Source organism: Enoplosus armatus, chromosome 3 (assembly GCF_043641665.1).
Source record: "Enoplosus armatus isolate fEnoArm2 chromosome 3, fEnoArm2.hap1, whole genome shotgun sequence".
Taxonomy (NCBI): Eukaryota; Metazoa; Chordata; class Actinopteri; order Centrarchiformes; family Enoplosidae; genus Enoplosus; species Enoplosus armatus.
This window is the reverse complement of record NC_092182.1, coordinates 1,143,374-1,284,868: the sequence shown is the minus strand read 5'-3', so window position 1 is coordinate 1,284,868 and position 141,495 is coordinate 1,143,374. Positions and strand designations below refer to the sequence as shown.

At 45.8% G+C, this 141,495-nt stretch overlaps 8 protein-coding genes across 10 annotated transcripts; 6 read left to right on the top strand and 2 right to left on the bottom strand.

Moving 5' to 3' along the window:
* The first annotated feature begins 31,492 nt into the window (after positions 1-31,492).
* Positions 31,493-53,261, top strand: iqsec1b (IQ motif and Sec7 domain ArfGEF 1b). 2 transcript variants are annotated; one of them, XM_070901982.1, is made up of 14 exons: positions 31,493-31,603; positions 37,248-37,527; positions 41,427-42,688; positions 43,250-43,411; positions 44,852-44,974; positions 45,951-46,117; positions 46,586-46,725; positions 47,437-47,466; positions 47,655-47,780; positions 47,879-47,978; positions 48,433-48,594; positions 48,742-48,918; positions 50,266-50,315; positions 52,583-53,261. In XM_070901982.1, exons 1-14 carry the CDS (start codon positions 31,539-31,541, stop codon positions 53,111-53,113), a joined length of 3,375 nt encoding a protein of 1,124 aa, XP_070758083.1. In that variant the 5' UTR covers positions 31,493-31,538; the 3' UTR covers positions 53,114-53,261. The 2 variants fall into 2 exon arrangements, with proteins under 2 accessions (XP_070758083.1, XP_070758084.1); XM_070901983.1 differs by lacking the exon at positions 50,266-50,315 and having other exon boundaries at positions 52,583-52,691.
* A 7,345-nt stretch (positions 53,262-60,606) lies between these two features.
* acad9 (acyl-CoA dehydrogenase family, member 9) lies at positions 60,607-70,712 on the top strand. The gene is made up of 18 exons (XM_070902076.1): positions 60,607-60,810; positions 61,480-61,573; positions 61,713-61,814; positions 62,574-62,680; positions 62,791-62,891; positions 64,532-64,610; positions 64,725-64,896; positions 65,012-65,085; positions 65,169-65,244; positions 65,343-65,413; positions 65,503-65,622; positions 65,713-65,841; positions 66,565-66,644; positions 67,189-67,315; positions 67,402-67,479; positions 68,301-68,429; positions 70,125-70,197; positions 70,513-70,712. The coding sequence occupies exons 1-18, from the start codon at positions 60,631-60,633 to the stop codon at positions 70,611-70,613; spliced, it is 1,893 nt and encodes a 630-aa protein (XP_070758177.1). The 5' UTR covers positions 60,607-60,630; the 3' UTR covers positions 70,614-70,712.
* A 12,674-nt stretch (positions 70,713-83,386) lies between these two features.
* Positions 83,387-97,869, top strand: efcc1 (EF-hand and coiled-coil domain containing 1). The gene is given in 10 exon segments (XM_070903394.1): positions 83,387-84,067; positions 84,908-85,350; positions 91,356-91,422; positions 91,424-91,455; positions 92,874-93,022; positions 93,354-93,489; positions 94,835-94,991; positions 96,753-96,911; positions 97,507-97,576; positions 97,736-97,869. Coding segments are annotated over 10 exon segments (2,028 nt in total).
* A 2,679-nt stretch (positions 97,870-100,548) lies between these two features.
* On the top strand, positions 100,549-109,192 carry cfap57 (cilia and flagella associated protein 57). 2 transcript variants are annotated; one of them, XM_070903252.1, is made up of 21 exons: positions 100,549-100,705; positions 100,849-101,162; positions 101,254-101,493; positions 101,846-102,010; positions 102,147-102,299; positions 102,803-102,942; positions 103,161-103,326; positions 103,412-103,525; positions 103,601-103,813; positions 104,660-104,833; positions 104,911-105,072; positions 106,014-106,169; positions 106,412-106,505; positions 106,620-106,810; positions 106,886-107,059; positions 107,178-107,336; positions 107,793-107,936; positions 108,139-108,255; positions 108,499-108,633; positions 108,740-108,883; positions 108,970-109,192. In XM_070903252.1, exons 1-21 carry the CDS (start codon positions 100,549-100,551, stop codon positions 109,141-109,143), a joined length of 3,486 nt encoding a protein of 1,161 aa, XP_070759353.1. In that variant the 3' UTR covers positions 109,144-109,192. The 2 variants fall into 2 exon arrangements, with proteins under 2 accessions (XP_070759353.1, XP_070759352.1); XM_070903251.1 differs by having other exon boundaries at positions 101,254-101,513; positions 101,836-102,010.
* Positions 109,193-110,046: 854 nt separating this feature from the next.
* Positions 110,047-115,580, bottom strand: nuf2 (UF2 component of NDC80 kinetochore complex). Its single transcript, XM_070903324.1, has 13 exons — positions 115,458-115,580; positions 114,029-114,103; positions 113,782-113,858; positions 113,479-113,540; positions 113,250-113,347; positions 112,853-112,926; positions 111,870-111,963; positions 111,724-111,786; positions 111,483-111,620; positions 111,257-111,397; positions 110,519-110,694; positions 110,279-110,414; positions 110,047-110,184 (listed from the first exon to the last, which is right to left on the bottom strand). The coding sequence occupies exons 1-13, from the start codon at positions 115,578-115,580 to the stop codon at positions 110,077-110,079; spliced, it is 1,365 nt and encodes a 454-aa protein (XP_070759425.1). The 3' UTR covers positions 110,047-110,076.
* A 481-nt stretch (positions 115,581-116,061) lies between these two features.
* Positions 116,062-120,146, top strand: ap5b1 (adaptor related protein complex 5 subunit beta 1). Its single transcript, XM_070902501.1, has 3 exons — positions 116,062-116,238; positions 116,731-117,525; positions 118,060-120,146. The coding sequence occupies exons 1-3, from the start codon at positions 116,101-116,103 to the stop codon at positions 119,986-119,988; spliced, it is 2,862 nt and encodes a 953-aa protein (XP_070758602.1). The 5' UTR covers positions 116,062-116,100; the 3' UTR covers positions 119,989-120,146.
* Positions 120,147-120,880: 734 nt separating this feature from the next.
* On the bottom strand, positions 120,881-123,558 carry c3h1orf50 (chromosome 3 C1orf50 homolog). The gene is made up of 5 exons (XM_070902502.1): positions 123,445-123,558; positions 122,887-123,002; positions 122,688-122,774; positions 122,321-122,452; positions 120,881-121,620 (listed from the first exon to the last, which is right to left on the bottom strand). The coding sequence occupies exons 1-5, from the start codon at positions 123,491-123,493 to the stop codon at positions 121,435-121,437; spliced, it is 570 nt and encodes a 189-aa protein (XP_070758603.1). The 5' UTR covers positions 123,494-123,558; the 3' UTR covers positions 120,881-121,434.
* Positions 123,559-124,913: 1,355 nt separating this feature from the next.
* p3h1 (prolyl 3-hydroxylase 1) lies at positions 124,914-133,860 on the top strand. Its single transcript, XM_070902470.1, has 15 exons — positions 124,914-125,404; positions 126,660-126,812; positions 127,093-127,282; positions 127,361-127,492; positions 128,512-128,651; positions 129,860-129,949; positions 130,036-130,088; positions 130,239-130,366; positions 130,496-130,623; positions 131,306-131,401; positions 131,512-131,662; positions 132,162-132,279; positions 132,372-132,447; positions 132,532-132,672; positions 133,131-133,860. Exons 1-15 carry the CDS (start codon positions 124,946-124,948, stop codon positions 133,626-133,628), a joined length of 2,553 nt encoding a protein of 850 aa, XP_070758571.1. The 5' UTR covers positions 124,914-124,945; the 3' UTR covers positions 133,629-133,860.
* The last annotated feature ends 7,635 nt before the right edge of the window (positions 133,861-141,495 follow it).

Below are 141,495 nucleotides of genomic sequence, written 5' to 3'. Positions count from 1 at the left end.
TTATTCTAGACCTATCTGAATAACTGGACAAATCGGGGGGAGATGTGGGCGGTGATTCAGGGGTCTGCAGCCGGGCTGTGCGGCCGTGGTTTCGATCAGATGTGACCGACGGTGGCGTCTCTCTGGCAACAAGCGCAAACGAACCGCACAAGTGCCACCAGGTTCAGGTTATGATTCCTCAAAGCAGCGAGAAGAGCAGAAATCCGTCATGTGAATTAACCGAAACTCCTTTCAACTTAGCCAGGGCTACTGTTCTCTCTCTCTCTCTCTCCCTGCTTCACACGCCTAATGCCTCTCACGGTGTCATGGTTGACACTGACAGATTGACCCTTTGATAGGGTTAGGGAGCGAGGGAGGACGGCGGTGTCGTCTGCCTGCAGTACATTCCTAAAGACGGGAGTCATACCTCAATAACTCTCCTGCTACTCTGTCTTTTCTCCCAGCTAACGCCTGACTACATACCAACCCCATCTGTGTCTGTGTCTGTGTGAGTGGTTCACCCCCACTATTCACTATATGAAGGGAATTTTTAACCTGCTCTGCTGGATCGGTTTTGTAATAAATTCTCTTTAAAGAGCCTGGCTGTACAGCAGAGGCCGGCCCATGCTCTGTTTGAACTCTAAGCAGACTGTATGTTTTCAAAGGCTGTGTTCATGCAGGCCCTTTAAAAAAAGGTTTGCCAGTGAAACAGTAGAGGCCAGGGAACCTGATCTGGCCACTTATACTGCAAGCCAAAGGAGCGCAGGGTATTATTTATTCAACTCCGAGGACTCAGACTGGAGTTGAAGCTGCCAGCTTGAGGTGACCTACGTGTCTGTTTGACTGCATCCCGTGCTCCCAGAGGACAGGAAGTACCGTGTCTCTGCCGAACTGGTGTCTCGACGGCTAGTCCAGCCCCGCACAGCTTCCTGGCCGGCCCGAGCAAACGCGGCACATCGGAGCTGGTGCTTTGTCGAGATGTGTGGTGTGTACAGCCAGGTCTACTCTTGGATAACCTCCTGTGTTGTAGAAGTAGGGCTGACCCCGGCCGCCCAACGAGGCTGTGCTTTGAGAGGTGAAGCCGCTTCTGGAATTAGAGGGCCTGTGTAAACAGTCAGTCAGCTGTCGGCTCTCTGACGGCACCTCCCTCTGGACTCAGAGTGGGAGCCGGGACCTCAGGAGGAGCCTCCTGCCCTGCTGAAGCACACCCGAGGCTCTGTAACACAACACGGAGGCAGCGAGGGGGAGAGTTGACGACTTCTGGTGAGTGTGGGACCGATTCACCGGCGGTCAGCTGGACAGATTATGCAAGGAAAGGCGGTTCGCGGGGTGAACCCTGGCATCTGTGTTCAATTGATCAGAAGGTCACTTATTTTAACTGCCGTTCCTCAGCAATTTCACACTCTTGGTCTTTAGTATGTAAGGGATTCTTTTCATCCTTAGATTATCCTCGTCAGATCCGGCCTTTGCCTCGACTCTGCGTCTCCGCAGGGCCTCTGCCGGTCAGCGTCTCGCTACCTTTATATGAATTTCTCTCACTTTTAGGAGACTTTGAACACCAAGAGGATACTGTGAGCTCTGTAGAAGGCGGTGCTGTAATGCTGCTTGTTGTTTGCCTGCATGCCGGTGTTGTAATTAGCTGTTATAAATATTTCAGCGTTGCAGTGTCTTATTTCCACCTGTAATGTGATTCGAGCTGTCCTTCCCGGACTCCCAGTAGGTTGCTTGTGTGTTTCGTTTACGGTACATTTTTGTAAATCTCGGTCCGACCTGCTGCAGCACGCCTTCGTTTGTGCACATATTCAGCACTCCACGCCGATATGGAATTTGGAGAGTTCACTTTTATTCCTGCGGGATGGGGAGATTAGGCCGTAATGTTTCGTCTATTGCTCTCAGTACACCTTTGGATGGAATTGTGATGGACTGAAATCGCCATAACGACGAATAAATGTCTCCATAATAACTGAGATGTCGTCGTGGCTCGGGCAACTGCTGCACTCTGAGTCCTCTTCAATCCCTGTCAGGTGTTATAGTATAATTGGCCCAGTCCTCGCATCAGTGGTGACCCGCGTGGTTTGGTCAATAATGATCGGACAGTGGCCCGGGGAGGTCAGGGACGCAGTCGCCACCTGGGGGTCCTCCTCCATCTTTTATGCATTTCAGTGAGGCAGAGCTCATCCAACATTAATGGCCACAGCGACCCTGAGCATGGATCGCTCTTTCTCAGCCAGCCAGGCTCTGACCCGGGGGGCTGTCAGTGGTCCTGGGAGTACCCCCTTGGCCCGGCCCTGGCAGCCCATTTGAGGCGCATTGAAGCCTGACTTCACCCTGACTCCGGTAACATCAATGTGCCACCTGCTAATGGCACTCTGACGGATTAGAGACACAGCAGTGCCCTCACAGGATCCTGCGACCACTTAAGCTATTGGCCATATTCACAATGACCTTTCTCCTCCAAAGTGCTTCTCCCAGTGTGGCATCAGAAAGTCCATTATTTTCTCCTCAGGAAGAGTTCCGCCTCCACCTTTGTAAATTCAGAAAGGATTGCTAAATTCCCCCTAACAGCTGGAGGTAGCACTCGCCAGATTGTGGCTGTGTGTATGCATAAACCAGCCCAAAACCCAACATGCGCAGATTTTCCGCTGAAATGCAGTGCGAATGAGGGTTTCATCATTATGTCGCGGCACAGAACAGAGAGTGCACTTGCTGCCAGCATCGGGCTGGTCACATGTGTAATTCCCAGAGTCATCACTGTTTGACTCAAATCATACCACAGCAAGTCAAGTGGAGGGTTAAGGAAACGCGAGATGGTCTTTTTCTCATTTAAAGTGATTTAGAGCGGTCTGTCTTTCATTTGAAATCGAAAGCGGCGCGCAGCAACCTTTTAAACAGTGTTTTTTCCTACCGATTGTCCCCAAGAATGTGCGGTTGCACGAACAGCTCTCCGAAGCTTTTTTTTGCAATTAGATTCAAAGCAAACACGTAAAGGTCATTCCAAGTTTACCAAACACAACTAAGTCAGATTCATTGATAGGGACTGTTAGCTTTCATGACTCATCATGTTGGATAGAAGGAAGATATTCGACTAACATAAGGAAGGTTTGTTTGCCGGCCATTCACTTCAAGAGCAGCTCACTTAACGTCACAGCAGTGTTGTTTATAATGTGCAGTCTCGTAGCTAATCAATGGGGGACAAATGGTTCCTGGAACACCTCCTGCTACTCGCTCACGCCCTTTGGCCCGGCGTTCTGGGAAAATATCCATCACCCCCCCCCCCTGTGTATTAGCCAGCTGATGAACACTACTGTTCCTACTGCTGGAGGAAAGGCATGTCGTCGGCGGTGATTTTCAGGCTGCTGGGGTAGGGACTCAGCATGTCTCCGGACCGAGTCACCGAGGTGAATTACAGCTTTCGGTTTAGTATAGCTAATTGCTTCAGGCCAATTCATTCTAGGTGCAGGTCTGTGAAAAAGCACTTTAATAAGGTTTCAGTAGAGTAATTATGGTTCTTCATTCGTCGTCTGATGCCAACAAGTTATTACCCCGTGTGACCTGTTATTTTCCTGTCCTCCGCCTACTGTCCCACCCTCCTCTGGCGGACCGGCCTCTAACCCCTCTCCCCAGCTTCTTTAATCCTTTTCCTCTCCCTTACCCCCGTCCTCTTCCTCCTCTTTTTATTATTCGCGGCTGAAGTCTGCAATCAATTAGTACGGGAGAGGGCCCAATCAATTCCTGCTCATTTGCAATTCCTCCCCGTTAAACACTTTCCTTTATTACCAGTGTCATAATTAATGCAGAAGAGAGTGAGAGGATGGGACGGGGGGGGGGGCTCTGAAGAGGGAGTTTGTGTGTGTGTGTGTGTGTGTGTGTGTGTGTTACCATGTATTTGCTTTCTTGCCTTTATTGCCTTCTGCTAATCCAAACAGTCATCCAGTACACGCAACAACACCACTAAATCAAATACATTAGTCTCTACAGTGAAGTGAATGATGGTCATAGAGGCTTTGCAGTCATGTCAAATATGGCAGTCACCATGTTCGGTGAATAAAGTGTCGTGCCACATAAATATATTCCGGGGGGGGGGGGGTTGAAGTCTTCTAAAAAAAAAAAATAAAAAAAAAAGATAAGTTGCTTTAGGACATCGCACACTATCTTACATAATGATCAACTCTTTGACTCACACTTAGTGGAATGACGGGTTTAATTGACTGGACCACATGGCCCGAAATCAATATCAGCAATTTAATGAGAATATTTTTTCCAATATTGCTTGATCTCAGTATAGCAAAAAAAACCAAAAACAAATGACAGCTAAAGTGATGAAATTGATGTTCAAAGCGATGAACCGTGTTATGTTATGACATTAGATAAAAATTAGAGTTGCAATGAATCCTTCATTTGGACTGCAGAATCTTAAAAAAAACAACGATAAGATGGGGTTCTGTTGTAATAATACGAATCCACCAGAAGTCGGTATGTGGTATTGAATTATCGTCCGGTCTGTACGCTTGTGTCACAACGCACTTTAGGCTCAAAACATTAAGACTTCTTGCAATCTCAATCTCAATCGACAAACATTTGTCGCCTGTCAGTTTGTAAAAAGTTAGCTTAGTGTACATAGTGCACGTAACTGAACCGTGCAGTTAATCGCTTCCTAGGGAGCCCAAAAGCTCATTCAGGAATGTCAGCATGTTCATGTTAACATGTAACCATTAGCTGCTGCTGAAATGAGCTTGTCTTCTTCTTTGCTATGTAACAAGCCGACTTCATTTACACACAAAATCAAACTTATAACACAAAATCAATCAGATCTAACAAAAAAGTAAACAGTTTCTTCTGAATTTAGTGACACAGCTAGTCATAGTTTAGCTTAGTCATAGATTCCCTCTACTTTTAGCTCTGTTTTGGTCTCCACCAACTCCTGAGGCCAAATATCTGGCCCTGTAGTTGCTAAATGCTCCGCTAATGTTCATCAGCCAGTTGCTTCACTTCACTTTTTTTTTGGGGGGGGGGGGGGGGGGGGGGTTGTTGCTGGACAGGTAGAACCGAACGATGTTATCAAGTGTCGTCTCAGGCAGCCTGTTTGTAGCCTAACCCCGCTACACCTGGAGAGGGGGGTGATGGGAGCGGTGAGACTCAACCACAACAGTTGCGGGCCGTAAAACCAAAACAGTGAAAGTGAAAGACACTGTGAAGCTCTCGAGAGCCGAGGAGAACATGCCGAGTTGAGGGGGGGGTTGATTCTCAGCGGGCTCAGCACTACGAGCAACTCCTCTCGCATCACACGCAGTCGGCCATTAAAACACAGTGAGCATCCACAATCTACTTAAAACAGGGTTAACTGGTGATTGCCCCCCCCCCCCCACCACCACCACCACCACCACCACCAAATTACTTCCTCTTAAAAGGGCGCATTCAGACGATGCCTGCATAGATATTGACAAAGAAGGGATCGTGGCAGTGAATTAAGCTTGCAGATTAGTAGAATGTACACAGCTGTGTGGAAGCGTGTTTTATGAGTGGGGGGGGCGGGCAGGTGGTGGATGAACTGGTAATTACTGGGTCAGTCATCGGTCCCCACACACCAATCTGTCTTCTTCCGGCCCTAATGAAGAGCCTTTTAACATCTGATTGGCTTTTAATGTCACTCTGTGGGCGTGGTGTGGGCCTGAGAGGCCGGGCCGGGACGGGGGGGGGGGGGGGGGGGGGGGGGGGGCGCACGCAGACACGTATTAGTGTTTTTGGATTGGAGAGCGCGTGTGATCCAGGTGTAGATAATTGCGCCGGACGTCTGTAATGTTTCCATAAGCGTGTATTTGCATGTTTATGTGGTCCATTCATTTCTTTTTTTTTTTTTTTCGTGTCTCCATTTCCCCCCACAGAGGTGTCTGGTTGATAGATTGCGCAGAGGCGAGGCCCGTTAGAAATTCACAGCACATTATTATCCTCCCCCCCCCTGGGCCATGATAATGGACATCAGGGACGCAATGGCGGTCGCTGTTACTGTGGTATCTCCTTGCGTTATTTTAACACGACTTTACCCGGTTACGCAGTTTTTCCACTGTTTGACAGGAAGGTTGCCACAAATGGTCAACGGTGTTTTTCACCAAAGACAACGCATTTGAAAGATGTATTCTTGGTGAAGCGGTCCGAGGCTATTTTGTGTCGTGTTTTTTGTGTTGTGACGTGGCGCGACAGTGAAACAGTCTAATGTCTGGCTGTACGGGCTCATCCTTTTGTCAAGGCCCAAAGGAAGTTAACGTTAAATGTTTTCAGAGCGTCCCGGTGGACTGCTCGGTGACGCTCAGCCAGCTTTATCTGTGCTGATGGCTGTTATGGTTGACTCTTTGTGTGTTTCAGAGAGGGCAGAAAACTGCCAGGTGAGAGCTAAAACTCTTGGTTTGGTTGTATTTCAGTACAGCAATCGCCGAAACCTGGAAACACAGTAGCTCCAGTGTTTCCATTACACACCAGTCACAGAGCTGAGCATCTGTGTTTAAAAGAAATACCCAACAAACTTTTGGAAAACCCAAAAGGTGTTCCAGAATCCTCAAAAACTCTTTTAACCATGGGGAACCAAAATTAAAGTGATCTTTTTCTGTATTTTCATACAAAATAACACATCTACCGCACAGGCCAAGCAAGGAGACGTCGTCTCCAGCCACCTGGATTGCAAACAGAGTTGTGAACTGTGAAAACGTGGCGGCGGATATTTGTCCTCCCCGTGGACGAGAAGGTCTCTTGAGGATTTGGGAGATTTGAAGAGGAATTTCCCAAAGCTCAAGCGGCCATATTTCAAACGATCCGAACTGTCCAAATCCTCAGATATTCAACTTACTGTCACATAAGGAAAAAGGAAAAGATGCTGGAAATAGGTCAACGCGAGGCCATTTGTCCTCTAAAAATGACTTAAGCAGTTATTACATTGTGAAAATAGTCGATTTATTAGGAACCGATTCAACGATTGTTTCAGCCCCAGCATTGTTTTCCTGTTATCTCTCGCGAAGGCAGATGCTTAGCTCTGTGATTCAAATGTAATGGTGGCATACACGAGAGGCGCTGACTGCAGCTAGTAACACGGCAACGCCAGTGGCATCAGGCAGGTTTTAAACAAACCAACAGTGTAGGCTCCAAGTCTGACATCCACAGAAATATTGGGAAGAACCCCTCGTTGCACAGGAAGACTGCAGCAACAACAACAACAACAACAACAAGTCAGATCATTCACTCACCTCTGCTTTCTCTTCCTAATAACTTTGTTTAACTTGGGGGTTTGTTTAAAATTGTAAAATTGTTGTAACAATGTCGCCGTGTTCCCAAGATCCCAGCGCGTTACTATTACCACTGGGAAAGACTGAAAGCTCAGGTTATTATAAAGCAGATTTATCCTTCGAGCGATGCATCACGTCCGGCCCGCGCGGTGGCACTCAGCAGCCCGACAGCAGGATGCGGCCAGCGTCTCTGTGCGCAGGACGGTAAACACTCATTAAATCCGGCTCTGCCTGTGCACACAAACATCTGCCGTCTGTTGCCGCGGTGAGTCAGTGGACCCGATCCAGCGCCTACTGTAGGACACGGACTGCGGCGTGGGCATGCCGGCTCTTGCACACCACGCTGCTTCACCGCTCACGCGTCTGCTATACCAAAAGCAAAGCGCACACCTCTTCCTGAAGCGACAGAGGGCTGCCACGTGACAGGGGGCTGAGCTCTGGATCCAGCACGGAGCCCGCTGTTAGCACACATACGAGAGAGCATATGCATTTTTTTGCTTTTTTGTTTTAGCTTTTTGACAAAAAGCCCCGGCGTCGCAGAGAAGGGCTCTGGTCTTCTCCCCGCGGAGGCTTTCCCAGCCTGACATCACAGGCTGTCTCGGATCCGCCTCAGATTCTGGCTGCTGTCGAGCTGCTGCCTGAATCTGCACAGGGGGTGTGCAAGAGGTGTGCTTCTGAGGAAGCGACGCTTTATTTCTTTCAGCGCCTGAGCGCTGATTACATCAACCTGCTGCGCGTGGAACGCGCTGCCGTCTGAGATTTGGTAGCCGCTATCAGCCTGAGCGGCTTTATTCTTTAACAACAACAACAACAACAAAAAAAAACTTTGATTCAATTAGCGGCCGCTCAAAAGAAAGCCGTTTCCTGAGACGCCTCGTGCGTCGACTCTTGTTTTTAGAACAGTTGGTTACACGTTACATCTGGGCACCTTGGTGTTGTGACAGGCTGTCAGGAGATGCAGTTGAAAGCTGCTCTCGCGCTCTCACTCCGGCTATTTCTCTCACTGGCGTTGGTACTGACGGGGTGTCAGAAGTAGTGCCAACACAACACCGAGCCTCTGGGCTGCGGGGCTGCTCTAATGAGCTCCCCTGAGTGGTTAGCAGGCTGATGGAGATGGCCCGTCCTCTCTCCTCCCCCTCTCTCACTCGGCTCGCCGTGCCCGGCTCTAATTGGTGGGAGAAGAAAGCGAGACTTCAGAGATACAGGAGACAATGCTTTGGTCAAAAGAGAGAGAGAGAGAGAGAGAGAGAGAGAGAAAAAAAAAAATCTATTTCCGCCTCATCTGAATGCAAGCCTCTTCACCCTAATTATAATTTCAAGCAAAAGCCTGAGGATTACATCAGCCGGCACGTCCTGAGCCCGAGGAGAAGGACGTGTGCGAGAGGTGCGCGAGGTGTCAGGTGTTCTGTTTGGGAGACGCCTGCTGTTTTGTTTTGTTTTTTCACCTAATTTTGATCACATTGTTGGCTCTGTGATATCAAGAGTGCTCTGCGTGAGCTCGAAAAAAAAAGGGCCTGAAGACTGGAATAATGACGCCCTCTGCTGGTCAGACATCGTCACAGCCATGAAAAAAACAAAAAAACTGAACAACCAGCAACTGCCTCATAATCTCATGACTTCGGCTGCTTTATTTCCCCTTTTCTTTCCCTTTTTGGAAATGTACAAAAATGTTCTAAATATAAGCTGCTGAGTATGCAGAAGTATTACCAAGAAGAAAAGAGAGACAAAAATAATCAAAGAATCATAATCATTCGGAAAATGACCAATCTGCCAATTCTGTCGGACATCCAAATTAATTACTTATTTAGTCCATCAGTTACAAATCACACAGCTTGAGGGGCAGCTGCCGGGGGCCCTGTCCTCTCACTCTCTCACCATTCCCACATGTGTTTTAAGACAGAAAAGGACTCTGCGTTTACATCTACTCCTTTTAATTCGTGTATGAATATGCATGATATTTCTTTTTGAATGAAAGGGTAACTGTTGGACACGAGACGTCTCCTTTCAGTGGGACGTCCGTCGTCAGTGTTTGTGTTTCCACCTCGCATTATTCCACCAATGATTTGAACCTAGAAAGTGAGACGTCCGTGTCTTGTGTGATTATAAAGCAGCTCTGGGTGCTGTATAAATACTGTGAAAGCATCAAAACGCTCAGTCCACGGAGAAATGAAACACAGCCCGTATTGAGACACTGCGCCTTTAAACGACCCGTCGGGACTTCCGTAAGGTTGTGATGTCACAGCGATACAGTCACCGCACTCAGCCACGCCCCCCCCCCCCCCCAGCAGCCAAGTACAGGGACGCTCAAGTTATTGGAGCGCTCTGCTCAGGAACTACTCTTCAGGTGTTTGGAGGTTGTTCAGTTTGTGTCAAACGGCTTGTTTCAGACAGAGGGGCAGTGGCGGCGGGGGGGGGGGGGGGGGGGGGGGACTGAGGGGCTGCAGAAAGGGCCAGGAGGAGATACATAAGGATTTTGTATTGAACTGTGAATCATGCAAAGCTGTTCGAGTGGAGTCCCAGAATAAAAACATAGAGCTGGAAGTGAGCAGAACATGGGAGCTTTAACACTAGATTTTTGTCACAGAGGGACCTCTCTTTTCAAGACAGGGCCTCAAGATCAGGTATGAAGCAGCATCTCCTTAAGGCCCCCAGCCTGTCGGAAGATCTTTAGTAGGGCACGTTCCAATATTTCCAGAGAAAATGTCAATTCATAACATGACCACAAACTAAATGCAAAGACAGTTAACCTGGGGGTCAAGGCTGCCCTGGGGGTCACTTCTCAAGGCTATAGCTCTGTTGTGTAATTATCAAACCGTCACTATGCAGTCACTACATGTTACGACATCATCTCGAGATTTTCAGATTCATTATTTCTGTGTGTGTGAGTGTGAATGCTTTTTTATGTATATACATTTTAAAAAAAAACGTAAACCTCTGCATTACTCGCCACAATAACAATGAAAATTCTATTGAGTTTCACTGATGGAGAACTGAGGCGGAGATGGCGCTGCGTTCACAGCTCCGAACGCTCCTCAAAAAAGAAACATGCAAATGAGAGTGAGTGATTCTGTAGCCCTGAGGAACGTCTGCAGAGCGTCCTCTCGGGCAGCATACAGCCCCAACAAACCAACAGTGTGTCCTAATACTGCGTACTCAATCACTGTGTACTACATACTGCGTACTAAATGAACCACTAAGTATGCCATTACCAGCAGACTGTTCACACTGAAGCGCTCAAGCAACGCGTCTTCTCTGCATCACATGGCTGTATGGAGCACATGACCAAAACTGTTTATCACAAATATAAATCTACATAACCTCTGCCACTCATATATATATATATATATATATTCCAGTATAATTTTAAGGCAAATTAAAATGATCAAATATATATAGTGTTAAATCTTTTTTTTTTCCTGCAGTACGTTATATATGTGAGCTCCTCCTAACTGCACCTGAACGTCCACACACTATGCAGTATGCAGGGATGGCACGATGCCACTTTTTCATGTGCAATGCCGAATACTGCAACCGCGAGTGTCTGCAGATACCAATCCCATACCGTCGTGTTTCTTTTTTTCCCTCCCTCCCCTAAACTAACCACCCTACTCCCCTGAAGGAAGAAATACAGAGCCCCCAGCACGACTCGGTTATGGTACAGCAGGGTGCACATGGCGTCTTAAGGCGCTCACGACTGAAACTGCATTGAAAAGAATTACGTATCTAAGGCTCAATGTTACGTCACAGTACGAACCGAGCCCAACAAACCAGGGCAGCCTGTTTGTAACGAGAGAAGCCTGACCCGGGGGTGGGGGGGGGGGGGGGGGGTTGAGAAGGCCCTCACTGTAGCGATGATGACGTTCTGTTCAAGGAGGAGAAGGCGTTAGAAGGATTTTGCGCAAAGTGCAAACATTTTGGAAATGCCTCTCTGGTGAAATGTTACAACCACCGCTTTCAAACCACACAGAGCTCAGCTGCATCTTCTTATTCCTATCCAGCCGGTCAACATTGAGAAGGTTCCAAAAGTTTCCCACAACTTCTCAGGTCAGGGTTTGTTTTGTGTTGCGCACACTGCTTCATGTGTGAAACCGTGCTGCTGATCCCTGTGATGTCACAAGCTGTCCTGCTTTCAGGGGCTTATGGAGAAAAGGTAACAAGCCGCTTTATCCTCATTAGCATCATTACATTATGACGCGCCTCCAGCTATTGTTGTCTTTCTCTGCCTCCAGCCCTCCCTCACTCCGCCTCCCTTGTCTATCCCGGCCCCCTCCCTGTCTCTGACCGCACCGGCGGAGGCTAGACTAGGTGTGTGTTTTTATTGAGTTTGCAAGAGAGTAGATGCAGGCGAGGAGAGACGAGGTGATGCAGAAGTGGCAGAGGAAATGTCAGAGCCACTCTTGAGGAGTTTCCCCCCCCCCCCCCCCCCCCCCCCCCCCCTTGCTGGATTCTTTGTCCAGCTGGAAGCGGTGCAACCACCTAAAACTACCATTCAGATGCTCCTGAGCAAGGGCGCTAAACCCCAGTTGATCCAGCGAGGCCAGCAGTGGCTGCTGGGTTGAAAGCCTTCCCCGGGTAGATACATGTTTTAAACACTGTTATCGCCATCAGGCAGCTGTTACTCAGGTCAGGTCTTGTTTGTGTCCATCAGAGACATCTGAATATTAGTCCCTCCTTTAAAATACAGGCAGTCGTTTTTAGACTGGCCTTTGAACGCGCGTCATCGCGGGTTGATATGCGCGCGGTCTCGCCAACATCCTGGCCACGCTGGACCTTGACTACTTCCTCTTTACATGTGTAGTGTGTGTGCGACACGATGCCAAATGACACAAGGCTCTGTGACACGACAGATGTGCGCAAGAGAGAGCCCTTTCATACTGGAAGCATGGAGTTTGAAAAAAAAAAACGTTGGTGCTGTTAAAATGCCGTTAAATTGCATTATGGGACATGTAGGATCCGGAGTTTTTGGATCTCGGGCACAGCCCAGTGACTAAAAGTCAGCAGTCCTTTGTCTGATCTGTCTCTTTTGCGAGTCCTCCCCAAATGTTTGGAAGTGCAAATCCTAAATCACTGAAATGCCCCAATATTGGAACCTGTCACCATCCTCAAATTGATTGACAGGTCTTTTAAAGACAGGAAACAACACCAGAAAATGAAGAAACCTGAGCTTTTTTTTTTTATTTTATTTTTTTTATGTTAATGCTGTGAACAGTGCTTAGAACCAATGTCATCCACAGATGAGGGCCATGAGGTGCGGCTGAAAGCCCGAGAAAATTACAGTAAGCGGACCTCAAACTATTATTTCCACAATCAGTGATAAATGTTTCATTTACTGATTGGGCCTTTTAGAGTCTAATTTTACACGTAAAAAAAAAAAAAAAAAAAAGCCTTTTGGTTAGAATTTGGATTCAACAACTCATTTTATCTTCAAACTGAATAGCAAATTGTAAAATAAAACCATTACTTGTGTGCATCAGTGCTATTGGGTGAAATTAATCTCGAGAATGAAGTAATCTGTCCTCCTTCAAGGCATTATCACACGTTTGCAGAGAGCGCAGTCATCTGACACTACTGGCAGCTATTCCTGTGCTGTGAGCAAAAAAAAAAAGACTTTCAACGCTGATATGAACAGCTTGCTAAGATGGGGACCAGCGAGGGAAGCTTTAAACCTCGGCGATGTTTTTATAGCCAGCGGCTGAACTGAACGGGGACGCCACCTGTCAGAAGGAGCCATTAGAGGGAAATCCCATTACCAGTAATCCTATATGCGCGGTGGTAAGAGCACAGCAACTAGTCTCCACTCTCTCCCTCGGTCTCCGTTTGTCCCCTCCTGGCACCGGCGACAGTCGCGCAGCAGCAGCAGCAGCAACAACAACAACAACATCAGTCGTCGTGGCGACAAGGCTCGTGAGTGCCAGGGTTGTAAAGGGGGCACGACCCCTGGCAAACTTCCTCCCAGGTGGATAGAGAGGCTCACTCGGGATATTAATGCCGCTCCATGCCAGCTGCAGTTTACAGTCGCAACAGTAAGTCTTATCCGCTTTTCGTCGCATAGAATTCTCTGAGGGGCGTTTTTTTTTTTTTTTCCAACAGCGTGCGCGACCTTCATATCAAGGCTGTGCTGCTGTGTTGTAGCAGTGGGTCTGTAGGAGCCACGTAGACCTCAATGCAACCACAGTGCCCTGAATATCACCACCACCTAGGGCCTGGTTCTGCTTGAGGTTTTTCCTTGCCACTGTCTCCAAAGTGGGAACTGTTGGGTCTCTGCAATGACATCATAAAGACTCTATGTGCTCTATGTGTAAAGTGTCACGAGACGACTTCTGTTGTGATTTGGCGCCACGTGACTTAGAATTGAATGCTAATGGTGGCATGCTAACATTCGCCAATCAACGCCAAACGCCAAAGCGCACAGCTGAGGCCGATTTGGGAATGTCGGCAGGTTCTGCAGGCGCTTGGTCACAAAACCAAAGTATCGGACAGACGTGGACGCGATGTGTCCCGATGACGGCGGTGGATTGGAAAGTCACCGGAGTTGTTAGAACTGGTCCCGAGCGGACGGCGAATGTCTGCACGAGATGTCACGGCAATCCATCCAGTAGTTGGTTGAGAGGTTTCAGTCTGGACCGGCAGACGTTTCTATCCCTAAAGCCCTAATGGTTTTTGTAGCCAGTCATGTTTCTGTTTCACAACTAAAGTTTCATTCTGGTTATTTGGTACCAAAATTAAGGTATCGCATTCGGATGGGGGCCTTTGGAGGAAAGACGAGCAGAAAGCGAAGCCCTTCAGGCGGTTTGCAGTTGGTCTCAAACTCTAATCAGAAGTATCAAACAAATTGACCGATGACGGTGATTCAGTCGATATTGGTCCAAAATGTGCGTTTGAACTAACAATCAAAATAATTACAGTCGCCGCCATTTGTGTTTAAATCTTAAATCTCTAAAACTTCAGTGGAGTCAATCTTCCGCTATCTGAGGACCGGGGCCTTTTTTAGAAAAGAAAGAAAAGCAGAAAGAACTTTTTCTCTCTCAGGAGTCTGATTGATTTCTGTCTGCACTGGTGCTTGTTTGTCACAGTCATAATTTAACCCTCCTTTTTATTCTACACTTCACTGCCAAAGAAGTCTGCGCGTTTTTTTCCCTTGCAATCAAACCCAAAGCAGCTCATCTCATTAGTTACCACACCTACACCCAGAGGTGGGTGGCAGGGGGGCGAGGGGGGCAAGGGGGGGGGGGTGCAGGGGGCAGTCCGTGAGATGACTGAACTAAAAACCTGCGCACTCTTGGGCTTCAGTGACCGGGTGGTGACTCTTGGGTGCGGAAGCAAACCTTGACCTTGCAGCACTGCTGGCAGAGGCAAGGACTCGTCGGGCTGCATCAGGCTGGACACACAACTCCGCCGAGAGGGAGGGGGAGGTGGAGAGAGAGAGAGAGGGAGAGGGAGAGAGAGAGAGAGAGGGGAGGGGCCGAGAGAGTCGTGTGGAGAGAGTGACAGAGGGGAGGCAGGGAGAGAGAGAGGCTCAGAGCGCAGGAGGCGGACGGAGAGAGAGGGGTGGAGGGCCCGAGCCGTCCCTCTGAAGCTGGAGAGGTGAATGTGCAAGGATGGTCTCCCCGTGTCATCCTGCCAGCGTCGACCGCGTCCCGGGCTGCTCGCTGTCTCTCTCTGCTGGTAGGGCTGCTGCTTTCGCTCCTTCCTCATGTTGCTCCTCTGTTCCATTTATTTTCCCTAAATGTCATCCGCCTACGTGCTCTGCTTCTGGCATGTGTGTCCTGTGTGAGGTGAGGACAGGAGGGGGCTCCACACACTCTGTTCACACCCGCCGCCCAGGCAGGTGTCTGGCAGAGGAGACTGCAGCAGCTGCACTGGCATGTCCCCCACCCGCCCTCCACCCACCCCCCCCCCCCCCCCCCCCCTCCCACCCATTCCCTCTTCCCATCTCTCTCTCCTGTAGTCTGATGTCATGGCAGCTGATGTTTGTGCTGCAGGACAGCCACAGCTCGCTGCAAACTAGGGCTGAAGGGACGTTTCAACTTCTCAGACAGTGCCTGGACTGTTGTTTTTGTCCTTTCTGTGCCCCCACCCCCATTCCCCCCCCAGCCATGTAGAGGCTGTTGTGTCCTCCAAGCAGCTTTGCAGACTAGGGCGGGGGGGGGCATTGATTGTTGTTGTTGCTTTCTCGTCTTTTTTGCTGGTTCCTTGTGCTCTTTTGCTGAGCACAGGACGGCTGTGCGATGAATCCCTATTGATCCTTTAAACAGACCAAGAATAGTCCATTACATCAGGCCGCTCTCTGCTGACCTAGACAACATTCCACTTTCAGAGTGGACGGGCTCCTGTGCCATACCCCCCCCCCCACCCACCCACCCACCACCCCCATTACTGCAAATGAGATGGAGGGTCACTAGCAGTCACTCCTCCGCCTTACAACATTTCTCTTCATCGCGCATATCTTAATACAGTTTAATGGGTTTTTAGCAAAGCACACATTAATTCATCAATAATGAGTCTGGGGCTCCGGCCCGCGGCGCAGGATTATGTGTGACTTGTGTGATCTTGGTGGATATAATTCCATCTCCGAGGCCAGATCTGTTTTTTCGATTCTTGGTTTATATCCTCAGAGGCAGGATTTTCAGGTTGGGTAGATTATGCAGCATTAAGCTGCTTGCTATCAGATAATTCTACAATGATGAAATCCTCTGTGGTTATGAATTAAAATGGGCTGAGCTCTGCTGTTGTTGTTTTACGCTCACAAGAATTCATGTGCAGTTTACTGAATGCACCTTTTTTTTTTTTTAATGATTTTAGATTCCGCATATCACAGCTGTCAGGAAGGAGGAAATTAGTTTTCTTGTCCAACATTCACCAAAACATTTCCTGCCCGCTTTGAATCTGCAACTCCGCCATCCTCAGCAAACCAAAACGGATGATTCTAAAGGGTGTTCAGAGAGGATAACACATCCAAATCTCTGCTGGAGGAGCCTTTTCCGCCAGCAAAGTGCACTGGAGCATTTAGGCTGTTTCAATGCAAAATAAATCAGCATGTGTTAAATAAATCATGGGCCCATCAGAGGAGCTCTCAGGAGCAGCGTTCAGAGCGGGCCAGGGGGAGCCAGGAAGCTGTGACAAGCGTCTGATGAGTCATCTTTCGGTCCGTTTCGAAGGCGGCAGGTAAAGCCCAGCCAGCTGGACAGAGGCTCGCTCCGCCTGGCCCGAGTTGTGAGCACCGAACAGTGGTACCCTTCACTGGGAGGTGGTGCTGGAAGCTAGTTGATGTGGTGGCTGCTTGTGGGGAGCGCGTGGCTAGTTGTTCGTTGCTGTTTCTCATCCGACACAGCTAACTGAAGTTGGGTATCAAACCTCCATCAAAATGTGTCAAACTGTCAAGTGCTGACCGCTGGCATTGAATGTCTGGTCAGATTGGTAATCTTGCTTAACTGTACAAATGATACAAATTTGGACTTTTACACAGTGTCTGCATATGTTGCAGAGTGCTTACACAGGATGCATTCAGGCACGGTATTGAGTGTAGGTCACCAGCATTTTGACGGTATGCGCACCTAAAACAGAAGAAAATGGACTTAAAGCGTAAAATGACTCTTCGAGTCACACTTTGCACATACGATACGTGACCTGTGATACAGCCCGTGCAGACCGGTGGATTAAAATGTTCCATCAGACGCGCGTGAGATGGACAAATAAAAAATAAAAAAACGGTTGAAACGCCTCCTGCGTAGCCTTCGCCTGCATCTCGGTAAAGTTCTTGTGCGGCTGCTTGTGTTGTGTGTCACCATTTAACATTCATGACCTTTGTTGAATGTATCAAATGGGTTTATAGAAATACATGTTAATATTTCCCAAAGTCATTTGCTTTTGTGTTGGTACCAAACCTCGATGGCAAACCCACGGTATTGCGGTCACTTAGCTTACTGCAGAAATAAACATGAGCAGCACTGCAAATCTTTGAACTATGTAGTCGTTTAGATGTGAGGCCTTGATGAACAAACTTCCCACCTCCTTCATCTCGGTGCTGTAGCATTTTTTTTTTTTTTTTTTTTTTTGCATCTGACCAAATAAAGTAAACGAAGCAGATGTGAGCGTGATGATTAAGCCAAGCGTAGGACACAGCACATGTGTCCCCTGCCCCTCTGCCCAGCGATAAGATGCACGCTTCAGCCATTGTAGCGATGCGGATTACAGTCTGTTTACGCATGCCCGGCATTGGCCCACTGGGTCTCTGGGATTGGTGTCAACAAGTTGCCATAAGGCCTGGTAACATGTGGCAGGGAAAAGCTGCAGGGGATTATTCTGCTGGTGCTCGCTCTGTCTCTTCCAATTATTGCCACAATTACTGTCAGCAGACATAACGGGCATTCTGGAGATGCTGTACATTGTGAACGATGGTGTGTCGTGTTGGTTCAGTCTGACTGTTACAACAAGGCCGCGGTTACAAGTGAACTATGGCTCCTACGAGTCAGAAGAGAATATTTTCGCGTGTTATTACAAGCTGTGGCTGTAGTGAACATTAGGGCATTTGAAACTCACCTTTTCCCACGTCTTGGATGTGCAATTTCAGTCTGCAGAGTCTGACAGACACATTTCCTTGGGAAGAGGATTGTGTTAACCTCAGATAGAAGCCACTCTCAGGCTCCTGCCCTTAGCTGATAGCGGCCCTCACTGTAGCAGCAGCAGACCAGTGGAGGCAAATGTGTGCTGCTGAGCTGAATGATATTGTCCGATGTGCTCCATATGTACGTGAACATCGAAATATGCCCAAAAAAATATATAACCAAACACGACGCACAGAAATACAGGTTAACCTTGTTTTGCGACACGCGATTGGCATCTTCAAATGGAGACAGTTTGCCTCACCATATGGGTTTCCCTGCTTCGTCTGCGCACATAAATTACAAGAGCAGGTGCTGTAAAAGCCAACCATTCGATAAACAGCTACGGGGGGGGGGGGGGTGGATTAAGGCGTTGTTTTGCAGGGGACCTCTGTTTCCTCCCCCCTCATTTCCTGTCATCTCTGCTTTTCGTTGACCAAGCAAAAGAAACAGCTGCCCGAGTTGTGTTGTATTTTTAACATTGCTCAACGGTGAAATATCGCCTGCGCGTTCAAAAGGGGGTCTCTCTGACAACATAACTCATCAGAGTTGTGGAGCGCACTGGTTATTAGAATCAAGTCGGAGTCGTGTTTTTCCGCTTGTGGTCGAGGCCTGCGTTTGTAGCCAGATGGCCCATTGTAGATTGTGGCTTGGCTGCTGCTGCTGCTGCTGCTGCTGCTGCGGCTGCGGCTTTTCCATATGTTCCTACAGAAGGAAAAACACTTCCAGAGTTTAAGGTGATCATCTTCCAAGCACTGGAATGTGAAGAGAGAGAGAGAGAGAGGGGGGGGGGGGGGGGTGCACTGCAGGATGTACCTCTGGACACCAGAGTTCTCATTATGAAACCCAAACGGCTCTGATTTGCCAAAGAACTGCTTCTTTCCTGTCAAGACAGATGACAGTTTGACAGGCTGGCAAATATTTCCTGGAGTATGTTTCGTACTGCACTCCAGATGGGTGGATTTACTACACCAGGGCCAATCCAGGCTGACTCACAACTGCAGATAAGAAAATGTTTTCGCTGTGTAATCCCCACCCAACCGGCACCCCGAGCGACTTGAGAAACAACAATGAGAAATGTTTGCAAAGTGAGGTCTTTGTTATTTGAATAGTTCGTGGCACTACATTCCCATGGGTGGGTGTGACTAAATGTAGGACTGGAGACGATGTAGTTATGATACGACTGTAATCTATCAGAGAAAGTACTTTCCAGCAACATTGCAGGTCGAAGTGTGGATGTTTAATGTACTGCCGCTGATGGCTGCGGACCACCAGGAAGGTAAACTATGGGATGGGACCAGAGGTTTTCAAACTATGATTGCATTCTGGTGACGATCTCTTTCCATGGAGAGGAGACAACGTGGTGTGTAACCTCGGGGAAGGGAAGGGAAGGGAAGGGAGGCGCAGTAGGCAGGAGTGGCGCTACCTGGGGATTACGTTAACACAGCAAGCCCAGTCAGGCTGTTTGGTCGGCAGATATTCAGACGCCATATTCATCCCCCCAGGACACAGGGAACGCCTGTAAGTCTTCTTTAGAAAAACTTCACTGGAGTCTGGCTTAGACAGCAACTGGAGTCTTCAAAAACCAGCCAGAGGTATGGTATTCACCAGTGCTTCCCCAGTCCACTTCCTCCACCTCCCACTGCTGAACTCAGGTTGACAGGTAGTTGGGGGGGGGGGGGCAATGTGGGGCTCACCTCACTAAAAAGCTGCTGACAAATGGTTAAATTGCCCTTTCTGGAAAATAATGACTGTAATGGAGCACAGAAATGATCCTTCCCGTTTTCTCTGATATATTGTACTGTTCACATTCTCATCCTTAAAAAAAACAAAAAAAAACAATTACCAATCTTTCCTCTTCATGACATCCATATTTTTTTAGCTTGGGGAAATAACTTGCTGCTGACTGTCCAAATCATATTTCACTGGAATGGAAAGTTGCTGAGATTTTAGTGTTCTTCCTAGACATAAATGGAACTGATCCTTCCAACCATGCTGAGGTTGTATATTAGAGGTCTTTCAGGGTTACCTAGCACACTGCAGGTTAACACAGTACATATCCTGTCATCCATTTAAAAATCATGAGAGTCACTGCCAGGCAAATGAAGCAGAAGTATTTCTTTTATACCCGTGGGACAAATGAAACCCATTCTTCCTTGGTAGCGTTTATTTTGACTTGCATGTTCAAACACCACCCTGCCTGTCTGCTCAGATTTGTCATGTTTTGGAGGTTTAACCTTTTTTTAGACGGCAAGAACATCCTAGACAGGAGCGCAACAAGCTGCCACAAGCTTTTCTACACAGTAGATTGACGAGCAGGAGGGCCCCCCTGTCTGGAGATGCGTAGAGGAAGCACTGTGGTTCAAAAGGTTAGCAGAGGTCACATCTGAAGAGGAAGTGTTCAAGGGGAGGACAATAGATCTCTCGGGGCAGGAAGAGTCAACCAGAGGTCTCTTCATCACAAGGTCTCAGTGCTAAAGATATATTAAGGCATACACGAAGCATCTTAAGCATCTTCCAGTTCAGCATGTGGTGACTTTAATGTCTTTAAAAGATCTAACATTGCGTCTGTCTCAGTTACCCTAACTGGCAGGCTGTATGTTGGTATGCATGAGGAATAGTTTGGACCTGTTTGTGTTGCTCATAAAGACGAAAACTGACAGCTCTGCCAGATCGGACTCACAATAAGTCTCATTACAAATGCTGCATGGACCCCCAGGACAGAACTGGCTGGGCAACATCATCGGAAATCCTGGCTTAGCAACCATTTCACGTCGCCGGGCACCATTTAAGGTAGCCACGTCTTAGCCTGCAACGGCAAATTTATGTGAAGTAAACTACGCAGATTGACTTTTAACATATGGTGGAGAGCTCTTTTTGCAGTATTAGGGATAACACTCGATAGAGGCAATGAATGGGAGTCAGACGAGGCCACAGCATTAGTTTCATGAGTCTGTGGATCGTGGTAATGGCTTGTAAACTGTTTGCTGATAATCGGGGCAGAAGCTGGAGAGATACTGAACAGTAAGCGTGAGAATTTCTTCCACTCTAAAGTTCATTTTGACCATTCGGGGGGCAGCAGAACGAGCGAAAGCCACACATTAGACATACTAATACCTCATGATGCAACATTAGCATTCATTTGGAGCCATGTTTCCGTGTTGCAGGGATGACGTATTTCTGTTCGGCAAGATAATCTTCACTAATGAATGAGTTTTGAAGCGTAAATGGAATCGCCAGAAGTAAGAAAGCTAACGTTAGGCTATAAAGGAACTACACCACGGTCGCATTACTTCAACGTCACCACCGCTGAGCTTCACTTTTAAGAGAATATAGATAGATGCAGATACATAGACAGATAGATATAGAGTATAAACACAACGAGGCACCACGACAACCTCCGTAGCCTCATTTAGCCACTTGTTAGCAACCGCCTTCTTTAAGACACGTGAAAGCTTCAAAGTTCACGAGTGGGGGGGTATCTACTGACGTATTTTATGTCGCAGAACAAAACGTGTAAATCTCTTGAGCTTGTGTTAACCACAGACCTTATTTCAGGCATCTAACCAAAAAACCCGCTGACTTCCAGACGAGGGGACAGGAAGTGTAAAAAAATGAATTTCCGGGTTTTAGGACTCAGTCCTGCAGCACTCTATTCCCTCTCCTTTTAGCTCTGTGTGGTCTCCACCAGCTCCTGAGAGAAATCTCTGGCTCTGTTAGCTGGTAGACGCGCAACTGTCTTCACCGGCTAGATCGCGAACTCTGTCTGCGATCCATGTTGAGCACAGCGGAGCTTCTTTCACCGAGCATAGCTGTCTGCTGTTGCTTGAAACCGTGCTGATGTAGTCTGTGGCTCACTCGGTGGGTTATTGATACTTAAGTGTCAGAATCAGAATCAGTTCATTGATCCCCGGGGGGGGGGGGGGGGGGGGGTTTTGCAGTACTGGTGCTCCCATTCAATTTATGTATTTGTAATTCAACATTTAAAAATGGAAAAACTCCATTCAGCCCCTCAAGTCTCTCACATTATGCTCGTCGCTCATTGTCTCGTGAACACTGAGCTATATTTGCTCCATTATTTAACTCGAGCTCAGGGGGAGTGTCCCACGCTGAACTACTTCCCCATGTCTATAAGTTCACTCAGGGTGTTGAGGAAGAGAGGGGAGCTCGAGGTGTTATGTGATAGTATGTTTTGCAGTAAGTGAAATAGAGAAGCATTTGGTGTCAGGTGAATGGCAGCCAAACTGATGCGGCGACTGGAAGGAGTAATTACAAGGGGAAAAGCCAGCACAGAGTTTCAGTTTTAGGAGGGTGCGATTGGAAGCCAAAAATAATCCCCAATCAGCCAGTGTAATCAAGTGTGTCACACCAGGCTGCCACTCCCTTCCCCTGACAGGCAGGCACACACACACACACACACAGCCGGCACAACGCCGTCACACAACCTTTCTTCCATTTCAGCCTCGCAGCTCTCCTTGGCAGAGGTGAGAACTCCAGCGGCAAAGGCAGGGGGGGGGGACATGCAGGAAAGAGAAAGGCAGCCTTTATTGCAGATGCCAACATCAACAGCGCCCGGAGCCAGCGAGCAGACAGAGGTGCTGCCTGTCCTTCAATAGCCTCAGTGTGTGTGTTCTGCACCACAGAACAGGGGACGGGACAGGAGCTGGGCAGAGGAAGAGCCAGGCAGGGTGGTGCCTACTAGCCACGCGAACCAGAACTAGACCCCGTGCTCCTCTGGAAATCCACCAGCGTGAAAGAGAGCAGTTCTCTCCGTCTGCAGCCTGTTCGGACGTCTCTCTCTCTCTCTCTCTCTCTCTCTGGAAATTCAAAGTTTACGGCTGCTATCAGATTTTGCGAGGTTGAGACAGGCCTGGAGTTCTGTACGGTGAAGGTAGGTTCATGTCTGTCATCCTCACAGAAATCTTTCTGTGCGCTGACTTGTTTTTTTTTTTGTTTTTTTTTAAACCTCGAGCATCTCTGGTCTCTCCTTCATGTCGGTGATTTACTGCGGGATGTAGTTGTAACACAGGATGACATTTCATTTTCTCTTATTTGCTATTTCTTTTCCTGTGCCGTCTCTGACATTTCGGGGACTATGCTGTAAGGCCTGAACCAGATGGGTTTTGGCTCTTGCCCTTGTGGTAGAGAATAGATGACCCTCCCCCCCCCCACTTCCCCCCCGTGCCTCGCAGCAGATGATGTACAGCTGCTCCTCCTGAGCTCCCCATACCTCTCCCTCATTTGGATAAAATGCCCTTGAAAGCAGCAGGGGCAAGCGGGCAGATCCATAGCCTGTCATGACCACTCAGCTAGGATCGCAGACTGCATCATTTCTGCCCTGATGGTCCTGCTCCGAGCGGACAGCGGAGGGTACTGCCCATCAGTCACTTTGGCAGCACCACTGCCCACTCGGTGCCAGTGATGAGCAATTGGAAGGCAGGGAGGGGATGTAAAGGGGGAGGGAGAGGAAAATAGAGGAGGTGGGGCGGCCCTGTGGGGTTATGCAGCACATTCAGCCTTCCTTCATTTCTCCCTTCTTTCCCTGTTCACCTCTGGCCTGGTCAGTCCATCGTGCACTTGATATGTTGTTGGAATTGAAGGACTACTTCAGTACCTTTTGTGAAACACTTACTGACTAGTTTTAGTTTTGCAAACTGAAATTTCATTTTTACCTCTAGAGGGTGTGAATGTGCCGACTAGCAGACTTACATCTTGACAAGAAGGAAAGCGGGACACAGTTTCTTCATGAGAGTGTGGAATATTCACGAAAGCTTGGCAGCATCAAACTTCAGTCAGGTTCGGGGGGGGGGGGGCTACTCCAGACGCCCCACAACCTTGGACTCTCAATAAGCTTTCAACCGTATCCCACATCTTCATCGGCTCATTTGCCATGGTACTGTAGATGCTCAAACTCACCGAATTCGGAGCACCTCTGGGCTTTGCATCCACGTTGGCTTGTTCTGGAGTCAAAAGCTCCTAAACAAGCAAGTAAGGTGACCTTGAGTGGAAATTGTTTTGCGTGAAGTGCTGTTTCCATGGTTCAGAATGAACTGTGGAGCTCATCTCGCAAGCCAGCATGAATAGTCGCAGAGGTCTGAGCACTACTACTGTACAGATCCACGACAAATGGCCTGAAAGCAGTGCGACACCGTCAAAAAGCTCCAACACAGTTAAGGGGATCTTGAGTTGAACTTGTTATCGACGTGTGTTTGAACTTGACATTAGCTCTTTTAGTTTGGCTCATTCAGATGTCACCAAATAACCTCAGTAGGTCCAAATAAGACAATTTAACTTCCAGGACTGCTTCACTGTCGTTAGAGATGAGAAGCAAATGAAGTGCAACTTTCATGAAATAGCCACAAGCTCCAAGGTTGCTATTTGGTATACGGGGGCAGATGTTGAAATGTGACACCCAGCAGGTTCTCATGCCTGGAAAGTTCAGTGCAATAAAAGGACTGCGCAAAGAACCAGACAGGAAGTCAAAGTTCTGCCACGGTGACGATGAAGTGGTATTTTTAGCCTTCCTGTCCTGTGTGTTCCTCACCGATGCACAAAGCTGTCCTCTTTGAGTTCCACTTGCCTCATCTTTTCCATTCACCTCCGGGTTTGTGTGTTTTGTCTTCTCCTCCTCCAGCACTCGGGAGGAGGAGGAGGAGGTGTCCAGCCATTCCCAGACGCAGTCTGAGCACGCTCAGCCGGGCTGCTCTTCCTGGAATAGCAAAAGTGTTTATGAATACTAATGAAGCAGCAGCTCGTCCGGCAGCGCCTCAGGTCTACGTCACCGCGTGGCTCTCGCCTGTTCCCGGTGCAAACTGAACATGTCAGGATCTGTTGTGTGTCCTGTGAGAGGCGACGTCTCAGGCTGCACATGACTGAATGTTATCTAGTGTTACTTGGTAGGCAAAAATTATGGGCAAAGTCTCAGATAGATGGGCCCGTGATGAGGTGTCACACTCTTATCTATGGAGGACATCTGAAAAATGCTTCCTGTCTTGAATCATTAGATAGCATCAGGGTAGCTCAGATTGTCTGCACAGCGTCCAGGCCTGACAATAACAAACACTGGAGATAGGAATTGATGATAAAAGCTCAACCCTGCTGTGGAGCACAAATACAGAAAGTAAAACCAAGCACCATATAAGGATTTAAGGCCCGGGGATGACACTGATTGATCTTTCAGTCAGAGGCAGAGCTACACCTTATTTTCTCTGGATTACTTAAAGGATACATGTGGTTCATTACTTTACACCACTCCTATCAGTAATACTAACTTTGTACTCACAAAGTCAATTGCTGAGGTCTTGGAATCACTTAATACCAGTAAGATGGGTAAAGAAACACGAGCAGTCAGTGGTGAAAGTATTGCCCCTGGGTACACGCAGGCTTTAAAGAGCAACTACACCACAGCACTAAACTTGTATTCATCACTTCTCTCACATGCAATTAAATTACAATTAAGACCTGGTCCAGTTTTTTAAAAGACTAAATACAAAAGGGGGGGGGGGGCGGGTGCTCACAGACACATTATTTTGAAGGAGCCCTTCAATTAGATATTGTTAGTGACATGTAATTATAATTCAATGATATCGCCTCTTGTAGCTTTAAAGCCTATAGTAGTTTTTAAGCGTTGTTCTGACTGGCTTTTGCATTGTTACGTTGCCAGACCTGCGGCCTCTGTTTCTAGGCTCCACCAGGTCCCCTGTCTGTCCAGCAGAGACATAGACGTACTTATCCATGCTATGCTGTTTGGTGGTCCGTCAAGCGTCCCTTCCTTGGATATGGAGTTAATTCATTATTCTGAAATGAGTTTGATTGGTTATGTTATTAAGAATTTGTGTTTTATACAGCTGGGGGGGAAGCGACAAAGACGTGACGTCGATGTCAACTTCAAAATGAAACAATATTTGTCTCGCCTTTCTCTCGTACGTTTCATACTTTGGCCAGCGTGACCACGAAAGTGTTATCAAAAGCCGTTGTTTGTGGTGTTACATTTAACCCTGGTGAACCCATGACCGTTAACACCTCGACTCACCAGTTGAACTTTGACCGGCCGTGCTTACCGCCGTTTTCCCTGCGTAATGAGGATTATTACAGAACAGGGACAGTACAGGTGAGCTCACTTTCAGTTGCACCTTGTGGTTTAGATAATCTGGCTCAGATGTTCGGTTTGTTTACCGCCTGATGCTCCGACTGCTCAGCGAGCGCTCGAGTGAGCGCGACAATATCGTACCTGGCAGAAATGACGGACGAAGCTACGAAAAATAAGATGTGCAACAACTGAAACCATCCTTCCAACCTGCCTCAGCCTCTCGCTAGAGGTTGCCCAGTGTGTACTTTCTCACCACAGTGCTGTGGCTTAATGGTGTTGGTTTGGCACCAGAGCCCATAGGCGGCTCAGGAACAGGGGGAGGAAGAGTTACAGCAGGAGGATTAGCAGAGATAAGCTGAATAACTGCACCGTGGTCAAGGGGGGGCTACCACGGCAGAGCATAAACACTGAACAGATTTAATGCCACATGGTTGTCAGCATCGTCGTCATCAGCTGTGTTTTCGTATGCCAGCTCCTGACTCTGCAGCTTGCTAGCCTTATACCTTATACTATGATTTGCACTTAATGGGTGCATAAATGTATAGATGCTTGCGTGCGGTTGATGTTTGTCTTTAGCTTTGTGTGGCTTGTCTTCTATGTACTCTACACCAGCCAGGAGCAACATGCATGTTAACCCCCCCCCACCCCCCCCCCCCCCTTCCCTCTCTGTGGTGCAGAGGCTTGACTCAAGTCAGAGAGGGCAGGGACACTGCCTCCCTCCGAAGGCCACACGTGGGTGGGTTCTGACCTCAAGGATTACAGGGTTGAACCGGAGCCAAACAGCTTTACAGGAAACAGTCAAAGACACGGTCAGCCTGCCCGGGCCGGGCCCTGGGCCGGGCCCTGGGCCTGGGACTGGCTCAGTTTGGGGTGTGGGTGATGCAGCTGGAGGCCAGCCAGAGCATGAGTGCAGTCACCGCCCAGATCTTTGTTTGTTTCATGTCAAAATGAGCTCCCTCCCCAGGAGTCTGTAAACAGGACATGATGCTTACACGGGAGATCATTTATAAACGCGCTGGCACGTTGTTGGTGTGTGCCCGACATGCTGCAGTCTCTGCTCCGAGTCGTTGCAGGGTGACGGGTAACTGCACTGAATTGTTGTTTTAATAGCAGTGCCTGTTGTTTGTGTGTGTACGTTCAGTTCTGGCTCATAATTAAGATGGAAGTGGATTGTGAAAAGAATCGGGTCAAACATAATCTCATTTTTCAAGCTACGACAAACCCACTCAAATGTAATCACATTCATTGACAATGGGGTTTTCTATTTTTTCCCAGTCCAGGAAGTCATAGACTTCGGTTTGCAACCCAAGTGTATTTACGTTTAGGCCACTAAAACACGACATTTTTGGTTGTCTTTCTTTTGTCTCCTTTGTTATAACAAAGTCATGAATCCTCCAGTTAAACAGATAAACCAGTGGCTCTACTTCGAACACATCTTAAGGTTAGAATCCTTAACACTTCAGTCCTGGTGGTTACAGCAAGTGCTCAGCTGTAGTTTAATACTACGGGTCCCAGAACTCTGCGGGCAGCAAACTACTTCGTCAACACAACAATACTACAGCAAACGGTGCGTCTGTTTGCCGTGCAGACAAACACACACACACACACTCACATTGTTTCAATAGAGATCTTTTTCCATCGTAAGCAACTGCAATCTGATTTCATGTTGCACTCGGCAGAAGAACTAGCACACAGGCAGGTCATTGCGGAATGTAAACACACTGAGCTGCTACTGCTTAGGAAATGGTGACCATGAATAGTAGTAAGACTGGGTTTGTTTTAATGAAAATATCTATATGATGTCTATAAATGCTCCATAAATCGTGTAAATTTGTTAAACTAGCTCCTTCAGCTCCGGGGGACATCTTCAAATTTGCTTGTTTTGTAGGATCAGTGGCGTGAAAGCTGGGAGTACGGTAAATGTTTTGCGTTTTTGCTTGGTGAATGATGACTGTTTCAGCATTGCGGCGCTGATGAAAGACTGATTGTGTCCCCCTTCCCACAATCAAACAGGTCCAACGGTGCGGCCCCCGTGTGATATAGGGCGCCACGGGACTGAATGTGTGATGAAAACACGCCTGTGAGGTCGAGCCTCAGGGAGCTCCTTGTGGTTCTAATCGGCAATGCTGTTGTTTTCAGCCGCAGACCGGGGGCATCTGGGGAGGTGGACGTGCAGACACATTTGTCTCCAGCTACTGCGACTCGCACAGATACAATTTACTTACCAGGCAGAGCAGAAAATGCGGTGTCTGTCACCGACTCTAATTTTGTCCCGGCTGGCTGAGAACCCGGTCTGATGCAATCTGTGAAATGTATCAGCGCTGTGGGAGTGGCATGTTGTCACCCCGAATGTAGGAGGAGGTGGAGAGATTTTGACATTGTAGATGGAGGTGGGGGGGTCTTTACTGGTGGTTATAGTTGGACCGGAGCTGTGACACCCTCTGTCCGGCCTGCTGAGGAGCTACAACTGATGTAGGGATTAATACAAGGGCGACAGTGCCTGCTGCTTCCACTTTGTAGTCTGGACAGTGACAGGTGTGTCTGTGACACAAGCCCTCAAAATAGCCGTCCGGTGTTGAGTTGTGTCTCTGCGAACAGAATTATTCAGCTGCTCCAGCAGGACCGGCTTGTTTTATGAATTCCTCAGCGGCTTTTTATGCGCGATCGATCGGTACAGTAATGAACTGTACCGAAAAACCGGAAAAACCGGAGCAGTGACGCGGACACGTGGAATTTGACTGTAATAACAGACGGGCAACGTTTAGGCGAACGTCACGTCAACATCTTAACAATCTCACTTAAGGTCATGTGTGTGTTGAGGGTATAAATAACCCAGGTAATCTTTGGACTTTGGACCCAGTCTTGTTTCTGCAGGTGTTCATTCCACGCACGCACCTCAAAGGTCATGAGGGCTATGTGCTATGTTTGAAAAACCAGCAGCATAGTTAGCAGTGGTGGAAGAATAAGACCTGCAGACAACCCGCCACGTAACGAAGTTCATGTCAGAGAGTCTCTCTATGTGAATCTATAGCCCGCTCTAACAAATACCTGCCCTCTTCCTTTTGTAATCAGTACCAGTGATTCCCGACCAGGGGTACCTGGACCCAGTGGGGGTACTTCTGCGGGTTGCTTTGGGGAAATATTGCGGAGCAGCTCAACCAATTTGAGAAAAAAAAAAATAGAATCGCAACACCTTAACACCACATGTGTGAAAACTAGTTAGCAGCAGCTCGCTAAAGGTAAACGTACATAGCTTACACAGTTAACTACATGGATAAATGGTTGAATTTGTATCATGGTGGCGGATGAGGGGGTACTTGAGTTCGTCTGACAGGGCGACAAATAGGCCGCTCTATACTTTGGCTTGACATTTTTCTTTTCTTGGAGAACAGTGGCCAGGCACAGGGACTTCCTGGGCCGCTTGTCATCATCGGTTACAGGCAACCAGCTGACACGCAGCACAGAGGTACTTGCTGGATGGAAAAATAAAGTTGTTCGTCCCCCTAAAACATATTTTGTTGATATTTCTGTTTGCGTGCGGATTAAACAATCCGTGGTGTTGAAGTTTTGGACAGAGACAGGCGGCCGTTTCCCGCGGCTGCCAGTCTTTATGCTAAGCTAATGGCCTCCAGGCTCCAGCTCGTCCTCTCGTCTTACTCTCTGCAAGAAATCAAATGAGCACATTTCCCCAAATGTTGAGCTGTTCCTTAAATGTAGCCCACTGTATACAGCTGCACGTGGCTGAGACTCGGGTCATTAGGCGGGTTGTTATTTTGAGCCGCGTTCTAAATCTAAATCAAACTATTATAAATCTGAATATTCACATTAAAGCCACTATGTGTGGAAATGACGTAGTTTCGTCCTGACTCTGGCTTCCCCAGTGGCTTCACAACATGGACCTTACTCGAGGAGGTACGGGGGCGACCACCTGAGCAGTTTGTCACTTTACACTTTGTGCAAAGGGACTATCACAGTTGAGCCCATGAATCACTCTAAAATGGTATGTTGACGGGTGGCACAGACTCAGCCTCATGTGTGGGGTAAAAATACATCACTTCTCTCCGGACTTTACCGTACAGTCTGGCTCCTCGCTGTCAAGATCGAGATGAGAGGCAAAAATAACCCAAGGTCCGATCAAAGGCAGCTGCCTCAAACTCTCCCTCTCCGCCTCCAGACAGTGTAGCGGGTGCTAACGGATGCAGCTTTACCTTAAGCTTCACGGTCATTGATTAATGCTAAGGGGAACCAGCTGGCTTAGATAGTGCTGGGCTGGGCTGAATGCTTAAATTAGTGTCTGCTTTAACCTAAACTCCGATTTGACCGGGCCAGAGATCTTTGTGGCGGTCGTATTCGGGTTTGTGCATCACTTGGGCTCCGTTCAGGTGTTTTTGGACCATACAGAGATCACATTTTCTGGCACTAGCGCTTCCAGAACGGAGGGTCAGGGAATTTTTTTGTCCCCATTTGTCCTCCGAGAGATCATCTTATCTCCCTTCATAGTAAACTATAATGAACCCTACAATCTCAGTGTCTCTCTCTGCTGCACTTTACATGAATCTTCATCATATGGGAGACATTTTGCTCCTTTTTATTAGGCTCTGTAATGGCCCATAAGAGAGGCATCCTGCACCAACTCCCTCTTCGCTCTCGCTTATTTTATACTGTAATTAGGATTATTTTCCACATTATATAGAGTCAGTAAGATGGGGTTTTTTTTTTCCTCGAGGGCAGATGTATATGCTTCACCAGAGGTTCCAGTGGAGAATCAGACATTTTGAGGGCCTTACACTCATGGCGGATCTCTACCAAAAAACAAAGCTGTTAGCTGTGTTATCTCAGTGCTCCGATAACATCTTTAGTCCACTTGATATACGCCGGTTGTTTGGGTAATGAGATCATTATACAGAAACGGATAGGCTCCTCACAGCTCACTTTTTGGGCCGAGGCAGGGGAATAGGAGTGGAGGGGGGAAATCACCCTAAACATCGGCACGGAGATGGGAGGGGACGTGAGTCAAACATTCCCTATTAACTTGGTTGTTTGTTTAAAGGAGAGCTGTAGGGGTCGACTGGCCGAGCGGCTGTTGCTTGTTCGGCGTTGTCTCTTAGAAGACCATGGTAGTGATAGGGGTCGTCTCATTTTGGGCCTTTGATCAGCAGTTGTAAAGACGCGATGGTCAGACTCTGAATGTGTCTCCCATATGAGGCTGGAAGGTTGACGTCTGAGCACTCTACCGAGGTAGAGCTCACATTCCTGCAGCTGTGCCTCCAGTCACAGCAGCCAAAATGGTACATCCAGGGGTTTCCCCAGGCTTCATCCTTGCCACCCAGATCTCTCTTCCATTTTTACTTCTTTCTTGTTGCCCCTTCCTGTTTAGAGACCCTCCCCATCTGTGGGGCACTAGTGCTCCCGCTGCCACACGACCCAGTTTCCTCAGGAGGAATTCCCTCCCTCTTCCTGCGAACGCCCCTCCTCGTGAGACTCCGAAGGAAGGCCAAGAGCTAGAGAGGTGTCCGAGAGGGAGTGCAAAGCTGCATTTAGCCCGGGGATGGTGTAGCAGAGAGCTTGGTGGGGATGGGTCTGGCGTAGGGACTCAACATGTGGTGTCTTCATTGTGCCTCTGACAGGACTGAGTCTTTACTGGAGCTGGAATCAGACAGCCGGTAAGCCCAACTTTGAGTGTGTTCGTGCTGGTGCTGTGTGCAGAAGTCTTTTAACTCTTTTAACAGTGGCTTAACATATACTCACTTTTTGATTTGGCTCCGAGTTTGTCTCGTGATGCAGGTTGTAAATTTCACTAATGGTCCCTCCTTTATTCAGGGACTGCTGCCAGACTTAAATGAGATCAATTTGGAAAGCTTTTATTAATGTCCGACAAAATTGCTGTTGCTCTCTATTGAATGATTGCCTTTAATGCGGTGGATTTCTGTGCCAGAGCGGTGCTGCTGCTGAAATTCACAAGGAGCGCATTTTGGGTAAATAAAGTGTGCTTCATTTGTGATGCAGCAAAGGTTCTGCGCTTCATTGACGAGCCAGTAGTTGATTTTCATGCTGCGTGCCAAGCAAGTGAATGCAGCTGAGTCATATTTTACTGTTCTTCATATTTAACTCGTGAAAAAAGACAGCCAGCGTGAATACACAGCCAAACAAAGAAAAGACAGAAAAGGCAGGCCGCGTGTGAGTGAGTGGCAGGTCGGAGTAATGAATTCATCACCGCGGAGTGACACAGCGGGAAGAGGCTCCACTTGAAGAAGCCCCTAAACGGCACAAAGAGGGCGTCTCCAGAGGAGGTGTTGGCACCAGAGCTGTCCTCACGTCACCTGCCTCCTCCGCTGGATCCATCGCACCGCCTTCCACCACCAATACATCATTAAAATTCTATCAGCCGGCAATTTATGCGCTGCCGTGGGATTCTGCGGCCCTTTTGTGGGGGTTTTGAATTGAATACTGTAATCTAACGCAAGAGGGAAGGTGAGGCGCGCGTCTTTTATGTCGGTGCAATCCTCGTAAAAGCGTCTGTTGATATAGCCTCAAAAAAAAAACGACAGGCAGAGGTGACTGCATGAAATTGAAAGTTAAACAGCAGTCGCGGTCACAGGGAGCGCCGTGTAGCTTGTGAATAATGTCTTCTGTGGCTCTGGAGGAGCCAGAGAAATGACTCAAGCGACATCAGTCAATTAAATCCCGGCTCGGGATGGGAGACTGCAATCGTTTCCTTGAAAGGAGAGTCATGGTTGTGGAGTTTGAATGAAGTGGACGTTTACCAGACAGGGAGGGTCTGACAAAAGACGCTGTCCAGTTGCTTTTAAGGCAAGCGTATGATGCAGGGTTTTAGGAGCTTGACCCATACTATATTTTTTTTTAAAATCTGTCTCTTGTAATCTGTTTCCCAGTGCTTCCATACTTCACCTGGTGACCAGTAATCCTACAGAGTGCTGCAGGAATGAGTTTGGTTAGATGCTAGTCTTTAAAAAGGCGGTTGCTAACAAGCGGCTAAATGAGGCTGCAGAGGTCGTCGCGGACATTAAACGTCTTCATGCCGAACACGGAAAGTCATCTACTCACTAGTCCGCCTTTACGGCGCCTTTAGCGATGCTAACTTCAGGGTTTGCCTACAAAAATACGTCACCCCTGCAACATCCCTATTGGCGAGTGGACTGTAGACAAAACAGCCAATCACAAATGACCTACTCCATTCCTCAAGGTAGTTGAGTTACATTTTGGAGGAAGTGCAGAACTCCGGTGACTACATGCGTAGGCTTCCCTCAACATGCAACTATATATATATATATATATATATATGTCAAGCTTAAGAAGGCATAGAGGAGGGGTGTTGAGGGAGTGAGGGAGACACTGAGCATGACTCGATCTACAGAATCCTAAAAGTCCTGCAAGATATTTCAGAGAGTAGGAAATTAGTTATTAGCCATTTTTGTCTCAATTAAATCGCATGCCACTGCCATGAATTCCTGAAACACTGAAGCTACATTGGAAACGTGGGATTTCTTGGAGAAAGAAAGCCTTGATCTGTAAGTGAGATTAAAAGATGTATGTTGATGGAGGACCGATCTCTGAAAAGACCCAGAGGTAAAATCATGCTCATTTTCTGACCACAGCCCGTAAACTTCAATGGAAGTCTATCGTAGTACAGTAAGTTGTTTTCTTCCAACATTATGAGGATGTTTCATTACATCAGTAGAGGGCAAACCCAGCTTCTGTCCATGTGAGGATGACTCAGTTTGTTCAGAATGTGGCTCCCTATGTCTTGACATATTTTAAGAACTTTGGACTCTCGTTCCTCCTCCTCCCCCTCCTCCTCCTCTGCACTCTTTATCCAGTTTGCCTCTGCTTTATAATGGGATATTCATTTTAATGAGGCTGGATGAACGCTTGGCACAGACTGTAGGAGTCTCTCAGTTAGTCGACAGGGTTAGTCATCTCCCTCTCCCAGTCTAAGGGAATAGGATCAGTAACGCTTTGACTGCTGGGGTGACTCAAACTGCGCCGCGGGTAAAAGAGTGGGTTCACACGCATTGAAATTTAAGGTGTCTTTTAGATTTTGCAAGCAATGGTTGTCCTCAATCACCCATCCCTGTTTTGGTCCGTTTGTCTTTGTTTTTGAGCTTCTTAAACACATGGCACGGTTCTTTAATGTGTCACTGAGAGCAGAACATCTTGTTCAGTAACTCTAATGCAACAAAACCAGCTAACCCAACACATAAACATGCCCTGAGTGCTATCATGCTTTCAGCCTGAGTCCCTTTCAAGCATGCCTCTCTTCCATCTAAACAAATGGATATTTCCAATTAGACATCCTCTGCTGGAGCAGACTTATTGCAGCCCACCCTTCAGTCTAATTAAAGGACTCTCTCTGTCTGGTTAGATTTGCTCCTTTTAGGATTAAAAAATGCGTCGAGGATGCATGGGGATTAGAATCAAGACGCGGAGAGGGGTTTTATAATGAGCAATGAGTGTCCAGCTCCGAGAGAGAGGACATTTTCTCTAATGAGTTATCCCATGAAGGAGGACCCTCAGCCTCACTGTGACTTTGGCCGAAAGGCAGCAAGTCCAAAAAAGGACAAGATGGGTTGTTTCGCATGGCCTTGCAAATGCGTTAGAAATGATACTTCAGTTGACAGTTTTCTGACCTGCACGCTGCTGTGGCTAAGGTAATGCTACTCTGAGGCAACAAAAGCGGCTCGATTAAGGTTCGGAAAAGGCCGCAGTCGTGGTTGAGAAGAAGTCAGCGTCGACTGTTACTAGGAAAAGTCCACACTCCCAATTCAGAAAAGTCTTAACATGAGGACTGGAACAGCTCGACTAGCTTAACCTCTAAAGTTCGCCCATTAAAACGTTGTATTTCCTCTGTTTAATTTGTACACAAAACAAAACGTTGAACTGTTCCTTAAAGAAGTTTTGCGATACCGTCATGCCACTTCCGCGGCCCTCTTGCTCACAGGAAATCAACTGGACATGAATGATATGGACTGAATGCAGGCATGTTTGAATGCCACCCTCTGGTATTCAGTTTCATCATTTTATTACTACTCATTTCACCTCGCATGTGTTATGTGCTCACTGCTCCGAGCCCCTTCTGGACATGAAATCTCTTTCCTATTAAAGGTATTTATCTTAACCTTCGTGATCTAACCTCGAAAACATTCTCCCGCAGAGACTGAGGCGTTTGACAAGGTTATGGATGTCCTTGTTCTGAGCCCTTTCCGCTTCATCTATCAGCTAATAAACAAGATGCCAAATAAAACGAATGATCGGATGGATTTTGATGTTGCTTTAAGGTAGGAAAGCTCACATTTTCAACACGCGTCGTAACCGGCAAGGTGAAGCTCGAGAAAATCAGCTTTAGTCGTTTTTTTTTTGTTTTTTTTTTAAAGCCTGGGCCATAACCACAGAAACGGTGTCAACTCACTCCTGGCTTTGTTTGATGAATTGGAGACATTTTTCTCCCTCGGCCTGATTGACTGTGCTGTTGATGCAAGGTCACATGGTACACAGGCAACTATAGGCCTATACCGTGTAACATTCCTTCATCGCTTTCTGCTTTCTGACAGTGGCTCTGTAAGCTACTGCTGTGTGCAGCTAACCGATGAAGGCAGTACACTGTGCTTTGCTCACGCTCACCATACAAATCACCTGCCAGGTAAGGTTTGGTGTCCACCTCTAGGTTCTCGAAGTTCTTTTCTCGTGCTAGTATAGTAGACTGCAGCACAAAGGACACATTTTCAACAGAAGGCAGACTGTCGGCAGGGTGTTTGAAAGACATACAACGAAGAGACGCTATCAAGTTGTATTTCGGGAAGTGTAAACAGTTTTGGATCTTGACCCATACTAGAGACTAAAGGTCGCGACATCTGAGCATCTGCTGGAAGTGACCTTAAGGACTTTAAGGAAGTGCTGTAATAAGTCACTGGAGTACTCTTTTAAGCGAGCAACGTATCAGACGAACTGTGACTGCTGTGATTCTCATCTCATCTGCAGAGCTGCATGTGTAACACCAGGTGATTTGGGTACGAAGTGTTCTGAGCAGTTCATTATGTGATTCCCAGACATCACTAGGATGTGTATCCACTTTGGTTTAGGACATATTTCGATGCCTTCCCCGTTCTCGCGTCAGCAATCCCTCTTTGCTGAGCTGGCTTCTAAACGCATTTCATTAAGATGTCCGTGTATAATGTGCATTTAGTCTTCTGAAATTGGCATACTGCCTATATATATACTGCCAATGTATATACTGCCTCTGTACAAGCAAGCAAAAGCTCATTTCCAGCTCTATATTTTCATTTTGTGACTCCACTAGAGCAGCTTTGCATGATTCACGGTTCAAAAAAAGTCCTGATTTATCTCCTCCTGGCCCTTCACGCAGCCCCCTCAGTTCACCCTCTGTCTGAAACAAACCGTAAACCTAACGTTACTAAAAAAAAAATGTTGACATAAACATAAACATACCATAGCAGAGATACCAAATAAGGACATCCGGGCCTGTCTGACATCAGATAGACACGGCGGTTGAAAAAAACGAAACGGAGCGTTCAGAGCAGTCTGAAGCCGGAGCTTTTGGCTCACAGGGATTCTTTTTACATACGTTTACCTCATTATTTGGCAACTTTGGCAACATGTAGTATGAATATCTAACATTGTAACATTATATATATGACAGAAAATAAGGAAAAGCGTAATCTTCTCTCTCTCTCTCTCTCTCTCTTCAAAATCACGCTTTCTGTCTCTGGAGACGGGCTGTTGTTTAGCTGTGTCCAAGCACCAAAGCACAGTGCACTTTAGCCCTCTAAGAGTTGTGGAGGAAGTGACATTCAGCGGCTGCAGTCTGGCGTGGCACAGTCAGCTGTCATGTGATGATCCGTATTTATCTCAATATTAAAGCTGCTGCTTCGCATGCTTTAATCACTCTTGGCGATGTGATGCCTTGTTTTCACTGAGAGATTGAGCTGCTGATAATAATGTCGTCACGATTTCAGTGTTTGTTGTGCTTTATGCAGCCTGCTTTCGTCGGTATTCATAATTTATTCATATGCGTTTCATTTCATCTCCTAATCAAGACGCGGTGGTACAGTCTTATAGCTGCTTCGGATGACTTGAGGTATAATGACGGCAGTGTGTGAAGATGGCAGGCCGCACTCAAACTGCTGCTATAAATTCTCTCACTCATATTTGTACCCTGCCAGCGGTATCAAAGTTCACTTCTGTCACGTGCCTCTTGCTGAAACACACAGCAGTGCGTGCCCCCAGGTAATGACTCATCAAACTAACCCAGTGCTCTTCTGTGTGTTGCAGTGTGGAAGGTGATGCTCCAGGCAGCGAGGTGGGCGCCTCTGTGGACCCCATCAGCGGCTACAGTTGCGTCCCAGTGACCCATAGCGGCGGGCTCGGCCCCGACCACCTGGACAGCCAGCTCTACGGACACATCTTCCTGCCCGGCCACCAGCGGCCTCGCCGACCAAAGCTCCAGCACTCCCAGTCCATCCTCCGCAAGCAGGCAGAGGAGGAGGCTATCAAGCGCTCCCGCTCGCTGTCAGAGAGCTATGAGCTCTCATCAGACCTGCAGGACAAGCAGGTGAGCGGGGGTACACAGAGACAGGGACCTGCAAACAATTGTTTGAAACAGTATTACAATATTAATATATAATATATATTAACTATATATATATATCATGATATAGAAAATGTTTGCGAGATGAAAATGATTCCATGCATTATACATACATAACAAAAAACTAAACATTATACCTTTACTTGCTAATATTTGGTGGTGGGGCTACTAAATCTTGGCCATACTGTCACGTAAAAAAAGCTATGCTGAGAGTTTTCTAAAAATGAGAAAACACAAATATTTTGTCAAATATATAATATATATGTCAAAAACTGGTTTCAAACTAAAAATTGTATTGTTATTTATTAGGCAAATAACAAACTGGAACAACTAAATAGTCCTTATTCACTTATATTAACGAAACATCTTAATATTCTGTACGACCTCCTTTGGCCCTGATAACAGCTTGCATTCTTGCAACCACTAAAACAAATGTTTCTGTTCAGGAATGCAAGTAAATAACTGTAATCTGGCATCTCAATCAAAAAATAATAATGTGTTTTACTATTTTTTTCTGCTTTTTTGTAAAACCGTGAATTTGAGAATTCATGGATAACAACAATAATTATATTTTAGCATTAAAGATGTCATTTTGATTAAAGAGCTTGGCTTGCACATACTGGTGGATTAACCATTACAGAGACATCAAATATTTTGGTCATCAGCAATACTGTTCATTTAGGGCACACTGGGTGGGGGTCTAATAAATTTGTTAAGCACTGTATGTATTTCACAACTGGAATTGCAGGAGGGGCAGCGCCCCAACGCCCTTAATGGACCACACGCCACTGGTGTGTAGTATGAAATGTGTGGCTTGTAGTGACAAACCCTCAGAGAATTATCACCCAACGGTTTCTCTTAACACAGGGCATTTTTTTTTAGCGTCTTTTAGCTTATTGTTTTGGCTTTCCAGCCCACAACCTTCCTGTTTTGGTTCAGTCTCAGCCCTCTCATCAGCCTCCAGCAGCAGCAGACGGCTGTGCTCAGCAGAAGAGCTCTGATAAATCCGCCGTACACTACCAAACGGCAGACCAACAAAGGTAGCAGCTGGCTCAGTAGTTGGTTAACATAGTGGAGCATTTAGCAGCTAAAGAGAGGGGTTGGTGGGGCCATAATTAGAGCTAAGAGAATAGTGAAGCGGACTTAGATTTGTCAGGTCGCCAGAAACATGACTCTTAATAAATGCTTTGTGTCTGCTTGGGTGTGTAAATAGGGTTAGGCAAGGAGTCAAAACAGCACACAACGTATTGTTTCCTACCATATTACTTGACATGCACAGATAGGGGAGCTACCCAAACCAAGAGATCACAATACATAGGACAGTTTACATAATAATAGTTTGATCCACATCTTACCCACAGTGTCATGTGCTTCAGTAAAATGGTGCCAAACATCTTCAACTCAAACCTAATGCATGTATGGAACAAACACGTCCTGAGACATTTACCACAAGGACAGGCAGACGAGTAGTAGGATGTCAGCGTGTCCTGGCAAATCTATCAGACAGACTGCAAACAACGACTGCTCAATAGAATTTGGACACAGCGCATCAAAAAATATCAGGACAAAAATCCACCACGCTGCAGATGACGCACCGAGCATGTGAGGTCACTCTGATCTCAAACCTTAAAGAGTCCGAGCGTGCTTAAAATATTCATCGTGTTTCCTGTTTCCTCAGAAGTGAGATGGCCTTCAGTGTTTTGATGTCTTGGTTTGAGTTTCCTCTTTTGTTTGAGTGCACATCTCTCTCGAATCTAGCGCTCAAATGTTTGTGGTAACAAAATCAGTTGCTTCACTAAGCACTGGAGCGGTTGTCCCACAGCCTCGCTAGCTTTCAACAAACGTGTTGCGAAGTTATCCGAGACAGAGACAAATCAGACCCCAAGTGGAGTTTTATCAGTGTTATGGTGCTGACCTACAGCTACACCCTTTTTTTTTAATGTACCTTGCTTTTTCTTGCCCAATTATAGATTTGTTTTATGCAGGAGCCGCAAAGTACAGGCAGAGGTTTTTGGGAAAGGACCCATGCACAGCTGGAACAAATCCAAAATACACCGGAGGAAAATTAGACTTGATCCAAAATGTGTTCAACCAAAACAGACCCAGACGCCCAGGTGCCCCACCTCCGCTTAGAACCATTCGGGTATTACACGTATTGACACGCAGATCTGAGACCCACGGCAATGCAATGGGACCCATGTATGAACCCAGTGGACCCACGCAGACTAACCCAGTGCAAGGCCACAATGCAGCAGGCTAGCAATTGGATAATGTCATAGCTGGTCAAACTGTAACAAAATGCCCTTCTGAATTACTTGTTAGAAATATATGACATCGAACAAAGTTAATAGTCTGGCATATTTGTTAGGTCTTCACCTTATTTGTAGACATTACATTATCAGAAGGTTGTTATGTTATGTTGTCAGGATGAAGCTGCTCATGATTAGCGTCATTCTACTACATGAGTCCATAGGTGGAAAACTGGGTCCGAGTGTAAAAGGCGCAGGGCTGAGAGGACGTCGTCCTAATTATAGTTACATCACTTCGGTGTGATGCTCTATTTTTCAGTCTTTTCAGTTTAATGTACACGTAATATACACCTGACTGATTCCTTTCAAATGTGGCAATTTAATGAAAGATATTTAAACACCGCAGCACCCACTATTAATCCATTTATATTTTAGTACATCTTTTCCAGTAGGTCTTTACTACATCTTAATTTGGGGTCTCTTTGTGGTCATTTTGTATGCCCTACAGCACTGCAGTCCCCAATTAAAATCCTATTTTTCCTGTAAATTTTGTTTGTGGTACTTCCAAGGGCAATTCCTCATCATTATTTGGGCCATTACCAGTTATCGGTCAAACTAGGTTCCCATCACAATTTAACATTATCCATCCTCCCTGGGGGTCTATTTGTGTCTAATTAACCCTAAATTCCAGCCATTTTAAAATGTCACCACCACTCTTCTTGAGTCTTTTAAGCCATGAAAAGCAAATAAGACAGCAGTACCATTCCTCATTCTAATACATGTTCCCAAGGTAATAGTCTTACTGTTGTAGCCAGGTGAAAACAGCTTTTGTTCCACAGTAAATCTTCTAAACGGAGAGTTATTTTAGATCCATTTTAATCTTTTGCGTCACAAGCACTCACCTTTGACAGGCTAAGTTTGTAGTTTACTACTTCACACGACAAATGGCTGTGGGAAGGTTGGATTCACAGCAGTGATCACCCTCTCCGAAGCTCCGAAGCTCAGCCAGAAGTAGCATATATTTAGTCGTACCCTGGTGAAACTATGATTGCTTGGAATATAATGAGAATATGGACGGAAGCAGAGAAGTGGATAACTAGCTTTTTTCCTTATCCGGTTCAGTCGTCATCACACAATCGAAGTATGACTTAGTTCCATACAAAGGTCACGCGATGAACTAACTGAGCCATCTTCATCACCACTTAGTAAACTCTATGCGCTGATGAAGCCTGTGAGATGGAGGTTGAAAGTTCTGGAAAATCTAATCTAAGTATTGATTGTTTTGTCAAACTTTATTCTTTAAAACTGAATTATTTATTTCTGAGGAAACTTTCTCGTGCTTTTTTACAGTTTTTACAGCCACCTTTGAAGCCTGTAGAGTGTGAGCGTTTGATATAGATAAACATACACAGATAACATAAAATCCAAAATACCATACATTTCAGAATACTGTATGAGTTCATCATCCCTGTTTTCACCTGAGATCACCAGTTGTCCCATTACAGAGAACATTTGTGAGGTTGGATGGCCATAAGACCGCAGCTAAGGGACTATTTAGTCTGTTCCCAGATTGTTTCTCAGACGCATTTATGACACTAACTTCTCTTCCTGTAGGTGGAGATGCTAGAGCGTAAATATGGTGGGCGTTTCATAACCCGGCATGCAGCCCGCACCATCCAGACAGCCTTCCGCCAATACCAGATGAACAAGAACTTTGAGCGTCTTAGAAGTTCTATGTCTGAAAACCGTATGTCCAGACGAATCGTCCTATCCAATATGAGAATGCAGTTTTCCTTCGAAGGACCTGAAAAAGTCCACAGCTCCTACTTCGAGGGAAAGCAGGTCTCGCTAACAGATGACGGCACCAAAATTGGCGCACTGGTGCAGTCAGAGCATGGGGGGGAGATGGGCATGCAGGCCAAGACCCCCTCAACACAGAGCGACTTTACAGACGCTATCACAGAACTAGAAGATGCCTTCTCCAGGCAGGTCAAATCTCTAGCTGAGTCCATAGATGATGCTTTAAACTGTCGCAGTCTGCATGGTGACGACAACCAGTCGGAGCCCGGGAGAGGCCACCAGGATATGGACAGGGAGGTCAGCTGCCAGGTGAAACCCTCCCACAGTGCTTCAGAACACCGCAAACTGGACGAGATGACAGCGTCTTACAGCGATGTCACCCTTTACATCGATGAAGAGGAACTGTCACCGCCGCTACCCCTGTCTCAATCTGTAGACCGGCCCTCCAGCACAGAATCGGACTTGCGTCAGCGTTCCCTCAATTCTTCCCAGGACTACTGGTCACTGGCTCATAAGGATGACAAAGGGGACACGGACACCAGCTGCCGCAGTACACCATCTCTGGAATGCCAAGAGCAACGCTTGCGGGTAGACCACCTACCCTTACTGACCATTGAGCCTCCGAGCGACAGCTCGGTGGAGCTGAGTGACCGTTCTGACCGCAGCTCTTTGAAGAGACAGAATGCCTACGACCGGAGCCTCAGTAACCAGCAGAGCAGCCCCAAACACATCAGCCACAGCCTGCCACCCAGAGGGCCTTCCAGAGAAGAGGACGCCACCCGCCATCGGCCACGACAACTGGAGGCCCATCTGGCCATCAATGGCACCGCAAACCGGCAGAGCAAGTCCGAGTCCGATTTCTCCGATGGCGACAATGACAGCATCAACAGCACATCCAACTCCAATGACACCATCAACTGCAGCTCTGAGTCCTCGTCCAGGGACAGCCTGAGGGAGCAGACCCTCAGCAAGCAGACGTACCACAAAGAGACTCGCAACAGCTGGGACTCCCCTGCATTCAGCAATGACATCATCCGCAAAAGGCACTACCGCATTGGTCTAAACCTCTTCAACAAGTATGTATACGAGATCCATTAACACACAGAGCCAGACACAATCAGATTTTACATACCCTATGAGTGATTAGATTCATTACTTATGATTTAGAGAATGTTTTTTGTTGAAAATCCCAACATGAATTTCTTGTACGATGTACGATAAATATGCAGTGATGTTGCTTGAAACACAACTATCTGTCTGTTCTACTTCAGGTGCAAACAAGTCTGGGGTCATTCTGCTCCACTTCATGCAAAGCGATTCATCTGAGCCTTTATGATTCCATTAATCATAGATTATTGTGGATTTGGTTTCTTTCAGAGCCGGTCATTAAGTTCATTTTAATCATTTATAATCAACACCGCAGAGAAAAGTAGCTCCATCCTCCCCACTCTCAGCCCTCATCCCGTCGCACCACCTCCCTCCCTGCCTCCTTAAATCCTGTCCCTCATCCGACACACATTTGGCCAGGGGCAGAAGTGCAGTGGGATAATCATAGATTTGGATTGTGTCCTCACTCCTTCCCTTTTTGTCTGTCTGTCCCTCTCTCTCTCTCTCTCTACCCTCTCCTGTTTCTCTAGGAAACCAGAAAAAGGCATCCAGTATCTGATAGAGCGAAACTTTGTTCCAGACACTCCAGTGGGTGTGGCCCACTTCCTGCTCCAGAGGAAAGGCTTGAGTAGGCAGATGATTGGCGAGTTCCTGGGTAACAGGCAGAAACAGTTCAACCGGGATGTCCTTGAGTGAGTTTGCAGCAAGTAATGTCTGTGTAATCTTTGATGCATTTGTATGTGCAGATGGATCATTTTGTCTCAACCCTGATTATCAAGATTCTCCAAAACCACTGAATTTTATCTGCCTTTCAGGAACATAAATCATCATTCAGCAAAAAGGGTTGCACGTTTGCAATCTACCATTCAAACATCTTTGGACTATCTGAGTACTACATAATGACACAAGTTACATCCAGGAAATAAACAGAAACGGAATCCACTCAGGAAATTGCCGTGATGCTCAGACGTACCCCATTTATATTCTTCAGTCCTTTTGATAGGGAAGGGAAGTCGTAAAGATCTCGCCTTTTCAAGTAGTAATTCTTTGCATCATTCGAATTGCACGACTACTTTATGCTTTAGACTGGACAGACTTATCTGAAACACACTTGAAGCACAGCAGCTCCATCCGAGCCCATTGAGATTCAGCGGAGGATAAGGCCAAGAAAGGTCTGACAGTGTCAGTTTGACAGACATATCTAAAGGGCTCCTTGAGAAAACGTCTATAAATCCTGACATGCAAAGTATCAAGGTATCAGGGCTCGGGAGAGCCGAGTCACAATCCTCACTTCAGCAGTGGAAAAAAAAGCCCTCAGGTCCTTTATTTAAGTAGAAGTGTCAATACCACAGCGGAAAAGATACTCCATTACGCGTGAAAGTCCTCCATTAAAGCTGCACTTATCAATATTTTCAAATGAACAGTGGGCAAATAACTAGGTGTAATTTAAAAGGGGTCACTTATCGTGACGAACCCACGAAGAATTATCGCCCAGCTCTGCAGTTATCCTCAGCTTTTTAGCATCTTTCAGGTTCATCGGTTTTGGTTTTTACAGCCACGCAACTTACTGTCGCTGTTTTGGTTCAGTCTCACTGCACTCATTACCAGCAGCAGGCAGCTGTTTTTGGCTAAAAAAGCTCTGAAAAACCCACTGTACACTACTTGTCAAACACAAAACCGCAGACAGACAAAGTTAGCGACCAGCTGATTAAAATAATGGAGCATTCAGCAACTAAAGAGCAAGACGCTTTTCTCACGAGTTGACGGACACAATTCCAAATGAATGCTGATGTTGCTTTCTGTCTACTGGTTGGGTTTGCTAACTCGTGAGACCGTAACAAGGTGATCATATCTCAAATGTGAGTGTGATGTCGAGCTTGTTGTGGAATTCCTCCCCCAGGTGGCCAAAAAGTGATTAGTGCTGCTTTAAGCAAAAGTAAATCAGTTAGCAGTAAAACGTACTCTCACTGGTGGGTTGAACATATTGTAGAAATTCTAAGAATTTTCGTTTTTTCAAAGAAGGAAGGAAAGGAAAATGGAAGAAAGAAAGTAAGAAAGAAAGAAAGAGTCTTGTACAGATTGAGAACATTTACTGAAGCGTTTTAGAAAATGTCTTTGTGTGTGTTCACCAGCTGTGTGGTGGACGAAATGGACTTCTCAAGTATGGAGCTGGACGAAGCGCTCAGGAAATTCCAGGCACACATCAGAGTGCAGGGAGAAGCACAGAAGGTTGAGCGGCTGATAGAGGCCTACAGGTAAGAAACTCCTCTAAAAGCTGGGGACACAACGCACCACAGGCTTTCGTCTTTCAAACCAGCTTAGACTCCATGGTGAATATCAAAAAAAGGTCTTTTCATCAACTAAGACCTACTGAGGATTACGTGGCGGGGTGATCATTACCGTGTTCATTGCCATGTCAGTATTTACCACCACAAAACAACATACACAGTATGAATAATTGATGGCACAAGCTAGCTTTGAAAACCATTACCACCAAAAAGTGTGTTCAAAGTTCCCTCAACACTCTCAGGCATAAGAGCATCAGCGCAGCAGCGCAAAGCCATTTATAATCCAGACTTGTTCGACCAGGTCATTGCAGAAAATTAGCCAGTTATATTAGTTGAAAAAGTTGATGTTGTTTTTCCCGTCATTTATTTTCTGTGCTCTCGTGCTCACGGAGAATTGGCTTCGATCAAGGACATCTCGGCCTCAGTAAACACTGTGTTTACTGAGGCCGAGATGTCCTTGCTCAGCGCTCACTGTTACATTTGGGACGATAGCAATAACTGATCATCTGGCTCTCGCCTGCAGCCCGGTCCAGATATGATCGTGAACTCACTTTGCGGTGACTCAGAAAGCTGTTAAAACGGTCTGTCTGATGGCTGCAGGCCGTATGGTCTTCAGTGGTCCTGGCTTATTGTTTCTTGACTGGAGGCTATGACGCATAATTATCTGTATATGACTACGGCACAGATAGTGGAGAGCTCAATATCAATATCAGTACTGATATTCCTGCCCGTAAGTGGAACTAACAGGGAACACTAAAAGGGAAGGGTTCTGATTTATTTGGCCTTGAAGGAAAGTCTTCACACTGATACTTACAATTTTGACCAAATAAGTACACAAGTCAAAACAAACACCGAGGACATACACATTGATTTCATAGCAAAAATAAACTCAGTTCAGTTCAGCTTGACTTTAAGGTTTCCGTGTCTGATATCCACCTCGCAGCCAACGCTACTGCATCTGCAACCCTGGCGTGGTGCGGCAGTTCAGGAACCCCGACACCATCTTCATCCTGGCCTTCGCCATCATCCTCCTCAACACAGACATGTACAGCCCCAACGTCAAGCCTGAGAGGAAGATGAAACTGGAGGACTTTGTTAAGAACCTTCGAGGTACTTTGTTCCCCTTTCCCGCACCATGTCCAGCTTACTGTCACAAAAAAACGACATTATCTTCAGACCCCACTGTGCAGCATTATTCACTTCAAATTGAGTTTTATGCATGCATTTTGCCTTGATTAATGGCTCTGTCAATGAGGTATTTATTTATTTTTTTGTAAGTCATGGCCAAGAAGTCTCTGCTGTTGAGGCACTTTTTAGTTGCTCTCAACAGATTGTGGGGGTATTAGCGGGGGCTTTGTGGCATGGCTAACTAGTTTCTCTGCCTATTGGAGTGTCAGTAATTAAAGTACAGTACTGAGTGGAGCTCAGCTCTGAAGGACATTTCTGTCTGTACTGTGAGAAATATGTGCAGCGCAGCAGTATGCAAGTAAATTCAGGGGTTCATCAGCTTTCGTAAATCTGTGAATTAATCATTAATCCTTCTCTTTTTTTCTCTCTCTCTCTCTCATCCTCTGACAGGAGTGGATGATGGGGAGGACATCCCCAGAGAGATGCTGGTAGGGATATATGAGCGTATTCGCAAGCGAGAGCTCAAGACTAATGAAGACCATGTGTCCCAGGTTCAGAAAGTGGAAAAGCTCATTGTTGGAAAGAAGCCGGTGAGTTTGAGTTTGCCCTTGGGGCTGCTGTACGTAAAGTGTGACCACTTCTATCTTGCCCTCCATTCAAGGTCTGAATCTAGCAGGAGCATGCGGGACCAAATTACCCAATGTACCTCTGAGCTGTCACAGAGAGCACCGGCTTATTCATGGCCGACATCCTCTGAAAACGAACAGAAATGAAAGAGCATTCTTTACCTGAACCTACTTTCTCCGCTGTGTGACACATCAATTCTTCAGGGCTGGAGACCTTCATGCTGAATGACCGTAATATGTCTTTTGCCGGCCAAGAAAAGTACAGTCTGACAAGCCCTGTAATAATAAATGAGATAAACACCCTCACACCCAAAGATCGTGAAGGCGTTTACTTGAAACCCCACCCTTCCCTCCGGTCCATTGATGCCCTTTTCATCAAACTAACTTACTTACTTTAGTGACACATATCAGCAGAAGTTCAAGGGACCTTGACGATGATAAAGGTTGATGATTGTAAAGGTTGACACGAACTGAAAACAAAACATATTAAAAGACAGATTGCGAGGGACGCATAGATGCTTGCTCTGCGATCCATAAAACTAGTTTTCCCGTGTTTTGAATGTGGCCCATATTTTTTGTTGAACATTACGTGGAATGTCCTTTCTCTCATTTAAAAGTTCCTGTGTGTGCTCGCTGATCCCTGTAAAATGACTCTTGTATGTATCTCTCATATAGATTGGCTCGTTACACCACGGTCTGGGCTGTGTAAGTATTACTTATTTCTGTCACCTACATCTAAGGGTTGACTGTAGATATTTGTAAAATGGCCAAAGGCTTTATGGAACAGGTGTAAACATTGTGGAAGGTATAAAGTTATATTTTGCCAGTCAGTACCTTGAAAGCCCGAGGCAACAGGAGACCAACTCAGAACTGATGCTGTATTGTGTGTGCAGGTACTATCCCTGCCCCACCGGAGACTGGTCTGTTACTGCAGACTTTTCGAAGTGCCCGACCCCAACAAACCACAGAAGTTGGGCCTGCACCAAAGGGAGATCTTCCTCTTTAACGACCTGCTAGTGGTACGGCAGACATTATCCTTCCACCGCTTTGAGAACACACCTGGGCATTCCAAGAGAAAGAGTCTAAACCACAGTATATGTTTTGCTTTTTTTCATAGGTTACTAAAATTTTCCAAAAGAAGAAGAACTCTGTGACGTACAGCTTTCGGCAGTCCTTCTCACTTTATGGCATGCAAGTGCTGCTCTTTGAGAACCAGTGTAAGTGCTGTGGAGACTTTTTTGGAAGCTCTTTCTAAAGGCGTGAGTATGCTTCGAACAGACAAGTCTGAACGAGAACAAAAGAGGCAAAAGGTGTTTCTGGCTGTTCCGAATGGCCACACTCCAAAACCCTGCCGTCATAGCGAGGGGGAGGATACATGATAGATAAATTGTGGACAGTCTCTCCTCAAGGTGCCGCTCTCGTTTATACAAACACAGAGTGTCAGAAGTAGTCGTGTGAGGGATGGAAAAAGAGAGCTCGGGGAGAAGTCTAAACCCTGTCTTAGTTATCATTTTGGCACACCTGGCCAATCGTGTTCAGCAGTGTTCTGAGATCCAGCAAGCATTCCATTTGAAGCATACTGACACCTTAATGGTAGCAACTCTAATTGCTGTAGAGATCTGTCTAGTCCGTGTGGCCATGGGTTAAAGTGTTGATTTTGTCACTCTTTAGATTATCCCAATGGAGTCCGTCTAACCTCCGCCATTCCTGGAGCTGACATCAAAGTCCTCATCAATTTCAACGCACCCAATCCTCAGGACCGCAAAAAGTTCACCGACGATTTGCGAGAGTCGATTGCTGAAGTCCAAGAGATGGAGAAGTACCGGATAGAGTGTGAGCAAAAGTTTCATGTTTTTCTCTACGCATCAGCGTGCGACAACTATCCCTCCTTTAACCAGACTGTGCTAAATTCAAATATGAAGTTACAAAAGAGAGAAGCCTGGACTCCCGTTAACGCTGCATTATGTGTCCCCTGCACAGCTGAGCTAGAAAAACAGAAGGGGGTGGTGAGGCCCAGCATGTCCCAGAGTTCGGGGTTAAAGAAGGAAACGGGCAACGGCAACCTGAGCCGAGCAAGCCTCGACGACAGCTACGCCATTGGAGAAGGTTTGAAGAGGAGCGCCCTCAGCAGCTCCTTGCGTGACCTCTCAGATGCAGGTAAAATCGCGGGGTTGCCGTGGTAACATACTCTCTCATGTCTCATCCCTTCCGCTAGGCAAATTAGTGTACCCGAGTAGGATGCTGGCATGGTGCTATTCACTCCTTTTGGATGTTAATTGATTTGGAAACTTGGAAGAAGCTTGAGTTCCTGTTCCCGTAGAGGTGTAGCCGCTGCAACGGACCCGCCAAGGCAGAGTCTCTCAGTGAGCACACCCTCTGAGCCATGAAGCCAGTGCAGCAAGGAGATAGAGATGGGTGTGTTTGCTAACGGGCCCAGGTGTAATTCACTAGAGGCTATCAACTAATAATCCCGCGTCACCGGCAGCGCTATGTAGGTCACTGCGATCAATTTGAGCGTCTTAGCGGTAAGAGGAATTAATGTTGTGCGGTTGATTCAGGCAGGGTGTAGAGAGCCGCCGCCACACTGCAGAGCGGCTCCGCGCAAACACCCAGTGACCTCAATACGGCGTTCAGACTAGTAAAGCGACATCAAAGAATGAGTTAAGCTGTTTCGAGCGAGACACAACACACTTCAGTGGCAGTCTTTATAGAGACCGACCAACACTGGATTTTGGACGCCTGTACTTCCTCTAGGAGCTGCTTGCGCGTCACTCAGTTAGAATTAGGATTCCAGGGTTCATTTTGGTTCACGTAAAAGTGACTAATATTAATATACAGCTTCCTCTAACCCTTAAAGGGGAACTCTACTGACTTTACAGATGGGGGGCTGCCACTCAGCCTGTGAGAGCGGCTTCATTTCTTCTGTGGCTCTGGAGGAGCTTCGTCAAATCTAAGAAAATAACCCTGAGGATGTCATAGTGGTACACAAAGCCTCGGGGGAGGGTCTAATAATATTATTGGCTGCATTACGGGAAATGTAGGATCCAGTGGTTTTGGATCATGACTCTGGCCCACAGTTCAGGATATCTCAGCCTCTGCTGCTTTGATTTTGACCCCTCTTTTTTTTTTAGTATTTTTCTTGTGAGTCTTAATAGATGTGAAATGCCCCTTTAATGCAGCCAGACTGCAAGCCTTTTCCTGGCGGGAAGGTCTCCTGCCAGTTGGGCCTCAAGTTTCTGTGTAGACGTGTAAAGAGCTCTTCAGGCCTCAGCTATCCCAGAGGCCAACCTTGTTGTGGAGTTTTAGCGGTGACTTGCTTCCTCCTTTCCTTTAGTCCTTATTCGCCACCCTCCACCTCCCAACAGTCTGCCGCTATCTAGTCATGTGCCATTTTTGTCACCTTAGGGTATTAGTAGCCCCCCTTCGTACTAGACAGAAGAGATATGTGCACCTTCAGGTGTTAAACAGGCGTGTCTAATCTGTCATGTTACATGTTCTGGGCAGGCAAGCGTGGGAGACGCAGCAGTGCAGGATCACTAGACAGCAATATGGAAGTAAGTAGGACACAACTGCCGCTCAGCTGTCCTCTGACTTTATGTTGTTCGCTCTGAACACACAAGTCTCTGTTTTTTTTTTGTTGTTTCGTTGTAGTTTGAGGTTGTTTTTTTTTTTCTTCTGTTTTTTGTCTCGTGAGCACCTTGGTCACTGTGCATGCATTGGGCTGAACGGGAATGATCCGCCGTGGCTGACACATGTTAACCCTTGATGTACGCAAGCATGACACGACTACTAATGCTCCTGACTCACATTAGAGCTGCTCTGACGTTAGACTCTCACCTTTGAGTCATCCTCTCTTGTGTAGTGGGTTAGATTTTTTTTTTTTTTTTTATCCATTCCCTGAATTTTGTCCCTTTTTTTTTTTGTTCACGTGAAGTGAACCTGACTGCTTTGTCAGTTCCAGTTACTGCATGTTCACACAGTTTGAAGTGACCGACTCGCACCGCTTCCTTCCATTGACCCCTGACCTTGGCAAGAAAGTTCCTCCACCTTTCCTGTTTTTTTTTTTTTTATCAAAGAAGGCACAGATGTTAAACTACTAAGGTATACTCTCACAATCCACATGATCACGGCCATTTGTATGCAGATAGTGTTGATGATTTGACACAAGCCCAAATTATTCAGTTCTTCGGTGCTAGTTTGAATCCGGAGCTGTTGCCAGAACATGGACCTTTAAGGATAAGGCTGTCATAGAGAGCTGCAGGGATGATGTAGTTTTGTAGGCCTGTAAGTTCGCGTCGCCCTGGTTCCCTCGACTAAAAGCCAATGGGATTGTTCCACAGGATTTTGGTTTATTGCAGAAAATAAGCTCTTTGGCAAAACAAAAGTTTATGATACTCACACGTTTTGTTCGGCGAGATAATCTTCACTCATGAACACCACTTTCATGAGTTTTGAAGCGTAAATGGAATCGCCAGAAGTAAAAAGCTAACGTTAGGCTATAAAGGAACTACGCCACGGTCACGTTACTTCAACGTCACCACCGCTAAGCTTCACTTTTAAGAGAATATAGATAGATATAGATACATAGACAGATAGATATAGAGTGTAAACACAGCGAGGCTGTAAAGGCGGACTAGTGAGTGGACGACATCCATGTTCGGCATGAAGACGTTAATAACAGGGCCCCCGATTCATCCTGCTTCTGGTTTTATTTACCAGTATTCATTACGTGAAATGAGACTCGCTGGTTCTACCAACAGCCCCCCACACAGAGTGCAAAGGTGAATAACCTTAGCCCTCACTTTTGACTTTTCTCGTTTAAACCTTTAAGCACCCACCGTTCCACCCTCGGGACGCTGGCACTACCAGACGTTCACAGACTGCTATGAAGAGTTACATGAATTTGAAACAGATTTACTCGCATCTTCTCGGTCATTGTGGTCATTTAAAAAAAACCTAAAAACATGTGTCCTTCTGTCAGAGCAGTCCGACAGAATTGTAAATCCTTCAGAGGTTCATGAACAAATCACTGCAAAAGGGGTCAGGCTGCTCTGATCCAACATATTCAGTAGCAGTTGATGAAAACACATCATATCTCAAGTCATTCGTGAGTAGTTTGCATGTTGTGCATGGCTCTATAAGATCTGCTTCATTTCTTTGACATAAACCTTTGTTCTGTGTTTATCTTGTGTCACTGTGGCCTTATAAAAAAAACTCACGCAGTGCACTTACAGTGAACCTGAACCTGACAGTTGAAAACGGCACTGAATGCTAATGCGCACTGTATACAGGCTGCGGCTTCAGATTGTGCCAGAAAGGCTCCAAAGTCCGGGGCACATGAAAATTAAAGAGGTTACTGTAACCTTGGAAACCAGATAGAATAGTGACAGGAACTCACAGCAGCATCAGCAGTCAGAGAGAGTCTAAAGACTTAGCGGCGGTTTGTGTGCCCGCAACCCGTTTGGAGAGAGTCGACCGTGAGATGTTAGCATGTGTAGACAACCACGGGCAGCGAACCGGAAAAGGAAACGGAGAAGCTTTTCCAACACGAGCAATCGTGTGAGATTTTAGATCAGCTGTAGCCGGCCACGCAGTTGATGCTGCTGTGTGAAGAATTTGACGAGCCTGTGTGCACACCGCAGACGCCAAGACCAGCGGGGGGGGGGTATGTTAATTCTTATGCCTGTAGTCCTTCGAAAGATGAAAAATTTGAATCCGCAGCAAGTATACCTTCACCTTCTTGCTGTTTCTCCCCCCCCCCCCCAGACAGCGAGAGCAGACCACGTCTCTGTTGTGATCTGACCGTCCTCTCTCTTTGCAGGGGTCCATCATTAGCAGTCCTCACATGCGGCGGAGACCCCCCTCCAGCCGAGACTGCCCGTCCCGGCACAGCGGCCAGTCCCTGCCCAACTCCTCTTCACTGCTTGGATCTTTGTTTGGCACCAGGCGGGTGAAGTCCCCCAGCCCCACCCTGCACCCCACCCTCATCTCCCACACCCCTCACCCCGCCAACCTGCACCACACGGCCCGGGCGGAGCCGGACGCGCCCGCCTCCATGCACTCGCACCACGCCCAGTTCTGCCACATGACCCAGAACCCGCCGCCTTACCACCACCACCACCACTACCACCCGCCGGCCCACTTGCAGCACCCTCCGCACCAGTACCACCCGGCCCCTTCTCACGGCCAGCAGGCGCCCTACCCGCCTCACGCACAGCACGGCCACGGGAGCCACGCGGCACACTCCTCCCACCCCACTCACGGCCCCCACCACCATGGCCCACCGCCAGCACCCTCCCAGGCCCCAAGCAGCACCAAGCCCAAGCACAGCGGCATCAGTACGGTGGTCTGATGCACGGGGGGGAGAAAGGGGGGGCGCTCTCTGGCTGAACTCTGATCTCACTCTGAAGCTCGGAGTCAGTCGCACCGTGCATCCTTAGGTCTTGGGGACGTGGAGCCAGACCAGACCAGATCCCGTGCCTCCTTCAGCATTGTTTTTGTTGCGCTCATCACCGGCAGGGGGGGGGGTGGGGGGCAGTTTATTCAATATAAACACATTTCTTTTTTTCCCCGGGCTGCTCCTCTCCTCTCATTTCATTTCAGATCATCATGTCACGCTCTTGCTCCTGCTTCAAGAGCGACAGACAGGAACACTCGAGCATGCACAAAGACCACGACAACTGTTTCTCCTCAGTAAGTCAAAGGAACACGATCAAATATCTCGCTCACTAGTATTTTACAGAAGAAGTAAATAGTAATCTTGACTTTAATGTCTACAAAGTGATTTTATCTAGGAGGGTGAGGGTGGTTTGGCTGAACAGACAGACAGACAGGCGGTCGGTCATCCTCAGCAGTAGCTGTACGAGTATTTAATGTAGCGGTAGCTCACAGTGCACTGTGATATCTCTGTTAGCAGTGATTAATGTGCCAATTATTGAAGCATTTACTAATTTAGTCCCACACACACACACACACACACACACAAAAAAAACAAATGCTTTATGTATACTGTGCATAGTATTTTGTAAAATAATAATATCAGCTGTTATTATTATAATTGTTATTTACGACAGAACGAATCTCATCAATTAAAACTCTCAGTATTACGCGTAGTTCCACTGTTAAGAAACCAGTCGAGGCTCTGGATGGTTAGGCTGACTCCGGTGAGCCGGAACACCGGAGCCGGTGCGGTTGCCTTTCAGTTAGAGCTTCGAACAAAGACTGCTGGAGCCGCACACAGCCTCACTCAACTGCACACTCGTCTCCGGGTCCGGAGTCGCCTGTCTCCCGCTCCTGGGGTAAAAAAAAAACAAAAAACAAAAGGAAAAGCCACAGCGAGCTGAGCTGCTGAGCAAACAGACTCACCTGAATGTCCGCCCTTCAGTGCTGGCTGCTCGTCCGCCGCCATTTTATTTTTTTAACTATTTTTTTAGAGTCCGATAAACAATATGAAATTCTCTATATGACGTACTGCAACCTGGTAGGGTTTGTTTTCCCAGTCTTTTGTTGTTGTTGTTGTTGTTGGGTTTTTTTTTTCATACAAACTGGAGGAGTCTCTGCAAAACTGTGTGGGCAGGGAAGCAGCCTGTTTCAAATGCCTCTCCTGACGTGGAAGCTCTCAGCTGGCTGAGTGTGCCCCCCACCCCCCCCACCCCCGCTCCCTCTGTGGTTTTCACCGTGCACTCCCTCGATCGGACACAGTACAAAGATCAATAATTATCATCGCGCGATGGCGGGTGGCACTCTTTGCGCGTCACTCGCCACAAATGGCAGTTTTATATCAATCATCTTTCTCACATATTTATGGGATGGTTGTACCTCCCCGGAGAGCGGAGAGAGAAGGGGTAAGGGGGGGGGGGGGGCTGGTGTGCCGGAGCATGTTTTCTGTTGAGAGTGATAGACACAGCACTTGTTCTACTTAGTTGATATCAATGGCAGAAGTTAGTCTGTATCTGCTTAAAGACTATGAGATGGATTTTTTTGTTGTTGTTTTTTTAACTTGTATGTGCAATATGTATTTACTTTTTTTTTGTCTACGAGTAAAATCGGTGGGTGTTCCATTTGGTTTAGTTCTGTTACTTTAGTCTTTTTGTCCCCAGCGTCCTCTGTCATTTCCTCCTCAGTGTTTCAGTACAAGCGCGAGTATCCACATGGATTTCGAAGGGACTGGACCTTCCACGCTGAAAGACGACAAAGCGAAGAAAATAATTGCATGTCACAATGTATCTCCAGGCTATTTTCTAACTATTGTTGTATTCCCAAAACTATATCAGTGTTGCAGTTGACAGTTGTTAAAAATGAATGGTAGAAATAGTTTTGACTTCTGCAATTTACAGCTAACTGGAGTCAGTTATGTATTTGTGTCACTCCAGAGGATAACCAAATCTGTATCTTTACCTGATCCACATACAGCAGTAGTGTACCGGATCTTTAGTGTACAACAGTAGTTACAGCTGGCTGTTACTCACAGCTGTGAGAGGAAAGGTAGAGATGGAAGATGTAGAAGATGGACAGACAGCTGGAATGAGTCACGAATGGAACTCTTTTATCTTCATATTTATCATCTGTCTCTGTCGATGGCTCACATCACGGCTGTCAAGTGATGTCCCGACCATTTTTAGATACTTACTCCAGTTTTCAAGGCACTTCTTCCTAATAGGGTTTACATGTTATAACTCATTTATTTGATTAATAATAAGTGAATTACCTTTTAAGTCTATTAATGGTTAATATGTAATTCACTAGTGATTTACTTGTCATTGATAAGCCATTCATAAGAACAACTTTTGGGTTGCCATGTTCTGAAAAAAATCCCCCAGGCCAGGTTTTTAATCCTCCAGCAAATGTTAGTGAGTCACATCAGCCAGACCAGCACAGCAATGCTAGCTAACGTCCACGTAAAGGTTGCACAATGTAAAAATACACCTACCAGTCGGCCTGAGGAAGAAGGTGCACTCAGCATGCTCGTTTGACCTCAAGGATACACTCAAGATACATGGAATGTAAACACGACTTCATTTACAAGGAAAAACGCCACAGGGCAGCTTTAAGTGGTCAAACTGTCTTCGTGATGAACTGAGGGGGGGGGGGGGGGGGGGGTTCTTTGTTCTGCTAACTGCTGAACCACAGGCTGTATATAAAGATGGCCGACGCGTCTCATCAGAAAAACGAACACTTCAAACAAGCATCAGCGCGATAAGAGCTACCCGAAATGACGGACACCACCTTTGGGGAAAAATGTATTTGACGCCTCGGTGCAGCCAGCCACCAGGGGGCGACGGAGATGTTTTGGCTTCACTTTCAGGGAGCTGTCATGTCGTCCATCTTTATCTACAGTCTGTGTAAATAAAAACCCTGCAGTAGGAGGATGAAGAGAAGAGATTTTTCACAACCTGGTAAACCAAATGTTGTTCTTATCAATAGCTAATCGCTGATCTATGAAGCATTAGTAAAGTATTTATTAACCATTAAAGACGCCATTCGTTACAACCTATAAACCCTCTATAAAGGGTGCCTGATTAGACAGTGGCACTGTTTTTCCAAAATGTCTTTTGCGGGTTTCACGCCCTGGAGGCTACTCCAATATTCGACTCCGATCTGTCAAACGCACCGGATGTATCTAATCCAGCGGAATTGAAGTTCCCGTGAACGCGGCAAAGTGCCAATGCTGAGTGGTCAGTGCATTTTCAATTCGTTTTATTCCGAATAAGCTGGGGGGGCCCAAATGTCATCGACCCACCGCAACCCCCACTGTTTGACCGATGGCAGCCTCCCGTCTTCAGATCGAAGTGTGGAGTAATGGTGCAGACACCAGCCAAGGCGAAACCCGAGCTTTATTAGACGGTGATGGTGTCGTCAGTCTCAACCCTCCAGTTCCTTCAGACGACGGATCTATTGTGAAAAACCTGTCCAGATTCCGTGTGAGGTGCTTCGTTGCATGCCATTGACGTCTACCGTTTCTTTTTTTTTCCTTTTCTCTCTCTCTTTCTCGTTTTTTTTTTTAAGTGTTGTTTTGTTGAGCAGCAGGTTTTGACTAGACCCTAAACTTCCAACGTAGCTTTGATTTCTCTGACTGATGCTTGTTTACACTTAGATGATTTCTGGCCTACTAGTGTGTCTTTTCATTTCAAGTTGTGTCATTCTACTCCGGCATGCATTTCACCTCTGTTTCCACTGCACAGCATAAAGACATGGCAGCGTACTGCTGAGTGTAAATAGCAAATCCACCTGGGGAAATCTAATGTAACTTGATGAGGGTTTGAAAGGGAGGAAGCATTTCAAGGGTGGGTGGGTAGTAAAGAATGAGAGAACATGTGTAAATACTCTGTAAATTATTATTATTATTATTATTACTACTACTACTACTCAATGTCTGCAGTTACATTGAAGCTGCATTCCCGCTCCCCTCTGATATTTACATAATCATCAACTGCTTCTCTCTGCCTCCGACAGCACCGATTATCATAGGATCTAGAGATGAACAGCCAACTGTTACACAGTTACACACCGCTTCTGACTTATTTCCTGAGACGCTCCTGTTCTCTCTTACACTTACAGCCCACTTTTGAAGTCACAGGGAAGGGAAGGAGTGCTCTTATTTTATTATGCATTCTGTTTCTAAGTAGACAAAACCCCTATTGATGTAAAACTAGTACTGTGACGATGTTGAGAACGCAAAATAAAAGCGATATACTGTAAAAAAAAACAAAACCCTGAGCTGCTTCCGAGTGTCTCTGCCTTGTCAAAGAATGCAATTTCGTGGTCTCAGCTGAATGACGGGGTGGGTAGAGTCCAAGGATCACGCTCATAGAGGATATGAATCCAGACTGCACCCAAGAAAAGGTAAGTGGACCTAGAATCTTAGGACTTCTACGGGCTTTTCTACTTAACAGTGGTCTACTGGTGCTTTTCTACCTAAGCGAGACATGCTTCGCGGGGCCATGCATGGCCATCGCTTGCAATTTGGGGCTAAAACCCACCAACCCTGTGATTATTGGACCACTACCTGAGCCACAGCCGCCCAGTACAGAACTAGACTAGGACTTGAGCTAGGTCTGCTAGGAGTATGCTTGACCATGTTTTACATTTCAGACTTCAAACCAGTTGACTGGAGACAGCTGCATTAGAGATAACACTGGTGTCCCCAATTCATAGCTGTGATTACACTGAGCACAATCTAAAGTCCTTTCGGTCTTCCTCTTGGTCAAATCTAGGGTTTTAATATATGGTGTTTAGGGTTAGGTTAATCCTCCAATGAATCAATGTAAGTCAATGTGATTACCCTAAAAGCAGGGCATTAGTCAGGATTTTAGAAATACTGAGGTCATGAGCCCACACAACCCCACCCCACACCCATGATACACTATTTACAAGCCACCAAAACAAAAGTCTATAAAAATGTCTATATTATTATTTCCCACATTTATTTATTCACTCAACTGATCAATCATATTTTCTGTTTTCTGAATTGTATCTCCCTGAGTGCTGCAGGATTGAGTCCTCAAACCCTGAAATGAGTCAGCATTTTTTACACTTCCTGTACCCTCGTCTGGAAGTCACTGGGTTTTTTTTAATGGGTTTTTGGTTAGATACCTGAAATATGGTCTGTGGTTAACACAAGCGTAAGAGATTTACACGTTTTACACATTTTACGACATACAATACGTCAGTAGATACCCCCACTCGTGAATTTTGAAGCTTTTACGTGTCTTAAAAAAGGCGGTTGCTAACAAGCGGCTAAATGAGACTACAGAGGTTGTCGCGGACGTTAAACATCTTCATGCCGAACACGGATAGTCATCTACTCACTAGTCCGCCTATATATCTCTATCTATCTGTCTATGTATCTATATCTATCTATATTCTCTTCAAAGTGAAGCTTAGCGGTGGTGACGTTGAAGTAATGCGACCGTGCTGTAGTTCCTTTATAGCCTAGCGTTAGCTTTTTACTTGTGGCGATTCCATTTATGCTTCAAAAATCATAAAAGTGGTGTTCATTAGTGAAGATTGTCTTGCTGAACAAAACGTGTGAGTATCATAAACTTTTGTTTTGCCACAGAGCTCATTTTCTGCAATAATCCAAAATCCCATGGAACAATCCCATTGGCTTTTAGTCGAAGGAACCAGGGCGACACTAACTTGGCCTACAAAAATATGTCATCCCTGCAACAACTCTATTGACAAAATACTATTTCAAAGCATTTACCACACTGACAGGAATAATTATGGTGGAGAAAATGTATTAATTAATTCCTTGATTTCTTTATTGCCTAAAACAGTCACAGTCAAAAGACACCGCATCAGCCCTCAAAACCTACGGTGTGTAATTTGTGTGTGACTGTAGAATGGAAACCCCTCCTAGGGTCATTAAAGGGATCCTTAAGTCAAAGTAGGCTTTCTGTGCAGTCTCAAGCTGAGGCAACCCTTTCTTTCTCAAGCCCTCCAGAACCACAACAGACAACATTTTCACAGGGTGAGCAGTGCTCCCCATGGCCATGACGAGTCAATTGACCTTTATGTGTCCAAGAAACAATAGCGAGGACGTGACATCTGCGTTCTCATACAACCCTGCCCAAAGGTGACACGAACATGTCCGCGTTTCACTCTTTCACTCCAGCCATCCGACACTACAGAGGCCCTCTCCAGGGGCAGGGAGGCGTTGCATAAACCTAAACACGATTCTCTGGAGGTTGCCACTGCTGATGAAAGTCAAAACAACGCTATACTAAATTCTTTTCTCAGCCTTGCACAGCCAACATGCCTGGCTGCCTGGCTGGCTGTGGCAGGTGGTCTGAGTGACAGTTTGCCCTGTTTGTCTGTCAGGCCCTTGAGGTTGGAGCTAAAAATAGATCCCAGCTTTGAGGGCCACATCCTCAGTGTCGGCAGGACAACGTCATCATGCGGCTGGGAGGGGCCGAGCACAGAGCTCCCTATCCTCTGCCTGCAAACAATGGTTTGCATTGTAGAACTGCACATTCAGTCATACTTACACAGAGCAGCTGTTTGTTTGTTTGTTTTTTGGTATTTCTGTGTGTAGACAGCCTGCTCTTTTTATTCACAGCTTTGTGATGTCTTGTTGGTTTCTGAAATCAGCCTACATTTGAAACATCAGCTTTAAAAACCAAGTTCTCCCTCATTTGATAGTTTTATATATATATTTCGCCTCCACTACTCAGTAGTTCCCTTGTACATTGCGCCACCACGTGGTGTTCACGCGCCACTGTTATGTTGTGTTCAGGTGTTACCGGAAATATCACAAAGGCAATAAAACAAGGAGCAATACAATATGAAATACATACTTTTTTTGAGGGTAGTGAAAATATTTTGTGAAGGATTCGGGCTTTTGGCCACTGTCTGCATAAAATGCTGTTGATAACAGTTGGCGGATTTTTTTCTTTTTCTTTTTTGCGTTGATATTGTATGACATTTTGCTGGAAATGAATATTCTCTCTTTCGAAAATGTAATTAAATTAAAATTGCAGGGAAAAAACGTTAAAAAAAAAAACCCGTCCATTCATAAGATCATAAGACTACAGCGGATGTGTCGGAACGGTCAGTCAATTAAAGTCCATTATCTGTAAACTTCAGTTAATGAATCATCCACAATGTTTTCTTTTTATTTATTTTTTTAAAAATTATTATTAGTGTTTATACATCTTTAACTATGTTGCTAAGCTGTTTCTTTACGCGTTTGAGCCAGTTCACTTGTGTTTGCTGAAGTGACATTCGCAGTTTACGAGGGTCTTTGAAGGTGTTATCTAACCAATGTGTACACATCATCAGCATGCGACAGAAAGGGGTGAAAGGTATCCTGGTTACGTACATCACATCCATGGGCTACGTGAGGCAGAGGAGTCCGACAGCAGAACGATGAATGTAAACAGACTTGCCGTTTTATCGAAAACCGCTCAACTCGGACAGCGGCTGCTCGCCTGTAACGTGAGGCATGCTGGGAAAGAAGCGCTACATCTCCGGCAGCGGAGGTCCTTTAAAACTCACGCGAGAAGCCTCGCTTATGCCAAGGATTTGTTCCTGGGTCAGGTGAACAAGGTAATGGGGACCCGTCAAAGTTAGCCTCGGTGTGACTTAGGTTCAGGGTAAGCTAGTGGCGGAGGTTGTGTCGAAGTGGCTCTGTCGATATGTGTTAAAACTGAACAAAAGCAAGCTAACCCTAACCAAACCGCCTTCCGAGATGCTTAACCGTACCCTAACCCCCGCCCCAACCTGTGCTACGCCATAACCTGACCGACTCACTGTTGGAAGGGGGTCGGGGGGGAGCAGACTTCGACACAAGACCTGAAAAAGACTCGAAGCTTCGGGGCTTCAAACGCATCGAGTAGCTACAGTGACATCTGGTGACTTGCGTAGCCACTACTAGAGGCTACTCTAGTAGTGGCTACGCAAGTCACCAGTACTTTCTATTACATAGTGTATGTATAGTAGCCTCTAGTAGTGGCATAGAAGTTTCTATTACATAGTGTATGTATAGTAGCCTCTAGTAGTGGCATAGTAGTTTCTGTTTAACCCTATTCTTATTTATATTTTATACATTTCTCTCTGTATGTGTACTTATATCTGTCTTTGTGCTGCTCCCGAATTTCTCCTCTGTTTATGCCATCTTATGGCATAAACAGAGGAGAAATTAACAAACACTCAGGGGTCTTGAGTATTTGGATCAACTGGTCATCTCTTTTCTAAAACGGTCCGTTTCCCCTCCAGGCTGAGGTCTTCCCTTATCCAGAAATCGGGAATGAGGAAGCTGAGGAGATCAAGCAGCTTGTTGCGCCGGTGGAAAAATTCTTCAGCGAGGAAGGTGAGAGAAGGCGGTCTGATGGATGAAACTGCGAATGCCATTAGCGTGCCGCAGCATATGTTATAACATGTAAACCGAGTTAAGAGCTTGCAGTCTGTTGTGTTTGAGTCATTTGGTGAGATGTTTATTGTGATTTCAGTTGACTCGGCGAAGATCGACAGAGAAGCCAAAATCCCCCCAGAGACGATGAGTGGGTTGAAGGAGCTCGGGCTCTTTGGGATCATGGTCCCTGAGGAGTATGGTAAGATCGGTGTGACCTGGAGGTTCAAACGTAGCCCAGTTACAGCGTGAGTGTTTGTTAAGTGGAGCTTTACTGAGGCTGATGGGGCTGTCATCAGTTTTGCAGGTATTAGATCATAAACCAAAGTATTTGGACACATTTTCAAAGTTAAGGGTTCACCAAAGTGATAACAGTTCATCCGGAGGGGGACTTGAATATCTGTTCCAAATTTTAAGCAACCACAAATGTCAACCTCATGGTGGCACTAGAGAAAAAGCCAGGGGGATCACCAAAGATTCATCCTCTGGGGACTATGGATGTTTTTAATATATCAACATTATTTGCAAGGGTTGATATGAAACTTTATACAGTCTGGACCACAGACTGTATAGATAAAGATGGACGCATAAGTGAAGCCAAAACGTCTCGATTGCCCCCTGGTGGCTAGCTGCAGTATAAGTCATGAGTCCACTTCAGGCCAAATTCACTTTGACAGTTGGGTCAGTTTGCTCTCTACCTGGGGGCTATGTGGTGTGTGTACTCAGCAGTTAATGTGTCTCAAATATTAGTCCACACATTTGAACTCAACGCAACATGAGCTCTGCATGGATCGTGATGGAGTTTCCCTATACATCGCAACAGTTTATACTGAGTTTAAAATGCTGTGTCCATGGCTCATGCAAGTGAGACATACAGTAATAAAAGCCCGAACGTGTCTTCCTAGCACAAGTTGGAGGCGGTGTCTTTTTTTTAATTAATTAATTTTTTTCGTCATCCCAGGGGGTCTCGGGTTGTCCAACACCATGTATGCGCGGCTGGCAGAGATCATCTCATTAGATGCCTCTATTGCTGTAACACTGGCTGCGCATCAAGCCATCGGACTGAAGGTAAAATTGAAACTTTCCTCTCTAGCAGGAAAGTGGAGGAACGCTTGAGTCCACGATAACTGGTATCGTAGCAGTGCGTCAGGTTTGCTAACAGCTGTTTGGTGTTTCAGGGGATTCTGATAGCAGGAAATGAAGCCCAGAAGCAGAAGTATCTGCCGAAACTGTCCTCAGGAGAACACATCGCCGCTTTCTGTCTGACAGAGCCTGGAAGGTAAAGGCACCGACACCTCATCAGTTGGAGTCTAATGTCACTCTTTATTTATATTATGACACACACAAATTGAAGCTTTGTTTTCGCCATCAAGGTTGTTTGTTTGTAGTACCTGTGGTTCGGTTGGTTTTTACAAGAGCACAAGCTGGAAACAAACAAAAGTTTCTGTTTACATTCGCTGTTTCTCATCAGAACACACTGTGTGTATCCTGAGGGTCTAACAGATCTGCTAAATGCATTTCCGTCAATGCTGTTTTTAAAAACATTTAAAACTGATATTAAATAGCACGTTTTTGTCTGATACAGCATCATGTGGGCTCTGTATATCCCTTGTCCTTTGTTCTCCTTTGAGAAAAGATCTAAAAGCAAAAGGGAGAAATATATATTTTCATGATGGCGCCCCCCCCAAGTTTTGCATTAAGTTGTCTAATACTGTTGGAAGAACTTGTTTCCATACAGCCAGTCAAGTCTTGCATAAAGCTGCAACATCAGTGCTCTGTCATCGGCAGACAGTCACACTGACTAACAGCCAATCAGCAGCCTGCCAGTTTGGTCCTGTTAGATGCTGCCGTGGTTCTTTCTCTTTAATACCACCACCAACTCGCTGTCTGTCCATGACATGGAGCTGCAGCGCAAGTTTGTTTACTTTGACTCTTGGTCCCTACGGTGTAACACTGGCTGCCTGCCAGCTGCTGTCAATCAAACACACACCCGCCCCTCCAGCTGGCTGAGACGAAAAGGAGCATTTCGGATGTTTCCCCCCCAAAAAACACTGGAGAATACATTCAAGGCGTTGACATTATTTTTGTCCTTTCGTTTCTTTGCACGCCACCAACCGTCAATCAGCAGATCCAGTATCCTCGCGCGTGATACAAGCAAAACAGTGACCCACTCATAAAGACATTGCTCCTTAGTGGTCAAAAACACTACAGGGTGCCTTTTTTTTAAAAATAGTAATGTAGCACAGAGCAGAAGTATTATTGCTATGATTGCGTGCAGTTTGATAGACAATGCCTACATAACATATTTGAAATGTTATGCAGGCTTTTAATGTCAGAGTGATAACAGATCTCTACAAAGTGGTCTGAATGAAATACAAATATAAAATACAAATGAGTTGTTTGCTTAAGTATTCACCTGCTTTTAATAGGAATCAGTGCTGTAGCCAAAGGGTTTTAGAAGTCGCATAATTGGCTGGTGGTAGAACAAATACACATCTGTCTCTCTGTCTGTAGTATAAATACACCTGTCTCAACTTTTGGTGAGTCAGTATTGTGGCAAAACCTCCACCGTGATGACAAAGGAACACTTTATGGTACATGAACCATACTCGAGACCACCTTTTCAAGCGGACCTGGGTACGGTACGCAGTGTTCACACTAACCAAAACGAACTGTACTTTGGGGTCAAGTGTACTCTGAACCGGGCCCGGGTCCCCGATGGAAAAGCGCCCCTTAGAGCAGTGGTTAAATGCTGACCAGACTATGTTTGAGGAGTCCAATTACGATTCCAATAACGATTTTAAGGGACGCCTTCCCAACCAATAAAATCGGTGACAGCATCTCTTATATACTTCTTATCTCAGTATACTGTATGTTTGGATTAGCTCCACTTACATCCACTTGTACTGACCATTTCAGTGGAAGTGATGCAGCCTCCATTCAGACCCGCGCAACTCTGTCAGAAGACCGGAAACATTACCTGATCAGCGGGTCAAAGGTGAGAGGACTCAAAAAGCTCCCAGATGTTTCATGTGGACTTCAAAGTTACATCACAATCCTCTTGCATTATTCGTTTGGCCTTCAAGCTCTGAAGATTTTTCTGTGTTATCAGATTTGGATTTCAAACGGAGGCATGGCAGATATTATGACAGTGTTCGCCAGGACGGAGGTGGTCGAAGACGGCGTGAAGAAAGATAAGATTTCAGCGTTTATCGTGGAGAGGGCTTTCGGGGGCATCACCAGCGGCAAGCCTGAGGACAAACTGGGCATCCGGGGCTCCAACAGTAAGCCTCTCATGAGTTTGGATAAAAAGATGAACACTTGGGAGTGGTCTCTGCAGAGTTTGTGCCTTTTCATGTCATTTTTAGCGAAACCCTTTTGACCTTTTTGTTTTTTCAGCTTGTGAAGTGTCCTATGACAACGTCCCAGTGCCAGTGGAGAATGTAATAGGAGAAATAGGTGGTGGATTCAAGGTAAGCTTTATCTGTCCTCTACACAACTGAATCTGCATGGTTGCATTGATTTGTACACCAAACCTTTGCTTTGTGTTGGACAGATTGCCATGAACATCCTGAACTCAGGGAGGTTCAGCATGGGCAGTTCTTCAGCTGGAATTATTAAAAAATTGATAGGTAAAAACCTGCACTGATTAAGACTTTCTGTGTTTTGGGGGGGGGGGGGTTAGTAAAATGTCTTCAGTTCTACATCATCCCTGTCCGACTTTCTGTAGAAATGACCTCCGAGTACGCCGCAACCAGGAAGCAGTTTAACAAAAGCCTGGGGGAATTCGGTATGATTCAGGTAAGATCGATTGGCGTCTTATGAATAATCTCCTCCTCTCAGTCTGGTCAGACGTGAATACGGTGTGTGTGCTTGCCCCGTTACTGTAGGAGAAGTTTGCACTGATGGCCCTTAATGCCTTCGTGATGGAGAGCATGGCGTACCTGACGGCAGGGATGATGGACAGACCGGGTCTTCCGGACTGTTCTCTGGAGGCCGCCATGGTCAAGGTCAGACCGCTTCGTCCGCTTTGTTCATAGAAATCATACCACTATAAAACAAAATGTTTCATGATATCGTATTCTCCATCTTCTGCTCAGGTGTTCAGCTCAGAGGGAGGCTGGATTTGTGTCAGTGAAGCTCTTCAGATCCTCGGAGGTCTGGGTTACACGAAGAACTACCCCTACGAGCGCTACGTCAGGGACTGTCGCATCCTGCCCATCTTTGAGGTAGTGTAATAATTATTACCACTGAGGACGCTGAAGGTCTTGTCCTCTGACATATTTATGGGAGTTTTTAGACATGAAGAGGAGTTTACATTCTTGGATTCTACTCTCATTTTACACGTTTTTCTTTTTTTAGAGATTGACTGATATTCTTTAGACTAAATGTCGTTTAAACAAGAGTTTCAGCAAAGGCTCTGAAACAACATTTAGACCATTTGAGATCCATTTTTAGAAAATTTCATAAACAGTTAAATAAATATAATGTGAAATTTTGTGATTTTCCTTTTTTTTGTTTTTTTTTAATGAGAAATATCTACAGAGTTTGGTTGGTGGTGACTCAAAAATGTTTGAAGCGGGTGAGACTCTTTGGACCCCAGTATTTCTAAAACATGTACTGTTGTTGGTTTGTTCAGATGATCCGTTCTGTAAGTGGCCAGCAGGTGGAATCAAAGAGTTTTGTTTTTTTTTAGCTGTGGGTTAATCATTCTTTCTGTAGCTGGATAAATGGACTGAGCAGATTTTTCAGTTTTTTCTGTGTCATAATCACTCATAATTTTTCAGGATTCATGGTTTTCCATGTTCACGACCCTCTCATGCTTTCACTGAGAGGACCATTTGGAACTCTTGCAAATATCAAAATGTAGTGTGGTGCCCTATGATCCCACAGTGTGCCCCCACCCACCCACACACACACCACCTTTTTTAGATGTTGTTGTCTGATTTCAGGGGACCAATGAAATCCTGAGGATGTACATCGCTCTCACTGGAATGCAGTATGCTGGCAAAGTCCTTACAGGGAAAATCAAGTAAGAATATGAAGGTTGTGTCAAGCAGGGAAATATTTCATATTATATTGATTGATTGTGACATATGACTAGACATAGGTGGTGATTTTGGTTAGCGCTGCATTGGGGCCACTTTGGGGCAGACCTCCAAAATAACCTGAAAATCACATACATGTTTGACATATTGTCTTTTTATAAACTTGTTATTGCTAATGCATTAGCAAAGAGTTGCCTGAGCAACAGAGCACAGAGCTTTTTCACAGAGAGTTTTGTTTCTGGCCTGTATTTACTCTCCTTTTAATTCTGTTTGGCACTGCTAGCTGCTCACCATGCTAGTCGCTAACTTTATCTGCTGTCTTGCGCCGAGCAGGAAGCGTGTGAAGCTGGTTTGTCAGAGGCTTTCTCTGGTCTTAAAGGCTGCGTCACGGATAAAACATTTAATTTTCAGAGATAATTAAATCATTTTAGCTGCTTAAAACGACCTGTGAATCTGTGTGGCCTTGATAGCTACGTTACTGATTTTCTTGTGTGTGTGTGAACAGTCTTTTCTCTGCTCTGCCTGCAGGGAGATGAAGAAAGGAAATATAGGTCTTGCTTTGAGCATGGTGGGCAAGAAACTGAAGAACTCACTCGGAGGGTCAGTGGACCTCGGCCTGACGGGAAAAGATGGAGTGGTGCATCCTAGCATGGCAGTAAGAACTTGATTTGAACTTTTTTTAAAGGACCCCTTCGATGAATTCATTGTTTTCAAGAAGCTCAGGAGTTTTCTGTTTTACAGGAAAGTGCAAAGAAGTTGGAACAGAACATCAGCCTTTTTGGATCGACTGTGGAGAGCCTGCTGTACAGATATGGAAAGGTAACATTTGATTGATTTTTTTTTTTTTTTTTTTTTTACATTCTGGGATTTTCCTGTATCCAATTCTTTTGAACAAAATTCCCATTTGTCTTAAACGGCAGAACGCAAGTGTTGTGAGATCTGTTCATATCTTCTGTTTCTGAGGTGCTGTTGGTCTGTTAAGACAGCTGCTCCAAAGTCGTCTCTTTTTCTTCCATGACTGTGCTTTTGTAATCACGGCTTTCCCAAAGAAGCTATAAACATCATGGAAACTGGTCCGCTTTCCAAATCCCTACTTCCTGTATCATTTGCCTCTGTTTTGATCCAGTATATGAGAAGTGTCCTCAGAGGGCTTTCATCACACTAAAATCTTCAGCTGCTGAAGATGCAGAAGTTAATAACTGGATTTTTTCTTTTAATTACCACACATACTAATGTTGGTAGCTTGACGTGGTTAGCGAAGGCTTGACTGTGTGTGCTGCCATAAATGTGCAGTGTCCTCTATGGGATTCACGCCCAGTCTACTTCACAGTTGTGTACTTTGACACAGGATAACTCCTAAATCCCTCCTACTGAGAGGTCAGTTTTGGTCTTAAGCCTCATAAAGCTTTGATCCTACCAAGAGAAGAACAACAACTTGAGAGCAAAATCCAAACTGCTTCCTAAGCAGCAGAAAAAAAACGAAAAAAAGCTGTCCTCTTTTTGGTACCAACCACCAAAAGTCTCTCTTGATGGAAAAAATGATAAAAAGGTACACAATTAGTTTTTAACCCGCTGCATTATAGAGACTAACTCAAGCAGAAGTAGTTTGATCATGGCTGAAGTGTCCTTGTTTTTGTCAGACCATAGTGGATGAACAGCTCGTCCTGAAGAGAGTAGCAGATGTGCTGATCAACATCTACGCCATGACAGCTGTCCTATCCAGAGCCAGCCGCTCCATCAGCATCGGCGTCAGGAATCACGACTATGAGGTGAGAAGGAATCTCACATTAACCATTAATGGCCCAGCTACTAAACGACATGCATGGTCAACGTTACTCCAACAAAGCAGCAGAGTCAAAGAGTGGAGGAAAGTGTGTCCACGGTCACGACTTCAAAGGCTAAAGGCCTCCTATACACCTGGAATGAATCTTCATCTTGAATCCATTTCTCTTTTTTCATAGTGAAGGCAGTTTTCCATTTACCTCACCGCATTGGTACACACATCAGTTCCTCAGCTGCCTCACTCGCCCCATATACCACTGGTCCATATTTATGCGCAGATGGGGAAGAATCAAACCATCGATGAGTTCAGCCTGCCATAGACCATATTCACACGGCGGCCATTTTCCTCTGACGTCACGCTCAGAAGGGGGCTCAAAAGCTGTTATCGTGTCGGATCTGACAAATCGTTATCATCTCACCGCTTCCAGAGTGATCAGCAACTGAAAAGACGATAGTGAAAATCCAGGTGGACATCGGGCTGTTAGCTAGGAAGTGGTTGAATGCTAACGTTGGATGCCAACCGGTAGTTAATGGGTTATCAAATATGTTGTTTTACTTTGAAATATGGCCCGATGTCCAGATGTCCAGCTCTTTTCAGTTGCTGATTAACCGGGAAGCGGTGAGATGATTTGTCAGATCCGACATGATAACAGCATTTGAGCTTTCCACCCCGAGCGTGACGTCAGAGGAAAATGGCCGCCGTGTGAATGTGGTCTATTAAGCTGGCTGCAGTCGTTTGCTCTCCACATAGGGATTTTGATTACTAGACGGCAAACACATACGTTTAGTGAGGGGTCATATTTTGCCACTATTTTTCAAGCCCTACAACATTGAAAATCTCCCCCTTTCCACCTTTTGAAATGTCTTTTAAAACAAGCACCCACTCTACACGTGCATTGCAGTTACACTGATACACAACAGTTAACTCGTCGCATTTGATTACAATGTAATAATCCAGGAAGCAGGTCCGGTCTTAATTAAGATTAGTAAAGTTACCAGGCTTAATAAAACAAAGGTTATCTAATTAGAGGAGGCTGTTTTCACTTACTGCGGCGTGTTGTAGTCTACCGAAAGCAACTAAAGCGGTAGCAGCGGTCGCAACGTGTCGTCACCTCTGAGTTTGTACTCTCCACCTTCATCAGTTTGTATCAGAGCAGACTGAGGTGGAGAAAGGGCACAGGATGGCTGGAGGGTTAACACCAGCTGTAGGTCCTGTGGTGTAATCAGAAACAGTGACGTGAAGCAAAGGAGCGCAAACTAAATCACAGCGAGACATTAAAGGCAGCGGTGAATGCTTTGTATTATCCTCCTCTGTGTTTCAGATGGGACGCCCTGTTGTTCCTCTCCCCTGTCGCTACAGGCATAGATGGCAGCAAACACAGTGGTCCACACACAGACTGCAGTAGAGATCCTGTCTTAACTGAATTCCATGTCTTTTTGGAGACTGAGGATCACAAGCTTAACACGGGCTTCAAACATTAGGCTTCGTTCCACTGCCATTGTAAAGTTGTTTGGTTCTGTAGCTGCTGACTTTGACTTAAGTTATTGATGACAATTGAACCAACAAATGAAACATTCTGACGTTTTGTGCTTTTACCCGCCTCCTGCTGCGTCATGTTTGAGTTTCCCACTTGGATTCATGCCTGCAGGTTTTGATGAATGAGCCTTGTTTCTTTTTCTAGGTGCTGCTTGCAAACACTTTCTGCAGCGACGCGTTCTTCAAGAACAATTACTTGATGACTCAGTTGCAAAAACGTAAGTACAACACACAATGGTAATTGAGAACAGCCCCTTGCCTTTTTTTTTTTTTTTTTTACTGCATCTCAAGTACAAAAGACTCGCATGTGTTGTGGAATTTCCCCACCAAGCCCCACATACCAACACTCAAACCTCCCGCTGCTTTCATTTTCACACTGTGTGAATTTGTTTTTTTGGTTTTAATGACCTGTATGTAATCCAGAGTTATGCTGTGACATGATCCAGACAGATGCGAATGTTGTGTTTTGTGTTTTAACAATGAAAGAGGCTTGTTTTTTTTTTTTTTGTAATTCCCATCTCAATCCGTTCCAGACTCTCCTGAGAACAACGATGCCAACATCAAGAAGATCGCCAGGGAGGTCCTGGAGAACAGAGCCTACGTCTGCTCTCACCCTCTGGAAAGAACATACTGAGCTCTCCCATGGGACCGTAATACTGTCTCCTCCGTTCTTCTGTTGGTACTTTTGTTTGACATTATATGTACACTTGATTAAAGAGATTTCTGCAATTTATTAACCATGGCTTCAAAGATAACCCCTTTGGATGATGGGCGCTCTCTTCTGATCAAGTTTGAACTAAAATGCTCTTTAGGTTTTTAGTATTTAATTCTCGCTCATGAGCCTATTTGGTATACAAGATACAGTTTTTGTGGATTCTGGCTTCCACAATATTCCTCAAGGGCTGGACACCTGACGTATGTGTCTTCCTGTTGGGTGCATACTTTTGAAAAGTGAAGATACTCTTCTCCTTGTCTGTCAGAGGCAGGGCGGTCCGCTTGTACAGTGACGAGTGCTGCTTACTGAATCCACTGTAACAGAACATGAACACAAAAAGCTTTTATTACTATTCTCTGGTATCTGTGGAGTTTCTTTTTTCTTTTTTTTTGTGTGTGTGGGGGGGGGGGGGATAAAAACGCTAACTGAAACTGACTTGTAGTGGTACTTGTTGTACAGAGAGGTGTGTCTGGCGATGCTGTTGTTTTTGCTGCTGAGGCTGCAGTCCATACAGAGGCCTGGAGCCAGAGCCACACTCTTCTTTTCCGGAGCTTCATCATAATTCAGGTTCATCACAGACAGTTGAGGCAAAGGCTGCAACACAATGAAAACACGAAACTGAAGGTTATTACAGTCAGCTGCAACCAGAAACATGACGAGCTGAAAAATGACACTGAACTGAAGCGAGCAATGTGAGAAACACGCAAATCACATCTAACATTGAGAGAATATTGTCAAAATCACCCGGTGGCCATAAACACGACTCCAGAGGAATGATCATGTAATGATGCATGGTTGTGTATATAAGAGACTGTTTGCTGACCAGCTCGCAATATCAACATACTGTAAAAGGTAAGTATGCATTTATACATTTACACACTTATATTGCAGGTTTAAGAAATCTTTAAAAATGTTTTATTAACATTTTTATATAACCTTCTAGGGGTTCCCAGGGCAAAAATGAGCTCGTCTACTACTCCATACCTTAGGTTTTCTGTGCAATGCCTTCAGTTTTCATACACCAAAATAAAACCAGACCCCAGATTTACTGTGTGATAGTTTATAGATATGAAAACAATATCATAAAACTGAAATAGTTATGGTCTTAAAACTGGATAATGACACCGGGACCTTCTAGATAACAAAGTAGCAGCTGCGTTAAAGCCACGTCACCTGATATTGTGACTTATTGTTGCATTGGAGTAACACCTGTTTCCTCTTATGGACTCAGGATCTCCATTCAGGTTGGAGCTCTCTGCTCCTCAAACTACCTGATATCCAGTGGCTGAGTTCTTGTTTCAAGATTTAAAAAAAAAAAGATGTTAAGTTTTTACTATTCACACCCAAGAATTAAAAGACATTTCTTTGTCTATGGCAAGTTCTGAGAGCCTCATCCAAATGCAAACAGATGGAAGATCTCAAGAAGAAATGCGCCTCGGAGGCATGCCGTACCACCATCAGAGTACAGAAGTCAAAACAGAACGTGCTGCTGTCCAAATATTCCTGGAGCTTGCAGTTTGTGTGTTCGTTATGTGTACCTTCAGCATCATGCCTGGTTTCCTCAGTGAATACTTCTTAGGCTCATCTTTCAGCATGTCCTGAAATCTCTCTGAGTTTCCTCCCACATGACACTTGAACTCTGGGAAGGGGCCGTCGCGCGGTGGGTTGCTACTGCCGCCGCCGCCGGGAAGCAGCTTCTTCAGCCAGCGACTGTACTGAGCTCTGGCCGCCTCGAGCTGTTCCTGCTGCAGACGGTCTCCTGAGGATCAACAGCACACCCACTTAACTCTGCCGATTAAAGCCTCGATAGATGTTATGCTTCACTGTTCATATGAGTGATGGTGACACATTGATTTTGCTTATGCTGGATGGCCGGACACAACACAACAGGACAGACATAAACAGATGCTGCCATCACTGAGGTTCCTCCCTGACTAGATCTATTCTCCAGTGTGGTGTGGGAGTGTGTTACTCAACAGCAAGACTGATACTGGCTCAACTAGCCGCCATCTGGAGCTTCAATCAAAACATAGCAATCTTGGCCTTCAATACTGAGAAAAAGCTTTCAGCCCAGACAGTTATAGGAAAAAGACTTTTTAAATTTAGTGCATTGCTGCATTACAGCCCAGTCTCTCACAGCCATCACACGCTCTTTCTTCATGTGTTTTGTAGAAAACAAAGCATAGTTATTTCAAGGTGCCTGATGGGCTTGGGCTACTCATGACAAGTTTAAAGTCAGGCCTAAATGGTATCCTAGAAGATAGTGTTTTAAAACATTGCCCTGCATGATATTTACGTCAGTCAGTCAACTAATTGGGAAAGGATGATCATGAGAATGCAGAGTATGTACAGAGAGATATTTGTCATCTAGTCCTTTTCACCCATGAGACCCCAGTACTAAAAACAGCCCGGTTTAGACATATATATATATATATGTAAGACATATAACCAAGTCCAAAAAATGTAACAAGTTACATGTAACCAGACATATTTAATGCTCTAGTCCAGTGGTTCCCAACCTTTCTCTTATGGTCCCTATTTTACCATTGTACATACACTGATGACCCCCACGGCCCCCCATGCACATACAATTACAAAAAAGGGGAGAAAGTAGCCTACTTCTGTTGAAGAAAAAAAAAAAAACCTGCAGGAAGTTTGTGTAAAACTAGCAATTTGTATAAAACCCTGAACAGACTATTTCCTATGGATATTGCAATGTTTTTTCCTTTATATTTGTAGGATGTCTGTATTATGATTTACTTTTAATTTCACTATCATACATACGTTTTACTAATCCAAGCAGCCTGGCTTTATGATGAATAAATAAAGATATACTTCGAAAACAACCCTTAAATTTTGTTGACTTCTTCACAGATATTAATTCAATCTATATATATCTATATCTATATATATATATATATATATATATATATATATATATATATATATATATATATATAAACATTCTCTCACCCTTAAAATGGCTTCACGCCCACGCCCACGCCCACGCCCACCCCCACCCCCGTGGAGCTTTGTCGGACCATGATGGGGGTCAGGACCCCCCCCGGTTGGGAACCACTGCTCAAGTCTTCTCCATCCCCCATCACCACCACGCAGTGTGTCTCCCTCTCAGCTACCCTGTTTCTAACACTAACTTAAACATCTGCACTTTCCTTTTGTACTTCAGCTCACATAGAAGTCCAGATTTACTTTTGATCATGGTGCTTACAAGAAACGCACTGAATTAGGATTTTGTTAGCTGGAACGATGGCAGACCTCTTGAAAAACTCCTACCATAGAAAAATTGTTCCAGAGAGGTATGAAAGGAAAATCAAGCACTGAAAACACAATAAATCTGTACCTTAAAAAGAACCTTTTTTGAATGCTGTGTTGTGGTTTTTGTTAACTGACTCCATTTCTGTCTGACAACCTGCTGGCTTTCTGGGATATCATCACCTACTGGATCTGCTGCAAACTTATATAACTAAAGTAAAATCTCAAGTTTACCTTTAAGATTTGAACATAAATAGAATGTAAGGAAATGGGCCACGTCCCAGTTTATAATGTAATACTTGGATACGTTTGGCTTTTCAGCAATGTAGGATACAACCATAAAAGAAATCATATAGCAGCCAGTGAACGACACCTCGTGTCTTGGCTGTATGACATTATGATATATTGAGGCAGATGTTTGTGACGGATTTCTCCTTGTTTGCCTGCTGAACTTCAGTATAAAAGGGTGAATCTGTAAAGAAGCCCTCTCGTTATATATAAATATCTCAGTGTGACATCTGGTCTTCAACATGAACATTAACATTAACACAAGCGTGTTATGGTACACTGATGCCACCGCACAGCTTACCAGACAGGTGAATGGTGACAGGAGGTGGGCTGAAGAAAGGGGGAGGTTTGCTGTAGAGCTGAAAGTCCTCATAGCGCTGGCTCCAGGCCCATATGTCCCGTGAAAGTGTGGGCTTCAGCGTGTTGCCATGTAGGATGTTCTCTCTCCATGGCTGGAAACACAGTGAACAGCAGTGTTATCAACTTAACCCTCTACTACAAATACACCCTATCAATGGATACCTCTGGAGAGAACTGCATTATTTATATATATCATGTCATATTGCATGCTACCGGGCCATAGAGAAAGTAGACCCTGTCCTAGAATTCATGGGAATGACAATAAACTGAACATTCCTGTTCCTGTGAGAGATGAAGAGTGACATCACCTTTCTCAGCTCTTCCACGCGAGCCTCATCTGGGTGTCTAGGGTGCCCTCTGGACTTGTCACCGGTCATACTCGTGGACCAAACTGTAAAGGCAGCAGTGGAGCTGGGGTCATTGGTAGAAGTCCCGTCTCCTGGCTCCACCGTAGCACTGTGATACAGCTGACTGTAGGTAAACCTCCGCCCTGGCACCTGAAGGTATCACCAGAAAAGCACAATACATTTCACTTCATCTTGGCTAGACACTCCCTTTCGGTGTCCCAGCACACTAAAAGTATAGAATAATACCAGCCTTATCCTTTCACTACATAACTACTTCGCTATGTAGACTTTTTTGAATACGGGTTTAGATTACTGGATGTATTCGGATGATTGTATATTAACGCCTTATGAAGTAGTTATGGCTAACCCACTAGCACTAACAGTTGCCTATTCACTCATCCAGCAGATACTAAAGCAACATTAGCATTCATTTGGAGTCGTGTTTCTGGCCACCTGGCAACTGCAAGTCCAATGTTCACTCTTCTTTTGGCTCTGTTTTTGGTCTCCACCAACTCCCGAGGGAAACAATTCCCCACTATGTTCACCATAGCTAGGCTAAATAGGGGGAGCTGGGAGAGTGAACCACGCGGTACATTTTACAGGCTGTAAAACTAAAATAATGAGCTGAAAGAGGCTAAAATGCAGAATTGGGATAATTCTCTGCCCCCTTCTATGTTATATTGTTTAATTTCCCCCCAGGGATCAATAAAGTATTTCTGATTCTGAAAGTCATTTGATCCATTATTGGTATAAAGGTATTGTTTAGTGTTTAAGGCAACAGTGCTTCCCTCTGAGCCTCCAAGCTATACCCTGATATATTAAGATGCACAACATACAGTATGTAGCTATTAAACAGTACTGCACATTTTATCCTATATATTCATCAAACCTGGGCCATCTCTTTGCGGAGCAGCTCCTTGGCTTGCTCATTCGAGTTGAAGGTCTGGATGCTGTAGTTGTGTGCTGGCCTGGCTGCAGACTGGTCCATCCTTAACACAGCAGCCTCTGACTTCTCCAGCCGCTCACTTTGCTCTTGCACTTTTTTAATATTGTCCTGGAAAATGACGGAACATATGAGTGGCTCTCTGCTAATAAGTCAGATTCGTCTGAGAATCATTTCAGCCTACAAACCTGAATGAAGTCCTTGGACTGCTTGAGCGTCCACTGCTGGCTGTTGCGTTTCCATTTCACGTACTCTGTGTTGCGTGTGTCGAGCGGTGCATGTCTTTTCATCCAGACCGGCAGGGAGGGCGTGTCCACCTCAGCGCTCGTACTGGCGTTATGCTCCCACTGCTCAGCATATGTGCCATATTCCTTGTTCATGCTGAGAATCATGTCCGCTGAGGGGAAGAGGTTGCACTGCACCACATCTTTGAGTTGCCTTACTTGACAAAGCTGGCTTAACCTAGGCAAAAAAAAGTTAGTTACATAGTTCAAAGGTATTTTTATACAGTATGAAAATAAATGTATAACAGTGGTTGCCTGGAAAAAAGTAGGACATAAAAAAAAAAGGTATGTGTCTGTGAGCACCCGCCCCCTTTGTATTTAGTCTTTTAAAAAACTGGACCAGGTCTGAATCAAACAACCAATCAGGGTTAACTAGCACATAACTGGCCAATCACATTGACTCTGCACAAACAAGGGCTTCTCCAGAACGTTCCACCTTCTGGATTGGAGTGTGAATCACTAATTAGCACCAAATAGCAGACAGACAAAGCTAGTGACCAAACACAGTGGACTATTTCGCAGCCAGAGCCAGATATTTCCAGCAGGAGCTGATGGAGACCAAAACACAATGTAGAGGAGAGTGAATATTGGACATACATCTCAAAATTAATACTAATGACACAAATAAAACGGGTAGCAAACCACAGGTATGGTCCTTTAAGGCCACTGTAATCTCACTATATAAGTACCTTGACAAAGCTTGGAAGCAGGGTTGGGGGACCATGCCTCTAATGTAGACCAGAGGCTGTCTCATGATGGTCTCTAGTGACTCATATAAATGGATAGGACTCAGGCCCACATCTAATGAGTCATAGATGCGCTTGAAGAAAGCCAGGTTTGAATTGTAGAGGACTATCACCTGCTCCTCCTCACTCCCACTTAGCCTGCAAAACATCACACAAACTGCAGGACTCTCCTTGGAATTTAAACACCCTATCCAAATAGACAGCACAGCTGAAAACCGTTAGCACGGGCTGTTAGGGTACGATAGTGTTCATGGGCTTACTTCATCGGAACAGCCTCCCAAAGTCTTTTCACTGCTTTATGTTTCAGCCCTTCAAGAACAAAGACGTGCGTCCTCTTATCTAGCACGTGGAATCCCGTAACAAAATCCAGATCCTTGCTTTTGTCGTGCTTGAAATTCATTATGTAATTTGATAGGGCTTTCTCTCGATTTTCCACTGAGTGGGAGCCCATATGGAAAGCCGACGCGTTGATTCTGAGGATCTCTGACCTCAGCTTGGTCGCCACAGGGACGTTGTTGTAATCGAAGAGGTAGATGATGCGCCCAAACGGCCCATCAGAGGACTCTTCAAGGAATTCACAGCTGTCATTCCTGACGCTGAGTGGACAAGCTATCTCAACCTTGACTTTGAGTTGAGAATTGGCATCAAAATAATGACCTTGTGGCATGGGCTCTCTGCTAGCTGCTGTGTCTGTCATCTTCCTGTTCCATGCACTTCGCTCCCGGTCCAGTAGCGGAGGTGGAGGGCAGCATTTGATTGGTAACTGCATCTTTAGGCTTTTCTTCCCAAGCAGCAGCTCAGAGAGGTTCAGGCTTGCAATGCCATGAGAGTTAATGACTGTTGTCTTCTGTTTTAATAGTGCCGCACCACACTGGATGGCATCATCCGACCCCGTGCCAAACACTGCTGGAGTTTTTGGTGTTTCTTCTAACTTCTTGTCACGATCATGAACCTCTATCTCCATAGGTGGACCGGAGAGGAACTCTTTGAACTCTTCAGGACTCATCAAGCCAGTCAGAATCACATTCACATCTCTGATGTAGATGTTGGTGCCATGCTTATGATAGTTTGTTCTGTGCATGCTCAGGTTATGGAACTTGTACTGGCAATACACAGGCACACATTTTTCCTGGGAAAACAAACATTTTAACAACGTCATATCAAAGCTTGCTGCAAAAGCAAAATCAAATCCAATTTGACCAACTCATGAAAACAAAATAGTAAATGAGGGAATGTATTCAACACGCATGCACAATTCAAGCCATCTCTAAATTGCGACATAGCATTGAGTGAGATGTAAGTCACACCTGTAGGACGTGGAAAGGGACAGCAGATGAAGGCATTGAGGTGGCTGACAAAATTGTGATGACCAGTGGATTGAGATCAGCCTTCAGTTGGTCAGATATCAATGGTCTGTCCAGAGAGATATTGTACATGACCTCAAATACACCAGACGCACAGACTGGGAAGCGTTCAGTCGATGAGGTCTCACCTGGCAGTCGCAAAAATAACAGACATACAAAATATTATATTTCACGGTTAACATTGTGTCTGAAATTGTTAATCTTACAATATTTTCAGCCTTGCTAGTGGTGGGGCTCGAAGGGTGGCAGTACGGTCCACCACTTTCATCCAGACTAAAATATCTCAACAAACATTAGATAGATCAATATGAAAGTGGGCAGAGATATTAGTCACCAGAGGATGAATCCTACTGACTTTGGTGATCCCCTGACTTGAATTTCTAGCGCCACCATGAGGTTGACATCTTTAGTTTTGAGTGAAGTGTCTGAACAACTATCCGATGGATTGCCATGAAATTTGGTACAGACTTTCCTTTTTCCCTCAGGATGAACTGTAATAACTTGGGTGATCCTGTGACTTTCATCTCACGCCATCATCAGGACGAATTTCACTTTGCCCAATGCTTTGGTTTATGACCAAATACGTGCAAAACGAATGACTTTCCCATCAGCTGCACTTTGTTTTTAGTGCTAATTGGCAAATGTTAGCATGCCAACACACTAAACTAAGATGATGAACATGGTAAACATTTCATGTTAGCATGTTAACATCGTCATTGTGTGCATGTTAGCATTCTGACATTGCCATTTAGCACCACTGTACTGTAAGTACAGTCGCTACAGAGCCGCTAGCATGGCTGGGACTGTTCGTCTTGTTCCCTCCTTTATAGTTTAATTAGTTTAACAGAACCAGTAAAACCTAAAAAAGAGTTGTACAATTTTGCTTGTACAGTAATAACATTGGTCCACAATTGGCCATCATATGACTATAATTCCATTACATTTTCTCCCTTACCCCCAAAGGCATGTTAATAGTATGTAAGAAAGGAAACCTCATTCTTTAAGAGCAGTGGTTCCCCCACAAGATAAATCTGAGGAGCGGCAAGGTGATTAACATTTCTGCCACACATGTGATGTTTATTTAGGTTTCAGGCTATCCTCTAATCTTTGCCTTTTTTTCAAGTGAATTACTGGATAGACCTCTAAAAATAGAACAAAGACAAAAGTAAACTGGTCATAACCAAGAGATATATACATCTGACGATGTAGACATCAGTTTGTTTTAAAGGCTCCAAAAAGGTTGAGAAACACCGTTTTAGAGGCTATTTGTGTGGAAAAAAAGGTTCACTCACCTGCCAACAAACTAATGGGACTGACCTCAGCTGAGGCAGTGCCATTCTTTTTGATATCCTCAAGGTCGAAAGCATCAATTGTGGGTTTTTGAAATCCTGTTTTAGAGAGGAGCCAAGTTACATCTATCCATAAAAAGGGTTATGAAAAACATGTCTATCATAGCTTACTGGGAATTATATAAGCTTATAAATAAGTTTGGCAAAGATATATAATAAGACACCAGTGTGCATACATAAAGCAGTGTAGCATCATTGTTTAACTTTGATTATGATTCCATAATTAATAAGACAAAAACTGTTTCGGAGGCCACCTCTGGATTGGAATGAAACTGTAACTCACGTTTGTGCTTTTTAGATGTGTTTGACTTCCTCTCAAATAAGGTTCTCAGTTTGTTTACCATAGTCTTTATACCACCTTAGAGTGAAGATCATTTTAATTATATAACTTGAAATAAAAACACAATATACATAATATGTGTAACGTTGGGGGTCAATTTGGGCCAAGTTGAAATTGATGCTCACCACACGTGCCTGTTGCATCTTCAGACTGATCCTGTGGCAGTCTCAAGGCTTTCAGTCTGTCATAGCGGGCCTGGTTGGACAATTTGTCCTTACTGTTCCATATCTGGAGCTTGATCTTATGAGGAAGTAGACTGATCAACATGTCCCTGTTGACTCGGACATTGAAACTCTGGGTCCAACCAACCCACGTCTGCTCTCCTTCATGCCACGTTCTCAGAATCTGTAACAACATTGGCACATTTATTTTTGCATTCGAGGCACTTCAACAGCAGGATGTTTTGAAGTGTCTATTGCCAGAAATCATCATCCCTATGGTGACAATAACAACCCCTGTGCAGGGATGGGTCATTTACTGTAACTCTAGACAACGTAGCTGCTTTATTGTTGTCCATTCAGGATGTTCATGAATTGTTCATTAAGGGCACACACAGACACACACACATGCACCAGGACATGGTTACCTTGACCTCATCTTCGTTGTACATTTTTGCTACTGGCCCAAACACTACAAGGTCCACTTTGACTGTCTCTGTATCTCCTGGCAGCAGCTTGTATTCAATATGATAGCAGCTCTGGGCCTTATGGGCTTTCACCAAAACGGTAGATGAATCTTTATTTGTTTTCCTGGCTTTTTCAGGAGCTTCAGGGACATCACCTTCCTCCCCTAAAAAGGGACAAATGTTTATGAATCTGTAATCTGTTTCTTACATTATAGTAGTGACTTGTAGTACATTTCAGCACACTAAGACTCCAACACTAATTCATCCTTCTGACTTTCAGCTGTTCAATATCCCTGTGGAGCTACTGACAAACTTACCTCTTGGGATAGCTAGGGCCATGTAAACTGTCCATGTGATGTAATAAGAGTTGTCATCTGTGCGTGTCGTGACATCCTCAGTTGAACCTGACCTATTTTCCGAACCACGCTCTGTGGACAACAAATCAGTCTCAAGGACAAAGACATCTTCCTGTCTTTTATCTGTAACTTCTCCATCATCGCTGTCTGACTGTGAGTTACAAAGGCTCATCTCGGACAGGTCGGCCATGGGGGTCTGTTTTCCACTGCAATATTTTCCGTGAAAAACGCTGTACGGAAAGGGTAAAAGACAATAGGAGGATATTTGTACTAACATTTCAAACCTAGTCCATAAAGTAACAATCTCTTAAAATACTCTTAATCAATCCTAAACTCCTTGTGTTTGGTGTGGTAGCCAGGGATACATTCATTTGTCAATTAATTTGAAAAGGTGAAAACTTAACACCTTAATTTTAAAAGCACTAATAAATTGAGTAGATTTATATGTGACAATGATGATCCATTTGAAGTGTTACTAATGTGGGGATTGGTTTACGTTGGGGGTGTGGAATATATATAGGTGGAAATGAATGGTAGTGATAATGAATGATTATGTCCGAGCATACCCACGCCCAATTCAAACCCAATATCAGGAAAGTTTACAAAAACTTACACAGACAATATTTCAAATTTGGATTTAAGCTCATTTCTAATACTTTTTAGTACTATTTTGTACATAAGACAGGTATTTCTTATTTGTACACATAGGCCTATAGTAGCATATTAACGTTACATTGGATGACTTCATGTATTAACACCTCAAAAGTAAACTAATGGGAATTTAGCTAGCTGTAACTAGCTGACGTTAGCTCTGCCGAATGGTGCCTCATCAGCGAAGCAAGTCAAGCTAGCTCATTCTGGAAATGTAATAAAATAAGAAAACACGGCACAATTTCTCGGACAACTGCGTGTTTTGGTATCATTAATTGAATTTTACACACAACACACACTTTTATTCTTGTTTGCTCACCTCAGCTCCTGTTGGTCCAGGTATGAAGAGCCTGACAGTGTTCGGATTTAAGCTAACGCTAGCTAAAGTTAAAGTAACGTTAGAGTAACGCACGCAGTTAGGTTAGGTCCTGCTGAAGAGTCCATTGTTAAATACAGTGCGTGTGTGTCAGTTCATCAGACACACCACTGTACTCCTGGTCACTTCACCTGAACTATCCGTCCCACAGCTGCTGACTCGCTTCACTTTCTAAGCTGAATGGTTATGTGCTCAGGTGGTTGTCGCACAAACTTCAACCTATGTGATTTGTATGGGTACACCGCGTCGCCATGACAGCCACCGTAGTGAAGGAAGTGAGGCGGCAGCTGCCCTCACGTGCTGCTGGGACTATCGGAATTCCAATCCACGAAAGACATTTTCTTTTTTTTTCTTTATGGTACAGTTCCAAGAAGATTTATTTGCGTGAACGTCGTGAACGGAATCTTACCAAAGTGGGAAAAAAAAACAATACAACAATCCTCACATCTGGTTAAAACAGGGGAAAAGTAGTTTGAACTTGGACAAGAAAGCAAGAAAGCACTCGTTTAAGCAATGTACAGTTAAAGTACTATAAAATAATATTTACAACTAACAATACTTTTAAGTTAATTCATTTTATAAATATAATCTCCCCACAAAGACCGTCTTCATTTTATCTTACTCGGGTTAGACTAGGCTATTAAGAAATGGTCTCATTCACTTTCATAACTCGTCCCATACGTTTTAGGGTACATTCGTTTCAATAGTAGCCGACCTTTGTTTTTACAGGATCCCTAGGTTCGTGGGAACTTACGAGGGGGACTTGAAGGCAGCAATAGATGGGCCGTAATTGGGGAAGATGAGAAACTCGGTCTTAATGGACTGATGATCTGCAACGTCAAGTTTACACGATCGGTTTGGGGGTATCTGTACAATAAACATGGGGGGGGCAAAAGCCCCATAAGGTCGTATTGTAGCCCTGCGTAAAGACTGTAAAAAAAATTCTTCAGTTATACCTCTGCGCCCCCCCCCCCAGCATATTAGTCTCTTGGGCATCTTACATCTTAACAAGGTCTGACCCGAGTGAATGGCAAACGTTTACACACCTGGTGGCAATTACACTCCGGCAAACGGCGGTACGAGACCGTTACAGTGTGTGTGTGTGTGTGTGTGTGTGTGTGTGTATATATGTTCCTGACTCCTGGTTGGGACCCCTGGTTTTGGATTCTGGGGGCGGGGGGGGGGGCTGTGCTAAATTCAAATCTGCTCTAGTCGTAACACACGCCTCGTTTCGGCTCCGCCAGTCTGCTCTTGAGTTTCTACTGAGAAGGATGAACACGAACACACACACACACACACGCACACAAACACACACACACGCACTCACACGCACAGGGGAGCGACAGCAGCCGTGCTCAAGTTTGAGGAAATATGATGTTGCTCAGTAGAAATGATGGATGCCATAGACTCCATTGATCCATACAGCCGACCAGCGCGCAGGACACAATGGATAGTCAGCACCCTGGCTTACCATTACGGACTGGACCGGGGAGTGGAGAACGAAATCATAGTTTTGGCCACCGGGTTGGATCAGTACCTACAGGAGATTTTCCATCATATGGACTATCAAGGTGGGGGCAAAATCCCCGTAGAGGACTTTAACATCTTGTGTGAAGTCCTGGGACTGAACAAAGACTCGGAGGACGCAGAATGCGCCGATGTTGGAGACAATTTACCCACCGAGCTCACCTTCAGACACTTCCACGCCAAACTGTGCGGACACTTCAGCGCCAAGGCGGGGAGTCAGTATGAGAACGGCCGGCTGCTGGTCGGGAAGGACAGCGAGCATATAGAGACTCAGATCCGCCTGAGGAGCCCTCTGAGGCGGCGGGAGAAGTTGCTGTCCGCGGGTGCGAGCGGCGGCTCCTCCTGCCTCTCCTCGGGGGGACGGCACGCCTCCGGCTGCAGGCACGGGCCCTGCACCAAGGAGTGCTACGAGGAGATCGTGGCGCTGGAGGAAGCAGAGGACCGAGTGGCGAAACTGGAGGACGAGAACGCGAGTTTGAGGGAGCTGATCGAGGACATGCGAGCCGCCCTTCAGAGCAGCGACGCCCGCTGCCTGGCGCTGCAGGTGAGAGTGCGTGATGCTGCTGAGTAGAAGAGGGGCCAAACTCACACAACCCCCGCTGAGGCCTTGAACGTGAATATGCTCTCCATATAGTGTCAGGATGTAAGGGTAATGTCCTTCCAACGTAGTGTCGTTAGGCGCAATCAGGGGACAAGGCTGCTGATGGGGTCCCCTTCTCAGCTGCCTTGTCTGAAGGGAAGGGACCCCAAGACCACCGCTGCCCCCAACACCCAATGGCATTCATGGCTTATAACTGATCTATTCAGCATTAGTAAATGACTAAAAAACATCAGTAGCCTATATGTATTTTAATGGTTTGTTTCTGAGATTTGAGAAACCCATTACCCTTTTATTAATGACTCACTAACATTTATAACCACATATTAGAAAGTGGGAAACTCAGCAACCCAAATGTTGGTCTTATTAATGGCTTCTAACTCATCTATGAGGCATCAATTAATGACTCACTAACCATTAATAAAACATTATTTGCAGCCTATAAAACCTTAAATAAGGCATGTCTTATTAGAAAGTAGTACCAAAGGGCTGTGACCCTTTATTGATGATTTTATTGATATTCAGACCTGCAGAGTGAATGGTCTGTTAGAAAGTGAGAAATCCAATATGCTGGAATAATGACTGATCACAATATCAGAATCAGAAATACTTTATTGATCCCCGGGGGGGGAAATTAGACAAAGACATCTTGTCATTCTTGTAAATGATCTGTTAACAAAGCCATTAGGTCCAACTTATAAATCCAGAATAGAAACAGGTGCCCGACTGGTTTAAGGGAATAACCTGATCTGGTCCCCTGCAGTCACCTGTCGCTCTTCTGTTCAGGTAGGACTATGGAAAAGCCACTCCAAACACAAACCAGAGGAAGGCTGTTTCATTGCCCACCAGCAACAAGCTGCCCAGAAGAGTTTGAGCAACAGGAACCCGAAAAGCAGCAGCACCTGCAGCGACCTGAAGAGCCTGCAGAACATCATCCACGAGATAGAGCTGCTGCGGAGCTCCAGAGACCGGCACGCGGAGGAAGCCTTGCTGTGCAATCAGAGGCTGGAGCAGGAACTGTGGAGCTCTAAAGAGACTGTGGCCGCGCTGGAGGACTGCAACCAAGCCCTTAAGAGGGAGCAGGTGGGCATGAGGAGGAAGGTGGAGGAGGCCAGGCAGGCGCTGCTCAGCGGCCTGGGTAAGGTGAAGGAACTGGAGGCCAAGGCCAGTCACGTGCCGGCGCTGCAGAGACACATCCTCCAGCTGGAATCAGAGCTCCTCTACTACAGGTAAACACACGTAGCATCAACAAACACTACTATGTTCATGTTGAAGCAATAGCACAACAGGACACATCACCACAGCTTGGGATTTAGTCAGAGAGTGCCTCTGGGTGAGACTGCACCCTAGACATACACTTGACCGCGTTTGATGCTGTGCCAGTCTGATAATCAGAACGAATTTCCATTTTGTTTCACAACATCCAGCCCGACATTGTGTTCATGTTGGCCCGTTTCTTGTCGGGAGGAGGAGATACTGGTAGTGGCTGCTAGGAGCAGTTAACCTAAAGGTGCTCCGTGGAGTTATGTTTACATTTCTCACCAAAACACACTGAGGTCGAGCAAATGTGTTCCTTCCTCGTAAAACGTTTGCAAAGCACAGCCTAAGTGCTCGCTGGATCACGTAACATCACTTGAGACCCCCTCTTCGACGGCCGAATTTGGGCTAGCGTGACAATTTTTTGCGACGTTCCCAAACCTCTTACAAAACATTTATCATGTCACGTTTTGTTTCATAATGTCAAAGTGACATGAAATGAAGAGTGGCAGGAAATACAAGTGTTACTGGGGCAAATGCCATTATGAAATAAAAACAGACTTGGGAACAAGGGCGTTTTGAAATAAAGGTGTCTATTATGAAAGAAGAAGTCCTGTAAAACTCTGATGAAACAACATCTTATAAGAATGAGCTTTGAGTTTGAACCCACTGTTTGCGATTGACATTTTGATATTGATTCTTTTTAGATGCATTCATACAGAAATAAAGATGTTTCTCGTTTCTTCAGATCTTCATTCGGCCCAATCAGCTGTCAAGCCCTGAGCGAAACAAGTGTCTGGCTGCTCATCCTGTCATGAGGCAGGTTATTGCATTAGGGAGGCCTTTGTGGCTAGAATAATGAATTATAGTTCCTCCTAGAATAAAATGACTCTGTTTACTTCTGGCGTCATGCCTGGAAAACTCTGCCATGCCACTTATGTGGTTTACTATTCCAATTTTCAGCCTTGTTGTGTTTTAGTTGATTTAACAGGCATCGTGTGTGGCAGGGTCGGTCTCGCCTGAGCTGCGCTACTGCAGGGAACTATTCATTTTGGTGGAAGCAAGGGTGTAATTGGACTTTTAAAGTACAAAGCCATTGGTTTAATGTTTATCTCTGTGTCTGTTGTCCCCTGCTCCGAACATATAATCAGTGTCTGCAGGTCTGGCTTTCTTAGGTAGCAGATGTTAGAGAGCGTGGTTGTATGGTTATCTACCTAATGCTGTTATTATGGACTCTAAGACGCAGCCCTGTGCTTCCAGACCACATGATCCAAGTCCTAACTGCTGCCTGCCTTTAGGTGATTCTAAATAACACATTTTGCAACCACAACACCCTTCCTTTAACCCTAAGCTCCGCTAATCTATGCAGGCCACGTTCCAAAGTCTTTTCACTGCCCTTCCATTGATACCCTAATAGCAAATGATTCAACACCACAAAGGCTCTGACTTGTCAAGAGAAAGCTCCATTGAGTGAGAACCTCAACAGACTGACCGTTCTCATCAATCTCCGCTCACTTCTTTCACTCGCCTGGCGAAGGAACAATACCACGCGGACACCCCCGTCCCATGGATCTTAGCAACCAAGCTCCATGAATATTACCCCCCGAAAAGCCACAATGCTAGCTCAGTCACGTCTCATCCGAGGACGTGGTTAGAGAGTAAGGTGCCAGTTGAGGTGTTGTTGTTTTTTGAAGATTTGAGTGAGATGCTTTTCATCTTGCCTCCTCCATTGAAGTCATTCCTCTTTCAGCACGCTGTCTCAGTGTCAGATGTCTCAGATCATATGTGGTGGGTTTCAGGACGTAGTTGTGTGTCAAGCGGTGTGTTGAAACGATCAACCGTAACTTTATCCCCGCGGCTTATTTCTAAACTGCTGTGATAAGTAATGCGATTAACTGAGATGCTGCGGGATCTCAGGAGATACAGAGTTACAGGGCTGGCCGGCATTGCTGCTGTCCTGTGGATTCCACTTAAGCACAGTGATAATGGAGTGCTGCAGGAATGAGTCCTGAAACCCGGGAATAAGTCAACATTTTTACACTTCCTGTTCCCTCGTCCGAAATAAGCTCTGTGGTTAACACAAGCCACAAACCACTCGCAAATTTTGAAGCTTTTACGTGTCTTAAAAAAGGCGGTTGCTAACAAGCGGCTAAATGAGACTAATGCGGACTAAAGCAGAAAGTCATCTACTCACCAGTTCGCCTTTGCAGCCTCGCTGTGTGTATACTCTATATCTATCTGTCTATATATCTATATCTATCTCTATTCTCTTAAAAGTGAAGCTTAGCGGTGGTGACGTTGAAGTAATGCCACCGTGGTGTAGTTCCTTTATAGTCTAACGTTAGCTTTTTACGTCTGGCGATTCCATTTACGCTTCAAAAATCATAAAAGTAGTGTTCATTAGTGAAGATTAGCGTGTGAGTATCATAAACTTTTGTTTTGTCACAGAGCTTCTTTTCTGCAATAATCCAAAACCCCATTGGCTTTTTGTGGAGGGAACCAGGGCGACGCTAACTTCAGGGTTGGCCTACAAAAACACATCATCCCTGCAGCACTCTATAAAGAGCTAGCCAGCACCTCTAAAGCTAACTGATTAACACTTAATATCTTGTTTGTTGAATCAGTAGAAAAAATGAAGAATAAAAATGTTCATTTAGAGGGGCAGATTTTGTTGCCTTTGCACAGAGCAAGGCTAGTTGTTTCCCCCTTTTCCAATCTTTGTGCTAAGCTAAGCTCACCCGCTGCTGGCTCTAGCTTTATGTTGTATTTGCTGCACAGACATGAGAGTGTTTCCCTGTAACATCTTGATTTTTAGCATTTGTTGATGCACAATTTTCCCATCTTGAAAATCGCCTTTCAACTTTCCGTCAACATCCAAAAAGTCAGTTTGAAAAATGTGGTCACTGGTATGAAACTGAAGATGTGTGGGTGTTGTTGCATAACATGTCTGTGATTTCTTTGGATTGTACGCTAGAACAGAACAGAGGCTGAGACTCAGATGGGAGCCGCGCCTTCCACAGGAGTTGATTAGCACAGGAAAGTCTTTGTGAACTGGGACGGTCTAAAAATGTCACTTCTAGTTGTGTTTTTCACTAAAGAAGGTAAAGGGAGTCTCAATCAGTCAGTGTAGCCTATAGAGCTCTATGGGCCAGGGGGATTAGACAATAGGAAGCACAGCAAGAGGAACAAAAAGGAATGAGGGGGAGGAAAGAATACCATCTGGAGGAAGAAGCAAACACTCAACTGTTTGTTCATGAAATGAGGGACGTGTTTTGTAAGGCCCACAAGAGAGGAATGGCTTCATTCAGCTTTCCATCTTCTTTTTGTGCTGCAAAGAAAAGATGTGGAGTGGGGATACAAAATGAGCCATTAAAATGAACTCTGGCCGTCTTTCATCCCCAACTTCTTCGGTTTTATTGTCCTCTCGATTCCAGGTGTCTCTGTGTATATAGTTCAGGGATTTCTAGAGAGCATAACCCAGGCACATGTGCCCTAAGTGTGCAAGTTTAAAACTCCCTTTGCACGCCTGCAGACTTCTTCTCTGTACGCCCCTAACCCCTGGCCCTCTGAAGGCAGGCCCCGGGGGAGGCATAATCTCCCAGCCTTTTCATGCTCTCTGCATGGCGCCTGAGAACGGAGGGTCTATAGCGGACCATTTATCTGCCTCCGCACAAGAGCTGCAGCATTGTGCGGAGCAGGTGCTGCCACGGCATTCCTACCCCTTAAATAATGTGGAAAGGACACACTCGAGGGATGTCTGGGACCCGTGGCATTCTGCTGCTGCTGCCTTACTGTTGTTCTTGAACAGCCTTCAACAACTCGCACTGCCAAACGGGCTCTTTTTCACATTGAACCGCTGCCCTGCTCTCCCTCCCTCTGGTTTGGAGGTATGCTGACATCAGCAGAAATACATCACACACGAAATATCTTATAAAACTTATGCCACCCACCCTTTGCTGGACTTCTTTCCCCTGTATATTTGCCACTACTTTTAATACCCTTGTTTGTTTGACTTTGGGGCTTTCTTTGCACTTTGCTTGCTAAGGAAAACTTAACCACCCTCTGTAAATGTTACAGCCATTGGTTTCTGGATTAAGTCCTCAGCTAGTGCCAAGCAATGGTCACATCTCTGAAGCTGCTTCATTTGTATCCCAGAAACCACCTCATTGTATGGTGTGACCCGAGAGGACTTGATTAATAACTGTCAGCTATGTAAACATGGCCCCCTCACCCGCCTCCGTCACGCCGCGGGGCACCGACAAGCGCTGAACTTCAAGTTCAAGCTCAGGTTTACGGCGTGCCCTCATTTTTAACCTCTGCACAGAGAGGAGACTGTCATTGACCGATGACACCTGAAAGAGTGAACTGCTCTTCAGGGAGTGGTGGAGGAGGGGGAACAGTGATGGGGGGGGTGTTGATGAGAAGTTCACTTCAGCGCTGCTCTGTGATGAACACAGGGAGGACTCTAACAACAAACAGCTGGACTACCCCCCACAGTCCAAGAGAACGGCTTTAGACTTTCACTAATAAGGCAGAATACAGGATCCTATTAATTAGAAATGCCCTGCCATAGCACAATGGAGCTCTTCATGTATAATGTTACTCCTGTGTTTGTGCCTTGAGGTATTTAACTGTACCGCTAGTGCATTTCTTCTCTGCCAATTATACTAATCTCAGAATGATACAATGGCCTTTTCCTTTGTTGTGAAGACTAAGACAGAGAGGTGCCTTTGATACAGGGATCTGATACAAGAGAGGGAAAGGCCATACACGCAGCTGAGGAAATGTTAAATGGATTATTCATCTGCGTGGTACTTCCTCGATTAACTATGTCTATGTCGTGTTTCCTGCAAATTGTATGTGAATAAATTCTGCCTTGATTCTCCCGCTGAATCATGTAAATCCTTGGTAAATGTGGTTTAGTTAAGCTTTTTGTTCTGCTAAATGGGTCAGAAGGTGAGCAGCACAAAATGCTAAATGTTCTTTAAGTTAGAGTGCTTTAAAGCAGCACATGTAAGTGCGGTATTTACTCTCCTTTTAGCTTCGTTTTTGGTCTCCACCAACTGCTGAGAAGTATATCGTCTCTTTAGCTGCTGGACATTCGCTAACTTTGTCTGTTTTTGCTGCTGAGCAGTCAGTTTATGAGGGCTTTTTTTTTTTTTTTTTGCAGAAAAGAGCGCTGTGACTGGCCTACACCGAAAATGTGCTAAAAGAGGCAAAAAAGCTTAACATTAGCATTCATTTGAAAGCGTGTTTCTGTCCACCTGATGGCTTCTTTTCTCTCCGCTTTGGTCTCCGCCAACACCTTAGGGGAAATATCTTACAGCTAAATGCTACGCTAGTGAGCGGCTAACTTTGTCTGTCTGCCATTTTGGTACCGTGTAGGCAGTGTACAATACCTTCACTGAAAACAGCTGCCTGCTGCTGCCTGCTGCTGCTGGAGAGCTGGTCAGTGAGAGCGCCGAGACCGAACCGAACAATGAAGTTGCCACAAACAATTTGCTGAGAGAAGCTAAAGCGCTCAACACAGCATGCGGGTGGTAATCCTCTGTGGGTTCATCACCAGGAGCGACTCCTCTCACATTGCATTAATCTAAAAGCATCGATTAGTGCAGCTTGAAGTTGTTTTTGTGCAGAAAAGAGTCGTAGAAAACATTTTAATTTCTGTATATTGTGAACATTATCCCATAAAGATGTATTCTGCTGGTAGAAAACCTGACATGAGTTCAATTTTAACAATTCATATGTCAAAAGACTACAGGTTTACACTCGTGTAACACTTCGAAGTCTGCAGTGTATCTTAGTCTCTCTCCCTCTCCCTCTCCCTCGGAGCCAAATACGTAAATGAATAGATATTTTCATTTTGGCAGGTCAAACCCACCCATGCTGCTTTTTCGTGCGGTACACCGGCGAGAGCTTTGATTCCTGTCTGGTGAAACGCTGATCAAATTTTGTCCACGTCTGCTGCATCCCACAGTCCGACCACTGTCCAGGATGTCTGTCTGGACTACTTTCAGGTGTCTGCGTTCATCCAGTTGGAATTCCCCATGCTCAGCGCCATCACCAAGCACTTCAGGGTACCTCATCGCTGTCAAACCATGTGATGGGAAGCCCTCCTTAAACAGTAATAATGTCAAGCACAGTCAAAACCAAATTAGAGCTAGTTTTCATGTGACAGTCAGGAGATCAGCCTCCAAAGAGGGGAGGGGGGGGTTGTTGGAGTCCTTTTTTGTCGCTCAAGACACAAAGCCATTTTTTAACCTCTATGCATGTCAAAGGCCCGAAGCCAGAAGCTGCGGCTGTGCTACAGTATTCTCTGGACACAGGCCGCAGCCTCCCTCCAACCACTGTCAATTAAAGTGCAATTAGTCACACCAAAGCCTGCATCTGAAAAAGCCTCCCCACCAGTTCATTCCAGAGTCTGAGCGTCTCCCCAGCAACCAGCAAAGTTTTGTGTGCGTGTCCACGTCCATGTACCGGCTCCATGTTGGTCTGACTGCAGCTGCTGGCCCTTGTGAGCGAACTGCTCTCCTCCTCCGCCGTGGCCCCCGCTAACTTAAACACGGCCCTCTGATTGACTGCCTGAAATCATGCTGCAATTATTGACCTTCAGTGAAGTCAACCCTTTCTCCCCAGTTTTGCACAAAGAGACCTAAAGAAGTACACAGATGCAGAGTATAATGCTGTCTTACGGCATAGCCTGCCTCGTGCCAACAGGATATAAGCATGAGCGCGCCATGAGTCTTTTTTTTTTTTCAGAGAGTCAGGCTGCTGAAAACCTTTTTTTTTTTCTCTCCAAGTTTTTCGGTAAGACATCATCATCTGGAAACACTTATTCTGTGATTGACGAAGGCCCCCTATCGGATTTCCCCCAACACAAAAGAGCAGACGGCAGGAGAAACCTAGAAAATTCAAACCATTACAGAGCGATTGATCCACGCAGTCTTTTTTTTTTTCTCTCTTTTTTTCTTTCTTTTCTGAAACAAATGTGTCTTTGACATGAGGGAAAACGTGACATATAGAATAAAAGCGTTACATATGTTTTCATCTGCAGATGAAAAGATAGAGCTTAGAAAACTCTGCTCATGTGCTTAAACAATTCTGTGCTCCGATTTTGTTCCGTCCACTGTCAGCCAGTGTGCAAGCTAACCCCTGCACAGTAACTGCGCCATTCTACCATTGACCCACTTTACTGTAAAAATGCCTTAAAGATACAATGTCTGGCTTCAATTACCCCACCCACATTTGGCATACAACATCACAGGCCTCTATAAAATTATCATGGCGGTTGTAGATGTGGCTTAATACACACTGCCTTGTGTTACTCGATATGTTCTCTTTGATGTTGGCAATTGGTTTGGACTGAACTTTTCCTATCTGTGCAAATTTGCAGTTTGAGCCACTTGGTTTATGTGCAGAGACATCGGCACAGCAGCAAAGATGGGGTCATGTATTTGCAGAGAACATGCAGTCAAGCTGCGGCGCTGTCTTTCAGGTCGGAGGTGCCAAAACTACAGCTCCCAGGCGGCACCGGGGCAGAGCAGCAGCTGAGCGTCGGCAGCCGGCAGGGCCAGAGATGCTGCTCGAACTCCCAACATGGCCGCTGCTCCCCGACAGGGCGTGCTGTGACAACCCCAGATAAGAGTAAGACGTGTTTTCTCATGGGAGCCCAGAAAGCAGTGCTGACGTCTCTTTACTGCACAAGCACGAGGAGACAATTAGAAAATTAGAGCAGATGGGGATTCAGTGGGCTGCCTTGCTCAAGGGCACTCAACTAAAGGGCTGCAACTAACAATTATTTTTGTTATCGATGAAGTTCAGTTTGCTATGATATGAAATAGAGAAGAGCTTTTCAGCGACTAACCGATTAATTGATTAAATGTTTCCCGTTCCGGAGTCAAGCATTTTCTTTCCCTACAACCCTATGATTAATAATGATTAATTAAGGATGATGACGGTGTGTTGCGGCGTCTAGTGGAAGAGCAGCTGTTTCGTTCGGTGGAGGGCCAGGCCGCCTCCGATGAGGAGGAGGACAAGTGGACCGGAGATCAGCAGAGGCAGGTGGACGAGGTGAAGAGGATCCTGACCAGGCTGTCCTGCTGTGGGGAAAGGTACCGCACGTCCACACCTTCACTATGTCTTAAAGGTCCCATATTGTAGAAAGTGAGACGTCCATGTCTTGTTTCATTATAAAGCAGCTTTCAGTGCTGTATAAATACTGTGAAAGCATCAAAACGCTCAGTCCTCGGAGAAATGCACACAGCCCGTCTTCAGACACTGCGCCTTTAAACGAGCCGCCAGGACTTCTGTAAGGTTGTGATGTCACAACTATGCAGTCACCGCACTCAGCCACGCCCCCCAGCAGGTCAATCACAGCACCACCCACCAAGTACACTTTCTTAAAAATCAAATAAAACCAAAACCTGCTAAAAGAAGCTCTGTAGCTGCAGTGTTGACCACTTTCACATTACACATATTCATTTGATCTATTATTAATATAAGAAATACTGATAAGTGGAGCGTTAACAATCCTTAACAATTTCATATTTTGTGAGGGTTCCTGTTTGCCAAAGTATATATACATTTCGCGCAGATACCCATGAATGAAAATAACAATATAGAGATGTATCTACAGAAAGTACCAATGACGTGTGTTATTATTATAAATCATTGCTAGTGTGCTAAAATGTTGTAATGAATAGAGTGCTGCAGGGGTGACGTATTTGTGTGGGCAAACCCTGAAGTTAGCATCGCCCTGGTTCCCTCCACAAAAAGCCAATGGGATTTTGGATTATTGTGGCAAAACAAAAGTTCATGATACTCACACGTTTTGTTCGGCAAGATAATCTTCACTAATGAACACCACTTTTAAGATTTTTGAAGCGTAAAATGGAATCGCCAGAAGTAAAAAGCTAACGTTAGGCTACAAAGGAACTCCACCACGGTCGCATTACTTCAACATCACCACCGCTAAGCTTCACTTTGAAGAGAATATAGATAGATATAGATACATAGACAGATAGATATAGAGTGTAAACACAGCGAGGCTGTAAAGGCGGACTAGTGAGTAGATGACTTTGCGCGTTTCGGCATGAAGACGCGACAACCGCTGTAGTCTCATAAATTCACGAGTGGGGGTATCGACTGACGCATTTTATGTCGTAGAACAAAACTTTGAAATCTCTTAAGCTCGTGTTAACCACAGACCTTATTTCAGGCATCTAACCCAAAACCCATCCAAAAAAACCCACTGACTTCCAGACGAGGGAACAGGAAGCGTAAAAATGCTGACTCATTTCCAGGTTTTAGGACTCATTCCTGCAGCACATCTATTAGAGAATTTGAATTAAGACTAAATACACGCTGCCAGTGCATTGTTGCTCAGACAGCTATGACAGCTTTCTGTAGCTCTGAGCCTGACAGACTCCCTGTCCTCTGCTACGCGTTGTTGATCAGGTGCGACGACAAGGCATTCAAGAAGCTGATGTCGAATTACGGGAGCTTGAGGAGCGAGGAGAGCTGCAGCGCTGTGGTGGAGCTCCTGGAGAGGGTGACCACGTTGCACAAGCAGCTGGAGCTGAAGGAGAGCCAGGCAGAGATAGACATGGACCAGGTACAGGCCACCTCCGACCTCCATCACACCAGGGTGGGCTACTACAGTGTCCTCTGCCCTGGTCTGCTGGATCCATCTATATGAAACTGTTCTCTCTGCCTTTCTTTACATCATGAGACATTTTGTGGTTGTGTGTACGGTGTTAAACTAGATTAGAGAGGACTGGTGAAGGTTGTTATGAAAGTGGAGGGCTTCAAAGGCAAAACCACAGCTAGTGGCATGATCCTGCAGCTTCCACCTAACCAAACCACCAGCAGTGGCACCAGAGCCTCCCCCTGTGTCTGTGTGGGTGTGTGTTTGCAGCTGTTTCTCACTGGAGCTGACCACAGAAACACCCCCCCCCCCTCCCCGTTGTCCCGCATGACACTTAAGAATATCATAAATTAAAGCTCTCTTGTTACAGTCGAGTAGTATTTTCACAACACAGGAAGACAGGGCAGAAGGAGGGGGGGGGGCGTGATGTAATGTGTTCCCAGAACGTCTCAGCACTCAGAGAGGAAAAGTTAAAACTAAACAAAGTCCTGACTGTGAGGCTGTGTTTATGTGCAGGATGTGCGGGGTGAGACCTTTGTCCTTCAATACGCCATGACGTAAAGGTGCACTGCGGGGACTTCCAACTATTTTTTGGCAGGCAAACGTACAAGATGTGGGCTGAAAACTCGCTCTAACCTCAACATTTGACATACATTTACATTGGGGGTATATATATATATATATATATATATATATATTGTGTTAAGATGTTTAGCAGCTCTACAGGGTAAAAATCTTACATTTCCAACAGTGACATGTCCAGCTGCTCTTGTAACTGCGAGTTGCTTAATCTGTGTTTGGTCCAGGATAAGGTTGGCGGTATTCTATTCATTTTTCTTATTTCCAACAAGCCCCATGAAAAGACCAAAACGAGCAGTGAAATGATCCAACTAACAAATTTGTTTCAATGGCTACCTGTAGCTGCTCCAAACAAGTTTAATGAGTTCAGTGAATGTGCTGTAAAACCAAAACAATTAGCTAAGGTAGGCTAGAAGGTAGCCTAAAAGAGGCTAATGGATGACATGGCTAAACAGACAAGTATATATAGTATATAGTCCACTGTTAGTATGTGGGACACGTAACAACACATATTTGTGTTGTTAGTGTGAGCAGTAATGGCCACCATGGCTGAACAGACAAGAAACGATATTCAATAGCTAGCTAGTTCAATGGCTACCTCTAGCTGCTCCAAACAAGTTTAATGAGTTCAGTGAATGTGCTGTGAAACCATAACAATCAGCTAAAGTAGGCTAAAAAAAGTAGCTAAAAGAGGCTAATGGATAACATGGCTGAACAGACAAGTATATATAGTATATAGTCCACTGTTAGTATGTGGGACACATAACAACACAGATTTGTGTTGTTATGTGTGAGCAGTAATGGCCACCATGGCCGAACAGTAATTAGCCTGTTAGCCTTTGTCTGTCTGCTATTGGGTGCCGGTAGCGCAGGGAGTGTGCAGTGAGTTTATAGGAGATTTTTTTTCTCTAAACAGCTTCCTGTTTAATGAGTTCAATAAATGTGCTGTAAAACAAAACAATGAGCTAAAATAGGCTAAAAAGTAGCTAAAAGAAGCCAATGAATAACATGGCTAAACAGACAAGAAAATGCAAAAAAGTGCAAAAAAACTTCATCAACTTCACCCGTAATAGGACACCTGATCCTATGACAGGAAGAAGGACTGTCCTTCGTCCCGTCCTTGTGACTGGTTTGTGTTGTGTCTTCCAGGTGAAGGACTCTCTGTTGCAGGAGCTGCAGCAGAAGGCCGAGGAAACTGAGCTGCTCCAGGCGGAGCTGCAAATGCTGGAGACTGAGAGGGTTCGTCTGTCACTGGTGGAGGAGAAACTCGTGGACATCCTGCAGCTCCTCCAGCAGCTCAGAGACCTGGTTAGTCACAGTTAACTGGCAACAGCACTGTTGGGTCTGAAGCACTCAAAGCTGCTAATAACCAAGGCTTTGTGTTAATATTATAACTTTAAGGCCCAAACATATTGTTTGGATTTTTAGCACAATGAAACAATCTTGTAAACAGCAGTTAGACTATCATGTGAACTAAAACTCTGCACTGAAACTCAGAGTAATGAAAATCATTTGGCTGGGTTGGCAGCTGAGAGAAATCCACCCACGCTACACTGGAATGATTTTCTCTGGCCAGACATCACAAAGAAAAGCAAATTGAAAGTTTTCACTGGCGTTGTTCAAAGACAAACCTCCATATGGACATTCACTGACAGATACTTTGAAATTAAAAGTCCGCTTTGACCTGTTGAATCAGCGAGCAGGACTAACATGGCTCTGTGTCCATTCTTTTTGTCGTGTGACCCTAACAGTGGGAGACCAGATTATAGATCTGAGAGCAAATTAAATTCACTTGTTGAACATGTGCGAGAGCCTCTGTGGTCACAAGACTCAGATTCCTTGTTAATTAAAGAGCCTGTCAATTGCCTGATAGCATCTGAGAATAGCTCTCTCGTGGTTTCAGAACGTCTCGCGGAGGTCCCTCGGGAAAATCTTGCTCAGCACTTTGGAGTCCTGCAGCGACCCGCAACACGGTTAGTAGAGCTCACACGACCAATAAAACCAATACAAGCCTTGTGAAATGTGATGTGAAAATTTACAGTTACTGGGGGCAGGCCACTGAATCGGATTCTCGCCGGGTCGCCCGTAACACGATTCCCTCAGCGGTCACATCTGTTCTGTTTGTTGCGCAGGGAAAGCCCACATTCTGGAGGTGCTCAACGCACTCTATCACGAACTGGCTGCCTGTGAGATTCTGTCCACTGGTGGACCTTTGGAGCGAACTCAGAGTCAGCAGTCTCTGAACGCCCTCATCATCTCCTGCTAGTCAAGACTGCCGCCTGCTGGGCCAGTGATGCTCCAACAGCCTTTCTGGAAGACACTGAAAGCTTAGCAGTGGTCAAAAAAACAAGCTGATTGATGTGTATACTGTATTATATTGTAGCTTATATACTCCTCAGACCCTGTTATGTATAAAGGGATATTAGTCTAGAATTACATATAAAGGAAATTCTTGCTCATACATGGATTTTTGACACAGTTCTGAATGTGAAAATGTTGAAATAAGCTAAACCTTAAAGGGGCATAAGTAGTCTGTGAACTGTATCGACCTCCACTGGTCAACAGGTCCACAACATCCCAAATAGCGTTTCAAGATCAAATGTCGCCAACAAGTTGACGAGGCTGTGTCACTGTACAAAGAGAAGTGCAGCCTGTGTGTGTGACCCATAGACTTATGACCTATACTGCAGCCAGCCACCAGGGGGGGGGGGGGCGATCGATATGTTTTGGCTTCACTTTTGGGTAGCTGCCATGTCCTCCCTCTTTATATACAGTCCATGGTTTGACCTCATTTGGAGAACACTACTGGCGTGTACTTTGCGACCATCGGGATGACTCAGTGTTGTTTCATGGTGCATTCAGGGGTTCATTCATTGACATCAGTAATGTTGGGAAATATTACTGGAAACGTCAACCATTTTTACCAGGTCTTTGCATTCAGGTGCTCATCTGTCTGCCATATACACGTCACATGAATTGGACCAATGAAAAACCCCTCAAAATGTAAATACAGACAGTCAGGCTTAAAAATTTTTTGTCAAAACAATCTCAACTAAAGGTGCACCTACGGTTACTCCCCCTCACCTGTTTCCCAGTATAATACAGCAAATGTACCTTCAGTTAAATGGTCATTACATGATACATGAAACTTATATCAGATGGATCAGTTGCTTTGTCTTTGCTGTGTTGAAACGAGGGCCTTGGATGTAAAACCACTCACTGGTGTTATTGAATGATGCCATTAAAGCCTTTGACTTACGCGGTCTGGATTGCTGTGCTTTATTTATGTATGTCTGTGAAAAGGAAATGTCTAACTCCCACTGCTGCTCCATGTTGTATCTGTACCGTCTGATTTAGTACCAAAATATTACGTTTTATTCCTAGGCCATTCACATTTGCTTCTTGTTCTAACATTACCTCCTTATCTTGAATTTCCATATGAGTGATGTAAGTTCCTATACGCTATCCTATCACTCTTCCCATTGATCTGAATACAAAACAGCACATTACTCACACATTATTTACTTTCCTTCAAAATGAGGATTCCTGAAGCCAACGCCAGAGTCAGATCCCACAGGAGAAACGTAGCAATACATCAATGTAAACATACATCCATTGTAAGTGAAATTCCTGCATTCAAAGTCCTATTTACGGAAAAGTGCAAAAATATAATCAGCAAAATGTGCTTGACATATTAAAAGTTAAAGTTTTCATTGTGCAGTAGAAAGGCCCTGTCAGAGTTCTATTAGTATATATTATATATCATATTGTTGGATCATTGTGACTGAAGCGACTGACTACTTTATCTACTGCATGGTAATAATATTTAACACATCTATTTTATAAAATGATTTGTATGTAAAATCTTAAAGCTACAGTAGACAATATTATTGAATTATAATTTTGGTTGATATAACTAATATTGACCATTGCATGTCACTAACAATATTTAATGGCAGGGATCCTTTAAAGAAATGTGAGTCTGTGAGCACCCGCCCCCTTTGTATTTAGTCTTTTAAAAAACTGGACCCGGCCAGGGTAATCAGGAGGTTCTCTGTTTTGATTCCTCTCTTCCAACTGTTCTTATTCACACTCCAATCCAGAAGGTGGAACCTTCTGTAGAAGCAGCAGAAGACGTTTGTGCAGAGTCAATGTGATTGGCCTGTTACGTGCTAGCTAACCCCTGATTGGTTGTTTGATTCAGACCTGGTCCAGTTTTTTAAAAGGCTAAATACAAAGGGGGCGGCTGCTCACAGACACATTGTAATTTTTTTCTTTTAATCAAATATTGTTGCAATGGTCAAAATTCGTTATTTCAACCGAAATTATAATTCAATAACATTGCCTACTGTAGCTTTAATATGCAAAGTAACTAGTATGACTGTAAAAAACAAATTAGTGGAGTAAAAGTACAATATTTCCCTCTGAAACATAGTGTAGAAGTATAAAGTGGAAGTATAGTATACTCAAGTAAAGTAAGTACCTCAAAGCTGCAATATAAGTACAGGGCTGGGTACCACCTCTGCACAGACCTCAGCCCTCGATAAACATGCCACTGGTTGCGTCGCTAGGCAACCGCCGAAATCCCGCGAGACCCACGCGTGTCATTGAGAAAGAAGCGCACATCATAAATTAGCAGGCAAACAGCAGTTCGCCACAATGAGCGCGGGGGGGAAGATAAAGAAGCGGAGGAAGAAACGCAAAGTCTGGGTGATAGACGAGGGCAACGAGACCGGCAGTGGAGAGGGAACTTCAAACGAGTTCTGACGGGACTCTCGCGGGACTTCCTGGGTTGCCTGGGCGACGGGACTCTAACCGTGTGTTGTACTACAGTCGCGTGCGCTCTTATCTGAAATTAAAAGTGCGCGGAAGTTGGAGGAAGTATCGAGTCTTCATGTGTGGAGAGCGTGTGTAGCTTTCAGTGATTCTACAGTTGAAGTGAACCATGGCCGCTGTTGTCGCACAGTCCCACTTCGTCTTCGGTCTGCGGACGAGTGTGAGGAACAACTTGTGTTTCTTCGACGAGCAAACCGTCGTTTTCCCCTGCGGTAACAACTGTGTGTGCTACAACACCGTGCGCAGATGTCAGAGGTTCCTGCCAGGTAATGCTTGTTTTCATAACCGTCACTGTCAAGTCTTTTGGCTTTTAGCTAATGCTGTTTCCACGAGTGAGTTCCTGTGTGTCTCATGTGGTATGAACTAGTCCCGTGGAATTCCTTGTATTTCTCTCATGTGGTCTCCACAGGCTCAGAGAAAAGCCAGGGCATGCGTGCTCTGGCCATCAGTGCCAACCGGCGCTACTTGGCAGTGTCAGAGTGCGGGGGGAAGGCCGCCATCACGGTGCTGGACCTGCAGCACGAGCAGGGCAGGAAGAGGAAGGTTCTGACTGCAGGAGACGTGCTCGTTCAAGAGTTTGTGTGTATGGCTTTCTCCCCTGATTCCAAGTACCTGATAGGCCAAACGGGGGGTCCGGAGTGGATGCTGATCTTCTGGCTTTGGGAGAAACAGAAGGTGCTGGCAACAGTGAAGACCAGTAACTCAAGCAACCCTGTTACCCAGGTGAGTCTCCCAGCGCTGCATCACAGCTCCTTTCTGTGCAGGCATGCGTTGCCCTGAGCATGTTATGCTCATTTTACTGACGTCCCATCAGGTCAGCTTCAACCCGTACAACAACATGCAGCTCTGTGTGAGTGGGACCGGTGTGTTCAAGCTGTTCCGCTACTCAGAGGGAGCCCTGAAACAGAGCAGCTCCCCCAAGGTGGAGTCCGTCAACTTCCTGTGTCACGCCTGGATGACGGAGGAGCGGGTGATCACTGGGACGGACACGGGCCGGCTGCTGGTGTTCGAGTCTGGAGACCTGCGAAGAGAGATTAACGCGGCCTCTAAGGCTGTGCAGGAGCAGTCTAACAGGTCAGGAGTTGGACCACAGATTGATTTTTTTAGATGTGTAGCATAGGCCAGATAAGCGTTAGGTTACAGGTGAGGTTACAGAGACCCTTTTGACCTTTTGTCAAAGTGACCTTTTGTCAAAGTGACCTTTTGTCAAATTGGAAAATTGTATTGCGAAAGAGTGTTTCGTTAGTCTCCCTGTGAATACAACCCTCAACATCATGTTTTACAGTGATTGTGGGTATAATGGTGATGCAGTAGAGTCCCTGCTCGGTCGCATTGCTTTATGCAAATGATCAGCATGGTTTTGGTGATCTGTTTGTGCCATTCGCTCACTGCACAGGCAAGGGGAGATGCAGAGGATCAAAGACACTGACGTGGACGAGGGCCCCCGCGCGCCACGCATCACGGCCATTCTGTCCTACTCCAAGGGCTTTGCGTGCTCTTTGGGGCCCGGCGCCATCTGCCTGTTTGAAAAAAATGAGGAGGACGGTTACAGAAGAAGCAGGGAGATACGGGTAAATGACGGTAGATGTCGGGTGACAGTGGTACCGCAGGCTGTGTGTGTGTGTGTGTGTGTGTGTGTGTGTGTGTGTGTGTGTGTGTGTGTGTGCGTGTGTCAGAGTGATCATGATGTGTATTCTTTAATGTCAGATCCCTCCAGACCCACACGGCAATGAGCTGACCCCGGCTGAGTGCCAGGAGGTTGACACCATGTGCATCAGTCCGGCAGAGGAGACTCTGGCCGTCAGCACAGACAGAGGGCAGCTGTACAGCTTCAGCCTGTCCTCTGTGGAGACGAACAAGGTAGTACAGTCCCTCTGATGCTCTTCATGGCCTCCCTCCCATTCATTTCAATGAGACCTGTGCTTTGGCAAAAAAAACTTTTCCCTCAATGCAGTCTGATGTCATCTGACAAGGCACTGTGTTGGCCAATCAAACATGTGCACGCCCACATTCCTGGTAGATTACTCTTCCACGTCAACAATGTATTTCTGTTGTTTACCTTGCTATTGTCAATGTTGTAATTACTAATAAGTCGTTTTCACACCTGATGCGAACCGTACCCGAGTACACATGAACCATACTCGAGACCACGTTTTTAAGTGGAAACTGGACTTTGGGGTCAAGTGTACTCTGATCCGGGCCCGGATCCCTGAGTCTTTCTTTCATCCCACTTTGTCCCTTCTCCACCTTCCATTGCTTTCTTGGCACATCCGTCCCCTTGCGTTCCTCCACTTTTAGACATCAAAGCAACGTCAGATCCTTAGGTTGACCCTGAGATGTTGTTTGTAACTCTTATCCATCAGGAGGAACACGCTCATTTTGAGTTCCTGTCACAGTCCTTCCACTCCAAGTCCATCACTGGTTTGTCCGTGTGCATTCGAAAGCCCCTCGCAGCCACCAGCTCTCTGGACCGCTCCGTCCGCATCTGGAACTACGAAACAAAGTAAGAGACAAAATCACACCGAGCTCTTTGCTACGTTGTCTGTGTCAAGTGACGTAGTTGCTTCATTTCTCTGCACACTGATCGTGTTTTGAGTGAGGCACAGGGGCATGCCAGAGGGAGGAGAAGAGGGACCGACCTGGGAGGGGGGGGGGCCTAGTATGGCATGCTAAGGACATACTACTGTGTCTCTTCATTGCCTCTCTGTGAATTGTCTCTAGAGTGTTGGAGCTGTACAAGGAGTTCCAGGAGGAGGCGCACAGCGTGGCTCTGCACCCCACGGGCCTCTTCATCCTGGTGGGCTTTTCGGACAAACTCAGGCTGATGAACCTACTCATCGATGACATCCGCACCTTCAAGGAGTTCACCGTGCGCAGCTGCAGAGAGGTGGGTTGCGTGGGTCTGGTTTGCTGATATCACAGCCCCCTTTTGAGCTCTCGGCCTTCACCTTCTCTCTCTCTCCACACCCTAGTGTGCTTTTAGCCACGGCGGCCACATGTTTGCAGCTGTCAATGGAAATGTCATCCACATCTACTCCATCACCTCCTTTGAGAACGTCCTCAACCTGAAGGGCCACAATGGAAAGGTGGGTCAGGCATCCTTTTGGTCATATTTGTCAAACGATTTGGGCAGCGGTGACCACGCCTCCCCTTTCTCGCAGGTGCGCGGCATTGAATGGAGTGTGGACGACAGCCGGCTGGTGTCCTGTGGGATGGACGGCGCGGTGTACGAGTGGAACACGCAGAGCGGCAAGCGCGAGTCCGAGAGCGTCCTCAAGTCCTGCAGCTACACAGGTGTTGCCTTCTCTTCAGACTGCAAGACCATCCTGGCTGTGGGAACAGACCTCACACTGAAGGAGATCCAGGACTGTCAGGTCAGCAAGACCGACACGCTGCTGGATCTCTGTGGAGTCTCTCCCCTGAGGTTCCAGAAAGTATAATGATTATATTGTTCATGTAGGAGGGATGTTTTAGCAATGATATGAGACTTTTTTTCACTCATATTATCACCTCATAAAGTTGTTGTGGCTAACGTATTAACGTGTTTTAGCTGTGTTTTTGGTCTCCACCAACTCCTGAGAAAAAGATCTGGCTACTTTAGCTGCTAAAGGTTCACCAGCCAGTCGCTAACCAAACCGAAAGAATGAGCTGAAAGATGCTAAAACGCTCTGTAAAGCCAAGGGGAGCTGCAGAGATGAATACTTCTCTGTGTGGATTCACCACTACAAGTTACACCTTTCACAACACACACAGTCATTTGATCAAAAGAGTCGATTAGAGCAGCTTTCAGAAGAACATATTTCTCTCCATTTGGACGTCTATTGTTGATTTTTCTTTTTCATGCAAAATACAGGATAGTTTTACCTCTTCAACAATCTGAGAACGTAAAAAAATCCCTGTTTGCACAGCTATTGAGCTGTTGTTTGGGAACCTCTGGTCAAGGCTGAATCACTGGTGGCTTAAATGTTTTTGATAATAAATAATACATTAAAAAAACATACTCAGCAATGCCAACAATGCTGCAACATCACGAATTAAGACGCAAATAACAAACCAAGGGATTCAACCATGGAAATGTATCCATTGCTATAAAGCTGGAAGGAACAAGGAATGTGGAAAAGACCACAACCTTCTTCTTGGAATAGCATATCCAGCACCTCTGCACCTCCTATGCGTCACTCAAGAAAAATGAATGAATATCTTTGGTCATTGGTCCACAGGTCCTGAGGGAGGTCCCTGCTGATGAAGTGGCTCACACCGCCGTGGCAGTGTCTCACTCCGGCAGGGTTGTCTTCACCGGGACTTCCAGTGGAACCATCAGAGCCATTAAATACCCGTTGCCCATCCAGAAGGAATGGATCGTGTACCAGGGACACTGTGGCCCCGTTACCAAGGTTGGTCTAAATGCTGAAGTGCACCTTTGGAAAGGTTTTCCAGCGAGAAATGACTGATTGAGCTTGTGTGTCCTCAGGTGGTGATCACGGCTGACGATCAGTTCCTGCTGACGGCGTCTGAAGATGGCTGCCTGCTGATGTGGAAGATCATCGACAAGGAGGGCCGCGGCCTGAAGAGCAGCAGGCAGATCGTCCACACTGAAGAGATCCTTGTCACCAAGTCAGACCTGGAGGAGAAGGTCTGAGAATGTGGACTACACGTATAGCCACAGCCACAGTCCCTCAAGTTCCTAAATGTTTCTCTTATCGTTATCCAGATCAAACTAGCTGAGTGTAATGGTGACATTAGGTAATATCTCAGCACCAGTTTAGTATTGTAAACACTGCACTGCCCCCCCCCCATTTCTCTCAGTTATGGATGGTAGGGTGGAACACACTGAGATGTCAACAGTATCTCGACGTGACGTGTTTTTTTTTTTTTTAACAAGTGGATGCCAGTTTTGTATTACAGCATTCCACTTATCCTGGACAGGGTCACAGGGGGTTTGGAGCATATCCCAGAATGCATTGGGCAAGAGGGGTGCTCCACCCTGGACAGGTTGCCAGTCTGTTACAGAGGAAATGAGAGGTCGTCTGCTCACTGACAAATTCCCTAAATTGTTATTATTCGTCAGGCAAATATCCATATGAACAAAAGCAGGGTGTGTGTGTGTGTGTGTGTGTGTGTGTGTGTGTGTGTGTGTGTGTGTGTGTGTGTGTGTGTGTGTGTGTGTGTATATATACATATACATATATACACATATATATACATATATATATATATATATATAAAAACACCTTTATCAATTAGCCATGTACAGAAAAAATACATAATGTCCTAAAGGATGGACCTTTTTTCGCAGTAAGTGGTCGAGGTTTGACACACAGGTGAACTCCTCACAGAAAGGCCCCTCCCACCTGGCGGAAGGGAACCCAGGACCCTCTTGTACATGCACAGTTTAGGGGAAACTAAACGGTGTGACTAAATAACAACTGTCATGTTAATGAGATTCTGTGTTGTCCCGCATCAAATCTGTGACTGCAATATTGTGCCGCCAGAGCAAAATGTTATTATGGAATACCTGTGCCTGTGTGTTTGTATTGCACTTATACACGTATGTACTGTCTGTCCCTGTTGCAGACCCAGAACATGCTGGAGCTGAAGATGCGTCTGGAGGAGCTGCAGATGGAGAACGAGTACCAGCTCCGCCTGAAGGACATGAACTACAACGAGAGGATGAAGGAGCTTTCGGACAAGTTTACTCTGCAGATAGAATCTCAGAGAACAGTGCAACAGGTCCGCTGGTCTCGCTTGTCAGACAGCTCGGCTCCAGATATACTCAATATCTTTGTCTACCTCACAGTTTAAGGTCGAAATGTATTTATTTACTAAGACTCAAGGTCTTGTATTAACACCACTGCATTACTTCACAGTGGTACGTTTTTTAAAGGATTAAAGAAATAAGATAGACAACCTGTTTGCAGGATTTGCATGCCTCTATAACTTTTGTCTGTTGATAACATGTACTGCACCTACAGGCCATGAAGACAGAGATGGAAAAGCAGGAACGTGAGCACCAGGAGAGTTCTGCGGAGGTCACTGTGAAACACTCAAAAGAGCTGAAGGATTTAGGTAAGAAGAGGACCAGGATCAGGGTCACCACAATCCAGGGGACGGCATATCTTTGTTTCTGCAGGGATCAACCGTTCTGTTCTGTCTGTCTGTCTACCAATCAATCATACGCAGAGTTATCCTACAGCCAGAAGCTGATAGTGGAGCACGAGAGGCACCAGGATCTTCAGCATAGATACCAAAGAATGCAGGAAGACTACGTGAGGCAGCTGACGGCCGCGGAGGAGAGCAAAAGCCAAGCCCTGAAGGAGCTGACGCAGCTCTACGAGGCCAAGCTGCAGGAGAAGACCCGGCTCCTGGCTCAGGTCAGTCAGGAGGAGCACGTAGGGGAAGTGTGAAGGAGAAGGGAGACCACATGAAACCACTTTGATTTTGTGCAGTGTCAGGAGGAGGCGCAGCAGCAGATCCGGGAGTTTAAAGAGACCATAAGGCAGGTCGAGGAGGACGAGGAGAGGATGGTCCATGACATCCAAATCAAGTATGAGAGGAAACTGCACACGGAGAAAGAGACCAACACGAACCTGAAAGGAGAAACTGGTATCATGGCACAAAAGGTGAGCCCGCGCTGCTGTTACACGCTTTCATTTTGTGTCTCCTCCGTCTGTCTCTCATGCGACCCCCTACTCTTTGCGTTTCCTCTTCCTCTCGGGTGGCCGGTCGCGCCGATCGCAGCTCTACAGTCTGCAGAGGCACATCGACGACAGGTGCGCAGACATAAACAAGCTGAAGCAGGAGCGGCAGGGCCAGCTGGGGCTGATCCGCTCCCTGGAGAGCGACATTGAGGACCTGAAGCGGCAGATCTCTGGACACGAAAAGACCAACCAGGACAAGGTGGCTGAGATCAGGGCTTCAGCGTTTTATACATTAAAAAATAAATTGGATTCAAATCTTTAAGGTTTTTTTTACTTTTTTTTTTTTTTTACATTTTTTGTGGGATGGGATTCTCTGAAATGTTTGACATTTACTCTTTTAATCTCTGCAGTTACGCTTTAGTTTGAAACTAAAACACGTTTTAATAGAAAGACATGAATAGACAGCAAGAGATGCATGCATTCCACTTAAACAAATACAAATAAGAGATAAGATCCTGAAAGAAGCATGTGAATTAGACATGAAATATGAAATATGAGATCTAATGTAGACTTACATGACAGCTTCTGGGTCAGTGGGGCGATAAACCTGTTGAAAATGACTAGTTCTCAGCCTGGAGATTATGTCCTGCTGCAGAGGCAATATTAGATATTGTTATGACCATAATCGTCCTCTAAACCCCCCTCACACATACAGGATAAGACCATCTCCAGCTTGAAGAAGAAGAACCAGGAGCTGGAGAAGTTGAAGTTCGTTCTTGATTTCCAGTTAAACGAGTTGAAGAAACAGACTGAGCCTCAGCAAGACGACATCAACGGGAAGAAGGAGCGGATCCACCTGGTGTGTGTGTGTGTGCGTGTGTGTGTGGATGATGGAAAAGGTTTTCTAACAGCTTCAGCAAAACACATCTGACAGCCCTGCATGAGCAGATAGTCCAGTCATTTTAAGAAAAGTCTCGCTGTGAGCCTCATTTTGTCCGACTTGTCAAGATAAACAGTCTCTGCAGTGTTGACGGTGATGCGCTGTCTCTGCTGTTTGACAGCTGCAGGAGGAGCTGGTGCAAATCGACAAGAGCAACACTCAGCTGAAGCTCACCGTCTCTGAGCTGAGGCTCAGACTGAGGACCCGAGACAAGGAGATGCGCAAGGAGATGCAGAAAGTGAGCACACGCCTAAAGACACTCTCTGTATATATCTATACTGATGATGGCAGGATGATGCACATGCTGTACGTGCTGCTTTTCCAGCTTGAATATATTGTGATTAGCTAGCAACAGTTTTTTTTGATATTGTCAAATGTTGACTGGAGCCTCTCACATAGCTGAAAGGCGTACCTTTCGAATTGGCTCTCTTGTGTTTGCAGTATGTACAAAAGGCACTTCTAACAGCTTTTCTGTGGTCAGGGGAGAGATTTGGAGACACACCTTCAGCGGCTCAAGTCAGAACTCCATAACTGTGCTGGCTTCATCCAGGAGCCTAAGAAACTGAAGGACAGTGTGCAGATGATCTACGCCCGCTATGTACCGCAGACTGATGGGGTGAGTGGTCCACATAGATGTGTAATTTACATGTAACGTAATAAATGCAGGAGTATGTGAACCGTGTGTGTGTGTGTGTGTGCGTGTGCGTGTGTGCATATCCAAGGTGGAGAAAAACAGTGTGGACGAAGATATTCAGAGGGCATTCTGCCACCAGCGCAATCACCTGGAGAGGACCGTTACCAGTCTCAAGACGAGGCTGGCCAAATCTGCAGAGGAGCATGAGAAGGTCTACGTCAAGATCATGAAGGTACAGTGTGAAACAGAGAACGCTGCATGGCACCGTGGCGTAGTCTGACGGCGGATATTCTAACAGCGACCGTGTCTGCTCCGCAGGAGAACGTGACTCTGATCACGGAGATCAACGAACTGCGTGAAGAGCTGCGTTCGGTGAGGACCCAGGTCAAAGATTACAGAGCTCAGCTGGCCACGTTCAAGAAGTCCAACAGGTCCCGTCCCAACTCGGAGGAAGCACCCAAGAGGGAGCCCAAACATGGAGACGTCAGCTAACAAAAGCAAAAGCAGCAGATTCTTTTCATTTGTTGAGCACTAAAGCATTTGACCAGCACAGACAAAAACACTAGTTTGTCTCAATTTAATAAACACTGAAACTAAAACTCCTGATTTGACCACATATTTACCATGAAGACATTAAGATCGTATTAAATAAATGTGTATTAAAACCACTGAGCGAGGGGCTTAATATTTATTTATCTACCATGAACCACCTGGCTGAAGGATTCAGTGGACTCGGAAGTCAATATGAACATTTCATATTATATTTCTCCTACTATTCTAGTCAGCCACTTTGCCTCCAGTCATTTCTGCTCGGTATGAAAATTGATTTGAAAATCGATTTGTTCACGCTGTGCAATCCATGACCGCATATTTCAAATCTGTAGTTATTTTGTAGATATATATATATATAGATAGATATATATATTTTTTTTATTTATGACCCATTTTTGAAGATGTATGTCCTCAGTAGGCAGGGTAACTCTAGGGAAGTTAGAAAGTGTTGGTCTTTAAGGGGTGGTTTCTTCAGCCTATTTAGGCATCTTTTTAACTGTCTCTAGGTCAGTTTCTTTACAATTCATAAAGTTGTTTTGTTGTACTAAACCACTAAGGTAGCGGACGTTTTGGAAAGTAGGTTCAGGCGTGGCTGATCACAGAACATATATTTGTTTGGCCATTCCTGAATGTATTAAAAGACAACACTTGCTCATTCTGAAGCATGGAAGCCTTTGAGCCACACAGTCTGGACACAACAGATTTATTAACTAAATGTCAAAGATGGCAGCGTTTCGTCATTAATATACAACTCTATTTTGAACATTTTAAATAGTAAGAAGGTCAAAAAGGGCAACACAGGGTTAGGACATTTAAAAAAAACACACGACAGAAGTAACACCATGCAGTAATATGCTGAAATGTAAAAAGCATTTAAAAGTTGGCAGACATCTTGGTGACGTCGCGTTTCAGGTCCACAACGTGCATCTCAATTCTCCTGTGCAGCTCATCCATTGAAGTCGAGAGGGTGTCGTACAGAGCCTGGACACAGCGAGCGAAACGTGTTAGTCCCAAACCATGAAACCATATCTACATGTATATATAGGGGGGCGGGCGCTCCCTGTCGTGGTCCTACCTGAGCTTTCCCTGTCTCTTTGCTGCAGACGTCTCTCAGGCTCTGGATCTTGGCCTTCAGCTGTTGCGCCTCCCTGGAGATCTCTTGGATTTTATCGGCCATGTCCTCGCGCTTCTGATGGATTTGGTTACACTGCCTGGGAAAAAAAAAAAACTGGGTTTGTCAAATTCTTTCCATTTACCAACTTTACAACGCCGTTAACTTCCGTGATATTGTAGGAATGACCAGCGGTGTTATTACCCCAACACTTCTTCAACGTGCTGCTCCTTCGTCTCCCTCTTCTTCTGCCTGCGGATGTTCTGTTTGGACTGTTTGTCCAGCTTCATGCCCAGAGCTCTCTTCAGCTGGCCCTCCTCAATGCACAGGTTCTTCAGCTCCTTCTGCTTCTTCTCATACTGAGCCGTCAGCTCCTGGTGCTACACACACACACACACGATAGAATGTAAAGCTGTTTAGAAAGGAGTCTCAACTGTAACATGTCCCACTCATCTCATCAGTAAAAGGTTTCTGTGCGAATATCGGCTGATACAATCTCATCTCTATCAGTTCTTTTTTCCCCCCGTGGTCTTCATGTGATTTATTTTGAAGGTTTACTGCTCCTTAGCACAAAAAGGCCATAATATATCTGCTGGGGTTGATAGGGATATCGATCGGTGTCGGGCTGCAGCTGAGGATTATTTTCATTATGGATTAATCTGCTGATTATTGTCACGATGAATCGTTTAGTCAGAAAATTGTGAAAAATGCTCGTCGCAATTTCTCAGAGCCCAAAGTGACGCCGTCACATTGCTTCTTTTGTTCAACAGACAGTCCGAAACCCAAAGACTCTTCATTTACTCTCATAAACCACAAAGAAAAGCAGCAAATCCTCACGCTTAAGAAGCTGGAACCAGCAAACAAATAGTTGGCATTTTGGAAAAAAATGGATTGATCGAGTAATGGTTGCAGCTAAGACAGATCTGGATCCAGAGGTCCTACCTCCTCCTGCCGCTGCTTGGTGTTGTTCATGCTGCTCTCCAGGTCCTGCAGCAGGTTGTACATCTGCTGGATCTCAGCCTCCGTGTGAGTCACGCTCTGCACCATGCTCTGGAGCTCCACCACGCGCTCGTCCGTTTCCTCCTGAAAGCAGTGGCGTCATCAGAATGAGTGGCACAGTAAACTGGCTGCATGCCTCGGTCCAACCCTGTTTGCTGTCCCCACTCACGATGGAGTTCTTGATGTTCTTGACGTTCTCCCTCATCCTCTCCATCTGACTCTTCAGCTCCTCTGGAGACTCCACAATCTGAGACTTGAGCTTGCCGACGTCTTCCTTCAGGTTGCTGACGTCCACCTTCACCTGGGCCTGACACACACACACACACACACACCTCGACTTTTACTGTCTGCAACTTTGATCCGTCTTCCGTACCGCAGAAAAAGGTTGGCAGCCAACATTTGTCACATACCACTTTCTGAGTCTTCTCTGCAATTTTGGTTTTCCACTCAGCGATGCTGTCGTTTTTTGCATTCTGAAAGGAGAAGCATTTATTTCAACAAACAAACAGTTTTTTTATTTTATTTATCATTTTGATGGTGTTCCATCACCACCTACCACTTCCTGGTATTCGTGCATGGTGGTGGCTTGCAGCTCGGAGAGTGCGGCTGCCAACTCGTCAGCCTCGGCCTGCTGCTCTGGCGGGATGGTCCTGAACAAGACGCGAGACAAAGGGATAACTTTGGTCTTTTTGTGTCACTGGCGAGGACGTGCGAGGAGTGCGATTCTGAAAACATGATTGTTAATGAAAGAAGCAGTAACATTTGTTTCGACCAGAAGAGTTTAGGGTTGCAGATGTGACATATGCCTCTTGAATGTTACTTTAAAAAGCATAATTTCAGCTTTAAATGGTTACTATGTCTAATAGGAAAAGCTTAATTTTGTCAGTAATTTTACCTTTATTTGAAAGTTGTAAGGTGTACGTATTTATGTTATTTTCATATTTTATATGTCAAATTTAATACTAAGCCATGGTAACGATGCAGCTGTAAGTCAGACTGGGCTTGTATCCCCAAGGTGAGTGTTGAAAACAAACATCTGTAAATATGAATGTTGTCTATCTGAGAGAGACAGTAACAATATTGACGTCCAGAGTGATAATCCACGTGTACTGTGTCTATCTGTGTTAGTAGTTTACTTTGTGTATTTTGTAATGGTTTTAATAGTATTGTAAAAGTCTCTGATCCTGGACCAAGGTTAGACCGTTACTCCACCACCATTAATAAACACAGCGCAGAGACTGTTGGCTGGTGCCACTATCAGGGTGTTAGAAACTGCACATAGAGATCCAGAGCAAATTTAACCCCCCCCGTACACAGATGCAAAACCATCATCATCATCATCATCAATCTGCCCACTATGTATTTGATTACGCAATTCGTTTAGTGTATAAAATGTCAGAAAACAGTAAAAAAGAAATATAGAAATATTACATTTAAATGCTATAAAACAGCACAAAAGCAGTTAAACGTCAAGATGGAAGCAGCAATACACCAAACAATAACAACAACAACATCACACGTATTTAATCCAAGGCTTACGTCAGCATCTCAATCTTCTTCTCTGCTTCTAAATTGCCTTTGTTGTAAGCCTGCAGCCTGTCCATGTCCGCCCTCTGACAACAGAGAGAGAGTCATTGTTACGACATCAACAGCTCCAAACACACACACGCACACACACACTGAACCAGGCGTCAGCAGAGCGAAAAACAAGCTTGCGGTTCGATTATGAATAAAATAAAAATCAAGATATAAACATAATATCAATATTCCTCTGCATCTCTGCATTATAGTCCTAACTCCATCTATTTTCTAGAGATCATTTTCACAAACTTCAAACCAGTTATCAGGATACTTCTACTTAAAGTGGCCCTCCGTTATACTTTAGACCTCTTATTATTCAGAGAAAGCTGGAGGTGTTAGAACCGATATAACGTACAAACTTGGCTTGCTTCTCCAAGACCATGTCCATCCTCTGCTTCCTGAAGTGGAGAAAGTTCATGATGCCACTCAGAACAGTCAGAGTCTTCTGTTTTTCTTAAAGGAAGAGCAAGACCATTATCCGGGGGTTATCTGACGTCTAGTTATCAAACGTCAGATGCACAAATATGCGATTTAGTTTTTGAGAGAAGCTCGGGACAGATAAAAGGGGAAAAACGTATACTTACTGGGAGCTAGAAGGTCATTCAGCGAAAACTCATACACCAAGCACATCGGCAGAAACTGCCGCCTAAAAGAGATATCCCACACAGTGTTGTTAAAAAAGTATGTTCTGTAGCCTTTCAGCTACTGAAGTAAGAGGAAGATAAACAGCAATGTGCTACTGCTTGTTTGAGCCTATTGAGTTTGCTTTCATACAGCATATCTAGATATATCCATGAACATGCTCTCAGCCATCGTCACATCTTTCGCTCTGTGGGCGGTTGGTACATATTGTGTTACATCCAGAGGAGAAAAGCAAGAACACTCACATGCGCATGTAGACGCTAACGATAGCAGTTGCCCCCTCATGATATGCTGGGTGCTGAATGTTCTCCAAAAGTGGAACCTGTGGAAAGACAAAGAGGAAGATCAATGTACCACCACATCAGTCCCTACACACACACACACATATATATATAGCTCAGTGTAAACTGGAATCTATAGTGAAATCAAGAGTTTATGAACTGCTACGCATGCTGGGATGCAAACAGGTAAAGGTTACCCATCAGTACTTACCATGGAGTGACACTCGGGTCTGAAACGGTACAGGAGATGCAACACCCTCATGTACAACGTTTGAACGGTCTCGGGCTGTAAGAGAGAGCGATTGAGCGCTATGTTTAATGACGTGCAGTTGATGTGACCACAGAGGGCTGAGACTCAAACAACATCCGGTTCGTGCTGTGCTGTGCGATGAGGCATTGAGATGGGGGACAAAATGCACGGTCCTTGTCCTGTGCAAATCAGCAGTCCCAAATAACAATTTCATTACTGATTAATGTGCCGGTTATTTCCTCAATTCATTGTTTTACTCATCCCCCCCCCCAAACATGCTGGTTAAAGCCTCTTTAATGTAATGATCTGCTGCTTTTCTTGGTCATATCTGATTGTAAACTGAATATTTTGGGGTCTTGGACTGATGGTTGAATAAATTCCAATAAATCATTTTGGGCTTTGGCAGATTATAGCTGGCACCTTTCTCAACATTTTCTGACATTTTATGGACAAAACTATTCATCAAGAAAATAATCAGCAGATGAATCCATAATGAAAATAATATTTTATTGCAATGCAATGCGTTTGAAAGCAATAACACTCACATCGGAGAAGCTGGAACCAGATAATGTTCACTGTATTTGCTCAGAAAAATAACTAAAACGATGAACCGATCACAGGAATTGTTGCAAATTAATTCAGTCGATTAACTATCTATTAATCGACTAGCCGTTGTTGCTCTATCTGAGTCAAATCAAGTGGGTGTCTCCCAAAGTTACAGACCTTTTGTGTTTCCCTTGCTGACTCATGGCAGAGGAGTTACAGTACACAACATACAAGACTTCCAATGTACATTATGTGCATTTGAGTATTGTGTTACAGTATGAGAAGAATGAGAAAGCATAAACTGGCTTGCAATACATGAAAATCACAGTGATCAGAATACACCTCATAATAGCAAAAGTTTAAATACGTATTACTAAACGTTGAGAATAAATGCAACATGTGTTTGGAAACCTTTCTGCATATTTTACCAGCATTGTCCAGATAAGTCTCATTACTACTTTCAAGATAATTTTGCATATTGAAACTCTGTTTGTCAAGACTGAGCCAACGTATTCGTAAAATACTTAAAAAAAAAAGAAAAGACAATAGACCTGTCTTTTAGCTGGTCCTATTCACTTGTAAAAGGTATTGAATCTTACACCGTTAAAGGTATTTGCCTTTGCTGGTGAGCAAAACGACGTTAAACCGTCGCATTTTTGAATGGAATTTGGCACAGCTGACGTCTCTCTCACATCATGTGGAATCAACTCCTCAGTTCGGTCTCTCGCACCAGTTTCGCTATCAATTCCATCCATATGTTCTACTTTCTGACAAATCCTTTCAAACGTACTCTTTATGTCGTTAATATTAAATATGAAATGTGCTGGACAGACGTTAACGGTACCTTCGGAGCAGGGGTCAGATCGCTCTTGGTGAAGTGTTTCGCCTCTTGACCAGTGAGAACTTCTGTTCGGTAAAAGTTCACTATCGCATCCGCAGTATAGACGGGGAACGTGTTTTCAGTCATTGTCGCAATTTTAGAGCTGGTTAAAACACACAAAACACATAAAAGAACTATTTCAATTTGAACGACGCGAACAAAATTGGCGCCTTAAAACGACTTCCTTGTTGATTTCTAGGCGGCGCATCTGATTGGTCACTTGATCCTTCTTCTGTTGTGAGAGAGACGATACGTTCTCACATGCGCCCTCTGTCGCACAAACTGTGTAATTACAATGTGTATATTAGGGTGGTCTTACTAAACTTGACGGAAAGTATGACTAAAGGAGGACGGTTGGATGAAGACGACGCCCCTGTTCCACACTCCGGAGCACCAGGAGGCGACAATGTGACGCTGTGAGCATTAAATGTGCACGTGACACAACACGGAAGTCGGTGGTGGGGGGGGCCCTGGATGCTGTGTGTCTACGAGGAGGAGAACTTCAGTGTCTCAGTTGAAAGCAACGGTTTTGCTGTGCGCAATGATTTTAGAAAGAGACACAGAGCCGACGATTTGCACGTCGCCGAGGTTTAGGGTTTGAGCGGTAATGGCGGCGAACTGGGCCGAGAGGATCTCTGCTTTCTCCCGCAGTCCGTCGCGCTTCCTCTCCGGGACAACGGCTGAGGCTTTCCTGGCTGAGTTGCTCCGTGAGCTCCGAGATGACAGAGCCAGTTACAGTGTCAAGGTAAAAAAAAAGAAATCTATGTAGCGTATTGTACCATAGGTTACTTCTGACATGCTTCATAAAGCTGTTACAATGCTTATCGACCGACAAATACATATCCGGTACGAAATACTGTACCGGGTATTACTTGTTTTAAAGAAGAGGTTATTCAAACACTAACCCTAGTCTAAACGTTGCCGATTTTATCCCTTGGAGATACCAATATCGAGAAAGTATGAGTTGTTATAAACCTTTCTTCGTGTGTAATCTATATGTCACATTCACGAACAACTTCCTTCGATGATGTTCTGTGTGTACAGCTGCCAACACTTAATTGGCAGATTTCTGAATGGAGTTTGGCATGTTTCACTCAGCTACTAAATATGTCTAAAAGCCAGGAAGGTGAGCTGAATCGATGAATCGGTTAATCAGACGTGTGTTTAATGTAATCCCTAGTGTTTCTGGTCCTTAGTGTTGTGGACATTAATAATTCTTACATTTCACCCACCCCAGGTCCTCCTGTTGTCCCCGCTATGCGAGCACCCGACTCTGCTGTGTCCCCCCGACTCAGTGGGTGAGGAGACAGCCCTGGAGCTGATGTCAGTGTTTGCCCAGTGTCCTCCCAAGTCTGCCCAGTTCCGTTGTCACCTCCTCCTGGCCCTCACCTCTGTGCTAGTCTGCACGTCCTGCGTGAGCAGCCGTTCCCGCGCATCTCAGGACTTCCTCGACCTGCTCCTTCAGCTAGCCCAGGACACCAGTGACCTACACGCCGACGGTGCTCTTCGTTCTTTACGGGCCACGGCTTGCGACTGCCTGCGGGAGCTGGAGGCCTGCTCTCCGGGCCTTCTCTCCCAGCGCCTCGAGCTCTTCGGTGGCCTCCGGCAGCGAGAAACCTCCCGGCTCCACCAGGCCTACGCAGGACTCCATGCTTTGGTGTTAAGAAACGCTGTGTTTCAGCTCACCCAGGAAAAAGGAGCTGGCGCTGAGCATCTTAAGGCTCTTCTGGGAGGAAATACATCTGTTGCATGGGAAGCACAGCAGGAGTCAGACCTGATGAATAACAAAGACTCGGCCGTGCTGTCCTCTCTCATCCTGGGACCCATGGGCACAGTGCCAACCCTCCAGACTGGGCCCGATTGTAAGGAGTTGCGCTCAGTCCTGTCCTCCCTCCTGGAGGAGTCCTACCTCCTCACCCCTCTGTGTCAGGCTGCACTGCTCCATCGACTGACGGAGGTGGTTGCCATGGTGCCTGGTGTCCCTCCAGCCGTATTCAGGTCTCAGCTGCTGCGACTGCTGGGCACGAGCGAGGTGTGTGTCTAGAAAAGATCGTGCAGATTTCTCACTCGCTCGCTTGCTATTTAAAAAAATATGTTTTCCCACTTATCTCTGGTAGCATTTAGATTTCTGCCTCCGCTCTACTGCAGTGGAGGTGAATGGAATTTAGTTGGTGGTGCTCACAGCACTGAAAACATGTCTGTCTGCTAAGTATAAAAGAAATGATCTTTTAGAGATGCTTTTAGGCAGATTGATTTGTTGTCTTTGGACAGAGCCAGGCTAGCTGTGCCCCCCCCTGCCCCCTTCCAAGTCTTTATGCTAAGCTAAGCTAACCGGCTGCTGCCTCCAGCTTCATATTTAGTATCGATTTTCTCATCTTACTCTCTGCAAGAAAACAAATAATAATGTTTCCCAAAATGCAGAACTGTTGATGTAAAGCCCCTATGTGTACTTTGTTGCCCCCCCCCCTTCCAGCAACATTTTTTTTATTATCAAATAGAAAGTCTACACATAGCAGCTGTAAGTTAATGTTTATGGTTTTGACTCGGTAGACCTTTGTTCACCCAGGTTTGCCTCCTTCACACCACCCTGCTGATGAAGAGTGCGTTCACTGACAGCCTGTTCAGCGCGGAAGACGAAGCTTTCGTCCTCAAGCGGCTGGTGGTGCTCTCCCAGCACCCGCTGCTGAGCACACCCGAGAAGCTCTTCTATGTGGCCTGTATCCTGCACTTTCCTGAGAACCGGCCAATCGGCTGTGGCGACGGCGACGAGACCCTCCCCGTGCTGCTGACTCCGCGGCTAGCCTCGGCCCTGGTGCCCACCGTGTTCAACGACAGCACCACCATGCTGGCCCGCCTCAACCTGCTGTCTCTGGTCTACCTGGAGGAGGGGGAGGGGGAGGAGGGCAGGGGGCTGGCCTACCTCTTCGAACACCTCGTCTCGCTGCTCCACGTTGTGGAACACGGAGGCAGCCGAGAGATTGTTGTTACCTTTTTCAGAGCCGCCTTCCTCTTCCTTTTCTACTTCTGCCACGTGGAGCGCTACTCCAGCAGTCTGATGGAGAAGCTGTGTAAGCTCTACCTCCGCCACACCCACCTGGCCCCACACCTCATCAACCTGGCCGACCAGACCCAGGACAAGCTCACTGAGTCCAACTGGGCTGTAGGGCTCCTGAAGGCCCTCCAGGGAGTCATCACCGAGGCCCCGCTCGCCCAGCTCACCTTACAGGACCTCAGCTGGCACCTCAAGACGCTGGCTCGAGTGGCGGAGGAAGGAGAAATCCCCCAGCACAGCACCCTGGGCTTCCTGTCCAGCGCCATCACGCCGTCTTCGTACTCTCTGTGCGTGAGCGGTGACTGGCGTCTGGGGAACAGCCTGCTGGGGGTGTGCCGCCGCCTCCTCGTCCACCCCAGCCTGGACTCGCTGCTCACCCCCCTGGCCGGCATCCTGCAACATCTCGCCTGCCGCTACGGAGACACGGACACCCAGGACCACGCCCGCCTCTACTTCACCCTGCTGACCACGCTGTCCAGAGAGAAGCTGGCCGGGGTGCTGGCGCAGGGTTCGACCGACGGAGGGCGGCAGGTCAAGAAGCGATCGCTGTCCTGCATCATGGCTGAGGGCGAGGGGCTGACGAGCGTGCTAACCATTCACCAGACGGACAAAGCCGTATTCCGGCTGGTCGAGGCCCATTCTGAGCCTCGAGGACAAACTGATGAAGAAAGTAACCAGAGTGAGACGGAGAGCTGCCCAGGAGAGGTGAGCGCAGCGCTGGAGGCCTACAGAGCTCAGTTCGACGACCCCCGCTTTGCCTCAGAAATCACCTTAAACTATCAGCTGACTCATAGTGAAGCTGTTGACTCGCGCTTTGATCAGCTCTTCAGCATCCACCTCCACTTCAACCTCACAGACGACCACTACGAAGAACTGAGCGACATCAGTGTCCCGTGTCTGTTCAGAGAGAGGCCGTCGCCCAAGGTGAGGCTGAGACTGAAGCCCCGGCGGCCCTACCCCACCACCCTCCGTGCCAGCGCCATCTTCACCACCCAGGACGGACTCTCCTGGCTCACCGCCCTGCCAGACGTCCAGGTGGCTTTCCAGCAGGCCTTCATGCCTGCGCCCGCTCCCCCGGCCTGGGGACGAGGCGGCAAGCTGAGCTTGTTCGAGGGCTTGTGGGACGAAGTCAGCTCAGAGAGCGGACAGAAGGACCCGGCGGACTGTGCCACCAGCCTGTTCTGCTGCCAGCTGAAGGAGGCAGCTCTCATCGGCTTGGTGGAGAAACACTTCCTCCCCTACCTTACATCAGACCTGTCCGACGACGAGCAAGAGTTCAAAGTGCTTCTCTTCCTCCCGCCACGGTCTCACGCGCTGCTGAAGATCAGGTCGGAGGAAGACGCTGTGCACTTCGACATCGCCACAGACAACTGGCAACTTCTGCCTCACATAAGTTCTTATCTACTGACGATCACGTCCCCACAGACAGACACTCACAGCTGACTGTGAGGCACCTTTTAATTAAAAAAAAAAAGAAAGAAAAAAAAAAGAAGCTGACTTTTAACAAAATCACATTTTTGTCAGCACTTTAATTGCACTTACAATTACATTGCTGAAGACAGTTGATTTAAAATAAAGTTATTGCACTTTAATTTTCTTGACCTGAAATTAAACAAATGTGTCAAATCAAGTATTTTGTCATTTATTTTCCGCATACTTATTGGCTACAGTCTAGAAATAAAAGACAAAATGCACCGTTTACTTGAGTTGCAAAGGATCTCCGCGCCCAACACAAGTAGTATCTCCCTCCTACAAGAAAATAAGGCTTCATGAACAAAATGGCATGTGGACTGTAGGACACATTAAAGGCACCCTGTGAAGTGTTCTGAACACTTGTGGTGCTCTGCAGCAATGCTTTTATCAGCGGCCCAAGAAGAAGAAGAAGACTCTTTTCATGTTTGTTGAGCCTCTACGATAGAGAGAAACGCTGATATCCCTGAGATGAATATGTTGGAAAGATGACCAAACTAAACGTGGGTGAAGCAGGTTTGGTAAAGGCTAATAGAGTGTTGCCCGGATGATGTGTGTTTGTAGGCAAACCCGGAAGTTAGCATCGCCCTGGTTCCCTCGACTAAAAGCCAACGGGATTGATCCATGGGATTTTGGATTATTGCAGAAAATAAACAAACAAACGTTTATGATACTCATGTTTTGTTCAGCAAGATAATCTTCACTCATGAACACCACTTTTATGATTTTTGAAGCGTAAATGGAATCGCCAGAAGTAAAAAAGCTAACGTTAGGCTATAAAAGAACTCCAGCATGACTTCAACGTCACCACCGCTGAGCTTCACTTTGAAGAGAATATAGATAGATATAGATATATAGACAGATAGATATAGAGTTTAAACACAGCAAGGCTGTAAAGGCGGACTGGTGAGTAGATGACTTTCCGTGTTCGGCATGAAGACGTTAATAACAACCTCTGTAGTCTCATTTAGCCACTTGTTAGCGACCGCCTTTTTTAAGACACGTAAAAGCTTCAAAATTCACGAGTGGGGGGTATCTACTGACACATTTTATGTTGTACCATCTTAAGCTTGTTAACCACAGACCTTATTTCAGGTATCTAACCAAAAACCCATCGACTTCCAGACGAGGGGACCGTAAGTGTCAAAAAATGACTAATTTCCGGATTTTAGGACTCATTCCTGCAGCACTCTATAAGCAACATTTTCAAACTTTATTTGGTGACAGTGTCCATAAACAGGCTCCTAGAGTGATTGACGTGTGTGCAAACAAAAACATGTAGTAATGCATTATGCACTGAAGTCATCAAAACCCTGTGTGACTTGGCATTTATCAGCGTTTCCAATCCATGTATGGATTTCTGTCAGTTCAAACGGTCCATTAAGACTATAGTCGTGTCCTTCTTGAAACTCCAGTCCTTCATTCGGGGAGGCCCTTGAAGTTGGGTCCCGTGTACGGCGGTAAGGCCGTCTGCTGGCTGAGAAGTTTGTCCATGATGGCGATCTCCGAGTCCCTCTTCTCCACCTCGTCTATGGGGGTCCAGGACATGTCGTGTTGAAGTTTGAATGCACCGACAAACAGGTGAGGACAACTTGGACCCCATTCCTTCAGAGGACAGGACAAAAGAGGTATGCTATGGTGAGATGTGCAGCACTTTTTACCTTCTATAATATACAAACAGGAGATGAAATTATTTGTTGATAAGTCTATTGGCAGAAAATTAATCGGCAACTTTTTTGATAATCATTTTTCAATAAAACAAATGGAATTAGTTTCTGAATTTTGAGGATTTTCTTTTAGTTTTCCATGTTTCCAACTTATGAAACGTTTAAAAGAGTCGGCATTCTGGGTTTCGCTCTGGAGAAACGTCACCTGTTCTTCTCTGGTACATTAGACAGTTTATTCAGCTCCGTGTCGAGGTTACAAAATTCCCTGACATTCCATAAATTCCATGACCACTAGGAAAACCTGTCTGTACCTGCCAAACACGTGTAGCTAGAGCCGCAACCAGTCAAATCCACCTGAACTGCCTGAGTTTTGGCCCGCCTGCTCTATCAGCTCCCTCCTGAGTTAACATGAACTTTGTCTCTCACACACACACACACACACACACACACACAAACGCTTGCAGTTGTTTGGTTGGGGCATTCGTGTGTTATCATCTGTGTGAGGAATCTCCCTGAGGGGATGTTGAGTAACAGGTGCTGTGCAGGCCTTGTGTAACACCTGTGTCCATACAGGGTGATGTAACATTAAAAAGGCAGCCGGTGTAATATCAGTGTCTATCGGTATTGCGCCGCCCAACCTTAGGAGAGATGATGGAGAAGTATTTCTGTCCAGACGGCCGCTGGTAGAGGTAATACATGTTGCCTGGTTTTTTCACAATGTTACAGGCAGCGTGGTGGAGGTCAGCATCTCTTTTAGCCTCTTCTAAAACCTAAAAGAGAGAGAGAGAAGAAAAGTGTGTGTGATGGACTGACAGCATGTCTCAGCTTCTTTTGGTATCTGACATACTCAAATACCAACATTTCTTTAAACCACTGTCCCCTTTCAAAATTGGCTGTTATTGCACAGTAACGTCAGCATGCAAAGGCTAGTCAGATCTGAGCACTACCCAAGAGGAATTTTAGCTTGCAGTATGATCACATGACCACTCTAGGATCTGGTCTTACCTTTCTCGCCTGCTCCTGCAGGTATCTGATCTGGTCGGCGATGACCGTCAGTTTGTTGCAAGCGTTGGCTTTAATGAATTCATCTCCCTAAAAGCAAAGTCAAAATATTTTCAGGACTGTTACAGCCATACGCACCAAAGAGCTGGTTGTTGTGTGGAACTCGCTGGCCTGAATCTATTAAATACAGTTAAGTCCACACCTTCTGTACTTGTCCTGCCAGGGCCACCAGGTCCATGGGGTCTCCCACTCTGTTGGTCTGGTAGGAACTGACCAGTTCCAGCCCGCTGGGGGCGCTGCTGCTCTCAACCAGAGTCACTGATAAAAACAACCCATGCAGAGTTACATCACAGTTATATCATGTCAGGAGGACTGTTACTGCTAATGCTAATGCTAACAACTACTGTATCACTGACACTGAAATTACTACGACGGCTGTTACCGCTGTCACCACCACCGAAGCTACTGTACTACCACACATGAACAGTAATTATACACGACTGTAATGATATACTTTTTTTCTTTTACTACTTAAGTCATGACGTATTCTACCGTTTATTACGGAATTAGTAACGTTACGGTTGTACAGCGTTAGTCGTTCAACCAAGTGACCACTTGTGTAACGTTACGACACTGGTTTACTGCGCGCAGGGCTTGATGTAGCTAATATATATATATCCATAAAAACACTGACGGTGTGCTTCGGAGAAAGGTTTGACATGAGGCTTTTACCTTCCCAGCAGTAAATGCGTTAGCTTACCTGTGGTGGTTCTGTCGGGCTGGCTGGGGAGGCTGACCGTCCTGTCCATGTTCTCTTCTTTCACCTTTTGCCACAAGCTCCTCTCTCTCTCTAAGGGTTTTGTTAAATATAGTCTCCTTGCCCACCTGCCGGTTTTGTAACCAGCTAATATTCAACCAAAAATACCGGAGGCTTCACGGGGTCCTACATCTCCGCCCCATTTTTCCCCTCAATGGTACTCCTGACGTGTGCCTGAGATTTAAAATAAAACACGTTGTTGAGGCTTATTTATTAGTACACATGTATATTTTCAGAATTGCAATTTTCACCCCCACTGGTATTAAACAATTGCGTTATTAAATCCTCGAACGATCCTATGGTATATTCATTATATTATTCTAATTATCACTTGGATTTGTGTTCAGGCACGTCAAAAAAAACAAAAAAAACAGCCCAACCTCGCCACAGAACATTAACAAGAGAAGATATGTCACAGTTGAGAAACCGAACACACCGCCACGTCAGGCAGAAGCTGAGCCACATCTTTCACAAAAACAGCTTTCCTCCATGATCCATCACGTGCGCACTTACACAAGTTTTGTTCCTGACAAACGTGATTTTTTTATTTTTTTTTATTTGTGGAGGACAAAAGTGAGGCTGCTTAATATAGTTCCACTCTGAGTTAAATACAAATGCCCACTGTCCCTATTATGAGAAAATGTGTTATAACGTTGTTCTTATTCATAAGATACTTCCAATATAACATGCACGCTTATCTTATCTTAATAAACTTTACTACTATTTACTACAAGACTACTACTATAAGAACTTTTCTTATTCTAAATGTTATCATGTCACCACCTGATTCGGTGAAGTTTGTTTGGTATTAATACGCATTGGTATGATCTTCTGACTATGTCACTATATAGTCTGATGAGTGTGAAAAGTATTTGAGATGATTGTTATAACAAGACAAGCATGTCTTATAAGACTTATTTTCCTTGTTTATTTGTCTAAATAATCAAATACGTTTTATATGTGAGGCTTGTTTTGTTTTTTTTGGCGTTTCAATTTGTTTAGTGCCTTCTCTGTTCAAGTTTTGTCATTAATGACCCTCCATACATTCCCTTAAAGGAAGTCATGTTGCCTGGACTGATGTACACATCTGACAGTATTGCAATAGTATTGTAGTACAGTACAGTACAGTGTGTTCTAAAAAAAAATATGGCCAGTCCTAACTTCTGTTGCCTGTTCCTTGCACACTGCAGGACCACAGCGGGACCGCCCTATACGGTAGGTTGTTATTATGATGATATCTCCATGTGTATGTGGGGGGTGAGGGTGCAGACGGGAGGGGGGTGGGTGTTACCAAGGGGGCTCAACTGTTCAAACCCCACCTCCAGACAAGTTACCGTCGGAGGAAGAAGTTTACATCTCCTCTCTCTCTCTCTCTGCCGGTCCGGCCTCTGTAGTCCCGGTCCAGACGCCCGCCCCGCTGCGGAGCCCCGACAAGTTTAGCATCATGGAGCTCCGTTACGCGCTGATATCTTTGCTTATTATTCCACTGTGCACCTCGGACACTAGCCTGGGCAGCCACTTCGTCTTGGAGCCCGTCGACTACCTCTTCGACACGGCGGTGGAAGCCTACTATAAGGGGGACTGGCTGTCGGTTATCCTGAACATGGAGAAGGCGCTCAGGAACAAAGCCACGGTCCGCAGTGTGAAGGCTCAGTGCCGGCTGAGCTGCGCCAACCAGACCGCTTTCGGCGATCGTCTGGCCGGCTTGGGAGTCCCCATACCGGGGGCCGGGGCCGTGGAGGACCTGGGATTCTTCCAGAAAATCCTGAAACGGGCGGACTGCGTGAACTCCTGCGAAACCGACAAACTGGGCTCACCAACTCTGCACCAGGTCACCGAGGAAGTGGAGCTGGAGTTCACCAAGAGGACCCCGTACAACTACCTGCAAGTCGCGTATTTCAAGGTATAAACGTACGGGGGGGGGGGGGGGGGGCTGTCTCAGTGCAAAAGGCATCACACATCACGCACACCGTTTGATTTCAGAGCAACTTCACACTGAAACACGCAGCAAAGTGGGAAACTTGCCACAGGTTTCAGTTGTAATCTCATTCAAGCTGGTGAGGAGTTAGATACTGTAAATGCCCCCCCCCCCCCCTCCAAAAAAACTCAGACAGCCATGCCACGTCTTAAGGTGGAGTCAGCTTCTGTGGAGTCTGACGTCAGGACGTCGATTTTTTGGGGGATCCAGCGGTTTCGTATACGTGCTGCTTTAAAATGCTCCCGAGAAACTCAGACTTCCCAAAGTCAAATAGCTGAAAGATCAGTGGCTCCCAACCTGGGGGTCCCGACCCCCATCAGGGTTCACCAAAGCTCCTCGGGGGCATGTATATTATATAAAATATAATATTCATGCGTTTAATTCATTTCTGTGAAGAAGACAACTAAAGTTAAGGGTTATTTTAAAAGTTTCTACCTTATTTTGTCCGTCATGAAAGGCTTCCAGGCTGCTTGGACTATTAGAACGTGTGTGCGATAGTGAAATGAAAAGAAAATCATAACACGGACACAGAATTGTGTTCCCTAAAATATAAGGAGAAATCGTCTGATGCGTTGCAATATATCCACAGGAAATAGCCGTTTATACAAATTTGTAGTTTTACACAAAGTTCCTGCAGGTGTTAAGTTCACTATTGTTTTTTTTATGCAATGAATATAATGAAATATACATAAAGATATTTCAAAAGAGGCAGGCTACCATAATTGTATGTGGGTGGGGGTCGTCAGTGTATATACAATGGTAAAATAGGGGTCCCTTAAGAAAAAGGCTGGGAACCACTCAGCTAAATCATTCTTTCATGGCACATTTGAGTGGCTGTAAAGACAGACAGTCGATATGATGCACAAGGACGCTTTTCATGTTCTCTTGGATTGTTATGTTGTGTGTATCAGATATACTACTCTCGGGACGAACCTTGAAAGCAGCAACATATTTTTGATTTTAATTAAAGGCCACTAAGAGACAGACGGGAAGTTCATCTTTATATATATATATATATATATATATATATATCGTCATTGTCTAGTGTTCATTAAAAAGTATATTTTCTAAGGGGGACCCCCCTGACCCTGATTATCACACCTCCAGTCAGAGAAGATGAGCTGAACCCCCTGTGTGTGTGTGTGTGTGTGTGTGTGTGTGTGTGTTTGTTCTTCTTCAGATCAATAAGCTGGACAAGGCCGTGGCAGCTGCCAACACATTCTTCCTGGCCAACCCGGATCACATGGAGATGAAACAGAACCTGGAGTACTACAGGATGATGGCGGGAGTACAGGAAGAGGACTTCAAAGATTTGGAGGCCAGGACACATATGGTGAGGGCAAACGTTCTCCTCTGGCATTTCTGTCCCTCTCAGCCCTTAGGCTAGTCTTTGGCGGGAGGGGGCGGGGGGAGCTTCCAAATCTTTTTTGGCCTGCAGGGATGACGGCTGTTAAAAGCACACAAGCCGTTTTTTGAGAAGCTTGCGTGCTGCACTTTGCTATCACTGCTGTGACACTCACTAACATGTCAAGGGGTCTCAAGTCTAATACCGGGGGGGGGGGGTGGCCCTCCGCGATGGTGACTATAGGATGCCCTCTCGCTTGTCTCCTCAGGCCGAGTTCCTGCTGGGGAAGAGTTACTACAGCGACGACTCGTTCGGCCTGGCGGCTGAACACTTCGAGGTGGCCGTGGACGAGTACGTCGCCGCCGATAAGGAGTGCAGGGTGCTGTGCGAGGGGGCCTACGACTACGACGGATACAACTACATGGAGTACAGCGCCGACCTGTTCCAGACCATGACGGGTGAGTCGGCCCGTCCGCGCAGAGAGCGTTGGTGACCACGGCCTTTGTGTTAAACGTGTGTGTGTGTGTGTGTTTCAGACCACTACATGCAGGTGCTGAAGTGTAAGCAGCACTGCGCAGTGGAGTTGGCCTCAACCGCCGGCAGAAGCAAGCCCTTTGAGGACTTCCTGCCCTCACATTTCAACTACCTGCAGTTCTCCTACTACAACAGTGAGTGTCACAGCCCTCTCTCTCACGTCAGTGCCCTTTCACTGGAATGGAAGTGGGATTGAAGATGACTTCCCTGTCGACTTTCCGCTGCGTTTCCTTTATTGTATTGACCAGAAATGGCCGAGGAAGGCTCTCAAGGACGAGATGTCACTGTGTTCGCAATCTGGCCTTCATCAGTGATGCCTCTTAGATAGCAAACACACATAGGTGACACCTGTGCTATTAAGGTGATGGTCTTAAAATGTTGATTTGATATTTTGTGAAAGTTTTAACTTCTTAAATAGAGCGCTGCAGGGGACGACGTGTTTTTGTAGGCCAACCCTGAAGTTAGCGTCGCCCCTGGTTCCCCTCCACTAAAAGCCAATGGGATTGTTCCATGGGATTTTGGATTATTGCAGAAAATAAGCTCTGTGGCAAAACAAAAGTTTATGATACTCACACGTTTTCTTCGGCAAGATAATCTTCACTAATGAACACCACTTTTGTGAGTTTTGAAGCGTAAATGGAATCGCCAGAAGTAAAAAGCTAACGTTAGGCTATAAAGGAACTACAGCACCTTCACTTTGAAGAGAATATAGATAAATATAGATATATAGACAGATAGATATGGAGTGTAACCACAACGAGGTCTGCAAAGGCGGACCAGTGAGTAGATGACTTGCCGTGTTTAGCCGCTTGTTAGCAACCGCCTTTTTTAAGACACGTAAAAGCTTCAAAATTCACGAGTGGGGGGTATCTACTGACGTATTTTATGTCGTAGAACAAAATGAAAAAGACACAGACCTTATTACAGGCATCTAACCAAAAAACCCCATTGACTTCCAGACGAGGGGACAGGAAGTGTAAAAATGCTGACTCATTTCCGGGTTTGAGGACTCATTCCTGCAGCAGTCTGTTGATGGGAACAGCTGGGCGATTCCTCTAGAGAGGAGTCACCACTCTGTTGGTCTTGTTGAACTATAAACCCGAACTTTTTGCAGAAAGTAGCTCACCCTCCCGCTTCCGTCCCCTCCCTCCAGGTGAGAAGTATGAGCAGGCCATAGAGTGTGCCAAGACCTTCCTGTTGTTCCACCCTGACGACGAGGTGATGAACCAGAACCTGGCTTATTATTCTGCCGTGCTGGGCGAGGACAAGGCAGGATCCATATCAGCCAGACAGGTACAGGTGCAGTCACTTCCAGCCGTGTGTTATCTTAATCCACAGCGGTCAGCAGTAAGTCAGCCCGCACACGTGGTGAGAGAAAAATGGCCTCCTTTAGCACTCAAGGGCACAAAGGAGACATAAAAAAAAAAAAAAAGCCCTGATGGTAATTTAAAGCACATAAACTGCTTGTTAAAGAAGAGATAAGTATGACTTTTTACTGCCCCGTGCTCTAAATGTATATATTATACCATATTTATGTTATGGTTAATAGGGTTGCTGATCAATACTAATGACTAAGTGATTATTTCCCGGAACTCACTTTCCGGCTCAGTTCTGGAATAGAAACACTCCCCTCAAACTATGTGGGTGCTGTTTCCTGCATTTACGTGCATTTATAGCTACTGGTTATTGTGCTCTCCTGCTTTAAAACGTGTTGTTTCATTTGTAGAGACTGATAAGTCAGAATATCAACCCTCGTTGTCTTTATATTGTTTGTGGCGCGAGGCTTCTCCTCTGTAATTCCCTCATGCACATTTTTCACGGCAGACATTTTGACATGTCACAGTAAGCGCAGGCGGAAACAATGGAATGAAATGATGGCTGGTGGTCCTGGTACTGATCATGCCGGCTTACTGGGGCACTTGAATGGACCAGAGTCATCACTAGTGCTATTGGCATTAGTAACACCTGTGCTTATACTGCTATGACAAGTCAACTGCCTTGCTGTTTGAAGGTGCTATTGCGGGGCGCCTTTTGTTGTTGTCATCACCCATTTCTCTCTCAACTTGTTTCCTGTCATCTATCAAATAATAATAATGTTCCCCCCCAAAAAAACCTGCTGACACTGGCGGAGTCCGCCTTTCCCACATTGGACTCAAATTGCGTACCCACGCAACGACGCATGCATGTACTGCAATTTACTGTACCTTAGACAGGGTACAGCACCAAAAAATATGACACCAGTAAGAGAGAAGGGCAATTTATGTGGAGCCTGAGAGGCAAAGGCCAGGGCAGATAGGCAACGGATTGTTATTTCAGCGTAACATCATTTGTCTCTGTTCTGTTGAGGCCTCTGAGGTGCAATGTAAAGTTGATGCAGGGGTTCTGCTGGCCACCAGTAGAGGTCGCTCAAAAAATGCCCCCCCCCCCTTTAATGTCACCGTTTTCTGCGCTCGAACGTTTAACCGAACCTGGTGTCCTCTCGCTTTTTTTCTGGCCTCCAGGTGGTGAAACTGTACATTCAGCAGTCCATACTGGAAAAAGAGCTGCTCTACTTTGGATACGAAGCCTTCGGAATCACCTTTGTCGATCCAGTGAGTGAATAAATCGTTGTCCGTCGAATTCGGCTCATGCGATGCAGTGGTCTCACGCAGGGTGGGTGTGTTTGGCTTGTGTTCAGGACACGTGGACCCCTGAAGACGTCATGCCGAAGAAACTGAGAGACAAGCAGAAGTAAGATTGAAGACCCGGCCGCACGCGCAGAATGTATATACCGTTAAAGGGGTGTTACAGCCTCTGTCATGTGACCTGCCTGTGTGTGTGTGTGTGTGTGTGTGTGTGTGTATGTGTGTGTGTGTGTGTGTGTGTGTGTGCGCGCCTCAGAGCCGACAGAGAGACTGCAGCGAGGATCACAGAGGAAATAGGCAACCTGATGAAGGAGATTGAGACTCTGGTTGAGGAGAAGAAGAAGGATTCTTCCGATGTGGCCAGCATGATAGCACCGCAGGAAGGTAAAACATCCCCCCCACCCCCCCCCCACCCAGAGCTGCTGATGTAAACAAAGCTACAATGTACAACTACAGTGTTTGACAGTCCAACGTGTTACCCTCCCCCTTGATCCTGTGACCTTCCTCCTCGAGATGGCACTCTGCTGTATGATGACGTCAAGCTGACCATGACGTCCAAGCAGCTGAACGGCTCGGAGCGGGTGCTGCTGGACGGGGTGATCGGTGACGACGAGTGCAGGGAGCTGCAAAGCCTCTCCAATGTGAGTCTAAATCTAAAGAACTTATTCAATTCGTTTTTTATTTTTATCGGATCGCAGCAAAAGTCATCGCATGACACTTTACGTATAATATTATTACAGAGACCCAACAGTTCCCACCATCAGCAAGCAACAGGACGGACAGGATAATATATATACACAACACTGCGTTACTATTAAACCAAAAAACAGCACTGTAGTCCCCCATCAGGGGGCGCCAAAGCTCCACAGGGGTCATGTATTAATTTCTCTGAAGAAGACAACTAAAACAACTAGAGACAAGTATAAGGAGAAATCACCTGATGCGTTGCAATTTCCACAGGAAATAGTCGTTTACACAAATTTGTAGTTTCACACAGACTTCCTGCAGGTATTGAGTTCACTATTTGGGTCAATTGTGCAGTTAATTGTTGTGTGTTGTTATTGCTTTTTATGCAATGAATGTAATGCAATAAACATTAGATATTTCGCTACTTTTTCTCCTTGTTATGTGGGTGGGGGGGTTGTCAGTGTATATACCGTAGTAAAACGGGTCATCACATCAGTTGACTGAATGACCGCTTTGAAATGATAAGGTGTGCCGTCATTTCTTGATTTATTTCATGTCAGCTGGTGCCTGTTTGTATGTGTCAGCCCGTCACGTCAGAGAGTCGATGTTATGTGTGTGTGTGTGTGTGTTTCCCAGGCGGCTGCTCTGAAAGGTGACGGCTACAGGGGGCGCCCTTCCCCGCACTCCCCCAGCGAGATGTTCCAGGGAGTCACTGTCCTGAAGGCCGTGAAGGTCTGTAGTCCCGCCCGGACGCGGTTCCCACATCCCGACATTAATGCATCAGACGTTTCGTCCTCGCAGCCGCTGTTAAATGTTGAAATTTTTTTCCCCCTCTCCTGCAGCTGGGACAGGAGGGGAAGGTTCCACTGAAGAGCGCTCGTCTGTTCCTCGACCTCAGCGAGAAGGTGAGGAAGGTGTTGGAGTCCTACTTCCGCCTGGAAACGCCGCTCTACTTCTCCTACTCCCACCTGGTCTGCCGCTCCGCCATCGAGGGTGAGTAGCGCGCCCCCGTTTTTCTGTCCCCACGCTATCGACCGAACCAGTTCGGTCTTCGGATTCCAACTGGAGTCAAACTGAAAGGGTTTTCTCGGTGTTGGTGAAACCGTTTGTGTGTAAACAGTGACGGACAAACAAAAAGAAAAGAACATGAACACGACAAATCCCCCCCCCCCCAATGCGCCCCCACCGTCCCCAAACAAATAAAATGAAATTAAAAACAGGAGAAAGTGTACGTAAGTAATAACATCCATATTCTCAAAACACAGGTCTCCTGGATAACTGAATGTATACTTTAGATTATTCATTTTTCATCTCTGCCTTCTGTATGCTTTAATAATTCTACCCCCCCCCCCCAATGAGCCTCAGTGGCCGTTGCTATGGTTGCCATGGATGGGATCTGGATGCAGTGCTCCAGGCAGGTGATTGGTGGTGGTTGTGGGAATCACAGACCTTAACGTGTTGTACCTTGTCTCCGCAACTGTTGTCCCTTCAGAGAAGCAGGAGGACCGCGAGGACCTGAGCCACCCTGTCCACGTGGACAACTGTCTGCTGGTCTCCGAGCTGAACGAGTGCATAAAGGAACCTCCTGCATACACACACAGAGACTACAGGTGAGCACACACACACACACACACAGAAGTACAGTACAGGGTCTACCGTTCAACCAGACATAACATCCTGTCCCCCCCCCTCTGCCTTGCAGTGCCATCCTGTATCTGAACCAAGACTTTGAAGGAGGAGATTTCATCTTCACTGAGCTGGATGCTAAAACAGTCACGGTACTTGTCCCGACCCTCTTTCAACATGTGCTCTGCGTGTAAACAACAACGGCCGTGTCAAGCTCTGTCCTCTGTGATCTCCAGGCCGAGGTGCGTCCCCAGTGCGGCCGCATGGTCGGGTTCGGAGCGGGGAAGGAAAACCCCCACGGAGTCAGAGCCGTCACCAAGGGTCAGAGGTGTGCGGTGGCGCTGTGGTTCACCCAGGATCCTGCTCACGAGGAAAAGGTTTGGGACGATCTCCGTAGGCTGACATCAGTATAGCTAGGAGACCGCTCTGCAAGTTTAACATTAGCATGCAGTGTAATTATGTGCTGCACAAATATGTTGCAAAACTCTCCCCCAAATATCCAAATACCCAAAGTACTATACCAGTATTGAGTTAGGCAAAGCGTGAAGAATTGAATATGGAGTACCCTAATTTAAATCTAGATCTCCTAATGGACTTAATAATTCAACAATTGCCAAATTTGTTGCAATTGATAATTTTTTTCTTTACAATAATTCTTGTAAGAGAAGGCTTCGATCAAATCTAAATCTGGGGAGAGGAAAATAAAAAATAAAAGACCTCCTCTTGCTTTGCCAAAAAAGGTCAGGCTACCCTCCCCCTTTTTCTGACCCCAGAAAGTCCAAATTTAAAGTGTTGGTCCAGACTCTGGTTTTATTTTTGTCTTTCTGTCCCGTAGGAGAGAATCCAAGCTCAGGATATGCTGAAGATGTTTTCTACCCCCGTGAACGCAGAGTTCCTCCAAAAGGAGGCGACTGACACCTCCGAGCCCCAACGGACAACGCCAGAGCCTCCTGCTCAGGCCGACCAGGAAAAAGCCGCCGGCAAAGGAGCGGGCGGCGAGCCGGCGGAGCGGAAGCCGGACGCGCCGGCCGACAAAGCAGCGGCGAAACCGGTCAGCAAGACGACAACGGGCGCTAAAGCCAAAGCTCCCCCTAAAGCGAAGGCCAAAGCCGGAAATCAAGCAAAGGCCGAGACGGCAGACAAAGTCAAACCCGCCGCTAAAGAAGGTGGGAAACAGACGGTTAAAACACAAGCCAAGCAGGTTGACAAAAAGGGAAAAGCCAAACCGGCTGCAAAAAAGACAGTAAAAGTTGCCGCCAAGAAGGACTCCGAAAAAACGAAAGCTGACGCCACGCCGGCCTCAGACTCCCAGAGCGGCAGGGAGGAGCTGTGATCCAACAAGACTGTGTCGAGCTTCCACAGTGGTGGAAACGAAAGCGACGTTTTTTTTCTTCTGTCTTTTTAACGAAGCGGTTGTGGTGGAGGACGGTATTAATGTTCAAAAAGTCACAACCGAGCGACTGCTGTCAACACTCGAGTCACTGTAACCCTGCACAGATGGGACATGCTTTCATCTCAGTTTTCAGCTCTCTGTAGCGATTTTCTTTTATTTGTGATGTCATGTTGTGGAGTGTCGGGGGTGGGGGGTGGGGTGAGTGGGGGGTTACTGCCTCAAATCAGCCTGTGAATGAATTCAATAAAAGTGCCGTTTCTAAGTACGTGGCGAGTTTTCATGCAGATGCAGTACTCCGAGCCTGCACTGGGTGTCAGGACTGTCCCAGGTCCCAGGGTGTGCAGGTGTGCAGGCCTGCCCTGATTATCAGCTGTTGTCTCCGTGGACACTGCTGCTGGGGAGTCATTTCATTCAGAGTTTTGCTCTTAATGAGGGGGAATTCATTTTTTTTTTCAATTTCACTTCAATAGGCTTTATTGGCATTGACATTTCACATTGTGTTTCCAATGAATTAATAGAATAAAATAGGTAATGAATATAAAATGATACATATTCATATATGAGTAATCAAGTACAGTAGACGAGAAAATAAAAGAGATGTTAAAACATGATATTTGTAAGGATAAATAAATAATAACAAATATACACATATACATACCATAAAATAAAATATTCAAAATTAAATTAAATTAAAAAAATAAATAAAAAGATGGTGGCGGAGAGTAGAATATGGAGTATTTATGGATGTTTATTTCCCTCCGCTTGTCTCTCTTGCCGTGACAGGAAGTGCGCATATATATTCTTTTCATCCCTCCCTTTTTCCGTCCAGACTTCAGAATTCGGGGGCGCTTTAGTTCAAACGCTTCCTCCCTAATGTTTCCGTATTTGCGACATTGTTGTTGGAAAATGTTGAGTGTTTCCATTATATGGCCACTTTATGCTTCACTGCATTTCAGAGGGAAGTATTTGTTACTACATTTACTGGCAGCTCGTAGTCACTAGCTTGCAGAATAAGATTACCGCACGAAACATGTCATCGGTTTATAAAACACGATGCTCTGCTCTCGGCTGAATCGCCTTATTCATACATATAAAGTGAGCTCCGCCTCGGCCACAAGCGCTGCTTCCATTTTAAAGCATCAAAAGTGACAATATATAGAATATTATCACTTTGATTATCTTATTACATTATTTTGCTGATAACACTTGCCATTTAAGTTCATTCTTCATACTCGCAGAGTTCATCCAGTTTAGCTGATGTCACACAAGATCATGTCAGGCTTTGTGATAAAGCTGCTGGAGGAAGCTTGTGGGTTTGTCCCCCCCCCCCCCCCCCCCCCCCGGAGAGCTTCCAGCTGCTGGATGTCAGCAGGCGTCACAGAGGCAAAAGCCGAAGACGGAATTACAGACACAAGAAGAGTGAAATATGAACTACACTTTGTTGAATGTTGTCACGTTTGGTCAGAGCCAGGCTAGCAGTTTCCCCCCGTTTCCAGTCTTTATGCTAAGCTATGCTAAAAGACTGCTGGCTGAGAGTGGTATCCGTCTTTTCTCCTCAAAGCAAATAATGGCAAAATGGCAAACTATTCTAACTATATCAAACCCATAATAATAATAATAATAATAATAATGGGTGATGTGTTCAAACATCTGGCAGCTGAGTTCTGTACCGCCTGTAGCCGATCTATCGATGTTTCTCTAAAAGGGCTGGTGCAGTTATCCGGGCGCGATGAGATAATCATCATCTGCGTCTTTAAAACTTGAGCGCCGGAATCGAATTCTTGCAACGTTCCTTGATTGATGAAAGCATGTTTGTACTTTGTAATGTGCCGCTGCGAACTTTAAATTACAGTCAAACAAGGACGCCAAGATTTCAGGCTTAATGCATTCAGACAGGCACCCAGTAGATGGCAGTATTTCACTGTGTGTGTGTGTGTGTGTGTGTGTGTGTGTGTGTGTGTGTTGCTGGAGCCAATCACAGGAATTTCTGTTTTGTTGTTATTTATTTATTTATTTATCTTTACCACTTGGGGGCAGCGTAAACAAGTTGTGCTCCACCGTGTTCACTAACTGTCGCTAACTGCGTCCGTCTGCTGCTGCTGAGCGGGTCGCGTACAGTAACCTGGGTCTTTTCTCACAAGGAGAAAAAGAAGGATTCTCGCGTGATTGTCGTGCATTTCCTCTGAAAGCGACACCATGAGGGGCCGTGAGAGTGAACCAAAACACTAAAGTTGTGGGCCGGGCAGTATAAAGCTCCGTAAAGCTGAGGGGGAGCTGCGGATTCGGGTGATAATTCTCTGCAGGTTCATTCATCACTAAGAGGGACCCCTTTCACAGTGCAACCTTGTTCAGATAAAAAATGATAAAAAAGTGAATGATTGAGAGATTTATCGCATTCACATTAGTTCACGCGGTCCTTTCATAAACTGTCTGTTCTATCTGCTGTGACCTTTTCGCGGCGTTGGTGCGTACGCAGCTATGAACTCTGGGATGTGTGATGTGATGTCAGCGCACACACACACACGCACACACACACACGCAGGGTGCAATTATGGAAGCATAATAAGCACAAACAATAAGAATAGTAAGAACAATAAGCACGAAACAGCAACAGCCGAGTCATTCAGGGAGAAGTATCGACGAGGTGGTTTGACAGGTCCACTGAACCCCATGCACACACTGTGTCAGTGTGTGTGTGTGTGTGTGTGTGTGTGTGTGAGAGTCACATGTTTAGTGAAAGAGTCCTTCAGCTCTGTGCAAACACTGCAGTCAGAGCTGACGCAGAAGCCTCACTCTGAAACACATCTGCACACAACACCCACCCGGTCCACCAACACAAACCCACACACGCACGCACACTGTCCACATGCGTGACATATATACATATATAAATATATAAACATATAAATACACACACACACACACACACACACACGATTTAACTTGTTGTAAGTTTAGTTTGAATGAGCTCGAAATGTGATTAATGTGAAAGGCGCATGGACTCAGCTGTCATGCACAAGCCGACTCCCCACCTCCTACAGCATACATTACATGAACAGGACCCCTCTGCTCTGCTGCAGTGCGTGTGTGTGTGTGTGTGTGTGTGTGTGTATACTGTCAGTACTTTCTTTGTATCTTCTTACTCTTGTTTGATTGAAAGAGGGAGACACACACACACACACACAGGCCACTTTGTTTTTCTGTGTATTTGTGGTCTATGGATTTGACCATTGTTTGTCCAAAAGAGAGTGGGAGAAGGGTGGGGGGGTGAGTTTTAGAGTACAGTAGACAACGGAGGTCTAATCCGTGATTGGTACAGCCGTCTCTGACTGTTCTGCCTACAGCCGCACCACATTTCAATACGTTTTCGCATGTGTCAGAAGTTCTTTCTCTTTTCCCTGCAAGCCCGAGTGCATTGCCATAGGCCCCCGTGTGTGCCACACGGTCCGCCCTTGTTGCCATGGCGACGCGGTGGGCATGGAGACGGAGGTGGCAGGTTGGGGTCAGGCACAGCGGGGCGCAGTCCTGAGATTAACTGTGACCGTGACTCTGGAGAGAGGAAAATAAAACAGCAGGCTGTGGAGGGCCGACACGACCTCCGCCTCTCCCTCTCTCTCTCTCCTCCGGCTACTGGCGGCACATCCAAAAGGAAACTTTTCATTGTCCAACGTTTTGGCTGCCACTTCCAAGATCAGCCTTTCACTTATCTCTGTAAACCCTTGCTCAGCGCTCTGGGACATGTCTCTGTGTGCGTGTGTGTGTGTGTGTGTGTGTGTGTGTGTGTGTGTGTGTGTGGTATTGTCCTGTTTCTGAGAAGCCATGCACAGACCCCGGTCCCCCAAGCAGTTGTCCAAACCTTCGAGGTGTGTTTTATCCATTCATTTCAATCTTTAAAGGACTTTGTGTTAATAAAAAGGCAGCGCTGATAAAGACATACCCTTAGCTGTGCGCTGCTCTGATCTGGGTCCATCCTATCTCCCGATCACTTCTAATCCGATGCCACTATTCCAGTTGACTGTGCAGCGCGATAGTAATATAAGTAGCTTCAATGCAGAGATGTGATTGAGTGTGTGACAAAATAAACTTGAAGCTTGAATGTTTAGCTGGCTGACTCGAGGAGATGGACCCTAATATTCACCAAACAGGCTCCCCCTCACTCTGAGGACTGTGAGGCGTTACAGTACAAGACAAGGTCGAACTGTAGCTGTCGGTTCCAGTGCTGCTGCTGGTCCATCTCAGCGCTGTCCGGCCTCCTCGCCTGAAAAACCAACCTTGTGTTAGCGGGACAGAGGGGCCCATTGTTTTGCGGTGGCTGTTCTGACGGATGCCTGGCCGATGACTTCAGCTCCGCCATGAACTGCCTCCTTATTCTCCTATAGGACTGGGATCACAGCCGTGCCGGCCCGGGCATGGGACCGCTGCTGAGAGGCGAAGCGGAGGTCCCAGCGAGATGCGGGGCTGATGTATGGCTGTGCAGGAAGACGGATCTATAGATGGGGACTGGCCGAGGCCGGGCCGCCCGCCATTTAAGGATTTGCTTGTTCAAACCCAATCATTACAAAACGCTTCTTCTATTCTATTTCTGTAGCTTTTTAGGCCGATTTCCTACCTGAAAGGCAGCTGCCGATTTACAGTTTAATCAGCATACTGTTCATTTGTGTTGCCGTTTTAACGCCTCAACCACAAACTGCTCATACTTTTACTGTGCCGGATAGATCGAGAGTGTCGAATGCTGTATTGCAAAACTCCTTGAGGCAAATTTGTGATTTGCCTCAGTTATCTTTGGAGCTATTTTAGTTATTTTTACGTCGTCTCCCATCCATGGATGTATTATGAGGCCTGGATGCCGGACCCATAGATGGTACGATAAGAATCGCCCCGTCTGGCTCGAGCAGTGTCCCTCCCGCCCCTGTGACTTTACATTGCGATGAACTTTTCTCGGCTCGAAGACGGTTTTACAAATATAAAACCTCCATGGATCAAAAACTCATGATAGGCGTCCTGTCAACTGTTTTACAGGTGTCTCTTTTATGACGGTGGTCTACGGGGAAAGTGCTTTTTGGGCTGTGGGGGAATTTTCCGCTGCATTACCGCGAGTGTCCACTGTGGAAAAATTGGGAAGCAAGGCTGAGATGGAGGCGCCGCATCCAGGTCTTATCATACTCCCACCTTGCTAAACAAATATGGAAGATGGATCAAGCCTTCCAGATGGATCTGGATCAAACCTTCCAGATTACATTTAATCTGTAGCATTTTCTCAAACACGGCAACTAACCCTAACTCTATGTACTAGTAGGTGTGATGTGAATGAGCTGTGGGACTCACTGATGACCTTAAGACGGGTCTGTCTGACTGCCGGAGAGACTCACTGCTGGATATAAACGGCAGTGTAGACGCTGCAGGTCTGCTGCCTTGTAGATAGTCAGGGCCGGGCTACAGTAGAGTCCAGTGGTTGACTGAGTCCCGTCCACGCCGTCTGGTGAAGCCGACCGGGAGAGTCAAATATCAAACAATTTGACGTGTGCATAGGGAGAGTTTTAATAGTGTGGGGAGGGGGAGAAGCTGGGGATCCTTGGCAGGATAGTTCATCACCTGAAGTGGGTGGCATGTGGACTGCAGTGCTTGTTCTGCTCTGCCTTGGCAGGTGAAGTGAAGTGCCTCCAGTTAGAGACAACATGATAACATGCCGTGTTTGAGAGTGGTACGCCTCAAGCTAGGAGTCTAGCCCCGTGTGTGATGTTGTTTTAACAGTTCTTCTCTCTGCAGCACCTTGAATCTTCCTCTGCGTGCCAAAACGTGCTTCACGAAGAAAACCGCCTCGCAGAATGTGTCCAGGGCTCTTTGGTGTCCTGGTGGGGGCGTTTTTTTTAATTTTTTTTTTATGAATTGTCTAATTGGTTGCAATGGAAGATTTTGGTGATCATGTCTTGTCCTGTATGGGGATGTAATTTCAATAAACACTTTATATTACAGGCATATTTCCATATATCATTCAAGGGTTCAGGTTTGCAGAAGGATTACTATTTTGTGTGTTTTCAAATTGATCATAATTCCAAATATAGGCCTGGTTTCCTGGCACTTACAGACATTACTGATGCATGGATTTAGCCGCGGCGTCATAGGGTGTGGTGAAGGGCTTGTCAATAAATGATGGTAATGACGGCAAGCGTGTTCCAATCAAATGTTGTTTTTAATGTGATTGGTTTACATTTGTAAATGTGAGGTGAGGATCTGGTTAAGGCCATGTTTCTGGGAGGGAATCGGCCTGAATTGTTTATTTAGCGCTGTATGGAGGAGCTAAAGGGCTTGAATATGCTACAGCGCATGACATCTTTATTGGCCCTCATAAAACAGGATGTAGAAATAACGACTCTATGAATTCCACGCACTGCCCATTATCACGCAAATGCACGACTGAACTGTGAGAGAAAGCAGACGTATGAAATACTACATGTGAGAGGACACTAGCTGCTCTTTGGGGAAGAAGTACACAGCGCAAGGGGGCATTTAAAGGAGGTTAAACTCCTCCATCCCCATTCCTTCCTACCTGTACCTTCTTCTCCACTCCTCTCCGGCTCTCAGCCCGTAGGCAGCTGGCAAGCACCCACAAGCCCCCTCGGGGCAACAGCAGTGATTCTTGGAGGACCCTTTTGTCCCCTCAAATGAAGACGTCTCCGCTGGTTGTTGTCCACGGTGAAGGCAGGCTGGGCGATGCTTGGCTCACTGCCACCCACTTGCAGAGAGACAGATGGGAGAATAAAGTTGGGTGGGAGGAAGTGGAGGTACCATACGAGGAAAAAAAAGTATTTAAGTATGTGTGACAAAAGGTGCACAGGTCGGTGGGAAGACAGCGGAGAAGGGGAAGCGAAAGAGACAGAGAGGGGGAGATTCTCCTTCGCGAGACAGCAGGTACACGGCACATTTTTGGAATAGGAGCCGACGAAAAGGTGGCAAAGAGTGTGAGAAAGGTTTTGTGGACACTCGTATCTAAACAGTGGGCTAAATGCACCCAGCCAGTGTTTTAACGCCACGCCACTCGCAGGGTGGAGCTGCCTTACATTTATCCATTGGCTTGTGTGTGGTGCATTAAAAAGGTTTCATAGTGTTTTACCTTTGCCGAATGTGATTCCTCTTCTCTTCTGCAGTATTTGCAAGCCAACAAACTAGACCAGAACCCAGCTTTTTTTTTTTTTTTTGCCCTTTAAAAAATTCTGAAAGGTTCTTTGGAAGTTCCACTTTGCTACCACCCAATATTTGTATTGCATCCAGACCGCGGGCCATCCCATCGCAGTGTTATAACCCTTCAGTGTTTACATCCAGCACATAACACCAAAGACCGGTGGATGTGGGAAACGTGCTGGTTTCGGGCAGGTGGCACATATTTGAATACGAGCCGCGAGGAATTCGACCTACTTCTCTCCTATAACGTGAAAAGAAGGAAAGCACTACGACTACAACTACTATACTATATATATATAGTAGAATTTCGAGCTACTTTGCAGTTTACTTGAGTACTTCCATTATATGACACTTTATACGTCTCCTCCACTACATTTGAGAGGGAAATATTGTACTTTTTACACCGCAAAAAGAAAAAAAATTAGAAATCTGAGAAATTTGTCTTATTTTTTGTCTAAAAAGAAAAATAATAAATAGTCAAAAGAATGTTTTGCATTAGAAAAGTCATCTCATTTTAACTTAATGTCTTAATGAGACATTCCAGCGAATATTGAGCTAGATTTGACCAGTAACGAGCTACAAAAATGGTTTGCATAATATCCCAGCAGAGGAGCAAGTTTTTCTCGAT

Bases quoted from the DNA above. Each gene is read 5' to 3' on its own strand.
- nuf2 (XM_070903324.1), bottom strand. From the start codon at position 115,580: ATGACTGAAAACACGTTCCCCGTCTATACTGCGGATGCGATAGTGAAC. The intron at 112,927-113,249 runs GTACGTTATATC...CTCTGTTGTCAG, and splicing joins TGGAGAAGCAAGCCAAGTTT to AGGGCGGACATGGACAGGCT. The intron at 111,398-111,482 runs GTGAGTGGGGAC...CACTGCTTTCAG, and splicing joins AGAACATCAAGAACTCCATC to GAGGAAACGGACGAGCGCGT.
- c3h1orf50 (XM_070902502.1), bottom strand. From the start codon at position 123,493: ATGGACAGGACGGTCAGCCTCCCCAGCCAGCCCGACAGAACCACCACA. The intron at 122,775-122,886 runs GTGTGGACTTAA...CTTTGCTTTTAG, and splicing joins TGGCAGGACAAGTACAGAAG to GGAGATGAATTCATTAAAGC. The intron at 121,621-122,320 runs GTTGGGCGGCGC...TGTCCTCTGAAG, and splicing joins TCTCCATCATCTCTCCTAAG to GAATGGGGTCCAAGTTGTCC.
- cfap57 (XM_070903251.1), top strand. From the start codon at position 100,549: ATGGCCGCTGTTGTCGCACAGTCCCACTTCGTCTTCGGTCTGCGGACG. The intron at 102,300-102,802 runs GTAGTACAGTCC...CTTATCCATCAG, and splicing joins CCTCTGTGGAGACGAACAAG to GAGGAACACGCTCATTTTGA. The intron at 106,506-106,619 runs GTAAGAAGAGGA...AATCATACGCAG, and splicing joins AAAAGAGCTGAAGGATTTAG to AGTTATCCTACAGCCAGAAG.
- p3h1 (XM_070902470.1), top strand. From the start codon at position 124,946: ATGGAGCTCCGTTACGCGCTGATATCTTTGCTTATTATTCCACTGTGC. The intron at 127,283-127,360 runs GTGAGTCGGCCC...TGTGTGTTTCAG, and splicing joins CCTGTTCCAGACCATGACGG to ACCACTACATGCAGGTGCTG. The intron at 128,652-129,859 runs GTACAGGTGCAG...TCTGGCCTCCAG, and splicing joins GATCCATATCAGCCAGACAG to GTGGTGAAACTGTACATTCA.
- ap5b1 (XM_070902501.1), top strand. From the start codon at position 116,101: ATGGCGGCGAACTGGGCCGAGAGGATCTCTGCTTTCTCCCGCAGTCCG. The intron at 116,239-116,730 runs GTAAAAAAAAAG...CACCCACCCCAG, and splicing joins GAGCCAGTTACAGTGTCAAG to GTCCTCCTGTTGTCCCCGCT. The intron at 117,526-118,059 runs GTGTGTGTCTAG...TTGTTCACCCAG, and splicing joins GACTGCTGGGCACGAGCGAG to GTTTGCCTCCTTCACACCAC.
- acad9 (XM_070902076.1), top strand. From the start codon at position 60,631: ATGAATGTAAACAGACTTGCCGTTTTATCGAAAACCGCTCAACTCGGA. The intron at 64,611-64,724 runs GTGAGAGGACTC...CTGTGTTATCAG, and splicing joins ACCTGATCAGCGGGTCAAAG to ATTTGGATTTCAAACGGAGG. The intron at 64,897-65,011 runs GTAAGCCTCTCA...TTGTTTTTTCAG, and splicing joins GGGCATCCGGGGCTCCAACA to CTTGTGAAGTGTCCTATGAC.
- iqsec1b (XM_070901982.1), top strand. From the start codon at position 31,539: ATGTGGTGTCTTCATTGTGCCTCTGACAGGACTGAGTCTTTACTGGAG. The intron at 47,781-47,878 runs GTACGGCAGACA...TTTTTTTCATAG, and splicing joins TCTTTAACGACCTGCTAGTG to GTTACTAAAATTTTCCAAAA. The intron at 48,919-50,265 runs GTAAAATCGCGG...TGTTCTGGGCAG, and splicing joins GCGTGACCTCTCAGATGCAG to GCAAGCGTGGGAGACGCAGC.